Source organism: Erythrolamprus reginae, chromosome 1, assembly GCF_031021105.1.
Source record: "Erythrolamprus reginae isolate rEryReg1 chromosome 1, rEryReg1.hap1, whole genome shotgun sequence".
Taxonomy (NCBI): Eukaryota; Metazoa; Chordata; class Lepidosauria; order Squamata; family Dipsadidae; genus Erythrolamprus; species Erythrolamprus reginae.
In genome coordinates, this window is record NC_091950.1 from 413,288,170 (window position 1) to 413,430,332 (window position 142,163).

Here is a 142,163-nt window from a genome sequence, read left to right on the forward strand (position 1 = left end):
GCTGATCCAAATTTTAAATGCCTCAAGTTAATTAGGTTGTAATATTTCAAATTTCTCCACATCTCTTCCATTTTGTTTTTCATATATATTTATTAACTTTTTTTATTAGTAAATACCCATTAAAAAGGAATTTAAAAAAATAAAATTGAATCGAAGGAACTCTCTTATGGGTAGTTACAATCTGCCACCCGTGAATGCATCCTGGTCTCCAACTTTGGCAACTTTAAGACTTGTGGACTTCAACTCCCAGAATTCCTCAGCTTCCCATGCTGCAGGTTGGATAACCATGCTGGTTGGACTGAGGGATTCTGGGAGTTGAAGTCTAAATAAATAAGCCTTTCACGTTTCGTAGGTCGGCGATCACTGCTTTATGCTATTACGTCGCGAACAGGAGAAACGGATTTGTTTTGATTGCGCCTGCGCCACTTGAAACCTTTCCCGTCCCCGTTCCCCCCGCCAGGGCTGAGGGGAAAGGGGGGCGCGGCCTCCTTTAAAGCCTTCTCGCGCGAGCTGCGGCTGAGACAGCGGCGGGAGGGGGGCGGGGCCGAGTTCAGGGAGGGGGGGAGTGAGAACGCTCCGCGCGCGCGGTGGGCGGGGCGAGCGGAGCGTTGTGTATATCGGTCGGATGTCTCAGCGTTCCGAAAAGGCCCGGTCCGGCAGCACGTGGGGGGGACCACGACCGAGCGAAGCCCGCGGCGGGTTGGAAAGGGCTGGGCACGGGAGGGGGCTGCTTGGCACCGGGGAGGGGGAAGAAAGGTGGACGGCGAGCAGAGGTGGACAGCGGCCGCGACCAGCTGGGCAACAGCCGGCTCCACCGGACGCATTTCGTGAGTAGCGGATTTGACCGCTTTTTAAGGCGCTAGTCCTCATGCGGGGGGAGGGGGGCTTTCCGGAGAGTCCACCGCCGTGGGCGACAAGGGTTGCAGCCGCTTCCGGCGGATCGTATTAACCCCCTCAAACCGGGGGAGGGGGATTCCCCTTCCCCTCCTCCCGCGCGTAGGTTTGCAACTCCTCGTTGCTTGGCCCACCTGCCCGGAGCTCCGCTTGCTCCGCGGGGCAATAATTGGCAGGTCCCGTGGCCGACCGACCGCCCTCCCCTCCGGCTTGTATTATCTGACCTCCCTGGCTTGCCTTCGACTTTCAAGCGGCTCCCTCGGACACCGGAGTTCTAACGGACAGGGGGACTCCCCGCTTCCCTAGCAGAGAAACGGGGGGCTGTGGGGGAGACCCTCCTGTGGTACGGCGGTTCCCTCCGTCCCTTCTCCCCCGCTCCGTCCCTCCCTCCTCCCGCAAACTCTTGTCATTTACCCGTCCTTTCCTTTCCACGTGCCTTGCGCTTACTTGCACTTTTATGGCATTTTTCGAGGCGTCTGCCTCTGCCAAACGTGTTCCTTCCTGCCGCTTTATCCGGCGGGTGATACCTGCCCATATTATTATTATTATTATGGTTATCATTATTTTATTCACACACAAAACAGTGATACACAGCAAAACAGATTTATATGCTGGATTTCATATCACAGTAGCACAAGTCAAACACTTCCCAAGCGTCTAGGACTGTGATTATTATTATTATTATTATTATTATTATTATTATTATTATTATTATTATTATTATTTGTATGCCGCCCCTCTCCAAGGACTTATTATTATCTGCATATGCTTATTATTATTATTATTATTATTATTATTATTATTATTTGTATGCTGCCCCGAGTGCGGAGAGGGACGGCATACAAATCTAAATAAACATAAACATAAACAAACATTATTATTATTATTATTATTATTATTATTTGTATGCCGCCCCTCTCTGAGGACTTATTATCTGCTTATGCTTATGCTTATTATTATTATTGCTATTATTATTATCTGCTTCTTATTACTATTACTGTACTTTATTTATTTTATTTATTTGTTTTGCCGAGTACGTATTGGTGGTATATAGAGATATAATAATATTTATTTACATGATGCTAGTAAGAGAGAAACATTAGGACAAGGGACGGAAGGCACGTTGGTGCACTTATGCACGCCCCTTACTGACCTCTTAGGAATCGGGAGAGGTCAACAGTGGACAGTCTAAGGGTAAAGTTTTGGGAGTTAGGTGATGATACTACAGAGTCTGGTAGTGAGTTCCACGCATCAACTACTTGGTTACTAAAGTCATATTTCCTGCAGTCGAGTTTAGAGTGGTTTACTTTTATTTTTTTATTATTATTATTATTATTATTATTATTATTATTATTATTATCATCATCATCATTATCATTATCATCGTTATTATTATTCCATAGAACAATTAACCAGTGGAACAGCTTGCCTCCAGAAGTTGCAAATGCTACAATGTAGAGGTTTTTAAGGAGATGTTGGATAACCATCTGTCTGAAGTAGTGTAGGGTTTCCTGCCTAAGCAGGGGGTTGGACTTGAAGACCTCCAAGGTCCCTTCCAACTCTGTTGTTGTTGTTATTTTATTATTATTATTTTGCAGACTTGGCCTATTTGGTGCTTTTTTTCCTTTTTGCATTTGCGGGGTGCAAATTATGTTGGTGCTATACAAGTTTTCAGGTTCTGCCTAGGCAGGGTTCCCCTTTTGCCCGTGAGGAAAGTTGGAGGCTGTTAAAGGCCTTCTCTATAACTCTGGAAGACATACAAACCCCATAGCTGAATTCCCTCGGGATGTTAAGGAGTTCCGGCTTGGGAACTGAGGTTGATGTTTGTTTGATCTGTATGGGTCCTGCTTTTTTCAAAAGTCAAGGTTTCCTTGTTTAAAATTCAGATTTAGGAATGTAAGCCTTCCCCATGAGATCAGAAGTCTTCAAAAATGACAACTTTAAGGCTCATGGACTTCAACTCCCAGAATTCTCCAGCCAGCATTGCTGGCTGGAGAATTCTGGGAGTTGAAGTCCACGAGCCTTAAAGTTGCCAAGTTTGGCATTAAGGCGACAAACCAACCTGGCTTGCACGTTTTGAGAGTTGTAACAAATCTGGTGCAGGGAGGCTGTGGCATATTGGAAAGGCCTCAGAACATGTGTTACCAATCAACTAAGGAGTATAATTTGCTGCTTAGCATGTGTTTTTAAAAGGCTCCCCCTCCGTTTCTTAGTTTTTCCAGGGAAGGCCTACTGTAAACTTAATGTTGGCTTATTCCGCAGGGCTGTTGCGTGGGGGAAGAGTTGTCAAGGGATGTACAAAAGCTGGTTGATAGGGGAACTCAACCTGATGTTAATGAACTTAATGAGTGACTTAATGAACTCAATCTGTATAGTCTGGAGGACAGAAGGGACATGATCGAAACATTTAAATATGTTAAAGGGTTAAATAAGGTTCAGGAGGGAAGTGTTTTTAATAGGAAAGTGCACACAAGAACAATGGGACACAATCTGAGGTTAGTTGGGGGAAAGATCAAAAGCAACGTGAGAAAATATTATTTTACTGAAAGAGTACAAACAAAGAGTACAAACTTCCAGCAGACATGGTTGGTAAATCCACAGCAACTGAATTTAAACATGCCTGAGATAAACATATATCCATCCTAAGATAAAATACAGGAAATGGTATAAGGGCAGACTAGATGGACCAGGAGGTCTTTTTCTGCCATCAATCTTCTATGTTTCTATGATGTGAGGTGAATAGCAGGACTGAGGAATGCAATGAGAGTTGGAAAACTTTCTGCATGTAAACTATCTCCGCTTGGGAAGAAACGCACGTGGGCATGGCTGTGCATAATGCTAGAGTTCACCAGAGGTGTGCTAATTACTCTGAGTAAAGGCCACTCCCTGGTTTGTTCTTTCAAGGCATGGGCTAGAATTGCATTTGAAAGATACCCAGACGTTTGCAAGCTGCTTAATTCGTGTCTGAAATGTATAATTTTAGGGAGCGTTTGTGTTTGGGTTGATGTCCTTGCAAAAAACCCCACCGAGGTCCTTTTGTTTCAGTCCAACTGCAGTTAAATTGCCCTTTGCCCCCATCTTAAAGTTACAAGCCGCCTGGGCGCCGAGAAAGCTAAAACTGCCTTTTGCAACAAGGTCACGCACACCACTTTGTCGGTTTCTCTTTCAAGAGCTAGAAAGAAGGCGGGCCCTGGGTCCTCCAGGCCAGGCCTACTTCGCTCTTGGCTCCCCCAAATCATCCCGCGCGAGTGGGATTCCGTGGTGGGTAGAGGTCACCCTTCTCCATGCCAGCTTGGTTCCTCTCTTTCTCTCATGCAAGCCTGGGGGCTGAGCCGTTTCCTTTTGGAGCGCCCGTCAGTTTTGCCATGTGCCTACTTCGTCTTGCAAGGGCACAGCGGTGACGTGGAGGAGGAGGGGGGGCCGAGGGGAGGAGAGGAAATCCTCCGTTTGGCTGAGCAAGTTCTGCTTTGCTAATCCCCCTCCCTCTTCCCCCTTTAAATGAACTCGTAGTAAAAAAAACAACAGTTGCATTGGCGGATTTGATTAAGTCTTAACCATGCGCCTGCTCGCTCTCTAGGGTGTGCAAAGAGCAAGGTTCCTTTAAGACCATGTTTGAAGGGTTGTGCTAACCAATGGTGCTTTGGTATTCCTCCCCCCAGCCCCCACACCTGCAGGTGTGTTCAATGTGCATATTTTAATCACCTGCTAGTAGGCAGGGCTCAATGGTGATTATTTGTTTTCCCAGGCTTTATGGAGAATAATACCATTGGTAGAAAGAAATTCTGGGTGTTGATTCGCCTGCTGAGTTCATATATTCTGCTAATCCAGGGTTTGTGGAGGCATCTGGTGTGTTTCCTCCATCATCTTAGGGGTCAAATTGCAGTGGCTAGGTTCATATAATGTGTATTACAGTGTTCCCTTGATTTTCGCGGGTTCAAACTTCGCGAATAGCCTATACCACGGTTTTTCAAAAAATATTAATTAAAAAATACTTTGCGGTTTTTTCCTATACCACGGTTTTTCCCACCCGATGACGTCATATGTCATCGCCAAACTAATAATTTTTGCAAATAAATAACAAAAAAATAATAATTATTATTGTTAATAAATAATTATGTTTATAAATATCAGGATCACTAAGTGTCTTATTCAATGGTGAGTACCAGTAATAATGGTGAGTAAATGGTTGCTAAGGGAATGGTAAATGGTAATTTAAGGGTTTAAAGTGTTAAGGGATGGTTTGTGATACTGTCCATAGCCAAAAAATGGTGTATTTACTTCTGCATCTCTACTTTGCGGAAATTCGACTTTTGCGGGCGGTCTCGGAACGCATCCCCCGCGGAAATCGAGGGAACCCTGTAGACCAAAATAAACCACATTGTCTTATAGTAGCGTATGTGAAGCAAGCTTCTGGGCCAAACTTAGCATGTATGTTTAAACATGCAACGTGTTTATTTTTTCATCATCTATTCTGTCTGTAGTACCCACTTCACATTAACCCTTCACATCAACCACGTTGACTTGATTGAAACATAGTTTACTGGCCCAAAGGAATCTATTTTAGAATTACGTTGGCCGGGGTCAAATCCACACTGTAACCACTATTCTAGACACCTGAAAGACAGGATCTCTAAAAGACAGTTGCTCTTACACAGTGTGAATATTCAAAATGTTTCTGCTCTCTAATTTTCCACCTGTCCACGCACTTTTCATCTAACTGATTGCCATTTTACAGATTGTGGGAGAAGATTTGAGGTCATTGACGCCAATAAAAAGTTAGTAGGCAAACTCTGATAGTTACAACAGCGTACTATGTTTGGCTTATTATCATTTTAGACTATAAATTATTCAATTTTACAGAGTGAGGATACATTTAAGACTGATAACCAGGAAGGGCAGAGTTGTTTCAGGATTTGGATAATATTTTTATCGGCTTTGGTTTCAAATCCATGTAAGGATTTGAACTTAGGTTTCCAATTTGAGCTATTCACGAATCCACTATACAAAAGTGCTCTTCCTGACTGAGGAATTATGGGAGTTGAAGTCCATAAAATTTGGAAATATTTGCACTATAACATGTCAGTTTACATTATTTTGGGGGGAGGGCTGTTGAGTTTTTGAATATTGGTTTTATGATTTATGTTCTGGTTTTAACCTTTGATTGCAGGTGTATTAGATGATTAAATATATTTGGAAATAATTTTGGTTGTCAGTGGTTGCAGACCTGTGTCTGACATTGTGACTGTTTATGTTTACATCTTGTCTTAGGCTTGTGAGCAAAAGGCAGCAAAGCCATTTCCCCAACTAGGCAGAAACACTTTCGTGGGTTTTAATCTTCCTTCTCTGGTGTAAGGATTGCGCAGGTGATGTTAGAGCAGCTGACCAATCAGAATTGGAGACCCTGGAATGCTGAGGCTATTTTCTGAGTTGAGATTAATCCCGGGATATGTTGTGGTTAGCTCTGGCCCAGCTCCTGCCCCAAGGAATGTGCAGGTGGATGTGGGGAAGACATCCACATGCCGCAGGCCTGATTTGCTCCTGATGGAATCTGACGATGAAGCCTCCTCTGACCAAGGCAGCATGAGTGACATGGAAGAGGGGAGTTTGACAGACAGCCCAGGAGGGGATCACTCATCAGTATCATCCTTGGATTCTGAACAAGAATTAATGACACATACACGCATGCGTAGATTGATGCATAGGAGACAACAACTGAAGGATTATTACAAGAGAAAATGAGGTCACCTGTGTTTGGGTGGGGCTCCAGTAATTAGTGCTACAGATAAAAGTGCAGCTTGGTGTTTTAGCCTCATTGGCAGTTTATCTGATTCATTGTTTCATCAAGATAGTGGTTTTTGCTCTTCTGGATTGTGTCTGTGGACTCTCTGGACTTTAGAATTGGACTCAATTTCCCAGTTTTTGGTGAGCAATTGGATTGCATTTAAACTGTGCCTTATGTGTACCAGTAATTAGGGCTGCTGCTATAAATAGCAGCATGTGGGTTTGGTGGTTGTGAAAGAGTATCTGATCGCAGTTCTTCAGGAATCGTGTGTTGCTGTTTTCTGGACTTTGTGTGTGTCTGTGTCTGTCTGTCTGTCTGTCTGACTTCCTTGGAAGAAGAAGAGGTGTGAAGTTTCTTCACAGCTGCTAGCTAAGTACTTAATGACTGCTTAAGGGAAATTGTACAGACTACCTTGTTTTGGGACGAGTGCTCTTTGCAATACAAAAAGAGTGCTTAGTTTATTTTGAATTTTGTGATAAAGAACATTGTTTTGAATTTTCAAACGTGTGTGTGTGTGTCTGAAATTTGTACCCTTGAATTTTCAGGAGGCTCCTACCAGAGAGCCCGGCAGAACAGGATAGGACCAGGAAGATAGTGGTTGGAGAGAAAAATCACATTTCTTCTTTAGTTTTGTATTAATAGACCCCTTGGTGCTCTTTGAGCTTGGTTGTTTTCTTGCAGATATTTCATTACCCAACTAGGTAACAACATCAGTGTTAGAAGGAATAATAATAATAATAATAATAATAATAATAATAATTATTATTATTATTATTATTATTTATTAGATTTGTATGCCGCCCCTCTTCGAAGACTCGGAGTAGAGGAAGTGGGATTTGTTCCCGTTTACATACAAATACAGTAGTCCCTCGCTATACTGCGCTTCACCTACTGCGGCTTCACTTCATCGCGGGTTTCTGAGGAAGTCGGTCAGCAGATTTAAACAGCCCGCCGAACTCGATCGGCAGGTTTAAAAAAAAAAAATCTAAAATTGTAAATACTGTATTTAAATATTGTATCTAAAATAAATACTGTGTGGGAAGGGTTTATAAACGCTTAAAACAATGAAAACTTACCAAACAATTACAATATAAATACTTAAATAAGTACTATCAGTCGATAAATTCCCCATCGCGGATTTCACCTATCGCGGCCAGGTCTGGAACGTAACACCAGCGATAGGTGAGGGACTGCTGTAGCTTACTCTGTCAGTATTGGTGCATGTTGTTTTCTTATTTTAGAGTTCCTTGATAAATCTGTTACTTATTATTTGATGGTTTATCAGAGTGGGTAGTTCTTTGTTTGGGGTATTGGGTATTTTGTAAATAGGTCCGCCAGTGAAACCAAGAAGCTGGCAAAGAGATCCATACGTGGACCTCTCTTCTAACACATTCACTCAGCTAATTTGCAGTTTATCTGTCTGAGATAGGGAGAAAGTGACTTTGATTCACCTTGGACAAGGGCGGGTACGCGTGTGTGTTTTGTTGACTTGCAAAGACATGTGGGAAGTTGTGGCCAGTGAGCCACATGTCTTCCCCCTGGTCCAGATGGCTGCAGTCTTGACTCCCTTCTGCTAAAAACGGACACCCAGTAGCCAAGATAACCATCTGCTCCACCAAACAATTCTTTAGCCTCTGGGGCAAAGGCTATCAGTAAATAAAAATTAAAATAAAAATTACCCCAGCGCTCTGCAGCTCAGACGGGGTGGAAAAGTTTATTTTGTAAAACATGATTCAGTGCGTGTTGGTTCTTGGCTGACTCTTGTTCTCATTTGTAATCTCAAGTCTGGACCGAGTTATGTCCTAGTGTGCCAACATGCGGGATTCTGTGACTTGTAGAAAGGATAATTCCCTGGCCGCTGGATTTTCTGCTAAGAAATCTTAATTTTTATTGGTTATATATATATTAACCTATCCATACTGCTGCATTCCACGGCAGAGGGGTGGCATACAAATCTAATTAATAATAATAATAATTAATAATAATAATAATAATAGTTGGGGGAAAGATCAAAAGCAATGTGAGAAAATATTATTTCACTGAAAGAGTAGTAGATCCTTGGAACAAACTTCCAGCAGACGTGGTTGGTAAATCCACAGTAACTGAATTTAAACATGCCTGGGATAAACATATATCCATTGTAAGATAAAATACAGGAAATAGTATAAGGGCAGACTAGATGGACCATGAGGTCTTTTTCTGCCATCAGTCTTCTATGTTTCTATAATAATTCCAGCCGGTTCAGAGGACAGTAGTCCTCAGCTTAACGTCCATTTGCTTAGAAACCATTCAAAGTTACACAGCATTGAAAAAAGCATAGTTGGTTACCCCGAGGTAAACTAAGCAGCCAATGCATTTGACAAATAAAATACAAAAAATTTCACACTGGTGGCTGTTGCAGCTTTCCCGTGGTCACGTGATCAAAATCCAGACGCTTGGCAACTGACATATTTATGACGGTTGCAGTGTCCCGGGGTCACGCGATCCCCTTTTGCGGCCTTCTGACAAGCAAAGCCAGATTCACTTAGCAACCAAGTTACTAACTTGACTTAGCTGCAAGTGATTCACTTAACAACTGTGGCAAGAACAGTTATAAAATGAAGCAAATTTCACTTAGTAGCTGTCTTGCTTAGCAATGGAAGTGTTGGCCTCAGTTGTGGTTGTAAGTCGAGGACAACCTGTAGTGTAATATTTCGTAAAAGGAGTTAAGACCCAAATAACAACATTGGAATAATAGTTCCATCCACTGGGGCAGGGCCAAATGTGACATCCTCTAAATCAATGATGGTGAACCTACGGCACAGGTGCCACAGGGGGCACGCGGAGCCATATCTACTGGCCTGCGAGCAGTTGATTTATTTATTAGATTTGTATTTATTGTCCTTGCTCAGCTCCAACATGCATGTGTGTGCTGGCCAGCTGATTTTTGGCTTGCACAGAGGCTCTGGGAGGGCGTTTTTGGCTTCCAGGGGGATGGGAGAGGGCGTTTTTAGCCTCCAGGGAAGCCTTTGGAGCCTGGGGAGGGCAAAACACGAGCCTATTGGGCCCACCAGAAGTTGGGAAACAGGCTGTTTCCGTCCTCCAGAGGGCCTCCTGGGGGCAGAGGAAGCTGTTTTCGCCCTACCCAAGCATTGAATTATGGGTGTGGGCACTCGAGCATGCATGATAGCACGCACCCATGCTCTTTCGGCACCCAAGGGAAAAAAAGTTCGTCATTACTACTCTAAATGCTGTATCCCAGATAGAACTTGTGAGGAGTCAACCAGAAGAATGTCTGTCTGTTGCTACAAGCCAAGTTGTCGTTTTTCGCGGGGGATGCGTTCCAAGGCCACTTGTGAAAAATGGATTTCTATGAAGTAGGCGAAAGATATTTTTTTATGTATTTAACGAGTATTTGGACTTTTAAAACCCACCCTTTGCATTAAACACTCATTCTATAACGTTTCTCAGCTGGAACCACATGATGTGATATCCTACTAGTTTCTTTAATAGAGTACAGTGGTACTGTAGAAGAATTTTATGAATTTTTAATGAATTTAAAATTTTCTATGGATTTAAGCCTCCTTTGAAAACCCGTGAAGTAGTGAATGCGCAAAAGATGAACCGTGCAGTAGCGAGGGATTACTGTATATTTATTCGTCACTGCAAATGGAGTTCAATGGGACACAGGACTTCCGTTGTCCTCTTTTGATCTTCTGGATAGACAGATCCTCTCTTTTATTTACATCTGAATCCGACTCATGACAAAATTGAACGGGTCCAAAGACGGGCTACAAGAATGGTGGAAGGTCTTAAGCATAAAACGTATCAGAAAAGACTTCATGGACTCAATCTGTATAGTCTGGAGGACAGAAGGAAAAGGGGGGACATGATCGAAACATTTAAATATGTTAAAGGGTTAAATAAGGTCCAGGAGGGAAGTGTTTTTAATAGGAAAGTGAACACAAGAACAAGGGGGCACAATCTGAAGTTAGTTGGGGGAAAGATCAAAAGCAACATGAGAAAATATTATTTTACTGAAAGAGTAGTAGATCCTTGGAACAAACTTCCAGCAGACGTGGTAGATAAATCCACAGTAACTGAATTTAAACATGCCTGGGATAAACATATATCCATCCTAAGATAAAATACAGAAAATAGTATAAGGGCAGTCTAGATGGACCATGAGGTCTTTTTCTGCCGTCCGACTTCTATGTTTCTAGTGGACAAGGTTGAAACAATACAATAAGTCAGGATGTCTTGCTGAGGAATTCTGCAAGTTGAAATCCACACTCGTAAAGTTGCCAAGCTTAAGAAACATTGCAGTAAACCATTGTGTGATTTAATTTAGCTAAAATGGGAAATGCTGGTTAAAATTTAGGGCAGGAATTCCTTGGTCTGTTTTGTGCATGTTCTCCTTCCTTGCAGAATCCTAGACGGGCAATTACATTGTCTGATTAATGCTTCCTCGATTGCACTATTACAATTATTGTAATACACTCTTGAAAGTTAGGTTTTATGCAACGTGCTTCCCTCCGTATACTAGACTCAAAGTTGCACAATGTGCTTATCCTCTGTTATCCACTGTTAACATTACTGTGGTTTACACAACCAGATTTTTTCGGCTTCCCAGAACATGCCGAATCTTAAAATAGCCATGTGGATTGAGTTTGCACAGCACAGGGATTTTGTGGTTAAACCGTACTATGGTTTGTTCCATGTGGGAGTGGCGTATTGTATGAACTTCCTACAGTCAACGCTAGTTAAGGAAATCATGCCATGGTACCCTGTTTCCCCGATAGTAAGACACCCCCGATTGTAAGACGTATCGGGGGTTTCAGGGGGGTCGGCTAATATAAGCCGTACCCCGAAAGTAAGACATATGTCTTACTTTCGGGGAAACACGGGGGTATTGCCGCCTGCCTCTCATCTAGCTGCGCGCCGCCTCCTGCCCACGTCCGCACCGTCCCCCTCTCCATACGTCGCCGCGTCTGCCACCTCCCTCTGATCTTAATGAGCGCCGCCTCCTGCCCACTTCCGCGCCGCCCCCCCTCCATACGTCACCACGCCGTCCCCTGCACTTGTCACTGCCGCCTCCTGCTTAAAATACGGTAATGCACACAGTATTAATCATACATCAGTAAAACATACACACTGGCATACTGGGGTATCATCTGCTGTTTTGTGGTGAATACAATACTGTTCAGGTTGTTAATAAATGTTAATTTTATGGTTAAAACAAAAAATTCGACAATTTTTTTCCAATATAAGACATACCCCAAAAGTAAGACATAGTGGGGCTTTTGGGGATAAAAAGAAAGTAAGACACTGTCTTACTTTCGGGGAAAGACGGTATATGGCAGTGTTTCCCAACCTTGGCCACTTGAAGATATCTGGACTTCAACTCCCAGAATTCCCCACCCAGCATTCGCTGGCTGGGGAATTCTGGGAGTTGAAGTCCAGATATCTCCAAGTGGCCAAGGTTGGGAAACACTGGTATATGGTATGAAAATGCAAATTTGGTTTGCATTAAGTTTTTAATCTATTATGATCTCAACAGATAAGGCTAAGCCCTTTCCCCTGCCAGCTTCATAATGCAAAAAAGCATACAAAAGTCCGAAATACTTTAATCAGTTTATCTGTTAATTACTACTCATGATTTTTTTGGCAACGTTAACGGCCTTGTTTTTTTTGCACTGGAAAGGAAAGAGAAATAAAATCTGTATGTTGTAGTTCAAAGTTACATTTTTAAAGGGTGTCTTAAAGTTGAATGCCAGGTTTTTTTGGCGAGAAAGGAGAGGGAAAGAATTCCCCCCTCCTAAAATAAACTCTATTCCATAATATTTTTCATTATATTTTTCCACTGGATGTTCTCATTTTTAGAAATACACAATTTTGTAAGACGTAGTTTTAATAGGATGTATCAGTGCTGTGCAAAACAGATAAATAGCAGCTCTCGAAACTAGAAGTACAATGTACAGCCTTTTTTTCAAGCAGGTGTTTAAACGAATCCACCGGAAAAGTGCAAAACATAGATTTTTTTTTAGGCATGTTCAATACACAAGCAGTATCTCTGGTTTTAAATTTGACGTGGAGGGGAAAAAATAGAAACATGTCTAGTGGATATGTCTAAAATTGTTTGTAGCTATTTCAGAAAAGAATAGTTTCCAAATGGGTGAGCAGTGTGGTCGGGCAGTAGGAAAAGCAAGTAGGATGCTTGGCTGCATAGCTAGAGGTATAACAAGCAGGAAGAGGAAGATTGTGATCCCCTTATATAGAGCGCTGGTGAGACCACATTTGGAATACTGTGTTCAGTTCTGGAGACCTCACCTACAAAAAGATATTGACAAAATTGAACGGGTCCAAAGACGGGCTACAAGAATGGTGGAAGGTCTCAGTAAAATAAATCTGAAGTTAGTTTGGGGAAAGATCAAAAGCAACATGAGAAAATATTATTTCACTGAAAGAGTAGTAGATCCTTGGAACAAACTTCCAGCAGACGTGGTTGGTAAATCCACAGTAACTGAATGTAAACATGCCTGGGATAAACATAGATCCATCCTAAGATAAAATACAGGAAATAGTATAAGGGCAGACTAGATGGACCATGAGGTCTTTTTCTGCCGTCAGTCTTCTATGTTTCTATGTTTCCAAACATTGAATTGTTTTTAGTGTACAAATAATCCACCTTGTCATTGCAATTCGATATTTATTTTATTTATTTATATTCTGTCTTTTTACAAATAACTCAAGACGGCGAACATGTCCACATACTACCTCCTCCTATTTTCCCTACAACAACAACCCTGTGAGGGGATTTGGGCTGAGAGGGAGTGACTAGCCCAAGGTCGTCCAGCCGGCTTTCATGCTAAGGTAGGACTAGAATTCAGGATCAACTTTCTATCCTGATGACTTAACCACTAGACCAATCTGGCTGTCTTAAACATTATATTACACATACATGCCTAATTTGAGTATGAGGTACAACTCTTTAATCTTGATATGTCCTTGTTTTCTTGGTCACGATAATATTTTGCATTGGCTGCCGATCAGTTTCCGGTCACAATTCAAAGTGTTGGTCATGACCTTTAAAAGCCCTACATGGCATTGGACCAGATTACCTCTGGAACCGCCTGCTACCACACGAATCCCAGCAACTGATAAGGTCCCACAGAGTTGGCCTTCTCCGGGTCCCGTCGACTAAACAATGTCGTTTAGCGGGCCCCAGGGGAAGAGCCTTCTCTGTGGCAGCCCCGGCCCTCTGGAACCAACTCCCCCCGGAGATTAGAACTGCCCCCACCCTCCCTGTCTTTCGCAAACTACTCAAGACTCAATACCGCCAGGCATGGGGGAGTTGAGATAGCCCTTCCCCCTAGGCCATTACAAGTTATGCATGGTATGTTTGTATGTTTGGTTTTACAATAGGGGTTTTTAGTTGTTTTTTATTATTGGATTGTACATGTTGTGTTTATTATTGTTGTTAGCCGCCCCGAGTCTACGGAGAGGGGCAGCATACAAATCCAATAAATTATTATTATTATTATTATTATTATTATTATTATTATTATTATTATTATTATTTTATATGGAGGGGTTTTTTTTAAATAAAAACTTTCAGTTCAGTTAATTTTGACTACCAGTGAAACCTATGATGTGTTGATTTGGTTTAGTTGATTTGTAAGGCTGATTGGATCTTGGCTGATTTTTCAAACAGCAGAAGCACTTCAAAATTTTGAAGCGAATCCTCTTAACAGCAAACATTTGGTCATTAATGGATGGTGCCGAGCAGCCGTTTTTTATTTGATTTGGTTTATCAATTTATATAAAAAAAATAATGTTCATTGTAAACAGTTTTGAATTTTGAAACTGGACATCCTTTAAGTTAACTCTTATTCTTGGCTTTGTAGAAGTTTAATAAATATCCATCTTCTCCCAGTGTCTTTCGAGAGGAAGGAGTTTGACTACAGTTCCCATTACCCCCAGCCAGCTGAGTTAATACTCGGTGACAAAGCATGCAAGAGCTTTATGGTTTTGCAGCCTGGTGAGGCTGTGTGTCTTTATTGGTGATGTAAGGTTTAAAATTACAACAAAGAAGGAATGATGTCAGCAAAACACTGTTTTGTCCAGAAAAGTTGATGATGTTTTCAGGTGTTTGAAGGCTCAGCTTTTGGTGGTGCTGACAGCTTAGCAAACTTGTCTTATTTTATTTCTGCACAGGGCTTAGAGTCTGCTGTAGTCAATGGAGTGGTGTGTATAATTTGGATTAAAACAGATATTAGGAGGTGGTGCATTGGCTCAGAGGTTCATCATATTCATTTTTTTGCATTTCTAATTCTAACTTTTTAAATTCATCTTCCAGCCCTTGATATTGTAATTTCTTCTCTTTCTTCTTTTTGGCCATGTAGGAAATTGTTAACCCACGTATATATGCCTTTGTTGTATCCCAAAGGTTTTGTGGGGTAGTGTCCTCATTCTTGTTTATTTTTAAAAGGACATCTAATTCTTTCTCTATCCATTCTTTATATTCGGGGTCACGTAAAATGTTTCTATTCATTGACCAGCTGTTTGCTTTTCTTTTGCCTTTCCAGTATATTACTAAAGGGTTCTGATCTGCCCAGCTATTAGTTTCAATCTCAATGTCTCTGATCTTTTCCATCGTATGTGCTGGTGCCCAAGCCATATCAATCCTAGACCAAGTTTTATGAGGATTAGAATAAGTCTTCGGAGAGGGGCGGCATACAAATCTAAGTAATAAATAAATAAAAATAAATAAAAAGTGTATTGTTTGTTTTGTGGGTGGCATTCACGCCATACAGTGATCCCTCGATTTTCGCGGGGGTTACGTTCCAAGACCTCCCGTGAAAATTGATTTTCCGCGATATAGCGGCGCGGAAGTAAAATACCATCTGCGCATGCGCAAGGCCGCGCAAGGGCTTGAAGTTGGGGGCGGGGAGCGACGAAAGTGCGGAAGCCGACAAAGATTGCTTTGAATGTCGGCTGTCCCCGCGCCCCCAGCGCTTCCGGCGCCCTCGCCGCTACCGCCCGCAGCTCGCCGCTACCGCCCCTCTCACCGCCGAGTCCTCCTGCAGCAGCGCTGGCGGCCACCGTTCCCCGTAAGCACCCGCTCGCCGCTACCGCCCCTCTCACCGCCGAGTCCTCCTGCAGCAGCGCTGGCGGCCACCGTTCCCCGTAAGCACCCGCCCGCCGGTCGCCCGCTCGCTGCTACCGCCCCTCTCACCGCCGAGTCCTCCTGCAGCAGCGCTGGCGGCCACCGTTCCCCGTAAGCACCCGCTCGCCGCTACCGCCCCTCTCACCGCCGAGTCCTCCTGCAGCAGCGCTGGCGGCCATCGTTTCCCGTAAGCACCCGCTCGCCCGCTCGCCGCTACCGCCCCTCTCACCGCCGAGTCCTCCTGCAGCAGCGCTGGCGGCCACCATTCCCCGTAAGCACCCGCCTGCCCGCCGGTCGCCCGCTCGCCGCTACCGCCCTCTCACCGCCGAGTCCTCCTGCTCGCCCGCTCACCCGCCGCTCAAGAGCAAGAGGGGGAGAGATAGAGAAAGAGAGAGAAGGAAAGAAAGAGATGAGAGAGGGAGGAAGAGAGTGTGAGAGAGAAAGAAAGAGAGAGAGAGAGAGAGAAGAGTGGAAGGAAGAGAGAGAGAAATGATAGAAAAAAGGGGAGAAAAAAAGAGAAATGAGAAAATGATTGAAGCAGAGAATGACAGGAAAGAAAAAGAGACAGAGAAGTGACTCTTGGTGATGACGTATGACGTCATCGGGTGGGAAAAACCGTGGTATAGCAAAAAAACCGTGGAGTATTTTTAAATTATTATTTTGTGAAAAACCGTGGTATAGCGTTTCGCGAAAATCGAGACCGCGAAAATCGAGGGATCACTGTATATCTTTTAATAACAATTCTGTACTCATTTTCCAAAATGTTGTGAGTAAGATTACCTTTTTTTCTTCTCCTTTCCCCCCCCTGTATAATCCATATGGATTATATAGGCTCAGAGGTTAAGACACTGGACTTTGTTGGTTGGAAAGCTGGCAGTCCAGGTTTGAAACCCAGTTGAGTTCCTCTTCTTATCTCAGCTCCTGCCAACCTAGCAGTTCGAAAGCATGCGAATACAGTGTATACAGTATATGTGGTACATTGCTCAACAGAAGTAACTGTGAGAGGGATCTTGGAGTCCTAGTGGATAACCATTTAAATATGAGCCAGCAGTGAGCAGCAGCTGCCAAAAAAGCCAACACAGTTCTAGGCTGCATCAACAGAGATAGAATCAAGATCACGTGAAGTGTTAATACTACTTTATAAGGCCTTGGTAAGGCCACACTTGGAATACAGCGATCCCTCGTTTTTTGTAGGAGATGCGTTCTAAAACTACCCGCGAAAAATGAATTTCCGCAAAGTAGAGGAAAGATTTTTTAAAAATGTATTTAACGAGTATTTGGACTTTTAAAACCCTCCCTGTATTCTTAACAATCCACCGCTGCTGACCGCTGAGAGAGACCAGCTTCTCCGGAGAGGGGCGGCATACAAATCCAATAAATAATAATAATAATAATAATAATAATAATAATAATAATAATAATAATAATTAGGGGACTGGAGGCTAAAACATATGAAGAACGGTTGCAAGAACTGGGTACGTCTCGTTTAATGAAAAGAAGGACCAGGGGAGACATGATAGCAGTGTTCCAAAATTTCAGGGGTTGCCACAAAGAAGAGGGAGTCAGATTTTATCCAAAGTACCTGAGGGTTGAACAAGAAGCAATGGGTGGAAACTAAAGAAGGAGAGAAGTAACTTAAAACTAAGGAAACATTTCTTTGACAGTCAGAACAATTAACCAGTGGAACAGCTTGCCTCCAGAAGTTGTGAATGCTACAACACTAGACGTTTTTAAGAAGATGTTGGATAACCATCTGTCTGAAGTAGTGAAGGGTTTCCTGCCTAAGCAGGGATTGGACTAGAAGACCTCCAAGGTCCCTTCGAACTCTGTTGTTGTTAATTGCGAGTAGATAAATAGGTACCACTTTGGTGGGAAGGTAACAGTGCTTCATTACATCATGTTGGCCATATGGCTATGGAAATATGCTGACTCGGTGGCCTTGAAATGGAGATGATAGAAACATAGAAACATAAAAGACTGATAGCAGAAAAAGACCTCATGGTCCATCTAGTCTGCCCTTATACTATTTTCTGTATTTTATCTTAGGATGGATATATGTTTATCCCAGGCATGTTTAAATTCAGTTACTGTATATTTATCTACCACGTCTGCTGGAAGTTTGTTCCAAGGATCTACTACTCTTTCAGTAAAATAATATTTTCTCATGTTGCTTTTGATCTTTCCCCCAACTAACTTCAGATTGTGTCCCCTTGTTCTTGTGTTCACTTTCCTATTAAAAACACTTCCCTCCTGGACCTTATTTAACCCTTTAACATATTTACATGTTTCGATCACGTCCCCCCTTTCCCTTCTGATCCGCACCATCTGTAGTTGGCAGCATCTAAGACAGTAAAACCTGCAAGGACTCCTTTACCTTTTTTTAGAAAAAAAAGAGTAAAACAAATGCTTTGCGGTTCATCTTTTACGGATTCTCTACTTCACAGGTTTTCCAAGGGGGCTTAAATCCATTCAATCCATTGAAAATTTTAAATCTATTGAAATCCATAAAATTCTTCTACAGTACTACTGTACTCTATGAAAGAAACTGGTAGGATATCACATGTAGTTCCAGCTGAGAAACATTATAGAATGACTGTTTAATGCAAAGGGTGGGTTTCCAAATACAGTAATACCTCGTCTTACGAACTTAATTGGTTCCGGAAGTAGGTTCGTAAGGCGAAAGGTTCGTAAGACGAAACATTGTTTCCCATAGGAAACAATGTAAAAGCAATTAATGCGTGCAAAAAGAAAAAAAAATCACAAAATGGCGCTCCGCTGGGCACCGCCGCCCGGCTGTCACCTTTTGAAACAGCCAGGGGGCTTCTCGGCATTCTCCCGAGCCCGGAAGTTCAGGTTCCGGTTCCGGAGGCCGCCGAGAAGCGCCCAGTTGTTTCAGAAGGTAACAGCTGGCCGCCGCCGCTGGGCGGAGCGCCGTTTTTGTGATCGGCAGCATTTTCGGCCGATCTGGAGGCTGAAAAGGAGGTGGGGAATCCCAATAGGGAATTCCATGGGCGGAGCTTTGACGTCACGAAGACGTCACGAAAAGTTCAGGTTCGTGAGAACGCGAAGAAGCCCCCCGGCTGTTTTAAAAGGTGACAGCCGGGCGGTGGTGGCCAGCGGAGCGCCATTTTGCGATCTGCGGTGGGTTCGTAAGCCAAAAAAAAGTTCGTAAGAAGAGGCAAAAAATTTCCGAACCCCGGGTTCGTATCACGAGGGGTTCATATCACGAGGAGTTCGTATCACGAGGAGTTCGTATCACGAGGTACCACTGTACTCGTTAAATACATAAAAAACTATATTTCCTCTACTTCAGAGAAATTCATTTTTCACAGGTGGTCTTGGAATGCATCCCCCGCGAAAAATGAGGGATCACTGTAATTCTTGATTTAACAAACATGCTTTTCATGATAGTTCCAAGTTGTAACAGTTGTAAAAAAAAAAATGACTTCATGACCTGTACCTATAACCGTAGCTCCACCCTGTGGTTAGCCGATTGTGATTTGCAACTTTTTTTTGCCAATTTCCGGCCAGAAACGCCCATAGGGAAAGACAGATTCTCTTCATTAATGTGTCACTGACTTAACGACCTTGTGATTTGCTTAAGGCCCATAGTAAAAATGGATGTAAAAAATGGTGAACTCTATTTACGATTGCAGTGACCTAGGACAGAAATTCTGGTCCCAATTGTAGTTGCGAATTAAGGACTACTTGTACATAACATGAGGTGAAATACAAAATACTGTATACAGTATTATTAACTGTATGTGGACTGGAGTCAAATATTGGGAAAAGACATAATTTTTAATGTTGCTCCTTCTGATGCCCTTCTCATTGTTCTGTCGGGCTCTCTGGTGGAATCCTCCCAAAAATTCACAGGTACAAATTTCAGACACACACACGTTTGAAAATTCAAAACAATGTTCTTTATAAGGAAAATTCACTTAACCTAAGCCCTCTTTTGGTATAGCAAAGAGCACTCGTCTCCAAACAAACTGGTAATTTGTACAAGTCCCTTATCAGTTCTGTGATACTTAGCTTGCAGCTATGAGGCAATTCACAGTCCTTCTTCTTTCACAAAGTGAAACACACTTTGCCCTGGTTTAGTTTCAAAGTGGGGAAAAATCAGCACACAAAAGGTCCAAGTCAGTAAAGCAGTCACGAAACACAAGGATCAGATAATCCTCCACAAAGGCCAAACCCACAGGCTGCTATTTATAGCAGCCTCACTAATCACCACAGCCCCACCCAACCACAGGTGGCCTCATTTTCTTTGATAATAATCTCTCAGTTGTTGCTGCCTATGCATCGCTCTCCGCATGCGTGGCTGTATCATTAACTCTTGTTCTGAATCCAAGGAGGAGCTAGATAATTGATCTCCTTCTGAGCTGTCTGCCACACTCTCCTCCTCCCTGTCACTCATGTCTTCTTGGTCAGAGTAGCCTTCATCAGCAGATTCCACCGGGGGCAAAACAGGTCTGCAGCATGTGGATGTCTCCCCCACATCCACAGTCCTTGGGGCAGGAGCAGGGCCAGAGCTAACCACAACACTCATCTTTAATTAGCCCATTCAATTCAGAATCAGTTTCAGGCTAGTACAAAGATAAGAGTTTCTTCTCTGTGTCCCAATAGTATAGTACATTAGGACAGGGGACGGAAGGCACACTGGTGCACTTATGCACGCTCCTTACTGACCTCTTAGGAATCGGGAGAGGTCAACAGTGGATATTCTAAGGGTAAAGTTTTGGGGGTTAGGTGACAATACTACAGAGTCATGTGGTGAGTTCCATGCATCAACTACTCGGTTACTAAAGTCGTATTTCCTTCAGTCGAGTTTAGAGCGGTTTACTTTAAGTTTGTATTTGTTGTGTGCTTGTGTGTTGCTGTGGTTGAAGCTGAAGTAGTCATTGACCAGAAGGACGTAGCAGATGATTTTATGGGCTATGTTTAGGTCGGCATAGAAACATAGAAATATAGAAGACTGACGGCAGAAAAAGACCTCATGGTCCATCTAGTCTGCCCTTATACTATTTCCTGTATTTTATCTTACAATGGATCTATGTTTATCCCAGGCATGTTTAAATTCAGTTACTGTGGATTTACCAACCACGTCTGCTGGAAGTTTGTTCCAAGGATCTACTACTCTTTCAGTAAAACAATATTTTCTCAAGACGACGTAGTTCTAAGTTTTCTAAACTACTCTTCTGGGAATTTCTGCTTGGTGCTTTTTTTTTTCTTTTTTACTTTCAAGTTAGAATTCCATGTGGTGTTTATTTTGATTTGTGGTTGCTGTCTGATCAATTTATGGAAAAGTGGAGGTTTTATTAAGTTGTGGGCATAAATGGTCATTATTTATAAATCAGTCGTAGGTGTCAGGGCAAAGCTAGAATGCTTGGAAATTTTGGCCTGCGACATTATGCTATGTTCTTTTGGAATGTTTCTTGCTCTGGGAGTTGGGAGGGGCAGTTGAATGAGGAGTTAGAGGTAGACAAAATAAATTCCTTTTAGAGTTTCAAGGTCATCTTTTGTCAGCACCAGGCCGGAAGAAGATGGGTGTGTACGGACCTGGTGGCAGAAGATGAGTGGTTTGGGTGACGAACTTGGGGGTGTTGGACAGGAGAATGAACTGTAACCTGGAAGTAGAAATCCTGGGGAAATCAGATCTGGGTTTCCCCAGAGACGTGCCAAGAGGGCTCTAGGAATAAATTGAAACTTTGAGGAAGTATTTGCCTTGGACTCTGATTTAAACTTAGATATTAATTGTAAACTTGTGAGCATAAGTATATTAAAGGGTTAAATAAGGTCCAGGAGGGAAGTGTTTTTAATAGGAAAGTGAACACAAGAACAAAGGGACACAATCTGAAGTTAGTTGGGGGAAAGATCAAAAGCAACATGAGAAAATATTATTTTACTGAAAGAGTAGTAGATCCTTGGAACAAACTTCCAGCAGACGTGGTAGATAAATCCACAGTAACTGAATTTAAACATGCCTGAGATAAACATATATCCATCCTAAGATAAAATACAGAAAATAGTATAAGGGCAGACTAGATTGACCAGGAGGTCTTTTTCTGCCGTCAGACTTCTATGTTTCTAAGTACTGTAGATGGTCATTCTTTATAAATCAGTTTGTTTGTTTGTTTGTTTATTTATTTACAGTAATAAAAAAACAGCATGTAAATCCAATACTAAAACAACTTAAAAAAACCCTTATTGTAAAACCAAACATACAAACAAACAAACATACCATGCATAAATTGTAAAGGTCTATGGGGAAAGAATATCTCAGTTCCCCCATGCCTGACGGCAGAGGTGGGTTTTAAGGAGCTTACGAAAGGTGAGGAGGGTGGGGCAATTCCAATCTCTGGGGGAGGGGAGTTGGTTCCAGAGGGCCGGGGCTGCCACAGAGAAGGCTCTTCCCCTGGGCCCTGCCAAACGACATTGTTTTGTTGACAAGACCCGGAGAAGGCCAACTCTGTGGGACCTAACTGGTCGCTGGGATTCGTGCAGCAGAAGGCGGTCCCTGAGATAATCTGGTCCGGTGCCATGAAGGGCTTTATAGGTCATAACCAACACTTTGAATTGTGACCGGAAACTGATTGGCAACCAATGCAGACTGTGGAGTGTTGGTGTAACATGGGCATTTTTGGAAAAGCCCATGATTGCTCTCGCAGGTGCATTTTGCACGATCTGAAGTTTCCGAACACTTTTCAAAGGTAGCCCCATGTAGAGAGCGTTACAGTAGTCGAGCCTCGAGGTGATGAGGGCATGAGTGACTGTGAGCAGTGAGTCCCGGTCCAAATAGGGCCGCAACTGGTGCACCAGGCGAACCTGGGCAAACGCCCCCCTTGCCACAGCCGAAAGATGTTTCTCTAATGTGAGCTGTGGATCGAGGAGGACGCCCAAGTAACGGACCCTCTCTGAGGGGGTCAGTTGTACGTTTCTTAGCTGTTTCTTTGCTTTCAGTGGAGCTCAGATGTGGAGCATCGACGTAAGATTTGGAGAGTGGGACCAGACGTTAATAGCTAACTGTAGCTGTTATTTCAGTTCCTATCTCAACGTTGTGACTTTAAGCAGCAAGTAGCAGATAAAAAACAAAATAATAACGCCCCAATAAACTTACGAATGATAGCAAAGGTTAAAAAAGTAAGCTATCAATCTACGCTTATCTTTGCTTTACAAACCAGCAAAGGTTGTAAATGCAAGGATTGGATTACAGAATTATTATTTCATCACTGTAAACAGTTGCTAAATGAGGCAGTCACTAAATGAGTACTACCTGTAGATAGGAGTTAAAGCACTGTTGGGTCTGGTGTGATGTTGTAAACATAATTGGAGCAACGAAGTCCAAATGCCCCTCATGGGGACAGCAACAGATAAGCAAGGTGGTCCTGGCATTGAACAGGAGACCACTCTGAAATCCCAAGGCTAGAGGAGAGTGGAACACTTGGAAAAATATATATATATACAGTATCTCCAGGTTTAGTTGAGACTTGAGGGCTTCTAGAGTGCCTTTCAAATGACCAAAGGTTGACTTCAATTTGAAGGAGAATCCTCTTTTTAAGAATATGGGCATTTGGGACAATGCAGTGGTACCTCTACTTGCAAACTTAATTCGTTCCGTGACCAGGTTCTTAAGTAGAAAAGTTTGTAAGAAGAAGCAATTTTTCACAGAAACATAGAAGTCTGACGGCAGAAAAAGACCTCATGGTCCATCTAGTCTGCCCTTATACTATTTTCTGTATTTTATCTTACAATGGATATATGTTTATCCCAGGCATGTTTAAATTCAGTTACTGTGGATTTATCTACCACGTCTGCTGGAAGTTTGTTCCAAGGATCTACTACTCTTTCAGTAAAATAATATTTTCACATGTTGTTTTTGATCTTTCCCCCAACTAACTTCAGATTGTGTCCCCTTGTTCTTGTGTTCACTTTCCTATTAAAAACACTTCCCTCCTGGACCTTATTTAACCCTTTAATATATTTAAATGTTTCGATCATGTCCCGCCTTTTCCTTCTGTCCTCCAGACTATACAGATTGAATTCATTAAGTCTTTCCTGATACGTTTTATGCTTAAGACCTTCCACCATTTTTGTAGCCCGTCTTTGGACCCGTTCAATTTTGTCAATATCTTTTTGTAGGTGAGGTCTCCAGAACTGAACACAGTATTCCAAATGTGGTCTCACCAGCGCTCTATATAGCGGTATCATAATCTCCCTCTTCCTGCTTATTATACCTCTAGCTATGCAGCCAAGCATCCTACTTGCTTTCCCTACCGCCTGACTGCACTGTTCACCCATTTTGAGACTGTCAGAAATCCCAAAGGAATCAATGTAAAAGCAAATAATGCATGTGATTGGGGAAACCACGGGGAGGGTAGAGGCCCTGTTTTCTCCCAGGAGATTCCTAGAGAGGCCCCACGGAGGCTTCTCCCCGCCTTTTCTGGCCCTGTTTCCTACCAGGAGATTCCTAGAGAGGCCCCACGAAGGCTTCTCCCTGCCTTTCCGGTTACAGTTTCGGAGGCTCGAGGTTGTAAGTGGAAAATGGCTCTTGAGAAAAATCTTGAACACCTGGTTCTTATCTAGAAAAGTTCATAAGTAGAGGCGTTTGTAGGTAGAGGTACCACTGCGTACAGATAGATGATATTATAATGTGATAATAATCAAAATGGTATTTGGACAGGGAAGCTGTTGGTCTTCTTTACCTCTCCTATATTTCCAATCAAGGTGGATTTGGTTTAGATCAAATCGATGGTGTGATGGATCTGAAATGACAGGTGCTCTTTAAATGTAAGGACCCATTCTTGCTGGTAGTTGTTCTGTCGGGCTCTCTGGTGGAATCCTCCCAAAAATTCACAGGTACAAATTTCAGACACACACAAATTTGAAAATTCAAAACAATGTTCTTTATAATGAAAATTCACTTAAACCAAGCCCTCTTTTGGTATAGCAAAGAGCACTCGTCTCCAAACAAACTGGTAATCTGTACAAGTACCTTATCAGTTCTGTGATACTTATCTTGCAGCTGTGAGGCAATTCACAGTCCTTCTTTCACAAAGTGACACACACTTTGCTCTGGTTTAGTTTCAAAGTGGGGAAAAATCAGCACACAAAAGGTCAAAGTCAGTAAAGCAGTCACGAAACACAAGGATCAGATAATCCTCCACAATGGCCAAACCCACAGGCTGTTATGTATAGCAGCCTCACTAATTACCACAGCCCCACCCAACCACAGGTGGCCTCATTTTCTTTGATAATAATCTCTCAGTTGTTGTTGCCTATGCATCGCTCTCCGCATGCGTGGCTGTATCATTAACTCTTGTTCCGAATCCAAGGAGGAGATAGATAATTGATCTCCTTCTGAGCTGTCTGCCACACTCTCCTCCTCCCTGTCACTCATGTCTTCTTGGTCAGAGGAGCCTTCATCAGCAGATTCCACCGGGAGCAAAACAGACCTGCAGCATGTGGATGTCTCCCCCACATCCACAGTCCTTGGGGCAGAAGCAGGGCCAGAGCTAACCACAACAGTAGTTAGAATTATTTGCAAGCAAAATGAAGGTTTCCTATTTGGTTTGCAGAGCTGGGATTCATGGAATGAGTTTACCAAAAATGAAAATATTGCAGAACGTACAGACTCACGCTACATTAACTAAGCTTCACTTCATGCTGAATAAACTAAATTATTAATGTATTTTAAATAGAAAACTATCTTTAGATAGACTTTTTTTTTTTTACTCCAAAAGCATTTGATTAAAATCAATTTGATAAAACATTTTAAAAAATACAATTTAAACTTTAAAAAAATTTTTTTAACCACCCTGTTTCCAAATATATTTCATCTCACTTAAAATGTTATTCAACAGGGTACGTAATAAAAATTAAACTGCAATGCAGATTTAAAGAGAAGAAGGGGGGTGGGGATAGAAACAGAAGGTCTAACATAATGGTGGATTTTTCACTTTTTTTACCCCCCTGGTATTTTGAATTTCAGCTCTTGGGGCAGGGGGAATGAAAAAAAAATTAAACAGAAAAGCCAGCACAATTCTTTGCAATCAGAGTGGCCCTATTATAATAGCATTCATTTAAATTTTACAATTCAGTTTTTAAATCGGAAAGGAAACACTGACCACATGAAAATGTGTGGTTCTGTCCACCAGTGCGCTACTAAGTGCAGTTTGTTTATACACACTTAGTTTGAATGTACAGGTAGAGCTGATCTTACTCGCTTAAACGGGTGTCATTGTAGTAACCCAATTACGGGTTTGTGCATTTAATAGATTGAATTGGTTTCTCCCTGGATGAGTAATACATCTCTCCCAAAGAGGCACTTGGCAGAGAAGACCATTCTGTGTGCGTCACATGCCCAGCCATAATCCAGAGATTAACAGAATGATTGGGTTCACACAACAGTGGGTGTCTGACTTAGTCTATTGCAGTGTTTCCCAACCTTGGCAACTTGAAGATATTTGGACTTCAACTCCCAGAATTCCCCAGCCATGCTGGCTGGGGAATTCTGGGAGTTGAAGTCCAGATATCTTCAAGTTGCCAAGGTTGGGAAACACTGGTCTATTGATTGAACCTAGCATTTATTCCCCATAGTGCAGGGTTTCCCAAACTTGGTAGCCCTAAGGCAAGTGGGAAGGCCACACCTGGAATACTGCATTCAGTTTTTGTCACCACGATGTGAAAAGAACGTTGAGACTCTAGAAAGGGTGCAAAGATGATTAGGGGACTGGAGGCTAAGACACATGGAGAATGATTGCAGGAACTGGGCATGGCTAGTTTAATGGAAAGAAGGACCAGGAGGGTAATGATAGCAGTGTTCCAATATCTCAGGGGTTGCAACAAAGAAGAAGGAGCCAGGCTATTCTCCAAAGCACCTGAGAGTAGAACAAGAAGCAATGGATGGAAACTAAACAAGGAGAGAAACAACTTAGAACTAAGGAGAAATTTCCTGACAGTTAGAACAATTAATCATTGGAATGGCCTGCTTCCAGAAGTTGTCAATGCTCCAACCCTGGAAGTCTTTAAGAAGATGTTGTCTGAAGTAGTGTAGGGTCTCCTGCCTAGGGGGTTGGACTAGAAGACCTCCAAGGTCCCTTTCAACTGTTTTTTAAAAATTATTATTATTATTATTATTATTATTATTATTATTATTATTATTTTATTATTATCATCATCATCATTTAAATAAAGTGTTAAATAAGATTCAGGAGGGAAGTGTTTTTAATAGGAAAGTGAACACAAGAAAAAGGGGGCACAATCTTGAGGTTAGTTGGGGGAAAGATTAATAGTAACGTGAGAAAATATTATGTCACTGAAAGAGTAGTAGATGCTTGGAACAAACTTCCAGCAGACGCGGTTGATAAATCCACAGTAACTGAATTTAAACATGCCTGGGATAAACGTATATCCATCCTAAGATAAAATACAGGAAATAGTATAAGGGCAGACTAGATGGACCATGAGGTCTTTTTTTGCCGTCAATCTTCTATGTTTCTATCATCATCCATCGTCGTCATCATCATCATCATCATTATTATTACTATTATTATTATTATTATTTATTATTATTATTATTATTATTATTATTATTATTATTATTATTATTATGTCAGTACAACACAGCAAACGAGATCACTATGCTGGATTTCGTATTTCATCACCAGTCGGGCGCTTCCCAAGCACCTAGGACTGCGTGATGTAGCGGCGAATTATGTTTGCCCATCCCAGTAAAGTGGCCTTTTGCAATTGACAGATGGAGATTTTGTAAATTCCGATGGTTTTCAAATGTCCGCTGAGATCCTTTGGCCCTGTGCCCAGCGTGCCAAGTACCACTGGGACCACTTTCACTGGCTTATGCCAGAGTCGTTGCAGCTCGATTTTTAGATCTTCGTATTTCACTAATTTCTGTAGCTGCTTCTCCTCAATTCTGCTGTCTCCTGGGATTGCAATGTCGATGATCCATACTTTCTTTTTCTCCACAATCAGGATGTCTGGTGTGTTATGCTTCAGAATTCGGTCAGTCAGAAGTCGGAAGTCCCACAGTAGTTTTGCTTGCTCATTTTTGACCACTTTTTAAGGCTTATGATCCCACCAGTTCTTTGCCACTGGTAAATGGTAGTTCCGGCACAAGTTCCAGTGGATTTTTTTTTTGCCATCAATCTTCTATGTTTCTATCATCATCATCATCATCATCATCATCATCATTATTATTATTATTTCAACTCCCAGAATTCCCCAGTCAGAAATATATAGACTTCAGTTCCCGGAATTCCTACAGGAGAGAGCAGACAGGGCTGGAATGACGGAGTTAAATGAGTCATCAGCCTAGAATTATTATGTTCCCACAAACTCTAAAATCCAGCCCCTCTTTGATTTTGTTGACCCTTTTCTGGCGCCACTTTCACATTGAACTTTAGTTGACTTGATTCTTGTGTATAGGCTTGAACAATATTCTTGTGTATAGGCTTGAACTATATGGTCCTATTCTTTGTGCTTGACAATTCCCCAGTATGGACCTCAACTCCCAGAATTCCCTAGCTGGCTAGGACAATTCTGGGAATTGAAGTCTTAACTGCCCGAAAGTTGTGAACGCTGAGAAAACACTGCCACAGAGGCTGCCCTGTGGGATTTTCATCCTGCGGCTTTGCGATGTTGGGTTGTCCAGGCTGGGGATTAGGGGTGTGGCAACCCAACACATCTGAAAATCAAAGAGTTGTAGATCATTAGAATACAGCTGCTCTGGCCTAGAGGTGGAGCCCTTGCCTCACAATCAGGAGGTTGTGAGTTCAATCCTAGGTAGAGGCGGATGTAGGGTCTCCTGTTTGGGCAGAGGGTTGGACTAGATGACCTGCAAGATCCCTTCTGTTAATAAAGCAGAATAGAATAGAATTCATTAATAGCCAAGTGTGATTGGACACACAAGGTGTGTATATATATCCTAGGGTGAGCACAAGGGCAAAAGCACCAGCCTGAAGATAACGAATGGAACCTCGTTGAAACGTTGCAAGAAATCTCTGAAACCTACACGGGAAGAAACCCGAATATACCAAGACCTTCATACCTGTACCCGTGAAAATCTAGGAAAACATATAGGTTTCAGAGATTTCTGGCGACATTTTGACGAGGTCCCACTCGTCATCTTCAGGCTGGTGCTTTTGTCCATATGTCACATGGTTTTTTTTGCTGAATTTGAAAATTAAGGGAGACTAGGATAGATCTATTTCGGCCTTATTTTGGCCTCATCAGCTAGCCATACTCTCACTGGGACTTGAACCTGCAACCTTTGCCTTGTAAGGCAGAGAATTAACCTCTAGGCTACAGTTTCCAATCCCTTCAGCTCTGCACCAGGGAAGGGTTACATATTTTTGTGTCGAATCACCCTGGTGTATTGAAGGAACATCACAGCTCCCTTTTTTGCCTCTGGGCCCAACCCAGGGCCATTTCCAAGGCAGTTAATTTTATTGATAGCTGACAATTCTATCTGTATGTGTCACATGTTTTTTTTGCTGAATTTGAAAATTAAGGGAGACTAGGATAGATCTATTTCAGCCTTATTTTGGCCTCATCAGCTAGCCATACCTTCACCAGGACTTGAACCTGCAAACCTTTGCCTTGTAAGGCAGAGAATTAACCTCTAGGCTACAGTATCCAATCCCTTCAGCTCTGCACCAGGGAAGGGTTACATATTTTTGTACTAGGATAGTGCTATTTTGGTCTTGTTCTGGCCTCATCAGCTAGCCATACCCTTATTGGGATTTAATCTTGAGGCTTCTGCCTTGTAAGGCAGATAATGTTTTCTGTCAGCAAAAACATGTGATACACACACACACACACACACACACACACACACAAGGTCAAATAAGCAATGAGGAAATAATCAATATTAATTAAAATCTTAAGGATACAAGCAACAAGTTGCAGTCAAACAGTCATAAATGGGAGGAGATGGGTGATAGGGATGATGAGAAAAAAACTAGTTATAATAATATTTGTTAATAATAGTAATAACCTGTTATTTAACAGTAATAATATGTTAAATCTTGGAGCGCTAGCAATCAGAATGTGTTTAGAGCCAGGGTGGTGTAGTGGTTAGAATGCAGCACTGCAAGCTATTTCAATTAACTGATTGCTGAACTTCAGCAGTTCAAATCTCACCACCGGCTCAAGGGTGACTCAGCCTTCCATCCTTCCGAGGTGGGTCAAATGAGGACCCAATAGGCTGTAAACTGCTTAGAGAGGGCTATAAAAGCACTATGTAGTGGTATATAAGTCTAAATGGTATTGATATTGCTGTTTATTTCCAATGAGAAGGGGATGAGAGTGGAAAGGAAATTTCCCCTTGGGTTTAAATAAATTTGCTTTTAATTATTTTTTTTGCATTTCCTTCCTGCCACATGTCCCAAGCCAGTGGTCTCCAAACTATGGCCCGCGGGCCACATGCGGCCCACTGAGGCCATTTATCCGGCCCGCCAGGGAGTGTCAAGAGCACAGGGAAAAGAGAAAAGAAAGAAAAGGGAACGAGAGGGAGGGAAGGAGGAGAGGAAGGAAGGAGGGAAGGAAGGAAGGAGAAATGGAGGGAGGAAGGAAGGAAGGAAGGAAGAATGAAATGAATGGAGGGACAGAGGAAGGAAGGACTGTTTTGGGGTGGTGGTGGTAATTTTTTAAATTTTTTCTCTCAACATATATTCAAACAACACAGTGTACCATCTAATTTTCCATGAATAAAATGCGGTATTTTGTTAGTAACTAATATCAATCATCAAAAAAGTTGCAAAAGTTTTTTTTTCTAATTTTGTCATCCAGTTACGTTCATTTTCTTTTCATTAAATTCCCTCCTTAATGTTCCTTCAAAAAGTACAGCAATTATATTTCTTACTTATTAACCATTATGCCAAAGTGCTTCCTTCTTTCTTTATACATTTTTCATAAGCCAAGAAAACCTTGTATAGCCAATCAGATGTCAACAAAAGAAAATAAAAAACAAAACATAAACATATATGAATTTCAGTTCTTCTCCCCCCCTCCTCTAAATAGTACATTCCCATTTTGTTTTTTATGTTAAAATAAGGTGTGTGCATAGGAATTTGTTCATAGGTTTTTTTTAATAGTCCGGCCCTCCAACAGTCAGAGGGACAGTGAACTGGCCCCCTGTGTAAAAAGTTTGGGGACCCCTGTCCCCAAACTTATTTGGTGGCAACCAAAAGACGGGTTGATTCATTAAGGCATTTACTTTCCTACTTTGAGCCTCTTCTCATTTGCCATATTTCTTCATTGCCTGAGGTTTTATTTATATAATTCAGGGCAAAGTGCATTTGAGGCACAATTGAGCCGTTGGGTAAGTCTTTTATTTTTTTTAAAAACAACAAAACCTTCAGCCCGAGATTCACAAAGCTCTTCCTCAAAGGAGGGTTTTCTATTCAAAACAATACTCAAAAGGTTGCATTTACCAAACTGACTTGGCTGAGAGCCTGAGTAAATATATTTGTAGAATACTTAGAACTGTTAATGATCGATGTAGCTGGGTGGCCTTTCTTGGTGGTTGAAAGTGTCTTAAGGTTTACTCACTGTGTAAATGTTGAAGTTGGAGAGACTTGGAAGGGAGGTAAAAGTGGTGCACCATTATTCTATATCAGGGCCAGGGAGCCATGGCCCTTTTAAAGACTTGTGGACTTCAACTCCCAGAATTCCTGAGCCAGCCATGGCTCAAGCGCATTCCTGCTGGATCAGGAATTCTGGGAGTTGAAGTCCACAAGTCATTAAAAGGGCCATGGCTCCCCATCCCTGTCCTATATTGTCCTCTTTTTTGGAGGAAGGGACAAACATGGCCATTAGGGAGTGCACCACTTTAAACTTTACAGTGTTTTAACTTAGTGATTTGTGGTACCGAGTATTTATTTATTTATTTATTTATATGTATGTATGTATGTATGTATGTATGTATGTATGTGGTTTATATGCCACCCCTCTGCGAGGACTCGGGGCGGCTTACAACATATCAAGAAACACAATATATAGTATAAGCATCTAAAATCCAATTAATTTAGTTAATTAAATTTAACAACTCTAATAACACTTAAAAATCACTCATCCCCATTCAACAGCAAACGTACCTACACTGTGGACTAGAGTCTAATGGCCCCAATGCCTGGTAACACAGATGAGTCTTTAGACTCTTACGGAAAGCGAGGAGGGTGGAGTTGATTCCAGAGAGCCGGGGTCCCCACAGAGAAGGCTCTTCCCCTAGACCCCGCCAGATGGCATTATCTAAGTTGACGGGGCCTAGAGAAGGTCGACTCTGTGGGACCTAACCGGTTACTGGGACTCATGTGACAGAAGGCGGTCCTGCAAGTAATCTGGTCCGATTCCATGTAGCGCTTTATAGGTCATAACCAACAGTTTGAATTGTGTCCGGAAACCAATTGGCAACCAGTGCAGTCTGCTGAGTGTTAGAGAAATATGGGCATGCCAGCTGATTTTTGGCCTTGGGGGAAGGCCGTTTCGCCCTCTGGAGGCTTCATGAAAGCTTCCCTAAAGCCCCAAAGTGCGAAAAATAGCACAACAGGCAAACCGGAAGTTTAGAAAAACGGACTTCCGTTTTGCCCGTTGTGTTGTTTTTCGGACTTCAGGGCTTCAGGAAACTTCCCTGAAGCCCCAGAGTGCAAAAAAACACCCAAGGGGCAAGCAATAAATTTGGAAAGATGGACTCCCGGTTTCTGCATTGTGCTGTTTTTTGCACTCCAGAGCCTTCAGGGAAGCTTCCCGAAGCCCCCAGAGTGCGAAAAACAGCCTAACAAGCAAAGTGGAAGTTCAGAAAACGGACTTGTGGTTTGTCCTTTGTGCTGTTTTTCGCACTCCGGAGCCTTCAGGGAAGCTTCCTGAAGCCCTGGAGTGCGAAAAACAACACAATGGGCAAACCGAAAGTCCATTTTTCCGAACTTCTGGTCTGCCCACTTTTTCCACCGTCCCAGGCTTCAGTGAGGCCTGTACGCATGCACAGGGACGGAGATTATGCGCATGCGCAGCACGGGACGGAGTGTGCATGCAGGGCGGAGGGAATGGATGTGGGCACACACGCACTCCTTTTGGCACACAAACCCAAAAAGGTTCGCCATCCCTGCCCTAGATTAACACTACTATGGACTTCTGGGAGTTGAAGTCTTTTGGGGGATAGATTGGCAAAAACTGTTTCTGATCAGCTGTATTTACTAATGTATTAAGTATTTGTATTGTATTTATTAGATTTGTATGCCGCCCCTCTCCGAAGACTCGGGGTGGCTAACAACAATAAAAAAGACAATGTGAACAAATCTAATATTAAAAATAATCTTAAAAACCCCAATTAAAAGAACCACTCATACATACAAGCATACCATGTATAAATTTTATAAGCCTAGGGGGAAGGGAAAATTTCAATTCCCCCATGCCTGACGACAGAGGTGGGTTTTAAGGAGCTTGCAAAAGGCAAGGAGGGTGGGGGCAACTCTGATATCTGGGGGGAGCTGGTTCCAGAGGGTCGGGGCTGCCACAGAAAAGGCTCTTCTGGGTCCCGCTAAATGACATTGTTTAGTCGACGGGACCCGGAGAAGGCCAACTCTGTGGGACCTAACCGGTCGCTGGGATTCGTGCGGCAGAATGCTTCCTCCAGGATCAAATGTAGAACAGTTGAATTCCAAATTTTAAATTCAATTTCATTATAGGAGGTTGAGAATCCTTAGCCCAAGCCTGGAGCTGAACTTTAAATTAAGATGGATTTCTTTTTACACTAAAAAGTACCCTAATTTTTAAAAACATCTTGAGTAGGGCTACCAAGTTGACTCTTTCAAAACCACCAGCCTTCTGTGTGGGCTTATACGGCAGCTCCTGTGCCTTTTACAGCATCTATTTTTAGCTTGGAAAAAGATTCCTTTGGCCCCTTTGATTTAGGATTTAAAGCAGCCAGGTCCTGTCCAATGTGATTCCACTCGAGCCTGGCTGCCTATCCTAATTCCATCTTTCTAATTCTGCTGTATTATGCAATGATATTGCTATGTTGGGGGCGAGAGGCTGTGCATTTTTATTACGGGATCCCATTTACCTTATTTTTTTCCAGTATAAGATGCACTGGCATATGACACACCAAGATTTCAAAGATGTAAATAAGAAAAAAAAAGAGTTTCTGCCTTCCTCGACCCCCAGGAAAACTCTGCAGGCCTCCCAAACCCTCAGTTGCCCCCTGTTTTTTGCAAAAACGGACCCGTTTTCACCTGTCCGTTAAAAACAGAGTATGCAGAAAGTTTGGGAAGCCTGCAGAGTGCTTCCAGGGTCTGGGGAAAGGCAACCCCCCCCCCTTGTTTTGCAAAAAACAGCCCATTTTTCACCCATTTTTTCAAAAAAGGGGTGCGCAGAGGATTTGCATTGGCAGTTCTGTGTTAGCAAAAACTTCAGAAGAGAAGGATTTAGGGGTAGTGATTTCTGACAGTCTCAAAATGGGTGAGCAGTGTGGTCGGGCGGTAGGAAAAGCAAGTAGGATGCTTGGCTGCATAGCTAGAGGTATAACAAGCAGGAAGAGGGAGATTGTGATCCCCTTATATAGAGTGCTGGTGAGACCACATTTGGAATACTGTACTGTGTTCAGTTCTGGAGACCTCACCTACAAAAAGATATTGACAAAATTGAACGGGTCCAAAGACGGGCTACAAGAATGGTGGAAGATCTTAAGCATAAAACTTATCAGGAAAGACTTAATGAACTCAATCTGTATAGTCTGGAGGACAGAAGGAAAAGGGGGGGGGGACATGATCGAAACATTTAAATATGTTAAAGGGTTAAATAAGATCCAGGAGGGAAGTGTTTTTAATAGGAAAGTAAACGCAAGAACAAGGGGACACAATCTGAAGTTAGTTGAGGGAAAGATCAAAAGCAACGTGAGGAAATATTATTTTACTGGAAGAGTAGTAGATGCTTGGAACAAACTTCCAGCAGACGTGGTTGGTAAATCCACAGTAACTGAATTTAAACATGCCTGGGATAAACATATATCCATTGTAAGATAAAATACAGGAAATAGTATAAGGGCAGACTAGATGGACCATGAGGTCTTTTTCTGCTGTCAGTCTTCTATGTTTCTATGTTTCTATGATTTGGGAGGCATGCACAGTGCTTCTAGGGTCTGGGGGAAGGCAAAAGCACCCCCGTTTTTGCAAAAGACAGCCTGCTTTTTGCCCATTTTTGTACAAAAACTGGTGTTTTTGCCTTCCACTAGCCCCCAGGAGCATTCTGCAGGCCTCCCGTGCCCTCTGCGCACCCTGATTTTGGGAAATAGGACCCCATTTTTTTTAGTAAAAATTGGATGCGGGGAGGGGGCTTTGGGAGGCAAAAAAAATGGATGTATAAGACCACCCTCTCTTAGGGGGCAAAAAGTTATGTCTTGTATTCCCAAAAATACGGTAGTTATTTCTCAGTATGTCACAACTCTGATGGCCCAGCTTTCATAGCCTGGAGTAAGCTTGGCATTGATACAAAAATTTTTTGGGATAGTTTGATGTCATGAAATGAAAGATGCAAGAATAAAAAAAGCCCATCCAGCAAGCAACACACTGTTCAAGGGAAAAGAATAAATTACTTTGTTTATACCACATCATAGTGTAGATTTTTCTGCCTAAGCAGGGGGTTAGACTAGAAGACCTCCAGGGTCCCTTCCAACTCTGTTGTTGTTGTTATTTTATTATTATTATTATTATTATTATTATTATTATTATTATTATTATTTTGTGGAGCCGGTCTACGGAAAGGGGCGGCATATAAATCCAATAAATCTAATCTAATATATATATGTCACATGTATTTTTGCTGAATTTGAAAATTAATATATATATACACATGTCAGTAAGCTAGTTAAGGTAAACAAGGATCCTGAGTTGAGGCAGCTCTGCCTCCTGGCATTTCCTTGGAAGAACCTGCGCCATTAAATTGTTAAATTGTTCTATTTAACATTAGATTTGTACATTATGTATTGTTGTTGTGAGCCGCTCCAAGTCCTCGGAGAGGGGCGGCATACAAAACTAATAAATTATTATTATTATTATTAGAAACATAGAAGTCTGACGGCAGAAAAAGACCTCATGGTCCATCTAGTCTGCCCTTATACTATTTCCTGTATTTTATCTTAGGATGGATCTATGTTTATCCCAGGCATGTTTAAATTCAGTTACTGTGGATTTATCTACCACGTCTGCTGGAAGTTTGTTCCAAGGATCTACTACTCTTTCAGTAAAATAATATTTTCTCATGTTGCTTTCGATCTTTCCCCCAACTAACTTCAGATTGTGTCCCCTTGTTCTTGTGTTCACTTTCCTATTAAAAACACTTCCCTCCTGGACCTTATTTAACCCTTAAATATATTTAAATGTTTCGATCATGTCCCCCCTTTTCCTTCTGTCCTCCAGACTATACAGATTGAGTTCATGAAGTCTCTCCTGATACGCTTTATGCTTAAGACCTTCCACCATTCTTGTAGCCCGTCTTTGGACCCGTTCAATTTTGTCAATATCTTTTTGTAGGTGAGGTCTCCAGAACTGAACACAGTATTCCAAATGTGGTCTCACCAGCATTCTATATAGCGGGATCATAATCTCCCTCTTCCTGCTTGTTATACCTCTAGCTATGCAGCCAAGCATCCTACTTGCTTTCCCTACCGCCTGACTGCACTGTTCACCCATTTTGAGACTGTCAGAAATCACTACCCCTAAATTCTTTTCTTCTGAAGTATTATTATTATTATTATTATTATTATTATTATTATTATTATTAAAGATTTGAATTGAACTGCCAAATTGCAGGCAGTCAGCAGACGTAGCCTGCAGTACTGCACTCTAACCACTGCGCTACCATTTATTTATTTATTGATTGATTGATTGATTGATTGATTGGATTTGTATGCCGCCCCTCTCCGTGGACTCGGGGCGGCTAACAACAGTGATAAAAACAGCATGTAACAATCCAATACTAAAACAACTAAAAAAACCCTTATTTATAAAACCAAACATACGTACAAACATACCATGCATAAATTGTAGAGGCCTAGGGGGAAAGAGTATCTCAGTTCCCCCATGCCTGACGGCAGAGGTGGGTTTTAAGGAGCTTACAAAAGGCGAGGAGGGTGGGGGCAATGCTAATCTCTGGGGGGGAGTTGGTTCCAGAGGGCCGGGGCCACCACAGAGAAGGCTCTTCCCCTGGGTCCCGCCAAACAACATTGTTTAGTCGACGGGACCCGGAGAAGGCCAACTCTGTGGGACCTAATCGGTCGCTGGGATTCGTGCGGCAGAAGGCGGTCCTGGAGATATTCTGGTCCGATGCCATGAAGGGCTTTATAGGTCATAGCCAACACTTTGAATTGTGACCGGAAACTGATTGGCAACCAATGCAGACTGCGGAGTGTTGGTGTGACATGAGCATATTTGGGGAAGCCCATGATTGCTCTCGCAGCTGCATTCTGCACGATCTGAAGTTTCCGAACACTTTGGCTCATAGTCCTCGTTTTACAACCCCAGTTGGGACTTGGACCTCTGCTGTTAAGCGAGGAGATTGCTAAGTGAATCGAGATCAGTTCTACAACATTTTGGGGGGGGGGGGGGGCAAGGATGTTAAGTGAATAATCACAGTTCGATGAATCATGTGGTCATTAAATGAATCCTGTCCGCGTGTCCCTCAATTGACTTTACTTGTAGGAAGCTGTCTGGGAAGGTTGCAAATGGAAATAACGTGACTCCACATACTGGTTGCCAAATACCGATCCCATGACTGCAGAGATGCTATGACAGTCATAGGTTTGAGGATCCATTTGTAAGTTGCTTTTTCCACTGCCGTTGTGACTTGTAAATGGCCATTAAACTAATGGCCGTAAGTGAAGAGCTGCCTGTGGTCATTTCACAGGAAGATGGAAAGTTCTAGCTCTGAAAGTAAGCTTGACCAGGCATGCACAAGAATCCCTGTTTGTTAGCAACCAGGATTTCTGTTTTTAGTAAGCGAAGTCCAGCTTCCTTCCTGAGTCCCGTGGGATTGGGTGGAATATAAATCAAATAAATTAAATTAAATTAAAATGAAGTCCAGCTCCTGAAGGCTTCCAAGACAGAGATTCCCATGGTTTCCTTGGAAACTCTATGGATGTCGTTTGCCATGAAGGATTTTATTTTATTGCCCAGTTTAATCTTCTTCCTTGGGATTTTTGTTGTGGTCTCCCATCCACTAGCTAGCTTTTGAGATTGGCTGAGAATGGCTAGTGCTGCCACCTAGCAGTGTTACGTGTTTGGAAGCTATGTTGAAAGCACCTGCAGGTAGCCCTTGATTTACAACTGTTCATTTAATAACCATTTGAAGTGCAACAGAGTCGACAAAATATGCCCCATTGTTGATCTGCTTAGTCATGTAAGTTATTTTATTTATTTATTTTATTTTATTTATTTGATTTTATTTGGTTTTATTTGGTTTTATTTGATTTTATTTGATTGATTGATTGATTGATTGATTGATTGATTGTTAGAGTTGGAAGGGACCATGCGGGTCATCAAGTCCAACCCGCTGCCTAAGCAGGAACCCTATAGCATCCCAGCCAAATGGCAGTTCAATTTCCTCTTTAAAATGTCCAGAGTATTGGAGTTCACAATGTCCGCTGGTAGGTTGTTCCACTGGTTGATTGTTCTGACCGTAAGGAAGTTCTTCCTTATTTCCAGGTTGATGATTCAATGACTATCATGAAAACAGTGATAAAACCGAATCTTGTCATTTGGGGACTTAGCTTAACGACCAAAAGTCAAGGCTCAGTTTCAGTCATTAGTTGAAGACTACTATGGCATACAATTCTAGATAATTTTGCCATTATTACCAGAGGTGTTTGTTTTTTTGTCAAACAAGTACAGTGGAACCCCGACATAAGAGCTGCTCTACTTAAGAGCAAGTCGAGATAAGAGCTGGGAGGGGAGAGATATTTTTGTTCTACTTACAAGCCCAAATTCGAGATACAAGCGCCAAGGAGCTGTCTCCTGAAGCCAAACGCTAACTTCCGCCTTCGGCTTCAGGAGACAGCTGCGAAGCGGCGCGCGTGTTTTAAAAGGTTGCAGCCGGCCTGGGGGGCTCGGGGGGTGCTTGCAGCTTTCTTTCTTGCTCTTTTTCTTTCTCTCTTTTACCTTCCCTTCCTCTATTTCTTCTTTTCTTTCTCCTTCCCACCTTCTTCCCTCCCTCCCTTCACTCATTCCTCTCTTACTCTCCCCTTTCATAAGTTTCCTTGCTTCCTTCCTCTGTTCCTGTCCCTTCCCCCTTTCTTTCTTTCTTTCTTTCTTGCTCTTTTTCTTTCTCTCTTTTACCTTCCCTTCCTCTATTTCTTCTTTTCTTTCTCCTTCCCACCTTCTTCCCTCCCTCCCTCCCTTCACTCATTCCTCTCTTACTCTCCCCTTTCATAAGTTTCCTTGCTTCCTTCCTCTGTTCCTGTCCCTTCCCTCTTTCCTTCCTTCCTTCCCACCCTCCGTCCATTCATTCACCCATTCCTCTCTTGATCGCTTAAAGCCGGTCCCTGGTGCAAAAAGGGTTGGGGACCTCTGTCCTACAGGATTGGGTGGCAGAGAAGTTGAACATATGTAAATTTAAAAGTTTAAGAAAGTTTACAAGTTAAGTGAAAGAAACTTCATTATTCATTTATATGTACATGTACATTTCTTCATTAAAAACATGTCTTTCTGCATAATTTAGACTAACTTTGTGAGTTTTTTGAGGGCTGGAACCAATTAAAATTATTTACATTAATTCCTATGGGGAAAAGTCGTTCGAGATAAGAGCTGCTCGACTTAAGAGCCCAGGTCCGGAACGAATTAAACTCGTATCTCGAGGTACCACTGTATTGAAGTTTATATTAACATAACATAAGTAGAAAGTAATAATAAAAAGGATAATAAGAGAGTAGGACAGGGACGGTGGGCATAATGCACGCCCCTTACAGGCCTCTGAGTTGGAGTTTCAGGAACAGGGTGGCACAGTGGTTAGAGTGCAGCACTGCAGCTTACTTCAGCTAACTGCTAGCTCTAGTTCAGCAGTTCAAATCTCACCACCGGCTCAAGGTTCACTCAGCCTTCCATCCTTCCTAGGTGGGCCCATGTTACACCAACACTCCGCAATCTGCATTGGTTGCCAATCAATTTCCGGTCACAATTCAAAGTGTTGGTTATGACCTATAAAGCCCTTCATGGCACTGGGCCAGATTATCTCCGGGACCGCCTTCTGCCGCACGAATCCCAGCGACCAGTTAGGTCCCACAGAGTGGGCCTTCTCCGAATCCCGTCAACTAAACAATGTCGTTTGGCGGGACCCAGGGGAAGAGCCTTCTGTGTGGCGGCCCCGGCCCTCTGGAACCAACTCCCCCCAGAGATTAGAATTGCCCCCACCCTCCTTGCCTTTTGTAAGCTCCTTAAAACCCACCTCTGCCATCAGACATGGGGGAACTGAGACATTCTTTCCCCCTAGGCCTCTACAATTTATGCATGGTATGTTTGTATGTATGTTTGGTTTTATAATAAGGGTTTTTAGCTGTTTTACTATTGGATTTTTACATTCTGTTTTTGTCACTGTTGTTAGCCGCCCCGAGTCCGCGGAGAGGGGCGGCATACAAATCAAATCAAATCAAATCAAATAAATAAATAAATAAATAAATAAATAAATAAATAAATAAATAAATAAATAGTGGTGCGCTTATGCATGCCCTTTACAGACCTCTGAGTTGGAGTTTCAGGGACAGGGTGGCACAGTGGTTAGAGTGCAGCACTGCAGGTTACTTCAGCTAACTGCTAGCTCTAGTTCAGCAGTTCAAATCTCACCACCGGCTCAAGGTTCACTCAGCCTTCCATCCTTCCGAGGTGGGTCAAACGAGGACCCAGATTGTTGGGGGCAAGAGGCTGATTCTGTAAACTGCTTAGAGAGGGCTGTAAGTGCCCTATGAAGTGGTATATAACTCTAAATCCCAAGCTATTTGTTTTTAAAGAACACTTTGCTGTAGCATATATTTATGCTCTTAATTAAAATAATAATTGGTGTAGGGCTAGACATGACTGAACCTCTTCTTACAGCGTGAGTTCATCACACTGAGGTTGGGTTTTGGCTGATTTAAATCATTAAAATCCAGCCATTCGGATTTGTAAAGCAGGCTTAGTGGCTTAAGAGGCAGCATTACTCAACCTAATCAACTTTAAAATGTCTGGACTTCAAGTCCCAGAAGTTTCTGGGTGTGTGTTGGCTAGAGAATTATGGGAGTTGAAGTCCAGACTTTTTAAAGTTCCAAGGTTGAGAAATAGTGCCTTGAACCACTAATCTAGCCAATTCAGCTAATTATGGCTTTCCATCACACATGAAAGCAATTTGCACTTCCAAGGTTCTTTTTATCTTTTCTGTATTCTGCATTTGTTAAAGGCACAGAGGTAATTTCTCCCACCCCACAGTTACCGTAGAAGATCAGAGATTTTCGACCTCAACAATTTCTGTGTCTTCCTTTTTTCACAGAAAAAACTTGAAAGGAACAGGTAGAGGCCAAATACCGAAAGCTTTAAATAGATAAACCCAGCAGCTAAGTTCTTAGCTTTAAACCTCTTGCACGTTTGCGAAGTGTTATTTTTTTAATTTAATTTTTCATTCCATGGTGTCAGGTTGACATCCTGGCTTCCGAATCATAAATATTAGGGGTGGGTATGCTTTAAAAATGACCGAGAAGGGTTTTGGATCTAGTGTGAGTGAACTAGATTCAAAGTGTTGGTTATGACTTATAAAGCCCTTCATGGCATCGGACCAGAATATTTCCGGCACTGACTTCTGCCGCACGAATCCCAGCGACCTGTTAGGTCGCACAGAGCTGGCCTTCTCCGAGTCCCGTCGACCAAACCATGTCGTCTGGCGGGACCCAGGGGAAGAGCCTTCTCTGTGGTGGCCCCGACCCTCTGGAACCAACTCCCCCTGGAGATTAGGACTCCCCCACCCTCCGTGCCTTTTGCAAACTTTTTAAAACCCACCTCTGTCGTCAGGCATGGGGAAATTGATTCCCCTGGGCCCTCTCCGCTTTGTGTATGGTTTGTATGAGATGCATGATTGTTTTTAAATTGTCTTTTTTAACTATTGGATTTGTATTGTTTTGTTGTTGTAAGCCGCTCCGAGTATCCAGAGAGGGGCGGCATACAAATCTAATTAATAATAATAATAATAATAATAATAATAATAATAATAATAATAATTATTATTATTATTATTATTATTATTATTGGACAATGAACAAATGGGGATGAAAAGTTTACTGTTCCACCTGAATTGCTACTTTTCTACACGTAGGGAAGTGTTTTTTTGCTGAACATATTGTCGTGGGCGTCTTCCTTCTTTCTGCTAGTGAGATGAAAGAACTAAGATTCCTAGAGAGTCTCTCTAACCTTGAGCAATCAGCTGCGCGGCCTTGGACATGCTCACGTGCTGCCTGTGGCCGGGACTGGGAGTATAATTTGCAACAGGCTGCTGTCTGAATGGACAGCTGTTTATTCCTACATTCCAAAAAAGGGCCCCATCTATTCTCCACAAGGAAAGGAATGCCAACCTTGTCTTTTTATAACTCAAAGGGAGTTGTGCACAAGTAGTGCCTATTGGGTGCAAGGCTGTATGAAACTCCTTAAATTCATCTTGGATTTGATTCTAGATCTGGAGAAATGGGCCTTCATTTTGGCCAGAATTGAAAAAACCACATTTGCTGCAGGGTGCATGGATAAAACATGAGCCTCTCTGAAGTTCTCAAATTTTCCTGACATTGACTTGACTTCTGGCAAATTTGCAAGAAGCCAGTCCCTGCATTCTTCATTCCGTGCAGTTGTTGGAAAAAGCGTGTTCTGCAAAATTATTTTGATTTTAAATCCGTGGTCTCCAAACTTTGTTGATGGGTACACACTTATCCATTTAATTTTTTTTAGCAAACGTCACTAATATTTGTCCCGTCGACTAAACAATGTCGTTTGGCGGGTCCCAGGGGAAGAGCCTTCTCTGTGGTGGCCCTGACTCTCTGTAACCAGCTCCCCCCCCCCCGGAGATTAGAACTGCCCCCACCCTTTTTGCCTTTCGTAAACTCCTTAAAACCCACCTTTGCCGCCAGGCATGGGGGAATTGAGATATCTCCCCCGGGCCTATACAATTTATGTATGGTATGTCTGTGTGTATGTCTGCTTAATAACGGGTTTTAAAAAAAATGTTTTTAAATTATTAGATTTGTCATGAATTGTTTTAATGCTGTTGTGAGCCGCCCCGAGTCTACGGAGAGGGCCGGCATACAAATCTAAATAATAATAATAATAATAATAATAATAATAATAATAATAATAATAATAATAATAATATGTATATTTATTTATAGACCTATACATTTGCAGATAGATCTTGACTTGCAACCATTTGTTTAATGATCATTCAAACAGGATTGAAAAAGTGACTTATGACCATTTTTGAAGCGAAGTGAAGTGAAGTTTAATGTTTCCAAATGTAAAATAATGCACTTGGGGAAAAGGAATCCTCAATCTGAGTATTGCATTGGCAGTTCTGTGTTAGCAAAAACTTCAAAAGAGAAGGATTTAGGGGTAGTGATTTCTGACAGTCTCAAAATGGGTGAGCAGTGTGGTCGGGCGGTAGGAAAAGCAAGTAGGATGCTTGGCTGCATAGCTAGAGGTATAACAAGCAGGAAGAGGGAGATTGTAATCCCCTTATATAGAGCGCTGGTGAGACCACATTTGGAATACTGTGTTCAGTTCTGGAGACCTCACCTACAAAAAGATATTGACAAAATTGAACGGGTCCAAAGACGGGCCACAAGAATGGTGGAAGGTCTTAAGCATAAAACGTATCAGGAAAGACTTAATGAACTCAATCTGTATAGTCTGGAGGACAGAAGGAAAAGGGGGGACATGATCAAAACATTTAAATATGTTAAAGGGCTAAATAAGGTCCAGGAGGGAAGTGTTTTTAATAGGAAAGTGAACACAAGAACAAGGGGACACAATCTGAAGTTAGTTGGGGGAAAGATCAGAAGCAACATGAGAAAATATTATTTTACTGAAAGAGTAGTAGATCCTTGGAACAAACTTCCAGCAGACGTGGTTGGTAAATCCACAGTAACTGAATTTAAACATGCCTGGGTTAAACATATATCCATTGCAAGATAAAATACAGGAAATAGTATAAGGGCAGACTAGATGGACCATGAGGTCTTTTTCTGCCGTCAGACTTCTATGTTTCTATGTTTCTAAGTGAAGTGAAAAATGGGCCAACGGGAAGTTTGGAAACAAATTTCTGGTGGGGCTATTGGACCATTTTTCACCATCTCCAGGCTTCAGGAGGCTTTCTCTAAACCCTGGGGATGGAAAAAAACAGCTGAAAAGAAGGCCGAAAATCAGCTGGCCAGCACACGTATAACTCAGCTGGACCTGAGTTAGGGCAATGGCCCTCAGATATGGCTCCGCGTGCCACCTGTGGCCCATGTGCCATAAGTTCGCTATCACTGGTCTAGACTTCCGATGTGAAGTCCTATCACCTATTTGAAGAGCACCTATTGTGTTCTTCAATCATTCCTCAAGGTTAAATTAAACCCACTTCTATCTGTCTCTCCTCTATGACTTAGTTCATAATCCTCTGATCATCCTGATTTCCTTTCTTTGAACCTGCTCCATTTTCTCTAAATCCCCCTTTAATAGGAAAGTCCAGAAATGGGCATAGGGCTGAATGTGGCTAGCAAAACATTATTATTTATTGTCATTTGGAAATGATGATGGTTTGATGTCTCATCTGATTTTCGGCTGAATACGTTTGCAATCAATCTTAATTTCCCCTAAGTATCGATATCCAAGCTCCTTAATGCCCTGTCTTTTATTTCTGTTTTTTAATGCCAGTTAGATTTATCTTCAAATTGCATTTTATTTATTTCAGCCAATTTCTCTACCAAGATGGCTTTGAATAGAAACATAGAAACATAGAAGACTGACGGCAGAACGGTCCATCTAGTCTGCCCTTATACTATTTCCTGTTTTTTATCTTAGGATGGATATATGTTTATCCCAGGCATGTTTAAATTCAGTTACTGTGGATTTACCAACCACGTCTGCTGGAAGTTTGTTCCAAGGATCTACTACTCTTTCAGTAAAATAATATTTTCTCATGTTGCTTTTGATTCTTTCCCCCAACTAACTTCAGATTGTGTCCCCTTGTTCTTGTGTTCACTTTCCTATTAAAAACACTTCCCTCCTGAACCTTATTTAACCCTTTAACATATTTAAATGTTTTGATCATGTCCCCCCTTTTCCTTCTGTCCTCCAGAGTATACAGATTGAGTTCATTAAGTCTTTCCTGATACATTTTATGCTTAAGACCTTCCACCATTCTTGTAGCCCGTCTTTGGACCTGTTTAATTTTGTCAATATCTTTTTGTAGGTGAGGTCTCCAGAACAGAACACAGTATTCCAAATGTGGTCTCACCAGTGCTCTATATAGCGGGATCACAATCTCCCTCTTCCTGCTTGTTATACCTCTAGCTATGCAGCCAAGCATCCTACTTGCTTTTCCTACCGCCCGACCACACTGCTCACCCATCTTGAGACTGTCAGAAATCACTACCCCTAAATCCTTTTCTTCTGAAGTTTTTGCTAACACAGAACTGCCATTGCAATACTCAGATTGAGGATTCCTTTTCCCCAAGTGATTTGACAAAGAGAATATAGTGAGTCCTCGCTTAGTGAATGCCCCATTTAGCATTAGCATTTAGACTTATATACTGCTTCACAGTGCTTTACAGCCCTCTAAGCGGTTTACAGAGAACAAACATTGCCCCCAATTGCCCCCTCCTAGCCTTTCGTAAGCTCCTTAAAACCCAACTTTGTCGTCAGGCATGGGGGAATTGACATGTTCCTTCCCCCTAGGCTTATAAAATTTATGTATGGTATGCTAGTGTGTATGATTGGTTTTAACTTGTGGTGTTTTAAAATTAATTTAAATATTGGATTTGTTTACATTGTATGGCGATTGCTGTGAGCCGCCCCGAGTCTGCGGAGAGGGGCGGCATACAAATCTGATTAATAAATAAATAATAAATCTGAGTCCTCATTTTACCAACCTTGGAAGGACGGAAGGCTGAGTCAACCTTGAGCCTACTGAGATTCGATCTGCCAAACTGCTGGCAGTCAGTGATCAGCAGAAGTAGCTTGTAGTACAGGTACTGCATTCTTAACCACTGTGCCACCGAGGCATTTAGTGTTTGTTCACAGTTATGACGGTAAAAAACTAACTTTATGACCCATCTTTGCAACTTTTACAAGTTTTACAAGTTTGTAAAGCCAAGGAAGTGGAAGTGAGGATGTAAGCAGAGTTCCAGTTTGACTTAGTGACCAGTTTTTTTTACCAAGTTACTGGTCCCAATTGTGTTCACTAAACAAGGACTATCTGTATTATTTGTTTTTCTCTCTCCTCACCCTCCCTTGCTACCTTGTATTATGCTGTGGTTGATTGTGGAAGAAGACAGGGTAGAGGATTTCTTTTGGAAGGAAGAACGGGCTATAAATTAAGTAACCCTTCAAGTGGGTATGAATTTTATTATGGTTATCAGGACTGACCTCACCTACAAAAAGATATTGACAAAACTGAACGGGTCCAAAGATGGGCTACAAGAATGGTGGAAGGTCTTAAGCATAAAACGTATCAGGAAAGACTTATTGAACTCAATCTGTATAGTCTGGAGGACAGAAGGAAAAGGGGGGACATGATCGAAACATTTAAATATGTTAAAGGGTTCAATAAGGTCCAGGAGGGAAGTGTTTTTAATAGGAAAGTGAACACGAGAACAAGGGGACACAATCTGAAGTTAGTTTGGGGAAAGATCAAAAGCAACATGAGAAAATATTATTTTACTGAAAGAGTAGTAGATCCTAGGAACAAACTTCCAGCAGACGTGGTTGATAAATCCACAGTAACTGAATTTAAAAATTCCTGGGATAAACATATATCCATCGTAAGATAAAATACAGAAAATAGTATAAGGGCAGACTAGATGGATCATGAGGTCTTTTTCTGCCGTCAGACTTCTATATTTCTATGATAGGAATTAACGGATAATTTAAATATGAGTTTCTTGATAGAAATGACGCGGTGCATTAATTTTTTTTGTTTAAGTCAGTGTTTCTCAACATTGATAGCTTGACATTGTATGGAGTTCTATTCTCAAAATTCCCTAGCCGGCTATATTTCGTTTTCTTCAATAATAATAAATAATAATAGATACTTTATTGCCATTGTATGTATATACACAGTATACCCATGCATTGAAAATTGTATGACGCCAAAGATCAATCTCAGCTTGGCTGCATAGCTAGAGGTATAACAAGCAGGAAGAGGGAGATTGTGATCCCCTTATACAGAGCGCTGGTGAGACCACATTTGGAATAATACTGTGTTCAGTTCTGGAGACCTCACCTACAAAAAGATATTGACAAAATTGAACGGGTCCAAAGACGGGCTACAAGAATGGTGGAAGGTCTTAAGTATAAAACGTATCAGGCAAGACTAAATGAACTCAATCTGTATAGTCTGGAAGACAGAAGGAAAAGGGGGGACATGATCGAAACATTTAAATATGTTAAAGGGTTAAATAAGGTTCAGGAGGGAAGTGTTTTTAATAGGAAAGTGAACACAAGAACAAGGGGACACAATCTGAGGTTAGTTGGGGGAAAGATCAAGGGCAACATGAGAAAATATTATTTTACTGAAAGAGTAGTAGATCCTTGGAACAAACTTCCAGCAGACGTGGTCGGTAAATCCACAGTAACCGAATTTAAACATGCCTGGGATAAACATATATCCATTGTAAGATAAAATACAGGAAATTGTATAAGGGCAGACTAGATGGACCATGAGGTCTTTTTCTGCCGTCAGTCTTCTATGTTTCTATGTTTCTATAACAATCTGAAAAAACATGCGCAACCCGCCTCAATTTCCCACCTGAATCATTCAACATCCACCACACAACAGACCAAGTAGTATTGTCCACTAGTTCAGTGATGGTGACCCCCTAGTACGTTGTTAAGTGCAATTCTAGCTCTGGGATAAAAACTGATCAGAAAATGTGTGGCTTGAATTTTAATTGTTCTGTATCTTCGGCCAGAAGGCAGGAGACCAAAAAGATTGTAAGCAGGATGAGAAGGGTCTTTGAGAATGTTGTGCACCTTTCTAAAACAGTGATATGTGAAGATATCGTCCAGGGCTAGTAACTGGACCCCAATGATATTCTGGGCAGTTCTAATTATTCTCTGTAATGCTTTTTTTTATCCGCTACTGAGCTGCCCCCATACCATGCAAGAATGCCATATAATAATAATAATAATACAGTGTTCCCTCGATTTTCGCGGGAGATGCGTTCCGAGACTGCCCGCAAAAGTTGAATTTCCGCGAAGTAGAGATGCGGAAGTAAATACACCATTTTTGGCTATGAACAGTATCCCAAGCCTTCCCTTAACACTTTAAACCCCTAAATTACAATTTCCCATTCCCTTAGCAACCATTTAGATTATTACTCACCATGTTTATTTATTAAAGTTTATTAAAAAAAATATTTTTAAAGGCAGACAAAAGTTTGGCAATGACATATAACGTCATCGGGCGGGAAAAACCGTGGTATAGGGGGGGAAACCGCGAAGTATTTTTTAATTAATATTTTTGAAAAACCGTGGTATAGACGTTCTGCGAAGTTCGAACCCGCGAAAATCGAGGGAACACTGTAATAGACCTTTATTACAGTCAAAGACCATCAATAAAATAAAAACAGAACATCCATATATTAGGACACTCTCAATGGTGCTGCGATAGTAGGACAGCAATAGATGCTGAGATAGATTTATCTTCCTAAGCATTCTTGGGAAGTACAGCCTCTTTTGTGCCTTCTTCACAAGCATGTTAACGTTCATAGTCCATGAGATGTCCTCTGTGATATGAATATCCAGAAATTTAAAAGTACCAACCCTCTCAACCTCTTTGCCATTGATGTACATCTTTCTTCTCCCTGAAATCAATTATCAGTCCTTTAGTTTTGTTAGTGTTAAGTGTAAGATTCAAGCGACCAACGTTGAGAATAAAAGTCTAAACATGGTTAAACAACTGAAGCCTTAATCTGGCCTTTCCCCCCCCCCTCTCTTTTTCAGGTTTAATATCTGAGGGTGCATGAAATGGCGTTGCGTTTCCGCAGTTTGCTGCCCTTCACCATCCCTGGAGTGCTGGCACTTATCGGCTGGTGGTGGTTTTCTTCGCGTAAAAAGGAGCGCGTCAGTCGGCACGACAGGCAAGATCTCGCTAGCTTGGAAGAGCAGCAGAAATGTTTTCCTCCGAAGGAGCCGAGCTCTTGGCAAACCGGACAATCAAACAGTGAACTTTCTCCATCTCCACGGGTCAGCCAGTGTAGCGATTTACCCTTTCAAGAACGGCGGACACCTCTGACAAAAGACAAAGCCCAAAGCGTAGATACATTGAGAGAAGACCTTCCCGTTGAGGCAGTGCTAACCCCCCAACCGGATTCACTTCAGGACGACAGTGGAGAAGTAGAAGTTATGGGGCCTCAAGGTGTCCTTGGTTCCCCTTTGCCCAATATGTCTCTTCTGGATGTACAAAGAATTAATGACTCCCAAATGGATGAAGCAGCCAATGAAGAGGGGCCCGGTTCCAACCAATCAGCCTATCAGGAGCTGTTGGCATTTCCTGGTTCTGAAAAATGGGAGGACTGTAGCAACGATGTGACGGTCCAGATCTGTTCATTTGAGAAGTCTTCGAAAGAAGACCGGTGTTCCGCGTCCACCTCTATGGATTCTTTCCCCGTCACCTGCTCCAGAAAGATAACGGAAGACGTTCCGGATGAGATGTCTAAGGATCCTGTTGAAATGGAAGAAGGGAGTGATAGTAACCACGGCGAAGGAGAGACTGCAGTGGAGGCACTGACCAAGTGTGTTGAATCTGCTAGACCGGAGATGGTTGAGGAAGGGATGACGTCCAGTTCGAAGACTGGTAGCATGTCGAAGCACAACGGATGCCGAGAAGTTGGGTTTAAGGATGGTCTGGAAGAAGAGGATAGGAGAAAGATAGGAGCCGTCAGTTTGGAAAAAGAAGTAGAGAAGATCGAGCAAGTAGCCATGCAGCTCATTTCCAATGTTATTCGGGCAGCCACGGAGGAAGTATTATCAGGGTCGGTCAGTGGCATGTCAGAGAGGATATGCCAAATAGCAAGCCGGGTGGATAGTCCTCGGGAGAAGGTCTCCACTGAGGGTGTTGACCAAGCAAAATCCTGCCAGGGAGGGGACTGTGTGAGCCAGAAGGTTGCTCCTGTCGAAGTGTCTCCCCTCCTGGAGGAGAACGTCAACCGTCATGCTACGTATTCAAGCTGTTTGACGCACGGCCGGCTGGCCAACCAAAGTTACAACCAGCCCAGAGACTCCAGTTGTCCCACCAGGCGGTCTGTTGGCAGCCTGACATCAGCGACGAACCACGAGGAGGAATTTGAGGATGGTCAGCTAGTGATGGAAGATTCTGGGTGCAGTGCCTGCACCTCAGAAGATGGCGCGAGTGCCGAGGATCTCTTGAAAAGTGCGTCGTCTCCCCCTCCACAACACCTGGATCTGCTGAACGCGTCCACCATCAAAGACTCAGAGAGCAAGTCCGCCTCGATCCAAAAGCCGCCTTCCTCCATGACAACGGAAAACAGGGTGCCGTACAGCAATGGCGTGCTGAAGGAGGACTTTCCGCCGCTGAGCCACGAACAGCCATGGCCCACGGAGGCTGATACAGACCACTCAGGAGGTGAGGAATCTCTTTCAACCTTAACTAAGTACAGGTAGTTACAGGTACAGGTAGTTGACTAAGTACAGTTAGTCAATTTACAACCACTCACTTAGTGACTGTTTAAATTAGGAGGACACCGTAGATTACATGTGATTTATGGCTGTTTTTCACATAACTATTGCAGTGTCCTGGAGTCATGAGATCACTTTTTGTGGCCTTTTGACAAACCAAGGCAATGAGGGTACCAGATTTATTTTAATGTAATTTAATTTAATTTTTATTTATTTAGTTAGTTATTTATTCATTCATTCATTCGACTTCTATGCCACCCAATCTCAAAGGATTGTACTGTACTGCGATCTTAACTGCAGTAATTTGCTTAAACAACTGTGGCAAGAAAGGTCTTTATGACTTTTATCTCACTTAATTGCCTTGATTAGCAACAGGTGTGAATTGGGCGCAGTTTTGGTCATACGTCAAGGACTCCCTGTAGGTCCTGTTCTTATTTTTCTGAGGTAAAAAGTGAGGTAACTTCCTCAGAGTACCTCTGGAAAAGTGGATAACCGAAGAGAAATTTCTTTGTACTCTTCGAAATGTTATGATTTGAGCACCAATAAATCTATAATGAAGTTCAGGTAAATAGAAGTTTGGGTGTATGTATCTGTCAAAAAGATGGTCAAACACACCCAGTTGTAAATGCCTATTGAAAAGGAATTTTAGTCAGATTGATTGATTGATTGTATTTCTATGCTGCCCAACTCCCGAAGGACTCTAGGCGGTTTACAACAGGATATAAAATACATTTAAAAACATAATTAAAAATTAAGAAAGAAACAGTTAAGAAATCACATACATACATATCATTCAAGGTCGGACCTCGTAAAATTACGAGATCAACGGCCCCAAGCCTGCCAGAAAAGCCTGGTCTTCAATGCTTTCCAATATGCCCCCATCTTGACTTTTTGACAGAAAAAAAGGAGTGGCTTCAATCACATTTTGACCCCTTTAATTTGAGGACTTTTAAAGGAAAACATATTATTAAGACTGACTAATGCTTACAAGCCCGAATTAAAACTCCAAGCAAATCCATTTTCAGCCAGTCAAAGCGCCTTGATTCTGGATTCGATCTTTTAAGCAAACATCAAACTATGCGTGTGGAGAATGGAGAAGTGAGGAAATTAGAACTGCAAGTAGTTCTCAGCTTACAACTGAATGTTCAAAGTTAGAGTGATGAAGTAGACAAGGCCATTGGAGCTGTGAGTTCCGCCACCTGTTTGCTGGATCCGTGTCCCTCCTGGCTGGTTTCGGACAGCAGGGAGGTGACATGGAGCTGGGTCCAGGAGATTGTCAACGCTTCTCTGGGGAGGGGGTCCTTCCCGTCTCCCTACAAGGAGGCACTTGTGCGCCCCCTCCTCAAGAAGCCTTCCCTGGACCCAGCCATTCTTAACAACTATCGCCCAGTCTCCAACCTTCCCTTCATGGGGAAGGTTGTTGAGAAGGTGGTGGCGCTCCAGCTCCAGCGGTCCTTGGAAGAAGCCGATTATCTAGGTCCTCAACAGTCAGGATTCAGGCCCGGCTACACCATGGAAACTGCTTTGGTCGCTCTGATGGATGATCTCTGGCGGGCTCGGGACAGGGGTTTATCCTCTGTCCTGGTGCTCCTTGACCTCTCAGCGGCTTTCGATACCATCGACCATGGTATTCTTCTGCGCCAGCTGGAGGGGTTGGGAGTGGGAGGCACTGTTCTTCAGTGGTTCTCCTCCTACCTCTCCAGTTGGTCGCAGTCGGTGTTAGTGGGGGGTCAGAGGTTGACCTCTAGGTTATTCCCTTGTGGGGTGCCTCAGGGGTCGGTCCTCTCCCCCCTACTCTTTAATATCTACATGAAACCGCTGGGTGAGATCATCCAAGGGCATGGGGTGAGGTATCATCAATATGCAGATGATACCCAACTTTACATCTCCACCCCTTGTCCAGTCAGTGAAGCAGTGGAAGTGATGTGCCGGTGCCTGGAGGCTGTTGGGGTCTGGATGGGTGTCAACAGACTCAAACTCAACCCTGATAAGACAGAGTGGCTGTGGGTTTTGCCTCCCAAGGACAATTCCATCTGTCCAGCCATTACCCTGAGGAGGGAATTACTAACCCCCTCAGAGAAATGTACCTGTTTTTCTAAATTCTGATGCCACAATGAGAACTAGATGCTTGGATTAAAGAATTGTAATTGGAAAAATTGAGTTGATAGATAGGTAGGTAGGTAGGTATAGGATAGATTTAGATAGATAGATAGATAGATAGATAGATAGATAGATAGATAGATAGATAGATAGAGGCAGACAGACAGACAGACAGACAGACAGATTTAGATTGATAGATATAGATAGAGATAGATAGATAGATAGATAGATAGATAGATAAATAGATAGATAGATAGATAGATAGATAGATAGGTAGATATAGACAGACAGACAGACAGATTTAGATTGATAGATAAGGTGATAGGGAGATAGATAAGGGGATAGAGAGATAGAGAGATTAAGGTATAGATTAAAATAGATTTATTTATTTATTTATTTATTTATTAGATTTGTATGCCACCCCTTTCCGGAGACTCGGAGTGGCTCACAACAACAAAACTCAGTACAAATCTAATGATTAAAAACAGTTTAAAACCCTTAATATATAGATTAAGATAGATAGATAGATAGATAGATAGATAGATAGATAGATAGAGATAGATAGATAGATAGATAGATAGATGATAGATAGATAGAGATAGATAGAGAGATAGAGAGAGAGAGAGAGAGAGAGAGAGAGAGAGATAGATAGAGAGAGAGATAGAGATAGATAGATAGATAGATAGATAGAGATAGATAGATAGATAGATAGAGATAGATAGATAGATAGATGATAGATAGATAGAGAGAGAGAGAGAAAGAGAGAGAGAGATAGATAAGGCGATAGAGAAATAGGGAGATAGATAAGGAGATAGAGGGATACATAGATAGATAAATATTGTATCTACTGTATCAATAGATATGATAGGTAGGTAGACAGGTAGGCAAGCAGGCACACTGACTGACTGCTTGCTTGGAAGGGCCTCACCTCACCTGGGCTAGAGAAGTGTGTTCTGCCCACTTCTGCAGCTTCTTCTGTAAATGGAGGAAGAGGAACGAGAGGATCGAAAGTGAGTTTGCTGCAGTCCCGTTGCCCAACATTTCATCACCCTTGTCAATGAAGGAACATGGCTGGTTTTCTTTTTTAGGCTCTGACGTGAACAGCATGGACTCGGTGGACAGCGGTTGTGCTCTCCAAAAGAACGACAGCTGCCTGAATGCCAAGATGGGGACGGACTGCAATAAGGCAGAGCTTGTCATCTGGGAAATCGAAATACCGAAGGTAACGTCCAGAAAATAGTCTGTTCTGCCTGGCCTTGGTTTTGCTTAAATGGGGATTCCCAACTTTTTCAGTTGTGCACCTTCTGGGTCCTAGTGCCTGCCCTTTAATCTGATTATGACGATGCCCACGTTCTCCTGATCTTCCCATGTGGTTTAGAAACTGGGATCTTTCCCTGGGATGATGGATTTGGGGCATGTACCCTTCTGGGAATTTTATTAAGATAAAATTAAAGATGAAATGTATTAAGATAAAATCAAGTCCAGGGGGTTGGTCTAGAACAGTGTTTCCCAAACTTGGCCACTTGAAGATATCTGGACTTCAACTCCCAGAATTCCCCAGCCAGCATTTCACTGCCAACGTCTCTGTTGACCTTGCTTGTCAGAAGTCAATTGTGAAGTGTCTGGAGTTAGGATTGTCCTAAATAGGAACATCAGTCATAAAGTTAATTTTTCAGGACTGTCAGAACTTCAAACAGTTGCTAAACAGGGCAGTCATTAATCCGGGATCACCTGCAAATTAAATAAATAATAAAGAAACCTTTCCTTGATGGTAAGAGGCAAATAAGAGTGGAAAGGTCTATTTATGGCACTGGTGGGTTGTACAATCTGTTTTATGAAGGGACGGCCAAGAAGGACGTCTTTGTGATGTCAAAGCTCCGCCCATGGAATTCCCTATTGGGATTCCCCGCCTCCTTTCCAGCCTCCTGACCGGCCCAAAAGCTCCACGGCTCTTTTGAAAAGCTAAAAGCCGGGCGGCGGGGCTTCTCAGCGTCCTCCTGAACCCGAACGCCGACCCCGAACTTTTGCGGAACTTCCGGGTTCGGCGTTTGGGAGAACGCTGAGAAGCCCCCCGGCTGTTTCAAAAAGCGACAGCCCGGCGGCGGGGCTTCTCAGCGGCCACCCAAACCTGAACTTTTGCGGAACTTCCGGGTTCGGCGTTCGGGCAGCGGGTTCGTAAGACGGAAAAAGTTTGGAAGAACAGGCAAAAAATTTCCGAACCCCGGGTTCATATCTTGGCTTGTTCGTATGGTGAGGGGTTCGTATCACGAGGTACCACTGTATTTACAAATGTGCATATGGATCCAAGAAAACAACATGGCTTCAACAAACAAAGTATTAATAATAATAATAATAATAATAATAATAATAATAATAATAATAATAATTTATTAGATTTGTATGCCGCCCCTCTCCGGAGACTCGGAGCGGCTCACAATGATAAACAATGTAACAATTCCAATATGTAAAGAGAAGAAAGAAAAAGAAAAGAAAAAGTACAAAAACGTACAAAAATTCACTTGGTTAAAAATAGGAGAGAAAGCTCCCTTTCTCTCTTGGCTATCAATATCTTATTTTTCCCTTTTCAAAGAATATTTCATGCAGTTATTCATATTGTTTAGCGTTATTACATTCTCATTTTTGGTGTATTATAGATCTGTCACTTTAATAATACATTATTGCTATTCAGTAAAATAAACATTTATAATGTAGCAGGGGAAAAATTGTAAAAGTGTAGGACTCAAGGTAGATTTGTTCTGGGATCCATTTGTCTCACCTTTTTGAGGTTGACTAGGGAAGAAAAACAACAAAACCATGAGTACTATGTAGATAGTCCTCAACTTAGAGCTATTTGTCCAATGAGCGTTTGAAGTTACAGCAAACAACAGGAAGCATCTTCAAAACAGTAAAAAAATCACCAGAAATTTTGAAAACAAAAAGAGATGGCGGCGCCCACAGACTGGCATCAACCGAACCCGATTTGTGACACCATTGTCAGGTCACCAGCAGGTCGCTAACGGTTCGGACAATCTGATCTGTACCAGGAGGAACCCAACCCTGATGGAGATGCTTGGAAAAACCTTGGAAAAATGCCTATCCCTCACATTTTTCAATGCCGTTGTAACTGTTAACGGTCACTAAATGAACTGTTGTAAGTCGATGACTACCTGTGCGGCTTCTCTAACATGCCTTTGCACCATCTTCAATCCAGATGGAATTCCTGCGCGGTGGATAGATTTTGCATGCAGACAATGAGCTATTCTGAGCTCCAAGCATATTCCACAGCTTGATGTGGTTGGCACAACCGTTGACCTTTCTATAATTGATGAAGCACATTTTGACCTATTTTTGGTCTTCCGCTTTCTCAGCTGTGCCTCTTGTTCCTCAGCTTTTTTCTAAGGTCATCTTTTGAGCTTCTGTCATTCTCCATTTCCATGTAGGGTTCCAAATCTGCCTTGGTTGGTAAATGTCTACGGTAGTGATGGTGAACCTTTTTTCCCTTGGGTGCCGAAAACGTGTGTGCGTGTGCCCACATCCATAATTCTGTGGCTGTGGGATTTTGCCTCCCAAGGACAATCCCATCTGTCCGTCCATTACCCTGGGCGGGTGGAATTACTGACCCCCTCAGAGAGGGTTCGCAACTTGGGCGTCCTCCTCGATCCACTGTTAACATTAGAAAACCATCTTTCAGCTGTGGCGAGGGGGGCGTTTGCCCAGGTTCGCCTGGTGCACCAGTTGCGGACCTATCTGGACCGGGACTCACTACTCACAGTCACTCATGCACTCATCACCTCGAGGTTCGACTACTGTAACGCTCACTACATGGGGCTACCTTTGAAAAGTGTTCGGAAACTTCAGATCGTGCAGAATGCAGCTGCGAGAGCAATCATGGGCTTACTCAGGTATGCCCATGTTACACCAACACTCCGCAGTCTGCATTGGCTGCCGATCAGTTTCCGATCACAATTCAAAGTGTTGGTCATGACCTATAAAGCCCTTCATGGCATCGGGCAAGAATATCTCCGAGACCTCCTTCTGCTGCACGAATCCCAGCGACCAGTTAGGTCCCACAGAGTTGGCCTTCTCCGGGTCCCGTCGACTAAATGATGTCGTCTGGCGGGACCCAGGGGAAGAGCCTTCTCTGTGGCGGCCCCGACCCTCTGAAATCAGTTCCCCCCGGAGATTAGAACTGCCCCCACCCTCCTTGCCTTTCGTAAACCTCTTAAAACCCACCTTTGCCGCCAAGCATGGGGGAACTGAGATATTTTCCCCGGGCCTATAAAGTTTATGCATGGTATGTTTGTATGTATGTTTCTTTTTAATAAGGGATTTTTAGTGATTTTAATTATTAGATAGAAACATAGAAGACTGATGGCAGAAAAAGACCTCATGATCCATCTAGTCTGCCCTTATACTATTTCCTGTATTTTTTATCTTACGATGGATATATGTTTATCCCAGGCATGTTTAAATTCAGTTACTGTGGATTTACCAACCACGTCTGCTGGAAGTTTGTTCCAAGGATCTACTACTCTTTCAGTAAAATAATATTTTCTCATGTTGCTTTTGATCTTTCCCCCAACTAACTTCAGATTTGTTATATATTGTATTATTACTGTTGTGAGCTGTCCCGAGTCTACGGAGAGGGGCGGCATACAAATCTAATAAATAATAATAAATAATTCAACGCCTGAGGATGGTGAAAACAGCCTCCCGCATCCCCATGGAGGCCCTTTGCAGGTCTGAAACAGGCCATTTCCTAACCTCTGGTGGGCCCTGTGGCCTGTTTTAATCTTGGATACTGGTTGCCAAGCACCTCAATTTTGATCACGTGACTGTGACGATTGTAACTGAAAAACTGGAAAAACGATTATAATTCACTTTTTCCACTGCTCTTGTTGTAACTGTGAAAGGTCACTAAATAAATAGTCGTAAGTCAGGGACTACCTTGTATCTTGTCTCTCCATGTGGTTTTCTTAGCAAAATAGAAAATTACCATTGTTTCCTGTGCAATATGATGTGATTTTTAAAAAAAAAAAACGCACACTTTTTAAGAAAGTAAAATAAAAAATAAAACTTGGCACCCAGAGATATTTGAGATATGAAAATGTGATTGGAAGTTACCAATTTTCTGTCCCAAAGGTGCTTTTTCAAGAAATAAATAAATGCTTCCATTCTCCATTATCTGGTCAGAGCTGAAGAAGCTTCTTGGATGAGAAGCGAAACGTCTTCAAAGAAAAACTAGAAAGTCCAGATGCCTCTTGAAAAAGTACCTTTGGGCATAGTTCCCTCTAAGCTGAGCAGTGAGCAATCGCTCACTTAAAAATCATCATCAACTCAGAGTTTTCCAAACCTGCCCAGAAGCCAAGAGGGAAAGAGTGAGAGGGAAGGAGAGGGAGAGGAAGAGAGAGAAACAGATAGAAAAAAGAGAGGAAGGAAAAGAAAAAGAAAAAGAATGGGAGTAAGGAAGAGAGAAAGAAAATCAAAATCTAGTTTGAAACTAGCTCAACTATTTAAGTGGCATTTTGATATTGAGAGTTGCCCTATTATGAGCTCACTGTTATAGACACACAGTACAGTATTTTATTTTGAAATTCTCTGAGGCAAAACAGGGTGGGTTTTTTATTTGTTTGTTTGTTTGTTTGTTTGTTTATTTATTTATTTATTTATTTCTGTGCCACCCAGTCCCGAAGGGACTGCTGCTCAGACACTATACTTTTCCGCCCACCCCAAAAAAAAATTAGAGGGAACACTGCCTTTGGGACAACCATGACCTCGATGACTGAGAATCTCTGGACGCAGTGGTTCTCATCCTTTCTAATGCCGCGACCCCTTAATACAGTTCCTCGTGTTGTGGTGACCCCCAGCCCTAAGTCTAGCATCAATTCTCCCAACAGAGTTTTGACCTGGTTGTCAGGAAGGTCAGAGGGACACCCCCACTGTAAATGCCTGATTGGTCGGATTGCAAGGCACCAGAATAGAAGCTTTAGTTCCTAAACACCATGGGAAATTTGTCTTTTCCCATGGTCTTAGGCGACCCCTGTGAAACAGTTGTTCAACCCCCAAAGGGGTCCCGACCCCCAGGTTGAAAACCACTGCGCTAGAGACATTTACCATCACTTTAAGGCAGGATTAGACAAATTCATGGATGCCAAGTGTATTGGTAGTTATTGAAACAAATGTCCATGTGCCGCCTCTATGTTGGTTGAGGCAGGCAGGATTCCCTTGGGTACCTTTTTATGGGGGTCAGGGGAAATGGAGGATCTTGCCTTCTCTTTCTACTCAAGATCCCCATGGACAATTGTTGGGCCACTGTGTGACACAGAATGCTGCACTTGATGGGCTTTGGCCTGATTCAGCATGGCTCTTATTAGTTTCTTAGGTTCTTATTTTTGCCATCTGTCTCCTCTCTTGCTGCAGTTGTTAAGTGAATATCTGCAATTGTTAAGTTAACCCAGTTAAATGAACCCGGCTTGCTTGTTTTTCTTGCAATCATTCCATCACCCAAACCAGGTAATTTTCCCCACTGACTTTGCTTGTCCAAAGGTGGTGGCCCCAAGGCATTGCAACTGTCATAAATGCCAGTCAGTTTCCAAGCATCTGGATTTTTATCATGAGGTGCTGCAAGTGATCATACGTGTTGAAAGACGCTCATAAGTATCTATGGAGATTCTCAGTCATCTAGGTCAGTGTTTTTCAACCAGTGTGCCGCAGCACACAGTCAGGTGTCCCCAAACATGGGTCCCCAAACTACGGCCCGCGTGCGAGGCCATTTATCCGGCCTGCTGCCAGTTGCCTCCATCTGAACATAAACATTCCCCTCACAATCCCTCCAGCTATCAGCGACAGGAAGAGTGGAGGCACAGGAAATGCTCACTGGCCAATCACCTTCTAGGATTCATCCCGACCACTAGCAATGAACCAATAGCAGGCCGCCTCTCATCCACACCCAGGAAGGTCCCCGCTTGGGCTTAGAACCTATATTATCAACTATATGTATAATATGTACTGTGTTAGAGTGTCATTTTGTGTCATTTTGGTTGGTGTGCCCCAGGATTTTGTAAATGTAAAAAATGTGTCGCGGCTCAAAAAAGGTTGAAAATCACTGATCTAGGTGATGGTTGTCCCAAAGGTGCTTATATGTTTTTGTTCTAAGAGGCAACTGGACTTTCTGGTTTTTCAGGAGAACAAACACCTCAGGACTAGATTCAAAAGTCCATCTGCATGTAAAAGACATGGGCCACTCTTTTATTTGTTTGTTTGTCTGTCTTGTCTGCTGTCTGTCTATCAAACATGTAAAGGATAGTAGTAGTTTGTATAAACATAAGTAAAAAATAACGATAAAAGAGGGCAATAAGACAGGGATGGTAGGCACAGTGGTGCGCTTATGCACGCCCCTTACAGACCTCTTAGAAATGGGGAGAGGTCAACTGTAGACAATCTAAGGTTAAAGTTTTTGGGGTTTGGGGAAGAAATCACAGAGTCGGGTAGTGCGTTCCAGGCATTGATCATTCTATTGCTGAAGTCGTATTTTCTGCAGTCGAGTTTGGAGCGGTTTACATTGAGTTTGAATCTATTTCGTGCTCGTGTATTGCTGCAGTTGAAGGTGAAGTAGTCATTAACAGAAAGGACGTTTTGGTATATGATATTATGAAGTACATTTAGATCAGATCGGAGGCGACGTAGTTGTAAATTGTCTAATTCCAGTATTTCAAGTCTGGATGAATTCTCGATTGTATTAATGTCTGAAATGCAGTGTGGGTTCCAGACATGTGAGCTGTATTCCAAAATTGGTCTAACAATTGTTTTGTAAACTCTGGTTAATATTGCCAGAGAAGAAGCTACGTAAGACTAGATTAACAAATCTTAGTCCTTTTTTGGCAATGTTGTTACATTGAGCTCTAGCACTTAGGACATTGGATATGAGTACTCCAAAGTTTTTGACAGAGTGACGGTCCTTTACAAGTTTGTTTCCTCCAAGTTTGTATTTTGTATTTCCTTTTAAAGACAACAAGTCCACATTTTGGACAGAGGGGATTGCTGGCTTGAAAGAGGGCTTAAAGAGGCCATCTATGTCAAAATCGAACAGCCCTCTTTCAACAGAGGGGGAAAGATATGACATCATCACGTCATCACTACGCGGCTTGCACTGGCTGCTGATCAGTTTCTGGTCACAATTCAAAGTGTTGGTAATGACCTATAAAGCCCTACGTGGCATCGGACCATAATACCTATGAGACCGCTTGCTGCCGCACGAATCCCAACAGCTGATTAGGTCCCACAGAGTTGGCCTTCTCTGGATCCCGGACTAAACAATGCCGTCTGGTGGGACCCAGGGGAAGAGCCTTCTCTGTGGCAGCCCCAGCCCTCTGGAATCACCTCCCCCCGGAGATTCGAACTACCCCTACCCTCCTCACCTTCCGCAAAATGCTAAAGACCCATCTCTGCCACCAGGTGTGGGGAGATTAACCTCCCCCCCCTTTTCCAACCTCTATATTGATTAGCTGGACCAAGTGTGTATGATTGTGTAGTTAATGAGTTTTTATGACAATGTATTTTAATTTAGTTTTAAATTTTAATGTTAGATTTGTATTGTACTGTATTGCTGCTTTGTTGTGAGCCGCCCCGAGTCTTCGGAGAGGGGTGGCATACAAATCTAATAAATTTAATTCAATCCAATCATCTGTCTCTAGTCTACAACTGTTGTGGTTGGCTCTGGCCCAGCTCCTGCCCAAAGGAATGTGGAGGTGGATGCGGGGGAAACATCCACATGCCATAGGCCTGTTTTGCTCCCGATAAAATCTCCCGACGAAGGCTCCTCTGACGAAGGAAGCGTGAGTTGCAGGGAAGGGGGGAGTTTGGCCAACAGCCCAGGAGGAAATCATTCATCCTTATCATCCCTGGATTCTGAACAAGAACATATGACAGATCCACGCATGCGTAGAGTGATGCATAGGAGAGAACAACTGAAGGATTATTACAGGACATAAGTGAGGCCACCTGTGGTTGGGTGGGGCTGCTGTAATTAGTGCTACAGATAAAAAGAACAGCGTGCTGGTTTAGCCTTGTGGAAGTTTATCTGATTCATAGTTCGTCAAGATCGTGGTTTTGCTGTTTCCCTGTTCAAGACTGTGTGTGGACTTTCCGGACTTTGGAATTTGGACTCAATTTCCCAGTTACTGGGTGAGAAATTGGATTGCATTTAACTGTGCTTTGTGTGTACCAGAAAATCCCTTTGACATTTAAAAAGGGAGTTTTTTCTGCTTTTCTGTTGAAAAAAACTTTTGGTTTTCCTTCTATTGTGTGGTGTGTGTCTTTCTGGACTAAGTATGCATTTTCCGGGCTTTCAGATTTTTCGGGCTGATCGGAATGCAGAATTATGGGGGGGGGGGAAAGGGAGGAGGCTTATGTATATATATCAACAACAGCTGGTCTCAAGACATCACCATTATACAAAAATTCTGTGATGAAAACTTGGAGTCTTTAATTATTAATTGCAAACCCTTTTTTTCTCCTTGTGAGATTCATTCCTTCTTAATTTCTACAATTTACATCCCTCCCCAAGCATCTGTACAAAAGGCACTAAAAACCCTAGCTGATCAGATTATGGAGGCTGAAGCCAAATACCCTGATTCACTGGCCATTATTTTGGGAGATTTTAACAAGGCAAACTTAAGAGATGAGCTACCAAAATACTTTCAACATGTAAATTGTCCCACCAGAGGCAATAATATCTTAGACCATTGTTACACAGCTGTAAAAAATGCTTACAGGGCTTTACCAAGAGCAGCTGTGGGCCATTCTGATCATTGCATGATTCACCTTGTACCTGCTTACAAACAAAGATTTAAAGCCACAAAACCAATAATTAAATCAGTGAGGACTTGGACTGAGGAAGCAAAGTTAAAGCTACAGGCTTGCTTTGACTGCACAGACTGGAATATTTTTAAAGACACCTCTTCAGATCTAGATGAACTCACAGATATTGTAACATCATATGTCAGCTTCTGTGAAGACCTATGTGTACCAATCAGGAACTTGCAAATATACAGTACCTCTATAACTGTCTGGTTTGGTGCTGCAACCCAACAGGACCGACACAGACTTCAGAGGAGAATCAGAATTGGAGAAAAAACAATTGCTGCCAATCTGCCTTCCATTGAGGACCTGTATACTGCACGAGTCAAAAAGAGGGCGGGTAAAATATTTACTGACCCCTCACATCCTGGACACAAATTGTTTCAACTCTTACCCTCAAAACGTCGCTACAGAGCACTGCACACCAAGACAACTAGACACAAGAACAGTTTTTTCCCGAATGCCATCACTCTACTAAACAAATAATTCCCTCAACACTGTCAGACTTTCTACTAAATCTGCACTTCTATTTCTACTAGTTTTTCTCATCATTCCTATCACCCATTTCCTCCCATGTTGACTGTATGACTGTAACTTGTTGCTTATATCCTAAGATTTTTATTAATATTGCTTCTTCATTGCTTATTTGACCCCTATGACAATCATTAAGTGTTGTACCATATGATTCTTGACAAATGTATATTTTATTTTATGTACGCTGAGAGCATATGCACCAAGACAAATTCCTTGTGTGTCCAATCACACTTGGCCAATAAAATTCTATTCTATTCTATAAAATTCTATTCTATTACCCTGTAATTACGGGCAGTTGGGGCACGCTGGCAGACCAACAACACTGTCCTTTCAGCTGTTCCAAGAAGGCTCCACATCCATTTGCACCACTCAGGTGGTCCTGAGGACATATATAAACCTCCAAGTAGCCTCAATGACTCTTTGTAAGGCTGCAAATGGCCAGCTGCCTGCAACAAGTAGAAATCTTTCCATTCTCCACCACCCAGTCAGAACTGAAGAAGCCTCTTGGAAGAGAAACGAAATGTCTTCAAAGAAAAACCAGAAAGCCCAGTTGCCTCTTAAGGGCGGGTAGAAAGCACCTTTGGGAAAGATGCTCATAAGTTACTTTTTAAAGTGCGGTTGTAATTTCAAATGGTCACTAAGTGTACTGTTGTAAGTCGAGGACTAGCTGTAATTATGAGTTAGCCAAATAATCCTACAACTGTAGCCAGATTTGGAATCAGAAAAATTCTAAGGAGACAGTGACAAACCACATTTTTCTCAAGCAATCAAGCAACCACATGGGTGTGTCTTGTGGGAGTGGAGCTTAACTGGAGGGCATTTACTTATGCCAGCTTGTTCTATTTATTTTAATAAAAGAACCGAGGAACCCGGCCAATGTAGCCGCCGGCATCGTATTCCTTCTCCGTGGATTGTGACAAGAAGACTCATCCCCACAAAAAAACAGTTTTCTGGGAAGGAGTCAAGCTGATAGAAGTGCTGGTCTTAATTGGAAGTTGTCCAAAGAATGGCAAGGTTTTTTTTAAAGTCATTCATTCATTCATTCATTCATTCATTCATTCATTCATTCTTTCATTCATTCTGACTTCAATGCCACCCAATCCTGAAGGACTGGGGGGATATGAGTTATGATCTTTTTTATTCCACTTTTATTATTTTATAAAAAATTCAAGATGGTAAATTTGCCGATGACTCTAAAGTGTGCAATAGGGTTGATATTCCTGGAGGGGTCTGTAATATGGTAAATGATTTAGCTTTACTAGATAAATGGTCAAAGCAATGGAAACTGCAGTTTAATGTTTCCAAATGTAAAATAATGCACTTGGGGAAAAGGAATCCTCAATCTGAGTATTGCATTGGCAGTTCTGTGTTAGCAAAAACGTCAGAAGAGAAGGATCATGGGGTAGTGATTTCTGACAGTCTCAAAATGGGTGAGCAGTATGGTCGGGCAGTAGGAAAAGCAAGTAGGATGCTTGGCTGCATAGCTAGAGATGTAACAAGCAGGAAAAGGGAGATTGTGATCCCGCTATATAGAGCGCTGGTGAGACCATATTTGGAATACTGTGTTCAGTTCTGGAGACCTCACCTACAAAAAGATTGACAAAATTGAACGGGTCTAAAGACGGGCTACAAGAATGGTGGAAGGTCTTAAGCATAAAATGTATCGGGAAAGACTTAATGAACTCAATCTGTATAGTCTGGAGGACAGAAGGAAAAGGGGGGACATGATCGAAACATTTAAATATGTTAAAGGGTTAAATAAGGTTCAGGAGGGAAGTGTTTTTAATAGGAAAGTGAACACAAGAACAAGGGGGCACAATCTGAGGTTAGTTGGGGGAAAGATCAGAAGCAACGTGGGAAAATATTATTTTACTGAAAGAGTAGTAGATGCTTGGAACAAACTTCCAGCAGAAGTGGTTGGTAAATCCACAGTAACTGAATTTAAACATGCCTGGGATAAACAGATATCCATCCTAAGATAAAATACAGGAAATAGTATAAGGGCAGACTAGATGGACCATGAGGTCTTTTTCTGCCGTCAATCTTCTATGTTTCTATAAGAAAGAAAGAAAGAAAGAAAGAAAGAAAGAAAGAAAGAAAGAAAGAAAGAAAAGGAGAAGAGAGAGGGCAGGAGGGAAAGTAGGGAAGAGGAGAAGGAGAGAGGAGAGGAAGTAGGTTTAGAAGGAGAAAGACAAAGGGAAGGTAAGAAGAGAGAAGGAAGGGCTGTATGAGATAGGAAGGGCTGATGGTAAAAAAAGAAATCTTGAACTACTAAAGCATTAAGATAAATATAGAATATATAGGTAAAGATTTTATAAAAGAATGAAATGAGAAATAAGAGGATAAAAAATAAAAAACTTTTTCAAAGAAAAAGGAACTGGCGTCATAACTAAGTACCTTTTGGGGATTCTGCCATAACTTTGGTTGCTAAGCCATAAGTTCAGGACTACAGTAGTACCTCTAGATACGAGCTGCTCTACATGTGAGTATTTCAAGATACGAGCCACGAGGGGAGAGACATTTCTGTTCCAGTCCCAAGCTGAAATTCGGGATACGAGCCGAGCATCCACTAGGTGGCGCAAGAATCCTTACTTTTGGTTATCTCAGAGGGGAAAAAAGTTATTTGTTCCAGATATGAGTTGCCTCGACATACAAGCTCCCTTATGGAACGAATTATGCTCGTATCTAGGGGTACTACTGTACATGTATAAGTAAGATAAAACAGCAGCCAGGCAACAATACAGCCTAAATATTTGCTATCAATGCTGCCTGAAAATCATCTGGACATTAATTTGAAAAATAAATAAGTTTATGTAGTTCCAGAGTTGATACATTTGGTCCTCTCTGATCTACGGAATGAGACTTCTACAAATATGTCCTTTTATTTATTATATTTTAACCTCACATTGTTTTTCCTATAGCACTTAGTCGGACGGCTGATAGGCAAACAAGGGAGATACGTCAGCTTCCTGAAGCAAGTCTCTGGTGCCAAAATCTACATTTCCACACTACCTTATACCCAGGACTTCCAAATCTGCCATATAGAAGGTGAGTAGGATCTGCTGGAGGGCTATGTTGAATGGACAGGTCACCCCAAGTTTAAAATATGGCACACTTAATAATAATAATAATAATAATAATAATAATAATAATAATAATAATACAAGAACAATAGCAACAATAACAACAACAGCAAAACAGCAACAATAATAACAATAACAGTCATAATAATATTCCTTCCCCCTAGGGAAGATATTCTTTCCCCCTAGGCCTTACAATTTATGCATGGTATGTTTGCGTGTATGTTTGGTTTTATAATAAGGGTTTTTTTCGTTGTTTTAGTATTGGATTGTTACATGCTGTTTTTATCATTGTTGTTAGCCGCCCCGAGTCTACGGGGAGGGGCAGCATACAAATCCAATTAATAATAATAATAATAATAATAATAATAATATAATAACAACAACAAAATAACAACAATAACAATAACAGTAATGATAATAATAACAACAACAAAGTTGGAAGGGACCTTGGAGGTCTTCTAGTCCAACTCCCTGCCTAGGCAGGAATCCCTACACTACTTTAGACAGATGGTTATCCAACATCTTCTTAAAAACATCCAGTGTTGCAGTATTCACAACTTCTGGAGGCAAGTTGTTCCACTGATTAATTGTTTTAATTGTCAGGAAATTTCTCCTTAGTTCTAGGTTACTTCTGTCCTTGTTTAGTTTCCACCCATTGCTTCTTGTTCTACCATCAGGGGCTTTGGAGAATAGGTTGACTCCTTTGTGGCAACCCCTGAGATATTGGAACACTGTTATCATGTCTCCCCTGGTTCTTCTTTTCATCAGACTAAACATACCCAGTTCTTGCAACTGTTCTTCATATGTTTTAGCCTGCATTCCCCTAATCATCTTTGTGCTCGTCTCTTACAATCTTTCTAGAGTCTCAAATCCTTTTTACATTGTGGCGACCAAAACTGCATGCAGTATTCCAAGTGTGGCCTTACCAAGGCCTTATAAAGTGGTATTAACACTTCACGTGATCTTGAATCTAACCCTCTGTCAATGCAGCCTAAAACTGTGTTGGGTTTTTTGGCATCTGCTGCACACTGCTGGCTCATATTTAAATGGTTGTCCACTAGGATTCCAAGATCACTCTCACAGTGACCGGTTAGGTCCCACAGAGTTGGCCTTCTCCGGGTCCCGTCGACTAAACAATGTCGTCTGGCGGGACCCAGGGGAAGAGCCTTCTCTGTGGTGGCTCCGACCCTCTGGAACCAGCTCCCCCCAGAGATCAGGATTGCCCCCACCCTCCTTGCCTTTCGTAAACTTCTTAAAACCCACCTCTGCCGTCAGGCATGGGGGAATTGAGACATCTCCCCCTTGCCCGTGTAGTTTTTGTGTATGATTCGATTGTGTGTTGTTTTTTTATATACTGGGGTTTCTTTTTTGGACTTTTTAATCTAAAACTGTAATCTAGATTTTTAAATATTAGATTTGTTACTTACTATGTACTGTTCTTCACCATTGTTGTGAGCCGCCCCGAGTCTGCGGAGAGGGGCGGCATATAAATCTAATCTAATCTAATCAGTTACTACTGTTGAGTAATACTGATTTTGATTTACCAAATCTGGGAATTCTCCACCCCTATGGTCCTCCCTTCTACATTGATTGGAAGAGGAGTGACATTCAAATTAAGATTTTACGGAAGATTGGGGCTCTGATGGCACAGTGGTTAGAATGCAATACGCAAGCAAACTCTGCCCACAGCCTGGGAATCAATTCTGACCGGTTCAAGGTTGACTCAGCCTTCCATCCTTCCAAGGTTGGTAAAATGAGAATCCAGATTGTTGGCGGCAAGATGCTGACTCTGCAAACCGCTTAGAGAGGGCTGTAAAACTATATACAGTGATACCTTGTATTACGAACTTAATTGGTTCCAGGACAAGCTTCCTAAGGTGAAAAGTTTGTAAGACGAAACAATGTTTCCCATAGGAATCAATGGAAAAGCAAATAATGCGTGCAAATCCTTCAGGAAAATCCCAAACTTTAGAAGGGAGGCGAACAGAGGGCAGGGAGGAGCAGCGAAAGGGGGCGGGTGGAAGAAGCAAGGCTAGGCTAAAGGGTGAGTGGGAAGGAAGAAAGGCAAGGGGGCGCCCCTCCCTTTTCTTTCTTCAAAAGACACCCTTTCAGTGTCTCTGCAAACACTCCGTTCTCCTAGCTTTGTTAATGCAAACTGTTTCCATCTCCAAGCCGCCCCTCCCTTTTCTTTCTTCAAAAGACACCCTTTCAGTGCCTCTGCAAGCACTCCGTTCTCCTAGCTTTGTTAATGCAAACTGTTTCCATCTCCAAGCCGCCCCTCCCTTTTCTTTCTTCAAAAAAGAAAAAAAAAGAAACCCCTTCATCCTAGCAACAGCGGCTTGTGTTCGTAAGGTGAAAATAGTTCGGAAGAAGAGGCAAAAAAATCTTAAACACCGGGTTCGTATCTCGAAAAGTTCATTAGAAGAGGCGTTCGTAAGACGAGGCACCACTGCATAGGTATTAATTGCAATTGCTAACAATGATCCAGATTCGTCTTTCTTAACTTGAGCAGCTTTATGATGGGTGGACTTCAAGTCCCAGAAGTTTTGAGGAATTCTGGGAGTTGAAGTCCACCCGTCTTAAACTTGTTCAGGTTGAGAAATACTGGTCCAGATGGAAAACCATTACGAGAGATTGAATTCTTCATTTCATGTAGATATTGGCCTTGGCTGTTCCTCTACAGGCTGCAAAGCAAAATAGAAACATAGAAACATAGAAGACTGACAGCAGAAAAAGACCTCATGGTCCATCTAGTCTGCCTTTATACTATTTCCTGTATTTTATCTTACAATGGATATATGTTTATCCCAGGCATGTTTAAATTCAGTAATAATAATTAGATTTGTATGCCTTCCCTCTCCATAGACTCGTCAATATCTTTTTGTAGGTGAGGTCTCCAGAATTGGACACCATATTCCAAATCATTTGTCTCTTTTCTAAAATCTGTTTTCTTCCTCCCCTTCCTTTCCTGCAGGCTCTCAGCAAAACGTTGACAAAGCACTGACCCTGATTGGAAAGAAGTTCAAAGATTTGAGTCTCAACAACATCTACGCCCCCCCACCCCCACCGTTGCCGTTGCATTCCCTTCCCATGACCTCCTGGGTAAGCACACACTCAAAATTCTGGGTCCCATCTTAGTATGAGACTAGAGATTGCTCTCTTTGGAAGGACTTTGATTCATCCGTTGTTGGGTTGCGTTAGGATCACAGTTCCTTGCTTCCTTGCCTCCATCCCTGTAATGACCATTTCAAAGAGTCTTAGCCTGATGTCTTCTTGATGACTCTTTCTTGGAGGTGGAAGCATCTACAGAATCCAGAGCTTTGGTTAAAAGGTTGAAACAACGACCACCTCCAACTGGCTTGTACACACGTGTAAAGTTAGATACATTTATTTTATTTTTTATTTTATTAATCAGATTTGTATGCCGCCCCTCTCCGCAGACTCGGGGCGGCTCACAGCAATAATAATACAATGTAAACAAATCTAATATTTAAGTTAATTTAAAACCCCAATTTAAAAACCAATCATACATACTAACATACCATACATAAATTTTATATGTCTCAATTCCCCCATGCCTGACGACAGAGGTGGGTTTTAAGGAGCTTACGAAAGGCAAGGGGGGTGGGGGCAACTCGGATATCTGGGGGGAGTTGGTTCCAAAGGGTCGGGGCCGCCACAAAGAAGGCTCTTCCCCTGGGTCCCGCCAAACAACATTGTTTAGTCGACGGGACCCGGAGAAGGCCAACTCTGTGGGACCTTATTTTACTTATTAGATTTGTATGCCGCCCCTTTCCGTAGATTCGGGGCGGCTCACAACATAATAAAACAATTCATAACAAATCTAATAATTTACAATTTAAAATTTAAAGTAGTTAAGAAAACCCCATTTTTAAGCAGACATACCTACAAACATACCATACATAAATTATATAGGCCCGGGAGAGATATCTCAGTTCCCCGATGCCTGACGACAAAGGTGGGTTTTGAGGAGTTTACGAAAGGCAAGGAGGGTAGGGGCAGTTCTAATCTCTGGGAGGAGCTGGTTCCAGAGAGTCGGGGCCGCCACAGAGAAGGCTCTTCCCCTGGGGCCCGCCAACCGACATTGTTTAGTTGACGGGACCCAGAGAAGGCTGACTCTGTGGGACCTAATCGGTCGCTGGGATTCGTGCAGCAGAAGGCGGTCTCGGAGATATTCTGGTCAGATGCCCTGAAGGGCTTTATAGGTCATAACCAACACTTTGAATTGTGACCGGAAATTGATCGGCAACCAATGCAGACTGCGGAGTGTTGGTGTGACATGGGCATTTTAGGGAAGCCCATGATTGCTCTCGCAGCTGCATTCTGCACGATCTGAAGTTTCCGAACACTTTTCAAAGGTAGCCCCATGTAGAGAGCGTTACAGTAGTCGAGCCTCGAGGTGATGAGGGCATGAGTGACTGTGAGCAATGAGTCCCGGTCCAAATAGGGCTGCAACTGGTGCACCAGGCGAACCTGGGCAAACGCCCCCCTCGCCACAGCTGAAAGATGGTTCTCTAATGTGAGCTGTGGATCGATAAAAGAAAAGATACATTTGTCAAGAAATAAAGAAGTACAATGCTCAAGGATTGTCATAGGGTACAAATAATCAGGAAACAATATTAATATAAATCATAAGGATACAAGCAACACTGCCATTTTACATCATGTATACAACAAAATTGGTTGTAATGCATGTATGCAGATTTGGGAAGTTGTCTTGTGCGTAGCAAAGGTTGGGAACTTGTAGTCCTAACAGCCACCCACGGCCTATTTTCAGAAACTCTTATGCCAGGGTGTAGACCTGCGGCAAGAACAGCCTGTTCTGTTGAAGTGGGAAGAAAGAGAGGAAATAAAACTTTTCAGAAAGAAAACAAGGGAGCTGTGAAGAAAAGAGAAAGAGGAGAGGGGGACCAATAGCTTTTGCTGAGGCTCTGGGAAGGCATTTTCCGCCTCCGGAGGGCATCCTGCCCCCACCCTCCTTGCCTTTCGCAAGCTCCTAAAAACCCACCTATGTCGCCAGGCTTGGGGAAGTTGATATTCTCCTTAGCTACTATGATTTGTGTATAATTTGCTTGGGTTGTGTGATTAATTTTTACGATAAGGGTTTTAATCTGTTTTTTAATATTGGATTTGTACATTGTGTATTGTGTTGTGAGCCGCCTCAAGTCTTCAGAGAGGGGCGGCATACAAATCTAATAAATTATTATTATTATTAATTATTATTATTTCATGGATACGTGCTGGCTGTTAATGAACTTGAATTAACAGACAATGTTCAGCAAGGACTGTTTTACACTATATTTGCCGACTACTGAGAAAACTCATTAGCATTCTTTAATTTAGCAAACAAAGGTTTGGGCTGAATTTGTGTGTGTGCTGGGTCCTTTGTGGTTCGTAGCTGGGGCAGAACGGGTGGCAGCTGACAAGTTATATGACGGATGAGCAACATTGTCTCCTTGAAGTGATTTACACAACGTTCAATATCTCATCCCCTTGAGCGAAGTTACCATGCTAACTTACGATGTCATAATCAATGCAGTACAAAAGGTAGCAAGTTGTTTAACCCTGCTCTCGTTTCCGTACAGTGTTATAATCTGTGTAGCTTGGGAATTAAATGCCGTTACTTGTGCATGAAAACACGTCTCTCTTCATTCTTCTGTGGCAGCTCATGCTTCCTGATGGAGTTACAGTAGAAGTTATTGTGGTTAATCAAGTCAACGCCGGGCACTTATTCGTACAACAACACACGCATCCCACTTTCCACGTCCTTCGTAGCCTAGATCAGCAGATGTATCTTTGCTATTCCCAACCTGGGATTCCTACGATGCCAACCCCAGTAGAGGGTAAGTCTTCTCCGATTTGGTTTCCATACAGATCATTGCACCACAGATAGAGGAGCCAGTGTTGGTTTTAACACCCAGATGGAACCAGAAAAGAATCCTTCTTCAGCCTTCTGGCTTTTTGCTATTATAGGAGAGACAGTTTGGTCTAGTGGTTAAGACATCACAGTAGAAACCAGGACATTGTGAGTTCTAGTCCCGCCTTAGGCATGAAAGCCAGATGTGTCACTTTGGGCCAATCACCAAGAGATTGTAAATTCTAGTCCCGCCTTAGGCATGAAAGCCAGATGAGTCACTTTGGGCCAGTCACCAGGAGATTGTGAGTTCTAGTCCCGCCTTAGGCATGAAAGCCAGATGAGTGACTTTGGGCCAATCACCAGGGGACGGTGAGTTCTAGTCCCGCCTTAGGCATGAAAGCCAGATGAGTGACTTTGGGCCAATCACCAGGAGATTGTAAATTCTAGTCCCGCCTTAGGCACAAAAGCCAGATGAGTGACTTTGGGCCAATCACCAGGAGATTGTAAATTCTAGTCCCGCCTTAGGCACAAAAGCCAGATGAGTGACTTTGGGCCAATCACCAGGGGATGGTGAGTTCTAGTCCCGCCTTAGGCACAAAAGCCAGATGAGTGACTTTGGGCCAATCACCAGGAAATTTTGTATTTAGTTATTCACATTTTGACCGCGGCCAGGATAATATATGCGCAAAATTGGAAAGGGGGAAACATTCCCAAAGAAGAGGAAGTCATTAAAAAAATATTAGATTGCGCTGAAATGGATATGATGACAAGACGGTTAAAAGATCAAGAAGAAACAGAATTTTATGAAATATGGAACAAAGTGTATATATGGATAAATAAGAAGAAATAATAAAAAGTGCAGTCAGGCGGTAGGGAAAGCAAGTAGGATGCTTGGCTGCATAGCTAGAGGTATAACAAGCAGGAAGAGGGACATTGTGATCCCGCTTTATAGAGCACTGGTGAGACCCCATTTGGAATACTGTGTTCAGTTCTGGAGACCTCACCTACAAAAAGATATTGACAAAATTGAACGGGTCCAAAGACGGGCTACAAGAATGGTGGAAGGTCTTAAGCATAAAACGTATCAGGAAAGACTTAATGAACTCAATCTGTATAGTCTGGAGGACAGAAGGAAAAGGGGGGACATGATCGAAACATTTAAATATATTAAAGGGTTAAATAAGGTTCAGGAGGGAAGTGTTTTTAATAGGAAAGTGAACACAAGAACAAGGGGACACAATCTGAAGTTAGTTGGGGGAAAGATCAAAAGCAACATGAGAAAATATTATTTTACTGAAAGAGTAGTAGATCCTTGGAACAAACTTCCAGCAGACGTGGTAGATAAATCCACAGTAACTGAATTTAAACATGCCTGGGATAAACATATATCCATCCTAAGATAAAATACAGAAAATAGTATAAGGGCAGACTAGATGGACCATGAGGTCTTTTTCTGCCGTCAGACTTCTATGTTTCTATGTTTAAAACAAACAAATAAACAAATAAGAAAATTGTATTAGTAGAGATATGATTTAAGTGTTATATTAGAATTAGTAGGGTTAAGATTTTAGAATTACGTTAGAATTAGTTTATGCATGAAGACCTATTATAAAAAGTTAAACAAATTTCTTTTCATTTATAATAATAAGCTGATTTTAATTACTTTTTTAAAGTATTCTTTTTTCTGTATTGAAATTTTTACTTTTAGAATAAGCGGGGAAGATACAACCCCATTTTTATGTTAAATGTTATGTTTGTCAGTTTTGTCTATTTTATGAAAATTAATGAAATTTATTGGGGGGAAAAAGGAATTCTGGGAGTTGAAGCCCACCAATGACTGACTGGCTCAGGAATTCTGGGAGTTGAAGTCCCTAAGTTATAAAAGGGCCAACATTCCCCACCGCTGTTCTACATCACTCTTCTATTTATTTTTCACCCCATTATTCCTTAAAAAGTTGTTGCATCCTGAATTGTTTCCAATTTTTTCTGCTTTGCAGTTGGCGTCGTCTGTGCCACACCCGGTGTGGAAGGCGCGTGGTGGCGGGCACAAGTGATTGGCTACTTCAAAGAGGTCGGTGAAGTGGAAATCCGATATGTGGATTATGGTGGATACGAACGAGTTAAGATTGACACGCTTAGACAAATCAGGTGAGGGAGATAGCCGGGAGTTCCTCTCCGAGTGGTTGGCATCCTGAATTCTACGAATGTCAAAATAGTTGGGCCTTGGTTCACCCTTGGAGACTCCTTCCAGGTTCTCCACTTGCAACTAAGGCAGGTTTGTTCAACATTGGGCCCTTTAAGACCTGTGGACTTCAACTCCCAGAATTCCCCAGTCAGCTTTGCTGGCTGGGGAATTCTGGGAGTTGAAGTCCATAGGTCTTAACGGGCCCAATGTTGGACAAATCTGAACTATAGATGAACATCAGTGGTCTGGAAGAATCAGCTGGAAAGTTTGACTGTAACACAGTGTGGCTGTTGAAATGTTGGCTTTCTTTTTCTTTTTTTCTAAATTTTAAAAAGTTTCTTTATTTACACAAACAAACATTAAAAACATAGGACGCTTTGCGATTATTCTGTTTTGTCATTCCATTATACAGTATAATATAATATTTACATAACAATAAATGTATTATTATTCATTACTCTTATTGTTCAATGTACATTGCTTTATTTCAATGATGGCGAACCTATGGCACATGGGCCACAGGTGGCACACGGAGCTATATCTGCCAGCACGCAAGCTGTTGCCCTAGTTTATTATTTATTTATTTTATTATTTTTATTAATTAGATTTGTATGACGCCCCTCTACGTAGACTCGGGGCGGCTAACAACAATAATAAGACAATATAAACAAATCTAATATCTAAGTTAATTTAAAAAACCCTAATTTAAGAGACCAATCATACCTACAGACATACCATGCATAAATTTTATAAGCCAAGGGGGAAGGGAATATCTCAGTTCTCCCATGCCTGACGACAGACGTGGGTTTTAAGGAGCTTATGAAAGGCAAGGAGGGTGGGGGCAACTCTGATATCTGGGGGGGAAACACCCTCTCAGAGCCTGTGTGAAAGCCAAAAACTAGCTAGCTCGCCAGCGTGTAAATGCGCCCTGGCACTAAACTTCATGGCATCTTCATGGCATCGGACCAGAATATTTCTGGAACTGTCTTCTGCCGCATGAATCCCAGCGACCAGTTAGGTCCCACCTTCTCCGGGTCCCGTCAACTAAACAATGCCGTTTGGCAGGACCCAGGGGAAGAGCCTTCTCTGTGGCGACCCCGACCCTCTGCGACTTAACTCTTGGACAAAAAAAGAAAAATAAATAAATAAACTCTAGCTTAGTCGTGCTAGGTGTACGTTGATCTTGAAAACCATTTGGCCGACTTTTGGCCGGAGGCTCTGGGAGGGCATTTTCAGCTTCTGGAGGGACTCCGGGGAGATTGGGATGGCATTTTTGCCTTTCCCAGGCTCCTGGAGCCTGGGCAGCATAGTTCCCTCTAAGCTGAGCAGTGAACAATCGCTCACTTAAAAATCATCATCAACTCAGAGTTTTCCAAACCTGCCCAGAAGCCGAGAGGGAAAGAGTGAGAGGGAAAGAGTGAGAGGGAAGGAGAGAGAGAGGAAGAGAGGAAGAGAGAGAAACAGATAGAAAAAAGAGAGGAAGGAAAAGAAAAAGAAAAAGAATGGGAGTAAGGAAGAGAGAAAGAAAATCAAAATCTAGTTTGAAACTAGCTCAACTATTTAAGTGGCATTTTGATATTGATAGAGTTGCCCTATTATGAGCTCACTGTTATAGACACACAGTACAGTATTTTATTTTGAGGCAAAACAGGGTGGGTTTTTTATTTATTTGTTTGTTTGTTTGTTTGTTTATTTATTATTTCTGTGTCGCCCAGTCCCGAAGGGACTGCCGCTCAGACACTATACTTTTCCACCCACCCCCCCAAAAAAATTAGAGGGAACACTGCTGGGCAGGGTGAAAAACGGGCCAACTAGGCCCGCCAGAAGTTGGGAAATGGGCTGTTTCCAGCCTTCCGAGAGGGTGGGGGAGGCTGTTTTCGCCCTCCCTAAGCATTGAATAGCTCACGGACATCCGCTTTCAGTACCCGAGGGGAAAAAAAGCTTCGCCATCACTGACCTAAACAATTTCTGTGTTCTTTTATGTTTATGTTTGTTTATTTAGATTTGTATGCCACCCCTCTCCGCAGACTCGGGGCGGCTCACAACAAAGTGAAAAAACAGTTTACAACAAATCTAAATTTCTACTAAAAACATTTAAAAACATTTTTAATTTTTTTTTTAAATTTACAGTGATACCTCGTCTTACAAACGCCTCGTTATACAAACTTTTCAAGATACAAACCCAGGGTTTAAGATTTTTTTGCCTCTTCTTACAAACTATTTTCACCTTACAAACCCACCGCCGCCGCTGGGATGCCCTGCCTCTGGACTTCTGTTGCCAGCGAAGCACCCGTTTTTGTGCTCCTGGGATTCCGCTGAGGCTCCCCTCCATGGGAAACCCCACCTCCGGACTTCCATGTTTTTGTGATGCTGCAGGGGAATCCCAGCAGGAAATACCAGCAGTGCAAAAATGGACGCTTCGCTGGCAACGGAAGTCCAGAGGTGGGGTTTCCCAGCGAGGGGAGCCTCAGTGAAATCGCAGCATCGCAAAAACACAGAGGTCTGGAAGTGGGGTTTCCTTGCAGCATCACAAAAACATGGAAGTCCGGAGGTGGGGTTTCCCATGGAGGGGAGCCTCAGGAGAATCCCAGCAGCACAAAAACGGGCGCTTCGGCTGGCAAAAGGGGTGAATTTTGGGCTTGCACGCATTAATCACTTTTCCATTGATTCTTATGGGAAACATTGTTTCGTCTTACAAACTTTTCACCTTAAGAACCTCGTCCCGGAACCAATTAAGTTCGTAAGATAAGGTATCACTGTATTTTCTTATTACCTCTCTCTCTCTCTCTCTCTTTCAAAGGTCTGACTTTGTAACCCTGCCGTTCCAAGGAGCTGAGGTTCTTTTGGACAACGTGGTGCCACTTCCAGGTAGTAATCTAGAAACCTAAAAGAGAGGGGTCTATCCTTGCGGCTTAGGATTTTATTACGGGTAGTCCTCGACTTATAACCACCACAGTTGAAACCAACATTTCTGTTGCTAAGCGAGAGAGTTGTGAAGCACCACGACCTTTCTTGCCATGATTATGAAACAACCGTCATAAATACCTGCCGGTTGCCAACCATCCATATTTCGGTCTTGTGACCATGGTGCTGCTGCAAGGTTCGTAAGTATGAAAAACTTGGGTCGTAAGTCACTTTGTTCAGGCCTGCTGTAACTTTGAACAGTTGCTAAATGAAAGGTTGTAAGTCAAGGACTGCCAGTCTTGTGATGTGTTTCTTGCTTGAATGGAACGATTGAATGTGACGGTAATTCAATAATCTGGACCGGGAGTCACTGCTCACAGTCACTCACGCCCTCATCACCTTGAGGTTCGACTACTGTAATGCTCTCTACATGGGGCTACCTTTGAAAAGTGTTCGGAAACTTCAGATCGTGCAGAATGCAGCTGCGAGAGCAATCATGGGCTTCACTAGGTATGCCCATGTTTCACCAACACTCCGCAGTCTGCATTGGTTGCCGATCAGTTTCCGGTCACAATTCAAAGTATTGGTTATAACCTATAAAGGCCCTTCATGGCATCGGACCAGAATATCTCCGAGACCGACTTCTGCCGCACGAATCCCAGCGACCAGTTAGGTCCCACAGAGTTGGCCTTCTCCGGGTCCCGTCGACTAAACAATGTCACCTGGCGGGTCCCAGGGGAAGAGCCTTCTCTGTGGCGGCCCCGACCCTCTGGAACCAGCTCCCCCCCGGAGATTAGGATTGCCCCCACCCTCCTTGCCTTTTGTAAACTGTTTAAGAACCACCTCTGCCGTCAGGCATGGGGGAACTGAGACATCTTCCCCAGGCCTATATAGTTTATTTATTTATTTTATTTATTATTTAGATTTGTATGCCGCCCCTCTCCACAGACTCGGGGCGGCTCACAACAAGTGAAAAAAAAAACGATCTACAACAAATCTAAATTACTGTTTAAAAATATTTAAAAGACCCCATATTCTAAACACACATACATACAAACATACCATTCATAAATTGTATCTGCCCGGGGGAGATGTTTCAGTTCCCCCATGCCTGACGACAGAGGTGGGTCTTAAGGAGTTTACGAAAGGCAAGGAGAGTAGGGGCAGTTCTAATCTCTGGGGGGAGTTGATTCCAGAGAGCCGGGACCGCCACAGATAAGGCTCTTCTCCTGGGGCCCGCCAACCGACATTGTTTAGTTGATGGGACCTGGAGAAGGCCCAGTCTGTGGGACCTAATCGGTCGCTGGGATTCGTGCGGCAGCAGGCGGTCTCGGAGATATTCTGGTCCAGTGCCATGAAGGGCTTTAAAGGTCATAACCAACACTTTGAATTGTGACCAGAAGTTGATCAGCAACCAATGCAGACTGCGGAGTGTTGGTGAAACATGGGCATACCTAGGTAAGCCCATGACTGCTCTCGCAGCTGCATTCTGCACGATCTGAAGTTTCCGAACACTTTTCAAAGGTAGCCCCATGTAGAGAGCATTACAGTAGTCGAACCTCGAGGTGATGAGGGCATGTATGATATGTTGTGTATATGTTTTTTAAATTATGTTTTTTTAGTTTTTTGTTTTTTTAAAAATATTAGATTTGTATTTTACATTGTTTTCTACTATTTCTGTGAGCCGCCCCGAGTCTACGGAGAGGGGTGGCATACAAATGTAATAAACAACAATAATAATAATAATAATAATAATGAATAACCCAGTGGAAAGATTTGGAAGGGTTTCTGTATTGCTTCATTTTGTTCTGGATTCAGGGATCACTTTGAATAATGGTTATTTTTTCTCTCCCCTCCTTTCTATTGAAGATGATAATCAGTTCTCATCGGAAGCTGACACGGCTGTTAGTGAAATGACCAGGGGCACACCCTTACTTGCACAGGTAAGCGTAACAACTGATGAGTTGCGTGTAGCTGCTTTGTTTTAATTAACACGGGGGGGGGGGGGGCATTTGTGCTGAGAATTCCTTTTTTCTTCCTGTTAACGAAGGAGGAGGACATGAATGTCAAATGAGTAAGAAACGGTCACTTTGTGGAGGTTGCAGTATAGCATAATGTTAGAATAGGATTGTATTATAATTATATATACAGTAATACCTCATGATATGAACTTAATTGGTGCAAGGAGGAGATTCTTAAGACGAAAGGTTCGTAAGACGAAACATTGTTTCCCATAGGAAACAATGTAAAGTCAATTAATCCGTGCAACAACAAAAAAAAACCCACAAAAAAAACGCTGCCGCCCGGCTGTCACCTTTTAAAACAGCGGGGGGGGGGGGGGGGTTCCCAGCAGCCTCCTGAACCCGAACGCCAAACCCGAACTTCCGGGTTCGGCGTTGGGAGGCTGCTGAGAAGCCCCCCGGCTGTTTTAAAAGGTGACAGCCGGGCGGCGGGGCTTCTCAGCAAAAGTTCGGGTTTGGGGGGCTGCTTTGAGGAGGCAGGGAAGCCTCTTGCAGCAGCTGCCACAGCTGCCGGCTTCCCCACCGCTCGCCCGCCAAGGATGCTGACCTGCTGCCTCGCGGGGAAGCCGGGCAAGAGTGATCTTCTGCCGGCCATGGGCGAGCGGCGGGGAGTCGCCCATGGCCGGCAGAAGATCGCTCTTGCCCGGCTTCACCGCGAGGCATCAGGTCAGCAAGAGCGATCTTCTGCCGGCCATGGGTGACTCCCCGCCGCTCGCATTGGGGTGGGGGGGCTGTCAGGACCCCCACCCCCACCCCAGCACTTTGCATCCCGCCGGCTAAGAGCAATCGGGCAGCAGCTTCTGCCAGACACGGGCAATGAGCGGGACAGAGAAGCGGGGAGAATCAGGAGGCTCCTTTGGCGGCTGGAGGCTGCCTGGCTTTGTGTTTTTGGCTGGGGGAGGAGGCAGTAGGACCTTCCTAACTCCCTCCCCCCCAGCCAAAACCCCAAAGCCTGTTTGCTGCCACACGATTTAGCCAGGACAGGAGCGAAGTGACGTGGAGGAATGGGGAGCTGAAACCGGGCGGTTTCAGCTTTCCATCCCTTCACGTCACTTCGCCGCTCAATCGTGTGGCAGCAAACATGCTTTGGGGGTTTGGCTGGGGAGGAGGGAGTTAGGAAGGTCCTACTTCTCCCCCCCAGCCAAATCCCCAAAGCATGTTTGCTGCCACACGATTTAGCGGCGAAGGGACGTGAAGGGATGGAAAGCTGAAACCGCCCGGTTTCAGCTCCCCATTCCTCCACGTCACTTCGCTCCTGTCCTGGCTAAATCGTGTGGCAGCAAACAGGCTTTGGGGTTTTGGCTGGGGGGGGAGAAGTAGGACTTTCCAGCAGCCTCCGAATGTTTGGCGTTCGGCTTCGGGAGGCTGCTGGAAAGCCGCCCAGCTGTTTTAAAAGGTGACCGCCGGGCTGGGAGGCTTCCCAGCAACCTCCCGAACCCCGAACTTTTGCCGAACCTCCGGGTTCGGGGTTCGGGGGGTTGCTGGGAAGCCCCCCAGCCCGGCGGTCACCTTTTAAAACAGCCGGGGGGCTTCCCAGCAGCCTCCCGAACGCGGAACCCGGAAGTTCGGGTTTGGCGTTCATAACTCGAAAAAAGTTCGTAAGAAGAGGCAAATTTTTTCTGAACGAGTTGTTCGTAAGACGAGGGGTTCGTATCTTGAGGTACCACTGTATCTGGACCTCTAGCATAAAAATGATCTGCCTATTATAATCCAGGATAGGAGGGCACTAAACTTGCCTAGTCTGCATTCCTGGTAATTACAACAGGGAAACATAGAAACATAGATGTCTGACGGCAGAAAAAGACCTCATGGTCCATCTAGTCTTTCCTTATACTATTTTCTGTATTTTATCTTAGGATGGATATATGTTTATCCCAGGCATGTTTAAATTCAGTTACTGTGGATTTATCCACCACGTCTGCTGGAAGTTTGTTCCAAGGATCTACTACTCTTTCAGTAAAATAATATTTTCTCATGTTGCTTTTGATCTTTCCCCCAACTAACTTCAGATTGTGTCCCCTTGTTCTTGTGTTCACTTTCCTATTAAAAACACTTCCCTCCTGGACCTTATTTAACCCTTTAATATATTTAAATGTTTCGATCATGTCACCCCTTTTCCTTCTGTCCTCCAGACTATACAGATTGAGTTCATTAAGTCTTTCCTGATACGTTTTATGCTTAAGACCTTCCACCATTCTTGTAGCCCGTCTTTGGACCCATTCAATTTTGTCAATATCTCTTTGTAGGTGAGGTCTCCAGAACTGAACACAGTATTCCAAATGTGGTCTCACCAGCGCTCTATATAGCGTGATCATAATCTCTGCCAATACAATACTCAGATTGAGGATTCCTTTTGCCCAAGTGCATTAAGTGAAACAAAAGGGCTCAATAAACATCGCACTAATAAACAAAGTTTACTTCAAGTTATATGATCAAAGGGGGAGATTTACATTGCCTGAAGCATACACAGGCCAAGAGGGTGATTAAGGAAGATTTGTTGTGATAAGGTAGAAGGCTTCAGAGAAATTAGGTGTGAGAAACATCTGCTTTTAGGAAGAGTTTCTAGGAAATAGTTTTGTGATATCTGTGGGAATAGGAAGAACTGAAAGATATGTTTGAAGTTATGTTATTGGATGTATCACTTGACATGTATGTGTAATTATCCCCATTTCCTTATGTTCCCAAATAAAAAGAGGTACATGGCTCTATAACCGTGTCACTTCTCCACATTTCTTGATTTCTCAGTGATCAGAGCTGATGTTCAACAGCATTTGCCATCAAGCCTGCCCTTGGCTTGTTCAAACTCAGTTTGGTGTTTATAAAGTTTAGGGGCCTCCAACCTTGGCGACTTTAAGACTTGTGGACTTCAGCTCCCAGAGTTCCTTCCGCAAAACACTGATGAACTCTGGGAGTTGAAGTCCACAAGCCTTAAAGTTGCCAAGTGGGAGACCCCTGGTCTAACCGCTTAAGGCACCAGGCTAGAAAGTGGGAGATGATGAATTCTAGTCCCACTTCATCCATGAAAATTGGCAAGGTGACTTTGGCCCAGTCCCTTCTCTCTCTGAGTCCAACTCATCACACAAAATCATTGTTTTAAGGAAAATAGGAGAAAGGCGAGTTGGGTTGCTGCCTTGAGATATTTGCAAAATTAATAAAGGCAGAATACAAATAAATGAAGAAGCTATTCTTCACAAACTACTATTTGGACTATGGCGTTGTGTTCTACCCTTGAAAAGTATCTGGAATATAAAAAGATATTGACAAAATTGAACGGCTACAAGAATGGTGGAAGGTCTTAAGCATAAAACGTATCAGGAAAGACTTCATGAACTCAATCTGTATAGTCTGGAGGACAGAAGGAAAAGGGGGGGACATGATCGAAACATTTAAATATGTCAAAGGGTTAAATAAGGTTCAGGAGGGAAGTGTTTTTAAGAGGAAACTGCAGTTTAATGTTTCCAAATGTAAAATAATGCACTTAGGCAAAAGGAATCCTCAATCGGAGTATTGTATTGGCAGTTCTGTGTTAGCAAAAACTTCAAAAGAGAAGGATTTAGGGGTAGTGATTTCTGACAGTCTCAAAATGGGTGAGCAGTGTGGTCGGGCGGTAGGAAAAGCAAGTAGGATGCTTGGCTGCATAGCTAGAGGTATAACAAGCAGGAAGAGGGAGATTATGATCCCACTATATAGAGCGCTGGTGAGACCACATTTGGAATACTGTGTTCAGTTCTGGAGACCTCACCTACAAAAAGATATTGACAAAATTGAACGGGTCTAAAGACGGGGTACAAGAATGGTGAAAGGTCTTAACCATAAAACGTATCAGGAAAGACTTAATGAACTCAATCTGTATAGTCTGGAGGACAGAAGGAAAAGGGGGGGACACGATCAAAACATTTAAATATGTTAAAGGGTTAAATAAGGTTCAGGAGGGAAGTGTTTTCAATAGGAAAGTGAACACAGGAACAAGGGGACACAATCTGAAGTTAGTTGGGGGAAAGATCAAAAGCAACATGAGAAAATATTATTTTACTGAAAGAGTAGTAGATCCTTGGAACTAACTTCCAGCAGACGTGGTTGGTAAATCCACAGTAACTGAATTTAAACATGCCTGGGATAAACATATAGCCATTGTAAGATAAAATACAGGAAATAGTATAAGGGCAGACTAGATGGACCATGAGGTCTCTTTCTGCTGTCAGTCTTCTATGTTTCTATGAATGTTCCAAGTGGTATAAACTGGCTGAGGAATCCTGGGAGTTGAAGTCCACAAGTCTTAAAGTTGACAAGGTTGGAGGCCCCTGATATAGGAAGACCCATTCCAACCTGTCTAATGTAGTGGCTCAAGGAGACACCTGTCGGAGAAGGGGCAGGCAAAGCTGGAGGGAGGTGGAGTTGAATGCATCATCAGCTTGGAGTTGTTGCATTCCCACAACCACTCCAAGTCCAACCCCTCCCGAATCCCATTGACCCTTATCTTGTGCCAACCTTTAGTTGACCAAATTCTTCGGCATGTGCTTGAATTAATCTTCTATGCCTCCACCTTACAAATTGCCCAGATTCTTTGTGCCTGATTGACTATTGGTAGGTATTAACTGACTTCTCTTATTTGTAGGTTACAAATTACGACAGTGTAACGGGCTTGCCACTAATACAACTGTGGAGCATGTTAGGAGATGAGGTACGTAGATCAATTTTGGGGGAACGGGTCCATCATGTGTCATCCAGTGATCCCAGAATTAAATCACCCAGCACACTCTTTACAATGACATACTCTGTTTCCCCGAAAATAAGTCACCCCCGAAAGTAAGACACAGGAGAGGTTTCGTAGAATTGGCTAATATAAGGCATCCCCTGAAAGTAAGACATAGGAGACGTTTCGTTTTGCAGCATTTCCAAACAGAACATATATAACATATATTTGAAGAAAGTATAATTGTTGTACATGGAAATAACGGTATGGTAGAAATTCTTGATAGGATTCACAGTTTGTCTGGTTATGCTGGTTTGTGATGACAACTGCTGTACAGTATATAATAAATGTTCTTTTTTTTTGTTGTTCAGCAATAAATGTAAATTCTTCTTCATTGAAATAAGGCATCCCCTGAAAATAAGACATAGCACATCTTTGGGAGCAACAATTAATATAAGACGCTGTCTTATTTTCGGGGAAACAAAGGTAGATGATTTTTAACTGCAAGCAGGAGAGATCCTATGGGAAAATGTGCATTAGTAGACTTATTTATTTATTTGTTTGTTTATTTGTTTATAATTTATTTATTTAATTTAATTTATTTATTTAATTTATTTGTTTAATTTAATTTATTTATTTTATTTATTTGTTTATTTGTTTTATTTATTTATTTATTTAATTTATTTAATTTATTTGTTTATTTATCTATTCATCTATCTATCTATTTATCTATTGATTGATTGATTGATTGATTGATTGATTGGATTTGTATGCCGCCCCTCTTCTTAGTAGGGTGCTATTCTTTGGGGATGTTGTGTAGACATAGAAAGAGTAACAACTATACTGCCAGGCCGAAGCCATCATTTGGAGTTAGAGACTTCAGCCTGCCACAGTTATTACGGGAATTGGGAGGAATGGTTGCATGAGAGGGAAAGTTACTAGCCACAACAAATTCCTTTCTCAGAGTCCAAGGTCATCCTTTGTTCTGCAGCAGTGGATGTATGAAGGAGGTCGGTGGAATTCCCGCAACTCGACTGGTCCACATGATGAACTTGTGGGTGTGGGGACGAGAGGTGACCCTTAACCTGGGTGGGTTACTGGAAAGAAGTTAATATCGGGATGGCTGCAGTGGTTCTGTTAATAAATCGAACCTTGGGTGAGAATGGACTGGAATCTGATTTATTTCTCAGATGCTATTTGGAGAGCTGACATTATCCCGATACTCCCTTCCTTCCAGTACCCCACCCAGGTTAAGGTTAAGGTTCACCCCTCGTCCCCAAACCCACAAGTTCATCACATGGACCAATCATTGGTTTATGGAATTCATTGGTTTATGGAATCCACTTCCAGAAGAGGTGATGGCAGCTGTCAGCTTGGATAGCTTTAAGGCAGGATTAGACAGATTCATGGATGCCAAGTGTATCAGTGGTTATTGAAACGGATGTCCAAGTGCCGCCTCAATGTTGGTTGAGGCAGGCAGGATTCCCTTGGGTACCATTTCTTGGTGGTCAAGGGAAAGGGAGGGCTTTGCCTTCTCTTTCTGCTCAAGATCCCCATGGACAATTGGTGGGCCACTGTGTGACACAGAATGCTGGACTCGATGGGCTTTGGCCTGATTCAGCATGGCTCTTCTGATGTTCTTATGAGAAGGTGAGAATTCCACCCTTTGTAGGATGCTTGGCTGTATAGCTAGAGGTATAACAAGCAGAAAGAGGGAGATTATGATCCCGCTATATAGAATGCTGGTGAGACCACATTTGGAATACTGTGTTCAGTTCTGGAGACCTCACCTACAAAAAGATATTGACAAAATTGAACGGGTCCAAAGACAGGCTACAAGAATGGTGGAAGGTCTTAAGCATAAAACGTATCAGGAAAGACTTAATGAACTCAATCTGTATAGTCTGGAGGACAGAAGGAAAAGGGGGGACATGATCGAAACATTTAAATATGTTAAAGCAGAGGTCCCCAACCGCCGGTCCGCGGACCGGGACCGGGCCGTTGGAGCTTTTCAGCCGGTCCGCGGCGCCAGGGCCCCCTCGGCCTTTCCGCATCACCAGCGGCGCTCCCCCCGCCAGCCAGCCAAGCCCCGCGCCCGCCGGAACCGGCTCCTCGCTCTCCCCCCGCCGCCCGCCGCGTTTGCAGGAGGTGGGGAGGGTTGGGCGGCCCGCCAAGGCCAGGAGGGACGCCGCTGCCCCCCCCCCTCCTTCCCTCTCTCCGCCCGCCGCTGCGCCTCCTTGACAACGAGAGGAAATGCCGGCAAAGGCTTTCCTCAGCGGAGGCCGGCGAAGGTGATATTGAATGTCGGGGGAGAACGGGTATTTGCACGCGCTCCCTATCTCCCTGCTAGCCCACTCGGAATATTCAAAATAAGAAAAACCTTTGCCGGCGAAGGCTTTTCTTATTTTGAATATTCCGAGTGGGCTAGCAGGGGGATAGGGAGCGCTTGCAGCCGCCCGTTCTCCCCCGACATTCAATATCACCTTCGCCGGCCCCGCCTCTCCTCCAAACCCCCTTGCTGAGAGCCCGGGGCGAAAGTGCTCTCGCAAAGGTGAGGCGGGCAGGGCGTGCGCGCGTCATCGCTGAGAAGAATGGAGAGAGAACGAGAGTGAGTGAGAGCAACAGACAGCAAGATAGAGAGAAAGTGAGAAAGAGAGAGTGAGAAAGGGGGGGGAGAGAAAGAGATAGCAAGAGAGAGAACAAGAGAGAGAAAGAGCGTGAGAAAGAAAACAAGAAAGAGTGAGAGAGAGAGAAAGCAAAAGAGACAGAAAGAAAACAAGAGAGAGAAAGTGAGAAGAAGAGAGAGAAAGAGGGGGAGAGAGAGAGAAAGAGAGAGGGGGGAGAGAGAGAAAGAGAGGGAGAGGGAGAAAGAGAGAGGGAGAGGGGGGAGAGATAGCAAGAGAGGGAGAGAGGGAAAGGGGGAGAGAGGGGGAGAGAAAGAGAGAGGGAGAGAGAGAGGAGATAAAGGAAGAGGAGAGAGAGAAAGGAAGAGAAAGAAAGAAAGAGGGATAGAAAGAGAGAGAGAGTGAGAGATGCTCAGTGAGCCTTTCTTTGAAGTTGCCTTTCTTTCTTTCTCTTTCTTGCTTTCTTTCTTGCTCTTTTTCTTTCTCTCTTTTACCTTCCCTTCCTCTATTTCTTCTTTTCTTTCTCCTTCCTACCTTCTTCCCTTACTCTCCCCTTTCATAAGTTTCCTTGCTTCCTTCCTCTGTTCCTGTCCCTTCCCCCTTTCTTTCTTTCTTTCTTTCTTTCTTTCTTTCTTTCCTTCCTTTCCTCCCTCCATTTCTTGCTTTCCTTTTCCTTCCTCCCTTCCTTCCTCCCTCATTCCCTTCTTTCACTCCTTCCTCTCTTACTGTCCCCTTTCACACCTTTCCTTGCTTCCTTTGCACCCTTCTTTTGTTCCTGTCCCTTCCCTCTTTCCTTCCTTCCTTCCCACCCTCCGTCCATTCATTCACCCATTCCTCTCTTGATCGCCCCTTTTACGGCGCCGCTGACAGCTAGCTCTCTCCCCCCCCCCCCCCCCCCCACCGGGCCATGGAAAACTGGTCTAGCTTAAAGCCGGTCCCTGGTGCAAAAAAGGTTGGGGACCTCTGTGTTAAAGGGTTAAATAAGGTCCAGGAGGGAAGTGTTTTTAATAGGAAAGTGAACACAAGAACAAGGGGACACAATCTGAAGTTAGTTTGGGGAAAGATCAAAAGCAACGTGAGAAAATATTATTTTACTGAAAGAGTAGTAGATCCTTGGAACAAACTTCCAGCAGACATGGTAGATAAATCCACAGTAACTGAATTTAAACATGCCTGGGATAAACATAATCCATCCTAAGATAAAATACAGAAAATAGTATAAGGGCAGACTAGATGAACCATGAGGTCTTTTTCAGCCGTCAGACTTCTATCTTTCTATGTTTCTATGTACCTCTTTTGCCATCATTTGGAGTTAGAGACTTTGTACTTCACAGAGATGTTGGGTCTCATTTGAACGTCCTGCCTGCTCTGAGTTGGCCTTGTTCCGGTCATCTATGGGGGCAAGTGGACGCCGTCAACTTTTTTCTGCAGTCTTCAGTCCAGCTTGTTGGATGGACAGATGGTCTCCTCTTTAGTTGCGCCTCTTTGGGTGGACAGTAACAGAACCCATAAGCCCCTTCACAGGATATGCCAGTGCTTCTTAATCCATGAAGACAGCACTAAACAATGTGGGAAAACCAAGCCAGCTGCGTTTCACTCGTCAGGAGCCCAGCTGCTTTGATGGAGCCTGGCTGATACCTATTTTGGAATTCTTTCTCGTGTCGTTTTTTTTGCAAAACATTAAAGAAAGGACAGCAACAAGGCCAGCCAAATTGGGGGAGCAGAAATCTTGTCCGTGCACACACATACAGGAACCCATCTGCTCTGCCTGCTCAGGAATGCTGGATCCCATTTTGGAGCTTCTTCAAATTAGGGTTTTATCAGGAGGTACAAGATAAAGCCTTTTTATTCATCCGCCAAATTTGGCAGGAATTGAGTGGCAATTTCCAGATTTTAGAGTCTCCTGCAAAGGAGATTAGTATTTCCAGGTGAAGAGTATTCTCTAGCGTTAACTTAATGGAGTTGTCATCAAAAGGCAAAGTCTTTATTTACAATGAGATTATTTATTGAACTGAGAACTTCTTATTTTTTGAGTGAGACTGGCTGCTAAAGCATGTTAAAGCTGCCTGCTGTGGAATTTTTATTGCAACAGAGAAATTTAGTGATTTTTTTATTAAAAAAATACCAATTTTCCTTGGTGGAAGACCATGTCAATGAAGCAGAGCTTTATTATTATTATTATTATTATTATTATTATTATTATTATTATTATTATGTCAATACAACACAGCAACTGAGATCATTATGCTGGATTTCGTATTTCATCACCAGTCGGGCGCTTCCCAAGCACCTAGGACTGCGTGATGTAGCGGTGAATTACGTGTGCCGATCCCAGTAAAGCGGCCTTTTGCAATTGACAGATGGAAATTTTTGTCAATTCCGATGGTTTTCAAATGTCCGCTGAGATCCTTTGGCACTGCGCCCAGCGTGCCAAGTACCACTGGGACCACTTTCACTGGCTTATGCCAGAGTCATTGCAGCTCGATTTTTAGATCTTCGTATTTCACTAATTTCTCTAGCTGCTTCTCCTCAATTCTGCTGTCTCCTGGGATTGCGATGTCGATGATCCATACTTTCTTTTTCTCCACAATCACAATGTCTGGTATGTTATGCTCCAGAATTCGGTCAGTCGGAAGTCCCATAGTAGTTTTGCTTGCTCATTTTCAACTACTTTTTCGGGCTTATGATCCCACCAGTTCTTTGCCACTGGTAAATGGTAGTTCCGGCACAAGTTCCAGTGGAGGAGGAGGAGGATGATGATGATGATGATGATTATTATTATTATTATTTAGACTTTATGGAAGGCAGGGAGAGTGGGGGGCAGTACGAATCTCTGGAGGGAATTGATTCCATAAGACTGAGGCCGCCACAGAGAAGGCTCTTCCCCTAGGCCCCCGACTGTCTAGCTGACGGGACCTGGAGAAGGCTGATTCTATGGGACCTGAGTAATCTGACATGTTCCATGATAGCTACAACTGACAAATCCATGGTTCATGGACCCATATGGCTGGATTCTTCAGGATGCCTTTCCTGGATGTTTGCCCCAGATAGGAAAAATCTGTTTGACAAGGCGATTGAGAGAATTATCCAGTTAACAACAAAAAAGATCTAACAGAATAGCTGAATCCACTAAAGAGGAAATTACGCTTAATTAGAACCAGCTCTCTACTAGCTTCAAAGTGAATTCGGCATCAGCTCAGCTTCAATGCAAAAGGCCAGCTGCAATTTCTTTTTAAAACATTGCCCAATGTCAGAAGGGCAGCTCTCAGAGCAAATACCATTTCAGAATGCAGGAGAATGGAGGAGGCAGAGGAATCTTCCAACAAGCGGTGTGCCACAAGGGTCTGTTCTGGGTCCTATTCTTTTTAATATATTTGTGAGTGACATAGGGGAAGGTTTGGTAGGGAAGGTTTGCCTATTTGCCGATGACTCTAAAGTGTGCAATAGGGTTGATATTCCTGGAGGGGTCTGTAATATGGTAAATGATTTAGCTTTACTAGATAAGTGGTCAAAGCAATGGAAACTGCAGTTTAAAGTTTCCAAATGTAAAATAATGCACTTGGGGAAAAGGAATCTTCAATCTGAGTATTGCATTGGCAGTTCTGTGTTAGCAAAAACTTCAGAAGAGAAGGATTTAGGGGTAGTGATTTCTGACAGTCTCAAAATGGGTGAGCAGTGTGGTCGGGCAGTAGGAAAAGCAAGTAGGATGCTTGGCTGCATAGCTAGAGGTATAACAAGCAGGAAGAGGGAGATTGTGATCCCCTTATATAGAGCGCTGGTGAGACCACATTTGGAATACTGTGTTCAGTTCTGGAGACCTCACCTACAAAAAGATATTGACAAAATTGAACGGGTCCAAAGACGGGCTACAAGAATGGTGGAACGTCTTAAGCATAAAACGTATCAGGAAAGACTTAATGAATTCAATCTGTATAGTCTGGAGGACAGAAGGAAAAGGGGGGACAGGATCGAAACATTTAAATATGTTAAAGGGTTAAATAAGGTTCAGGAGGGAAGTGTTTTTAATAGGAAAGTGAACACAAGAACAAGGGGACACAATCTGAAGTTAGTTGGGGGAAAGATCAAAAGCAACGTGAGAAAATATTATTTCACTGAAAGAGTAGTAGATCCTTGGAACAAACTTCCAGCAGACGTGGTTGGTAAATCCACAGTAACTGAATTTAAACACGCCTGGGATAAACATATATCCATTGTAAGATAAAATACAGGAAATAGTATAAGGGCAGACAAGATGGACCATGAGGTTTTTTTCTGCCGTCAGTCTTCTATGTTTCTATGTTTCAAATTAACAAAGTTTGTTAAAAAGTAGAATTTTACAGCGATTGTGCTATGTGGGTTTCACATTTGGAATTTCAAAAAGAGATTGCAAGTAGCTTTTGGGGGTCTGTCATAACTTCAGGCAGTCACTAAGTAAGAACTATGTACAGTGGTTAAATAACCAAGAAGAATCAGAATGGCAGAATGTATATACTTGGTGGGAAACAAAGAAAAAGAGATAAGTGTGTTGTTATATTACTTTGAATATTTGAATTTAGTAGTTAAATTGTATTAGATGGTGATTATTTACAATATAAATGTAAATTCTTCCTTCTTCTCTTAAAAGTTCTATATATTTTTTCATAAACTTTTATATAGGTTTATATTTACTACTTTAAAATTGATACTTTCACATATTTCGTTGACGATGTTAAATAACAAAATGATTCTTTTTTTTTAATTACAATGATGACTTCCACTTTGAGTGTAGCAACTGTAGCTCCACTAAATGTTGTGTGTCATGTTTGTTATGTTTGTTTTTGAAAACTAATAGAATATTTTTTTAAAAAGAACTATATACGGTGGTACCTCTACTTAAGAACTTAATTCGTTCCATGACCAGTTTCTTAAGTAGAAAGGTTTGTAAGTAGAAGCAATTTTTCCGATGGGAATCAATGTAAAAGCAAATAATGCATGCAAACCCATTAGGAAAGAAATAAAAGCTCGGAATTTGGGTGGGAGGAGGAGGAGGAAGAAGAGGAGGAGGAGGACAGTTGCTGCCAAAGGAAGAAGGTGAAGTGAGGGGAATTTAAAAAATCTAAAACTTTAAGGCTTTAAAAAAAGAGGGGACTTTGAGGTGGCGAGGAGGAGCATGGGCCTCCCATACACCCGGAGCGAGGCTGCCTCCCATACACTGTGCCAGAGAGAGAAACCCAGGCGGGCGAGAGGGGGGAACCTCTCACTCCTTTGACTGAAAGGCGGCTGCTGCTACCTGCTTCCTCTTCCTTCCCATGCTGAAGGGCTCCCCTCTTCTCTTGCTTGCTCACTTTGTAGTCAGCGCCTTTCCTTCACTGTGGTGACTCCTCGGTTTGGCTGAAGCTGAGTTGATTCGGCTAGGTGAAGTGCCCCCTTTTGCCTTTCCGCACCCAGACGCTCCGGGAGGCAACCCCGCGCCTGGTGTATGGGAGGCAGCACGAGGGAGTCACCACAGCGAAGTGGTTTATTCCCTCTCCAAGTGCCCAGAGAAAGGAAAACGCTCCGTTAGCTCTGGACTGCCCAGAGCAAAGGGAACATTTCTTTTCTCTGGGTGCTGGCAGAGGTTTATTCCCTCTCCAAGCGCCCAGAGAAAGAAAAATGCTTCGTTTGCTCTGGACTGCCAAAGCCTTCTTAAGCGCCACCGAAAGGCTCCTCTGGCAGCCCAGAAAAGCCTGAGATGGCCGGGATTAAAGGGGGAATGGCAGGAAACTGGCCGGGCCTTCGTGCCGCTCTCAAATTTCCTGGGAAATTTTTCCAGGCTCGGGTTCTTAAGTAGAAAATGGTTATTAAGTAGAGGCAAAAAAGAACATCCGGTTCTTATCTAGAAAAGTTCTTAAGTAGAGTTACCACTGTACATGCAGAGTTGCAGGACCTCGAAAAGGTACTTGCAATCTCTTTGCATAGACACACAAACACACACACACATTGTGCAAGATTATTTCATTTGCCTGTTGTTGATGGGATCACTCATTGATGTGTCTCTCTTTTTTTCTCTTCCAGTTGGTGTCCATCAACCGAACACTGGTGGAACGAGGATTTGCTCAGTGGGTGGAAAACTACTAGCAAACTCCCTTAACTCATCTTCTGGACTGTTCTTTCCTCTTTCCCCCCCTGTCCCTTTGACTTTCTTTCCTGTTTTTGGCACTGTTTCAAAATTAGGATTTTGTAGTCCTTCTTCCCCCCCCCCCACTCCACCCCCCCCAACCCACACGCAAATCAGTCATTATTTTTCCACCAGCGATTTGTGATGAATTCATCTGACTGACCACAGTTTGTATAGCATACCTCATTTTGTTGAAAAGGCAGGGAGTTGTACCATAAGCCATTAAATGAAACAAACCACAGCTTTAAAACTTGGCTCTTCCCCTTTGGTCAAATGTTGGAATTGTTAAAAAGAAAAGAAAAGAGAAAAATTGTAATAATAGAGCAAAGAGGTTCGCACCAGATTGGCTGTGCATGGTTTACGGTATGTGTTGAGCGCATCTAAATGTTTTAGTGACTGCTGCCTTGACATTAAACTGACTTGATAATAGAAGAGATAAATTTGATTCAGAAATTCCCCCCCCCCCCAACCTAAAAAAAAGAAATAAAATATTTGAAACTTGGGAGCACATCCGAAATAATAAGGCATATCCATGTTTCTAACAACAAAAGCTAGCTATCTTCCCTTTAGTTCTAGGTAAGGCCGCATGCCCCCTGTTTGATTGGGACTTCACTTTTAATTCAGGCTTGGTTTGTGCAAGAAACCATGATACATTCGTTTTGCAGACCACCTTGAAACAATGGATTTGACTTCAACCACTACAGCTGCGGCGTTTTTAAAATTCCTAGTCCTGTTGAATGAATACACAGAGAAAAATGGATCGCCAATCCTGATTGTAAGAAATCACTGTTTTCTAGCTGTTTGGGAAAAAAAAATAACCTATGTAAATATATATAAAAATCATTGTAATATTTTGTACAAGAGAAAAAAAAATACTGGAGAATTAAAAAAAAGGGAACTTCAAACAAAATGATTTTTTTTTCCATACCAAAATGTCCTCTGTAGAGAAATAGTCCCGGGTGTATCATTTACACAGCTTAAAACACTAGAATGCGTGAAAACTTTTCTGACATTTGTATAGCATGAATCTTTCCCCTGCTTGCTGTATGGTAGGAAAAGTAATCAGCAAATTCTTATTGCTTTTGTGCTGTACAGATCTGACTGGACGGGGAAAAACGAGTAACATTTGGAATTAATATTGCAGTGGCGTCTCTCTTTTTTTTTTTTTGGCTCCTTTTTAGATTGGTTTCAAATGTGGAATTAAAAAAAAAAAGAATCAAGTAATTTAAGCTAATTTAATACTCTTAAAATATAAATGAATTTAAAACATGATTGCTGAGTTGGGAGTTATTACCGAAGGGAGAGAATGTAAAAATGTCTTGTATGTATGTCAATTCTATTACAGATTTTTTGAAATATTGATCTTATATAGAATATGGAGTGTATGGCAAAAAAAACCTTCTTCTTCAAAAGATGTAGAAAAAAAAATATTGTGTGAATCAGTCAATCTTTAAGATTTTCAGCAATTAAATGCCTCTAAATGTGAGGGACCAGTGTCATGGATTTCTTTTGTATGATTAAGGTGCTTGGTTAAAAGACTTGGACAATTTTTTTTTCAAGGAACTAATTTTTCACTTTTTGAGAAAATTCCTTGGCTGGGAAGTTCTGGGAGTTGAAATAGCAATGGCACTTTGACTTATATACCACTTCACAGTGCTTTAACAGCCCTCTCTAGGCAATTTACAGAGTCAGCCTATGGCCCCCAACAATCCGGGTCCTCATTTTACCCATATCAGAAGGTGGAGTCAACCTTGAGCCTGGTGAGATTTGAACTGCCAAATTACTGGCAGTCAGAAGAAGTAGCCTGTAGTACCGCGCTCTAACCACTGCGCCACCTCGGCTCCACATACAGTAGTACCTCTAGATACGAGTTTAATTCGTTCCAGAAGGGAGCTTGTATGTCGAATAATTCGTATCTGGAACAAATGGCTTCTTGCGCCACCTAGTGGACGCTCGGCTCGTATCCCGAATTTGTGCTCGGGTCTGGAACAGAAATTTCTCTCCCCTCGTAGCTCGTAACTTGAAATACTCGCATGTGGAGCAGCTCGTATCTAGAGGTACTACTGTATTTTAAAGATGATGAGGTTGAGAAACATGGACCAAATGATAAGAGTTTGGGTGTTTATTTTGATTTTTTTTAATTGCCACAATTCAGGACTCAAAGGAATCGCAAGATCAATGGACACAAACATCCATGATTCACTGCAACCATTATGATTATGTAAACTATGTGTAAACTTACAGCAGCGAGTGCAATTACAAAATGGCTGCCATGAAGTCAGTCACCAGAAAGCAAAGGGTTAAGATTACACTGGGGAACAGCAATTTTGTTGTCTTAAATCTGAGACTTGTTTTCAACTAACATTTGGCCTCTGGATCCAAAAACAATCACATTTTTTGTCTACCACGTCAACTTTTTAAGCTACAGGATACCCTTAAAAGTCATACAAATTGTGCATATAATGGAAAGGAAAGGAAAAACTTACCAAATGTACTGTTTATAAACAATAATTTTAGTCATAAAAAGCCTATAATAGTTACTGCAAGTTAAATTGTGTTCATACAAATGCAGTGGTACCTCTGCTTAAGAACGCCTCTACTTAAGAACTTTTCTAGATAAGAACCGGGTGTTCAAGATTTTTTTGCCTCTCCTTAGGAACCATTTTCTACTTAAGAATATGAGCCCGGAAAAATTTCCCAGGTAATTTGAGAGCGGCAGGAAGGCCCGGCCAGTTTCCTGCCATTCCTCCTTTAATCTCGGCCATCTCAGGCTTTTCTTGGCTGTCAGAGGAGCCTTTCGGTGGCGCTTAAGGAGGCTTGGGTAGCGCAGAGCAAACGGAGCATTTTCCTTTCTCTGGGTGCTTCGAGACGGAATAAACCACTTCGCTGTGGTGACTCCCTTGCGCTGCTTCCCATACATCCAGCGCGAGTTGCCTCCCGGAGCGTCTGGGCGTGGAAAGGCAAAAGGGGACACTCACCTCACCTTCCTTTGGCAGCGACTGTCCTCCTCCTCTTCTTCCTCCTCCTCCTCCCACCCAAATTCCGAGCTTTTATTTCTTTCCTAATGGGTGTGCATTGGGTGAGATCATCCAAGGGCATGGGGTGCCCAGTCATACATCTCCACCCCATGTCCAGTCAGCGAAGCAGTGGAAGTGATGTGCCGGTGCCTGGAGGCTGTTGGGGGTCTGGATTTATTTTTATTTTTTTTATTTTAATTTAATTTATTTTAATTTATTTTAATTTGTTTATTTATTTGTTTATTTATTTGTTTATTTATTAGATTTGTATGCCACCCCTCTCCGAAGACTCGGGGCGGCTAACAACAATAAAAAAGACAATGTAAACAAATCTAATATTAAAAATAATCTAAAAAATTTAAAGAACCAATCATACATACAAGCATACCATGTATAAATTCTATAAGCCTAGGGGGGAAGGGAAAATTTCAGTTCCCCCATGCCTGATGACAGAGGTGGGTTTTAAGGAGCTTGCGAAAGGCAAGCAGGGTGGGGGCAACTCTGATATCTGGAGGGAGTTGGTTCCAGAGAGTCGGGGCCGCCACAGAGAAGGCTCTTCCCCTGGGTCCTGCCAGACGACATTGTTTAGTCAACGGGACCCGGAGAAGGCCAACTCTGTGGGACCTAACTTGTAGCTGGGATTCGTGTGCAGAAGGCGGTCCCGGAGATATTCTGGTCCGATGCCATGAAGGGCTTTATAGGTCATAACCAACACTTTGAAATGTGACCGGAAACCGATCAGCAACCAATGCAGACTGTGGAGTGTTGGTGTAACATGGGCATGTTTAGTAAAGCCCATGATAGCTCTCGCAGCTGCATTCTGCACGATCTGAAGTTTCCGAACACTTTTCAAAGGTAGCCCCATGAAGAGAGCGTTACAGAAGTTGAGCCTTGAGGTGATGAGGGCATGAGTGACTGTGAGCAGTGAGTCCCGGTCCAGGTAGGGCCACAACTGGTGCACCAGGCGAACCTGGGCAAACGTCCCCCTCACCACAGATGAAAGATGGTTCTCTAATGTAAGCTGTGGATCGAGGAGGACGCCCAAGTTGCGGACCCTCTGTGATGGGTGTCAACAAGCTCAAACTCAACCCTGACAAGACGGAGTGGCTGTGGGTTTTATCTCCCAAGGACAATTCCATCTGTCCGTCCATTACCCTGGGGAGGGGGAAATTATTGACCCCTCTCAGAGAGGGTTCGCAACTTGGGCGTCCTCAATCCACAGCTAACATTGGAACACCATCTTTCAGCTGTGGCGAGGAGGGCGTTTGTCCAGGTTCGCCTGGTGCACCAGTTGCGGCCCTATTTGGACAGGGAGTCATTGCTCACAGTCACTCACGCCCTCATCACCTCGAGGTTCGATTACTGCAATGCTCTCTACATGGGGCTACCTTTGAAAAGTGTTCAGAAAATTCAAATCGTGCAGAATGCAGCCGCGAGTGCTATCGTAGGGCTTCCCAGATTCGCCCACATTTCTCCAACACTCCATGGCTTGCACTGGCTGCCGATCAGTTTCTGGTCACAATTCAAAGTGTTGGTAATGACCTTTAAAGCTCTACATGGCATCAGACCAGAATACCTCCGGAACCGCCTTCTACCGCACAAATCCCAGCGGCCAATAAGGTCCCACAGAGTTGGCCTTCTCCGGGTCCCATCGACTAAACAATGTCGTTTGGCGGGCCCCAGGGGGAGAGCCTTCTCTGTGGCGGCCCCAGCCCTCTGGAATCAACTCCCCCCCAGAGATTAGAACTGCCCCCACCCTCCTTGTCTTTCGCAAATTACTTAAGACCCACCTGTATCGCCAGGCATGGGGGAACTCTGACATCTCCCCCAAGCTTTTATAATTCATGTTTAGTATATGTGTGCTGCATGGTTTAAAATGTTTTTTAATATTAGATTTGTTTCATTGTAATATTGTTTTATTATTGTTGTGAGCCGCCTCGAGTCTTCGGAGAGGGGCGGCATACAAATCTAATAAATTATTATTATTATTATTATTATTATTATTATTATTATTATTATTATTATTCATTCCTATGGGAAAAATTGCTTCTACTTAAGAACGTTTCTACTTAAGAAACTAGTCACGGAATGAATTAAGTTTTTAAGTAGAGGCACCACTGTAGTTGTTTTTTTAATCAAGATAGTTGTTAAATGAGTCGTACCTGATTTTAATACCCTTTTAAGTCCTGTTAAGTGTTAAATGAGCCACTGCCATTGGTAAGTGAATCATGGGATGGTTAAGCAAATCTAACTTCCCCACTGCTTGTCCAAAGCCAACTGGGAAAGTCACAAAAGACAATCACATGGCCCTAGGATGCTGCAACTTTTCATAAATATTTACTAGTTACTAAGCTCTTGAATTTTGAACACATGACCGGGGGGGGGGGATGTTATGACAAGAGGACTGGTCATACGTCACTTTTCCCATCCATTGTAATTTTAAACAGTTGCTAAAGGAATAGTTGTAAGTCAAGGACTTTCTGTATAGCCAAAATGGCGCTCCTTTAAACTCCTGGATTGGGAGCTTTTGCGCATAAGAGAAAACGCTTAAAAGTCATACATGGGGATTATCTTCCAGATAAACCTTTGGCGTGTTCAACGTTATGCATACAACATCTGTTTCAAGTGCAAAATGAGGTTGCCAGAATAACAGAGTTGGAAAGGATCTTGGAGGTCATCTAGTCCAACCCCCTGCTTCAGCAGGAGACCTTATACCAAAACAGATAAATTGACAAATTGATCAACTGACATTGATCAATGTGGACCCGTAAGGGGAAGAGAGCAGATTTGACATCAGAACAAGTTTGATGTCAAATCCAGAGCACCTCAACGACAAAAATGACTTTGACACTCTGGGATCAGTGTTGCTTGTGCAGAAAGTAAGTTTGTGCTTTGTTGTGCACAACAACAAAGGAGCGTTTGGAACTGGGTGAAATCATCTTGAATCTCCAATGACCTACGCTAGGGTCCTCTTTGTAGACTTCAGTTCAGCATTCAATGCCATCATACCGGATATTCTCTTAACCAAACTAAATCAGCTAGCGGTACCTGAACATACTTGTAAGTGGATCACAAGCTTCCTAACAGACAGGAAGCAGCCCGTGAAGCTAGGAAAAATCACATCAGATACATGTACAATTAGCACAGCCCTCCCCCCCAAGGCTGTGTGCTCTAACTTCTCTCTATACATCAATGACTGCATCTCAAACGATCCATCTGTTAAACTACTGAAGTTTGCAGACGATACAACAGCGATCGGATTCATTTGAGACAATGATGAATTCACATACAGAACGGGAGGTTGAACAACTATCCTTGTGGTGTGACCGGAACAATCTAGAACTGAACACACTCAAAACCGTAGAAATTGTGATAGACTTTAGGAGAAACTTCCATTCTTACACCTCTCACAATACTAGACAACACAGTATCAACAGTAGAGACCTTCAAATTTCTAGGTTCTATCATATCTCAAAACCTAAAATCATCAAAAAAGCACAACAAAGAATGTTCTTTCTGGGCCAACTCAGGAAGCTCAAACTGCCTAAGGAGCTGATGATAAGGTTCTACAGAGGAATCATTGAGTCTGTCATCTGAACCTCTATACCTGGTATGGTTCTACAACCCAACAAGACCAACACAGACTTCAGAGGAGAATCAGAACTGCAGAAAAAACAATTGCTGCCAACCTGCCTTCCATTGAGGACCTGTGTAGGGCACAAATCAAAAAGAGGGCTGTGAAAATATTTACTGACCCCTCGCATCCTGGACATAAACTGTTTCAACTCCTACCGTCAAAATGTCACTACAGAGCACTGCCCACCAAGATAACTAAACACAAGAACAGTTGTAACATCACTCTACTAAAATAATTCCCTCTACACTGTCAAACCTTTTACTAAGTCTGCACTTCTATTTCTACTAGTTGTTTCTCATCATTCCTTTCATCCTTTCCCTCCCACGTAGAACTATATGACTGTAAATTGATGCTTGTATCCTAAGATTTTTATTAATATTGATTGTTTCTTTATTGTTTATTTGACCCCTCTGACAATCATTAAGTGCTGTACCACATGATTCTTGACAAATGTATCTTTTTCTTTTATGTACACTGAGAGCATAGGCACCAAGACAAATTCCTTGTGTGTCCAATCACACTTGGCCAATAAAGAATTCTATTCTATTCTAAATCAACCCTAGAATTCTCACTTGAGGCACCCACTGAACGTATCCTATTTTGGGCTCAATGTGAAGATCCAGCTCCCTGGAAGAGGCTGGGATGCTAGGAAGGATGGAAGGTAAGGGAAGAATCTTGATTATTGCAACACATTGAAGAGTGTTCCGAGATTGCTGATAATCCAGAATGCAGCCGTATGAGTTGTCATGAGTATATCTAGGTCCACCCATATAAAACCAATGCTCCATGTGCTGCACTGGCTGCCGATTATACAAATATTAATTATACTCTGAAATGATATAATATGTAAAATACTATATATCTGCTCTTTTTTAATCTTTGTATTATAATAATTTTAAAAAAAAAAAGAAACATAAAAGATTGAGGGCAGAAAAAGACCCCATGGTCCATCTAGTCTGCCCTTATACTATTTCCTGTATTTTATCTTAGGATGGATATATGTTTATCCCAGGCATGTTTAAATTCAGCTACTGTGGATTTATCAACCATGTCTGCTGGAAGTTTGTTCCAAGCATCTATTACTCTTTCAGTAAAATAATATTTTCTCCAAAAGAAAAAAAAAGCCCTACATGGCTGAGGACCAGACTATCTACGGGATCGTCTCCTGCTGCATACCTCCCAGAGACCAATTAGATCACACAGAGTTGGTCTCCTCCAAGTCCCATTGATTAAGCAATGCATGTAGGGGAGCCTTCTCTGTGGCTGCCCCAGCTCTATGGAACCAACTGCCCCCCAATGTCCGTAATATTCCCACCCTACTGGCCTTCGGAAAGGCTGTGAAGACCTGGCTCTACCAGCTAGCCTGGGGGCTGTGAACGTAACATCTACTCACAGCCGAATTGTGACTGATTTGGTAAGTATGGGTGTTTGATTGGATAGTTGGTTATGGTTTTATAATGGGGTTTCACTGTTTTTTATTCATTAATATTTGACTTTTGTAACTTTTTGTAACTGTATCGTATTTTTATTGTTGTAAGCCGCCCTGAGGCCCAAGGAATTGGGCGGCATAGAAGTGAAATTAAATTAAATTAAATTAATTAATAGGAGGATGGAGAAGGGACTCAGTTACAGAGGTGATGATGGGTGCATCATCAGGGCTTGAAAGATCAGGTTGGAGGAAGATCATTACTGAGAAAATCTATGTGGTTGCTAAGAGTTGACAATGACTGGATGGCATGTAATCAATGAAGCAGATGGCAAATATACTATTTATCTTCCAAGACTTTAACTCCATAACTGCTATTTAAAATAGCAATAGCAATATTATCTATTAGGTCCCACAGAGTCGGCCTTCTCTAGGTCCCGTTAACTAGACAATGTCATTTGCAGGGCCTAGGGGAAGAGCCTTCTCTGTGGGGGGCCCAGCCCTCTGGAATCAGCTCCCCCCAGAGATTTGCACTGCCCCCACCCTCCTTTATTTGTTTGTTTGTTTGTTTGTTTGTTTATTTATTGGATTTGTATGCCGCCCCTCTTTTTTTGTTTTCATTTATTATAATAATAATAATAATAATAATAATAATAATAATAATAATTGTAAAGAAACAGATGAAACAATCGATCACATACTCAGCTGCTGCAAAAAGATCGCACAGACTGACTACAAGCATAGACATGATGCTGTGGCACAGATGATCCACTGGAACTTGTGCCGGAACTACCATTTACCAGTGGCAAAGAACTGATGGGATCATAAGCCCGAAAAAGTGGTTGAAAATGAGCAAGCAAAACTACTGTGGGACTTCCGACTTCAGACTGACCGAATTCTGAAGCATAACACACCAGACATCCTGATTGTGGAGAAAAAGAAAGTATGGATCATCGACATCGCAATCCCAGGGGACAGCAGAATTGAGGAGAAGCAGCTAGAGAAATTAGTGAAATACGAAGATCTAAAAATCGAGCTGCAATGACTCTGGCATAAGCCTGTGAAAGTGGTCCCAGTGGTACTTGGCATGCTGAGCGCAGTACCAAAGGATCTCAGCGGACATTTGAAAACCATTGGAATTGACAAAATCTCCATCTGTCAATTGCAAAAGGCCGCTTTACTGGGATCGGCAAACATAATTCGCCGCTACATCACGCAGTCCTAGGTGCTTGGGAAGCGCCCGACTGGTGATGAAATACGAAATCCAGCATAGTGATCTCGTTTGCTGTGTTGTACTGACATAATAATAATAATAATAATAATAATAATAATAATAATAATAATAATAATAATAATAATTTATTAGATTTGTATGCCGCCCCTCTCCGAAGACTCGGGGCAACTCACAACAGTAAACAATTTAGTACAAATCCAATAATTAAAAACTGATGCTAAAATCCACTATTATTAAAAACAATCAATACTACCTAATCGTACCAATCAAGGTCCTTTTCGAACACAATGGATGAACATCACCTATCAATTTAGCTCAAAAACAACTGTCCTGGTCATTTAGAATGGAATGGAATAAATTAGAATTAGAATAGAATTAGAATGGAATACAAAAGAATAGAACTTTTTATTTTTTATTTAATGATAGAAAATTGCTTAGATTTGAGTGAACTTTGTTTTTTGGTCTTTCAGGGAAGCCCACCAAGTCCTCACAGAACTTTTAAAGTCCTCACAGAACTTTTAAAGTCCTCACAGAACTTTTAAAGTCCTCACAGAACTTTTAAAGTCCTCACAGAACTTTTAAAGTCCTCACAGAACTTTTAAAGTCCTCACAGAACTTTTAAAGTCCTCACAGAACTTTTAAAGTCCTCTGAAAAACAGTAGCAAAATCTCAGGTCTAAACAACACTCCAGTGGAAGAATTTGGACCATTTGAAGCCGTAAAAAGGAAACAAACAGTAGATGGCAATACAGCCTAAGAGATCAAACTCTATTTCTTCTGCTGAGTTTTCCAAGTCTCACAGAAGTAAATGGAGCATCCCGAAATGCATTTCTCCATCAGCTCCGAAATAAAATTGAGTTCTTCGTTACAGGTGGACCCCAACTTACAAACATTTGTTTAGCAAGCATTCAAAGTTATGACAGTACTGTACTGAAAAATTTACAACTGCTCCTCACGCGACCGCAGAGATGGGCTGCTGCCGTTTGGACCAGTTCTTTAGAACAGGTAGCAGAAATTTACCATTGCTTTGTGTTGTGGTTAGCTCTGGCCCAGCTCCTGCCCCAAGGAATGTGCAGGTGGATGAGGGGGAGACATCCACATGCCGCAGGCCTGTTTTGCTCCCGATGGAATCTGCCGATGAAGCCTCCTCTGACCAAGGAAGTGTGAGTGACAGGGAAGAGGGGAGTTTGGCAGACAGCCCAGGAGGAGATCAATCATCTGTATCATCCTTGGATTCTGAACAAGAATTAATGACACATCCACGCATGCATAGAGCAGTGTTTCCCAACCTTTTTTGAGCCGCGGCACATTATTCATATTTTCAAAATTCTGGGGAACACTGAAGGGGGGGCGGGGGCGGGGCTAAAGAAAAGTTTGGACAAAAAAAAATCTCTTCCTCCATTTCACTCTATTTCTCCCTCCCTCTTTCTCTCTCTTCCTTCCCTTCTTTCTCTCTCTCCATCCCTCTTTCTTTCTTCCTCTTTTTTGCTCTTTCTCTCTCCCTCCTTCCCTCCCTCCATGTCTTTCCCTCTCCCTCCTTCCCCCCTATCTTTCTCTCTCTTGCTTTCTTTCTTTCTCTTTCTCTCTTTCTCTCATTCTCTCTCCCCTCCTTTTTCTCTCTCTTTCTCTCTCGTTCACCATGCCGGCAACAGAGAGAAAAAGAAAGAGAGAGAGAAAGCTGGAGAGAGAATGGAGGGCGCCGTTGTCTTCGCCTCCGCCCGCCGGCTCTGCAGCTAAGAGGCAACAGCAGCCATCAGCCTCCTCGCCCTCCCAGACGTTCCCAGCGCCTGGCCACGCGCCGCCTCCCGTTAGCCCGGCTGACGTTTCCCTGCTGCCGTTTTCTCTTCATGGCGCAAAGCCACACAGTCCCGGACTCCCGGATCGCTCGCTTTTCCGGCCAGCAAGCGCGGCGCTTTCCTGGGCAGATGGCTTTGCTGACCGGAGAAGCGAGCGAGCGCCATGAAAACGGCAGCAGGGAAAGGTCGGCCGGGCTAACGGGAGGCGGCGCGCGGCCGGGCGCTGGGGACGTCTGAGAGGGCGAGGGGAGCCGGCGGGCGGAGGTGAAGACAACGGCGCCCTCCATTCTCTCTCCGGCAGCGAAGGAGAGGGGGCGGATCACGCCCCAATACAGGAGGTGGCGGCGGCGGAGGAGGAGAGTGGGCGGATCGGACAGGCAATGGGGCAGGGCAGAGAAGCCAGGGGCGCGTTTCGCCAGAGGCACCGTGGGGAGGCAGGGGCGGCCGCGGCTCCCTTTACTCCTACTGCCGGACCTCCCCGCCCCTGCCTCCTTTTTCCCGCCTTCCTTCTTTGGGGCCCAGCCGGAAACAGCTGCATCGGGCAGTAGCCGGGGGATAGCTGCCTCCAGGTCGGAGGCACTGGCAGTCCGGCACTGGCAGTGCCCCGCCCACCTGGAGCTTCCTGCGGCACACCTGACCGTGTCTCGCGGCACACTACTGTGCCGCGGCACACCGGTTGGGAAACGCTGGCATAGAGTGATGCATAGGAGACAACAACTAAAGGATTATTACAAGAGAAAATGAGGCCACCTGTGGTTGGGTGGGGCTCCAGTAATTAGGGCTGCTGCTATAAATAGCAGCGTATGGGTTTGGCCATTATGAAAGAGTATCTGATCGCAGTTCTTCAGGAATCCTGTGTTGCTGGTTTCTGGACTTTGTTTGTTGATTTTTCACGCCTTTGAAAACAAAGCATAGCAACGTGTGTGTGTGTGTGTGTCTCCCTTCGTTGGAAGAAGAAGGGATGTGAAGTTTCTTCACAGCTGCTAGCTAAGTACTTAATGACTGCTTAAGGTTAATTGTACAGACTACCTGGTTGTTTTGGGAAGAGTGCTCTTTGCAATACAAAAAGAGTGCTTAGTTTATTTTGAATTTTGTGATAAAGAGCATTGTTTTGAATTTTCAAACGTGTGTGTCTGAAATTTGTACCCTTGAATTTTCGGGAGGCTCCTACCAGAGAGGCCGGCAGAACACTTTGCCAAAGTGGCAGCGATGATTGGTGGTCCATGCTCCTGTACTGGTCCTCTGGTTGCTGCAGCTTGGAAAAATACCCTCTGCGCATGTGCAGAAGGCCATTTCCAGGTGTTTCGTGTGACGTGACAGGGAAGGGAGCGTGCATGCGTAAAATGTGCACTTCCATCAGGATCAGAACCAGTAGGAAGGTAAGAAGAACCCACCCCTGCAAGACCATCACAGCCTCCCCAAAGTCACATGATCAAAATTTGAGCATGTAGTAAACCAGCCTCTATTTACGATGGTTGGAGCATCTCGGATTTATGTGTTCACCCTTTCGTGAGCCAGTTTCCAGCAAGAAAATTCAGCAAGGGACCGACTTGTAATAATTTTTCAAAATTGTAAAAATTATTGTCCAAATATGATAAATTGGATAAATTGGGTTAAGAGTGTTTTTATGGCTAGTGACACAAATATTAAACGTTTAAATGCACCCATCTGGTGTGTGTTTTTAAATTGCCTTAATTTGTCATAACTCTTCAATGATCAATATTCATTTATTTATGTATTTTTACAGACATTTTAGGGCATCTCATCCGAAGATTCTTGGTGGCTTAAAGATCATAGAAGAAGCAAAGCCCCCGAATCTATGTGTAATAGTACATGTTTATCGGTCTGTCTGTCTGTCTGTCTGTCTGTCTGTCTGTCTGTCTGTCTGTCTGTCTGTCTGTCTGTCTGTCTGTCTGTCTATCTATCATCTATCATCTCTCTCTCTCTCTCTCTCTCTGTCTTTCTTTCTTTCTTTCTGTCTGTCTTTCTGTCTCTGTCTTTCTTTCCTTCCCTCCTTCCTTCCATCCATCCATCCATCCATCCATCCATCCATCCATCCATCCATCCATCCATTGTATTTCTATGCCACCCAACTCCCGAAGGACTCCGAGCAGCTTACAACAGAATATACAATACATTTTAAAACATCATAAAAGATTAAGATAAAATAGTTACAAAATCACATACAGTGGTACCTCAAGATACGAACTTAATTGGTTCCACGAGGAGGTTCGTAAGGTGAAATGTTCATAAGACGAAACAATGTTTCCCATAGGAATCAATGGAAAAGCAATTAATGCGTGCAAGCCCAGAAATTAGAAACTCGGAAGCCGGACCGCCATCGCCAAAGGAGTTTTGAGCCTCCCGTTCTCTCCCACCCGCCCCTTCGCCGTCCCTGCCTTCCTGGGCGAAGCACTGGGGAGGGAGGAAAAACGGACCTTCTCCTCCTCCCCCCTTTTCCTTCTGTCCTCCAGACTATACAGATTGAGTTCATGAAGTCTTTCCTGATACGTTTTATGCTTAAGACCTTCCACCATTCTTGTAGCCCGTCTTTGGACCCGTTCAATTTTGTCAATATCTTTTTGTAGGTGAGGTCTCCAGAACTGAACACAGTACTCCAAATGTCTAATTTAGAAGCATCGGCAAATCTGGAAAGCTGAAGATCTGGCTTTTTTAAAAACCGAAGATAGTAGTTTCCCAAAATCAATGGTTTTAGCAGCACAGTTTCATCTTGTTCGACTGTCCTTGAGTGCGATTATGAAACAGACAGAGATGGATGAGCAAACGAGCTCCTTGTCACTGCAAAAATTGCTCTGTGGTAGCTGTCTATTTCACACTAATTTAATTTTAATTTTCCAAGACTTTTTTGGGCTGACCTTGGCTGACCTCAAGAAAAAGTGAAGCAGGATCAGGCCTGGGACTACTAGACATAGCACTGAAGGAGACTACCTTAGGAAGGGGTGAATTCGATTTGTGAAACCACACAGAAGAACTACCTGAGCCTTGACACCCCACAGATTGACGTCCAGCAAAGGGAGTTTATATTATTTCTGCCTCACATATCCCAGTGGCCATTTAAGTCCCGCAGAGTCGGCCTTCTCCAGGTCCTGTCTGTCAGCTAAGCAATTCCAGTTAGCGGGTCCTAGGGGAAGAGCCTTCTCTGTGGCAGCCCCGGCCCTCTGGAACCAACTTCCTCCAGAGAGTTGGCCTTTTGTAAGGTTTTAAAGACTTACCATTGCCGGCAGGCCTGGGGCCATTGAGCTTAACATCTTGCTCCAGTCAAGAATATGATAGTTTGATTGTAGTTAGAGTAGAAACATAGCAACATAGAAGATTGATGGCAGAAAATACAGCCTAAATAATTAGGCTGTATTGTTGCCCAGCTGCTGTTTTATCTTACTTATACATGTAGTCCTGAACTTATGGCTTAGCAACCAAAGTTATGACAGAATCCCCAAAAGGTACTTATGACCCCAGTTCCTTTTTCTTTGAAAAAGTTTTTTATTTTTTATAATCTTATTTCTAATTTCATTCTTTTATAAAATATTTACATATATATTCTATATTTATCTTATTGCTTTAGTAGTCCAAGATTGCTTTTTTTACCATCAGCCCTTCCTATCTCATACAGCCCTTCCTTCTCTCTTCTTACCTTCCCTTTGTCTTTCTCCTTCTAAACCTACTTCCTCTCCTCTCTCCTTCTCCTCTTCCCTACTTTCCCTCCTGCCCTCTCTCCTCACTCTCTTCTCTTCTTTCTTTCTTTCTTTCTTTCTTTCTTTCTTTCTTTCAGAAACATAGAAGTCTGACGGCAGAAAAAGACCTCATGGTCCATCTAGTCTGCCCTTATACTATATCTTGTATTTTTTCTTAGGATGGATATATGTTTATCCCAGGCATGTTTAAATTCAGTTACTGTGGATTTACCAACCATGTCTGCTGGAAGTTTGTTCCAAGCATCTACTACTCTTGCAGTAAAATAATATTTTCTCCCGTTGCTTCTGATCTTTCCTCCAACTAACCTCAGATTGTGCCCCCTTGTTCTTGTGTTCACTTTCCTATTAAAAACACTTCCCTCCTGAACCTTATTTAACCCTTAAACACATTTAAATGTTTCAATCATGTCCCCCCTTTTCCTTCTGTCCTCCAGACTATACAGATTGAGTTCATTAAGTCTTTCCCGATACGTTTTATGCGTGGTGTGGCAGGGGCTGGCGGGGCGGCAGGGGTTGGCGGTGCAGTGGGCGTATAGGAGCTGGAAGCCCCTGCCAGCAGCTCTTACCTTGTTTTGCCGGTTGCTCGCAGCCAGCAGCTTTTCTCACCAATTTTTGGGCCTTTTTGCATCTGTGCATGTGCAGAAGCAAAAAAACCCCGGAAATTGCACACATCTTCACGTGAGATTTGACTTCCGTGCATGCGCAGAAACCTAATCACACGCTGGGCACAGGTGCACGCAGAGGTGCGTGTTCCCGGCGCATTCCGGTAGAGCTGGGATTGCTAGCCTGCCCCTGGGCCTAACTCGAACTAAGACGCCTCAAACAAGATCTAAGTATTGCCCACAAGATCATATGCTGCAACGTCCTGCCTGTCGGCAACTACTTCAGCTTCAACCACAACAACACAGGAGCACACAACAGATTTAAACTTAATATTAACCGCTCCAAACTTGACTGTTAAAAATATGACTTCAGTAACCAAGTTGTCGAAGCGCGAGTACAAGTGCACTAGAGTGCCTTCCGTCCTCTGTCCTATTGCTCTCCTATATCTCCTATTCCTTTCTTCTATTCCTATATCTCTTCTTCTATTCTTTCATTGATATGTTCTATTACTATATCTTCTTTTCTATTCTTTCATAGATATATTTTACTATGAGTATCTCCTCTATAACCTTCATAATGTATTTTACTATGTGTATATAGATATACAGTGATCCCTCGATTTTCGCGATCTCGATCTTCGCAAAACGCTATATCGCGATTTTTCCCACCCGATGACGTCACTCTCTTCCTTCCTTTCTCATCTTTCTTTCCCTCTATCTTTCTCTATCTTGCTTCTTCCTCTCTCACACTCTCTTCCTCCCTCTCTCATCTCTTTCTTTCCTTCTCTCTCTTTCTCTATCTCTCCCCCTGTTGCTGGCGGGCGGCGAGCGGGCGGGCGGGCGGGCGAGCGGGGGCATCAGCGAGGAGCTGGGGTTTCCCCTTTGCGTGGGCGGCGGGGAAACCCCGATCTTCGTCTGCTCGCTGCTGCTGCAGCAGCAGCGAGCACACGAAGATCGGGGTTTCCCCGCCGCCCACGCAAAGGGGAAAGCCCGATTCGGCTCCTCGCTGCTGCCGCCGAGCAGATCAGCTGCTGGGCAGCCGCAGCAGCAGCGAGCACACGAAGATCGGGGTTTCCCCGCCGCCCACGCAAAGGGGAAAGCCCGATTCGGCTCCTCGCTGCTGCCGCTGAGCAGATCAGCTGCTGGGCAGCCGCAGCAGCAGCGAGCACACGAAGATCGGGGTTTCCCCGCCGCCCACGCAAAGGGGAAAGCCCGATTCGGCTCCTCGCTGCCGCCGAGCAGATCAGCTGCTGGGCAGCCGCAGCAGCAGCGAGCAGACGAAGATCCGGGTTTCCCCGCCGCCCACGCAAAGCGGAAAGCCCGATTCGGCTCCTCGCTGCTGCCGCCGAGCAGATCAGCTGCTGGGCGGCCGCAGCAGCAGCGAGCAGACGAAGATCCGGGTTTCCCCGCCGCCCACGCAAAGGGGAAAGCCCGATTCGGCTCCTCGCTGCTGCCACCGAGCAGATCAGCTGCTGGGCGGCCGCAGCAGCAGCGAGCAGACGAAGATCCGGGTTTCCCCGCCGCCCACGCAAACTCCACCATCTGCGCATGCGCGGCCATGGAAAAAGGGCGCGCTTGTGCAGATGGTGTTTTTACTTCCGCAACCCTACATCGCGAAAAATCGATTATCGCGAGGGGTCTTGGAACGGAACCCTCGCGATAATCGAGGGATCACTGTATACACACTAAAACCCTCATTGTGTATTGGAATAAATAAATAGATAGATAGATAGATAGATAGATAGATAGATAGATAGATAGATAGATAGATAGATAGATAGATAGATAGATAGATAGATAAATATCTCATAAACAGCCATGGTAGAACTATCTAAGGTGTCTAACTCCCTCTAAGTGGGTTCACACAACATGCTACATTACAATCCAAGAAAGGGCAGACTGTTTTGGCTGAATTCTCTTGCGGGAATTCCTCAACACATCTGGTCAGGGGAATGGAATCTCCCAATTCAGGATGGGCTGTCACCACAGTTACCATATTTTCTTGGAAAGGACAAAAGACAAAGCTGAAATAAGGGCAAATGTGAAAGGGATTCTAAGAATTAAGAAAAAGTTTATACTTTTAACTTTGCTTAACGAAGGAAAATTCAAAAGCAAAGCCAAGCTTGACGCAAAAAGCACACTCTAATAAAATATCCTCCCTTACGAAACCAGGTTGCAACGCCTTGGTCTCTTCAGCCTTGAAAGACAGTGTTTAAGGGGTGACTTGATCGAAGTATATAAAATCATGCATGGGATAGAAAAGGTGGATAGAGAAAAAATATTTTCTCTATCACCCAATACTAGAACGAGGGGGCCCTCCCTAAAGCTCATAGGTGGGAAAGTGAGGACAAATAAAGGGAAATATTTCTTCACCCAGAGGGTTGTTGGTTTATGGAATTCACTTCCAGAAGAGGTCGAGACAACTGTCAGCCTGGATAGCTTCAAGGCAGGATTAGACAGATTCATGGATGCCAAGTGTATCAGTGGTTATTGAAATGGATGTCCATGTGCCGCCTCTATGTTGGTTGTGGCAAGCAGGGTTCCCTTGAGTACCATTTGTTGGGTGTCAAGGGAAAGGGAGGGTTTTACCTTCTCTTTCTGCTCAAGATCCCCATGGACAATTGGTGGGCCACTGTGTGACACAGAATGCTGGACTCGATGGGCTTTGGCCTGATTCAGCATGGCTCTTCTTATGTTCTTATGTTCTTATCCAAACTCCTCAATTTAACCACCGTTGGTTTAGCAATGTTTGAAGTTTCAACAGCCCTGAAAACAATAATTTATAACTGGGCTTCACATTTACATTCATTATAGCATCTCCCCAGTCATATGATCAAATTTAGGCACTTGGTCATTGGCAAGGATTAATGATCGTTGCAATATGCCCGAGTCATTTTATGACTTTTTTTTGCAACAGTCATTAAATAAATGTTGCAGTCGTAAGTGTGAACCCATTTTTCACTATTGGCATGTTGTGGTTGGCTCTGGCTCAGCTCCTGCCCCAGGGAATGGGGAGGTGGATGCAGGGGAAAATTCAACATGTCACAGGCCTGTGTTATTGCCAACAGAATCAGATCAGAGTTTAGTTTCCTCGGACGAAGAAGAAGGTAGGAGTGACTTGGCAGAGGAGGGCTTGGCACACAGCCCAGGCAGTCAATCTTCCTTATCTTCTATAGCTTCAGATGATGACATTTTGGACCCACGCAAGCGCAGAATTATGCGTAGAAGAGACCAAGTAAGAACATATTACAGGAAATAAGGAAGGCCACCTGTGTTTGGGTGGGGCTCCAGTAATTAGGGATGCTGCTATAAATAGCAGCATGTGGGTTTGGCCATTGTGGAAGAATATCTGTTGCATTTTCGTCAGGAATATTGTGTGCTTGACTTTGTTGCTTTTTCACACCTTTGAAACCAAAGCAGAGCAGCGTGTGTGTGTCTCCCTTCCTTGGAAGAAGAAGGGGTGTAAAGTTTCTCCACAGCTGCTGGCTAAGTATTTAATGACTGCTTAAAGGACATTGTACAGATTACCCGGTTGTTTTGGGAAGAGTGCTCTTTGCAAAAGAAATAGAGTGCTTAGTTTATTTTGACTTTTGTGATAAAGAACATTGTTTTGAATTTTATTTATTTATTTATTTATTTGTTGTTGTTTTTCAAATATAACATAAAAAAGAGAAGACATACACAAAAACATACATATATAACATTTGGGAAATGAAAGTTTCCCCACTTTTTAGGTATTTGATCAGAGAATTTTACATCTTTCTTTCACATAGTATTAATTTTCCAATTCTTTTATTCGACGTGTTGCTTTGCGTAAATTTTAATGTATTTCTTTATTGCTCTTTTCTTTAACCAATCATAAAATTTTGCCCATATTTTATAATAATCCGAATCTTCTTTTCCCTCTAATCTTTTAGATAGCCTGTCCATCTCCGCACAATCCAATATTTTTAATATTATTATGTTTTCTTCCGGTAGTTTGTCTATTTTCCATTGTTTTGAATTTTCAAATATGTGTGTGTGTCTGAAATTTGTATCCTTGAATTTTTGGGAGGCTCCTATCAGAGAGCCCGGCTGTTGTGGTTAGCTCTGGCCCAGCTCCTGCCCCAAGGACTGTGGATGTGGGGGAGACATTCACATGCTGCAGGCCTGTTTTGTCCCCGGTGGAATCTGATGATGAAGGCTCCTCTGGCCAAGAAGACATGAGTGACAGAGAGGAGGAGAGTGTGGCAGACAGCTCAGAAGGAGATCAATTATCTAGCTCCTCCTTGGATTCAGAACAAGAGTTAATGATACAGCCACGCATGCGGAGAGCGATGCATAGGCAACAACAACTGAGAGATTATTATCAAAGAAAATGAGGCCACCTGTGGTTGGGTGGGGCTGTGGTAATTAGTGAGGCTGCTATAAATAGCAGCCTCATTGTGGAGGATTATCTGATCGTTGTGTTTCGTGACTGCTTTACTGACTTTGACCTTTTGTATGCTGATTTTTCCCCGTTTTGAAACTCAACCAGAGCAAAGTGTGTTTCACTTTGTGAAAGAAGAAGGACTGTGAATTGCCTCACAGCTGCAAGCTAAGTATCACAGAACTGATAAGGGACTTGTACAAATTACCAGTTTGTTTGGAGACGAGTGCTCTTTGCTATCCCAAAAGAGGGCTTAGGTTGAGTGAATTTTCATTATAAAGAACATTGTTTTGAATTTTCAAACGTGTGTGTGTGTGTCTGAAATTTGTACCTGTGAATTCTTGGGAGGATTCTACCAGAGAGCCCGGCAGAACAAGGCATAGTGAAAAATAACCACCATTTGCGATTCTCCCAGTCGGCTTTCAGCAAGCGAAATCAATGGGGAAAGTCAATTCACTTAATGACCATATGATTCCCTTAATAACTGCAATGATTCCCTTTGCAACTGTGGCTAAAAAAAGGCTGTAAAAAACAGGCACTGCTCACTTAACAACTTCCTTGCTCAGCAATGGAAGCTCTGATCTCAATTGTGGTAAGTTGAGGACTCCCTGAATATCAATTTATTTTTTAAAAGGCCACTCAATTTCTGGTGCATTGAGCGAATTCATGAATTGCACGAATGCGAAGGAGTGCGCACGAAGGGGTGCCCTTTGTGCGGCAAAAGTTGAAAGACCCAACTAAAGGGCAAAAGTGAGTTTTTGAAAAATAAAGAAATCTAAAGGGCAGCTTTGCAAAAGAAAAGACTGTCCTTTACAATAAAAGGCACATAGTCACATAGCATAAAGATGCAATAAAAAAAAAAATATTTAGCAACCAGAGCAATTGACAGCTCTTTGCAAAATCTATTGATCAGTGAATACACAAAACTCTTGGTGAGCCCAAGTCTGCTGAATCAAATCCATTTTATGCTTTGATTGGGGCAACCCTTGGAAAGCGTTCAGAGACTACAATTAGCCCAGAGTGCAGCCGCACAAGCTGTTGTGGGTGTGCCTAGTACACCCACATCACACCAACATCCACAATTGGTCTCCGGATGCAATTTTAGGTATTAGTTATCACCTATAAAGCCCTACACCTTCAACCGCAACAACACACGACCACGAAATCGATTTAAACTAAATGTCAACGGCTCCAAACTTGACTGCAAAAAGTACGACTTCAGCAACAGAGTAATCAACGCCTGGAATGCACTACCTGATTCTGTGGTTTCTACTCCTAACCCCAAAACCTTTAACCTTAGACTATCTACAGTTGACCTTTCCCCCTTTCTAAGAGGTCTGTAAGGGGCGTGCATAAGCGCACCATTGTGCCTACCGTCCCTGTCCTATTGTTTTCTTTTGTTACTTTTTATTATTACTTATCTAATGTTTTATTTGTACAAATTATCACCCTATAATTGTTTGACTAAATAAAAAAATGAAAAATAATAAAATAATGAAATAAAATAAAATATAAAATAAAATATAGAATATAGAATATAAAATATAAAATATAATAAAATAATAAAATAATAAAATATAAATAAATAAATAAACAAAGCAAAACAAAATAAAATAAATAAAATAAAATAAAATAAAATAATAAAATAAAATAAAATAAAATAAAATAAAATAAAATAAAATAAAATAAAATAAAATAAAATAAATAAAATAAAATAAATAAAATAAAAAAATAAAATAAAATATAAAATAAATAAAACATGGCTTAGGGCCAGAGCTACTTATGAGACCATCTTCTGCCACAGATCTCCAGCTGTTGTGGTTGGCTCGCAGCCAGGCTCTCTGGCCATGGACTTTGAGCCAGATGAGCTGGGGCTATCTGGGCACGGCCGGCCTGTGTGGCTGCCAGAGGAGTCAGAGAGCGAGCCAGAGGAAGAGGGATAGTCTGGGTGTGAGGAGCCTACAGAGGCTATAGATCCCCCATCTAGGGATGTGCAGCCCACAAGTGGGGATTTGCAGCCCCCAACTGGGGATTTGCCAGGATCTGAGGATGAGGAAATAAGGGACCCGATCCTGAATGCTCGGGTGAGAAGATTGAGGGGCTGGCAGGAGCAGTTGAGAAAGATCAGAAAGAAGAAGTGAGCACAGCTGTGCATAGTCAGCACTCCCCGAGAGTATTTAAGGGGAAGGGCTTTGAGAGTGCTCTTTGCAAGAAGTCAACGTTCGTCCCTCTGGAGGAGAAAAGCCTGTAAAGAGTAAAGAGCCTGTTTTGCCTGACAAACCTCAACAACCATTTTATTTTATTTATTTATTTATTAGATTTGTATGCCGCCCCTCTCCGTAGACTCGGGGTGGCTTACAAACATACAAACTTACAATCCCGAGTCTCTGAAACTGTAATCAGAAAAGGCAGGGAGAAGCCTCTATGGGGCCTCTCTAGGAATCTCCTGGGAGGAAACATGGCCGGAAAAGGTGGGGATAAGCCTCTGTGGGGCCTCTCTAGGAATATCCTGGGAGGAAACAGGGCCGGAAAAGGCGGGGAGAAGCCTCTGTGGGGCCTCTCTAGGAATATCCTGGGAGGAAACAGGGCCGGAAAAGGTGGGGAGAAGCCTCTGTGGGGCCTCTCTAGGAATCTCCTGGGAGGAAACAGGGCCGGAAAAGGCGGGGAGAAGCCTCTGTGGGGCCTCTCTAGGAATCTCCTGGGAGGAAACATGGCCGGAAAAGGCGGGGAGAAGCCTCTGTGGGGCCTCTCTAGGAATCTCCTGGGAGGAAACATGGCCGGAAAAGGTGGGGATAAGCCTCTGTGGGGCCTCTCTAGGAATCTCCTGGGAGGAAACATGGCCGGAAAAGGCGGGGAGAAGCCTCTGTGGGGCCTCTCTAGGAATCTCCTGGGAGGAAACATGGCCGGAAAAGGCGGGGAGAAGCCTCTGTGGGGCCTCTCTAGGAATCTCCTGGGAGGAAACATGGCCGGAAAAGGTGGGGATAAGCCTCTGTGGGGCCTCTCTAGGAATATCCTGGGAGGAAACAGGGCCGGAAAAGGCGGGGAGAAGCCTCTGTGGGGCCTCTCTAGGAATATCCTGGGAGGAAACAGGGCCGGAAAAGGTGGGGAGAAGCCTCTATGGGGCCTCTCTAGGAATCTCCTGGGAGGAAACAGGGCCGGAAAAGGCGGGGAGAAGCCTCTGTGGGGCCTCTCTAGGAATCTCCTGGGAGGAAACATGGCCGGAAAAGGTGGGGATAAGCCTCTGTGGGGCCTCTCTAGGAATATCCTGGGAGGAAACAGGGCCGGAAAAGGCGGGGAGAAGCCTCTGTGTGGCCTCTCTAGGAATCTCCTGGGAAGAAACAGCCGGAAAAGGTGGGGAGAAGTCTCTATGGGGCCTCTCTAGGAATCTCCTAGTAGGAAACAGGGCCGGAAAAGGCAGGGAGAAGCCTCTATGGGGCCTCTCTAGGAATCTCCTAGTAGGAAACAGGGCCGGAAAAGGCAGGGAGAAGCCTCTATGGGGCCTCTCTAGGAATCTCCTGGGAGGAAACAGGGCCTCCATCTTCCCTGTGGTTTCCCCAATTGTATGCATTATTTGCTTTTACATTGATTCCTATGGAAAAAATTGCTTCTTCTTACAAACTTTTTTACTTAGGAACCTGGTCACGGAACGAATTAAGTTTGTAAGTAGAGGTACCACTGTACCTATATTTTTTCCCCTCTGCTGAGAAAGACCAACAGGCTGCATTTATGCTTTTCAAAAGACACACAGAGACATCAAAAACTCAAAAAGATCCTGCATTCCGATGCTTTCAAAATGTCATAAAATAACCGTAATGATAAATTAAAGGCTGCTTTTTTTCCCCTTTCCGTCTCCAGCCTATTTATATCTTAGACATAGGGCAGATTCTAGGAGGTATTTTGCCTCCCTGTTTTGACACTGACAGAAACTCTGCTTGTTGGGAAGCTATTGATGTTGTGAAGGCATCATGCATCACCCAGATTTTGCACTGTGACATGTATAGGCTGGCTTGATTTATATGTGTCAGCTAAGAAGAAAAGTAGGAGAGGCCATCCCAGCTAGGTAGGAAAATATACTGTGCACATGATGGAGAACCTATAGCACATGTGCCACCAGTGGTGTTGTGGTTAGCTCTGGCCCAGCTCCTGCCCCAAGGAATGTGGAGGTGGGGGAGACATCCACATGCCGCAGGCCTGTTATGCTCCCAGTAGAATCTGCCGATGAAGTCTCCTCTGACCAAGGAAGCGTGAGTGACAGGGAAGAGGGGAGTTTGGCAGACAGCCCAGGAGGAGATCAATCATTTGTATCATCCCTGGATTCTGAACAAGAATTAATGACACATCCATGCATGCGTAGAGTGATGCATAGGAGACAACAACTGAAGGATTATTACATAGAAACATAGAAGACTGACGGCAAAAAAAGACCTCATGGTCCATCTAGTCTGCCCTTATACTATTTTTTGTATTTTATCTTAGGATGGATCTATGTTTATCCCAGGCATGTTTAAATTCAGTTACTGTGGATTTATCTACCACGTCTGCTGGAAGTTTGTTCCAAGGATCTACTATTCTTTCAGTAAAATAATATTTTCTCATATTGCTTTTGATCTTTCCCCCAACTAACTTCAGATTGTGTCCCCTTGTTCTTGTGTTCACTTTCCTATTAAAAACACTTCCCTCCTGAACCTTATTTAACCCTTTGACATATTTAAACGTTTCGATCATGTCCCCCCTTTTCCTTCTGTCCTCCAGACTATACAGATTGAGTTCATGAAGTCTTTCCTGATACGTTTTATGCTTAAGACCTTCCACCATTCTTGTAGCCCATCTTTGGACCCGTTCAATTTTGTCAATATCTTTTTGTAGGTGAGGTCTCCAGAACTGAACACAGTACAGTGATACCTCGTCTTACAAATGCCTCGTCATACAAACTTTTCGAGATACAAACCCGGGGTTTAAGATTTTTTTGCCTCTTCTTACAAACTATTTTCACCTTACAAACCCACCGCTGCCGCTTGGATGCCCCGCCTCCGGACTTTTGTTGCCAGCGAAGCACCCGTTTTTGCGCTGCTGGGATTCCCCTGAGGCTACCCTCCATGGGAAACACCACCTCTGGACTTCCGTGTTTTTGTGATGCTGCAGGGGAATCCCAGCAGCGCAAAACAGGCACTTCGCTGGCAATGGAAGTCTGGAGGTGGGGTTTCCCATGGAGGGTAGGCTCAGGGGAATCCCAGCAGCACAAAAATGGGCACTTTGGCTGGCAAAATGGGTGAATTTTGGGCTTGCACGCATTAATCGCTTTTCCATTGATTTCTATGGGAAACACTGTTTCATCTTACAAACTTTTCACCTTAAGAACCTCGTCCCGGAACCAATTAAGTTTGTAAGATGAGGTATCACTGTATTCCAAATGTGGTCTCACCAACGCTCTATATAGCGGGATCACAATCTCCCTCTTGCTGCTTGTTATACCTCTAGCTATGCAGCCAAGCATCCTACTTGCTTTTCCTACCACACTGCTCACCCATTTTGAGACTGTCAGAAATCACTACCCCATAATCCTTCTCTTCTGAAGTTTTTGCTAACACAAAACTGCCAATACAATACTCCGATTGAGGATTCCTATTCCCCAAGTGCATTATTTTACATTTGGAAACATTAAACTGCAGTTTCCATTGCTTTCACCATTTATCTAGTAAAGCTAAATCATTTACCATATTACAGACGCCTCCAGGAATATCAACCCTATTGCACACTTTAGAGTCATCGGCAAATAGGCAAAACTTCCCTACCAAACCTTCCCCTATGTCACTCACAAACAGGTGAGCACTGCCCCATAAAATTGGCAACTGTTCTATCAGGCCCGGTTAATTATCAGTAATTAAGCCCCAATGAAGACTAGGAAGCCAAATCACTATGTATAAGTTGTCTAGTTACAAAGAAACATGCTGGAAACAGCAATGAAATTAGAGGAGTGTCAGTTGACTGCCAAAAGTCCAGCGTTATGGTCAGAGCTGATAACAATCGTCCAAAAGAAAGCCATAAATTCAAGTCCTTAATTCTTGGCGCGGACACTTACTCACAAATGCCTTCCCAAGCTAGGGTTGCAGAAAAAATTAAGGGAGAAAACACTTCGGCTGCTAGTTCTCTCTCTCTCCATTAAGCACTGTTTTTCAACAAGGGTTCCGCGGAAACCAAGGGTTCCGCAAGGGCCAACCAGGGGTTCCGCAACTTAATAAGAAGGCAAGGCAGTTTCCCCCCTTTATTTATTTCATTTTAGGAGAAGAGCCTTCTCTGTGGCCGCCCTGGCCCTCTGGAATCAACTCCCCCTGGAGATTAGAACTGCTCCCACCCTCCTTGTCTTCCATAAACTACTTAAGACCCACTTATACCACCAGGCATGGGCGATTTGAGACACCTTTCCCCCAGGCTTATTATAATTTATGTTTGGTGTGTATGTGCAGTTTGGTTTTTAATTATGATAGGGTTTTTAGTTATTTTTAATATTAGATTTGTGTCATTATAATATTGTTTTTATCGTTGTTGTGAGCCGCCCCGAGTCTTCGGAGAGGGGCGGCATACAAATCTAATAAATTGAATTGAATTGAATTATTTAATTGGATTTGTATGCCGCCCCTCTCCGGGGACTTGGGGTGGCTCACAGCATATATAGAAACAGAACAATAATATAAATCCAATTAATCCTGCCGCTTCTGCAGCGGGGCAGCCTCTTCCTCCGTCTCGTGTCCGGTAGATCAATCATGCTTAGCAGCAGCCGCCGCCAAGCAGCAGGAGGAATGGTAGTGGCAGCGGCGTTGGTGCCGACAGCAGCGGCAGCGCCCCTCTAGCCCCTCGCTGCAGCAGTGGGGCCAAAGGGTGGGCTGCAGGAGCAGGAGGAAGAGGAGGAAGAGGAGGAGGCGACGGGAGCAGTTGCCTCTTCAGCACCTCCGACACGGAGCTTCCCAGTCCAGGGCTGAGGCACGCCAGGTAGCTCAAGGTTCTCTCCCACTCCTCCTCACGCCTCCTTCCAATGCTTGTGTACACGCCGCCATGCTCGGCCAAGCGGCCAACTTATTATCTCCCTTTTTCCTGTGCAGGGCACTGTAGGAGAGCACGCCCCACTACTCCCCTCATGCTTGGGGCCTGAGAGGGCTGGAGGAGCGGAAGGCGTTCGCTTCTGCTTTGCCCTCACTCTGACTCTCCCACTGGTCCCTTGAAGCCGCCAAAAAAAGGTGGAAGGGAAGCGGGTGGAATGGAGTGAACGACTTCCACTTTTTGCCCCGCGGAGCAGCCTCTCTCTCTCTCTCTCTCTCTCTCACCCTCTCTGCTACTCTGCAGCCACGGACCCCAATGCAGTAGCAGCACTTGCTGATTCTGCCTCCACCCTCTAAGGCTGCCTTACTATTACTATTAGTCTTCTCATCATTCCTATCACCGATCTCCCACTTATGACTATGACTGTAGCTTGTTGCTTGTATCCTTATGATTTCTATGGATTGTTTCTTGATTGCTTATTTGACCCCTGTGACAATCATTAAGTGTTGTAGCACCTGATTCTTGACAAATGTATCTTTTTAAATTCAATTCAATTTCAATTCAATTTATTAGATTTGTATGCCGCCCCTCTCCGAAGACTTGGGGCGGCTTACAACAACAATAAAAACAGTATAACAATGGAACAAATCTAATAATAAAATTACATTAAAAAACCCCAACAATTTAAAAACCATACAGCACATACATACCAAACATAAAATATAAGAAAGCCTGGGGGAGATGTCTTAATTCCCCCATGCCTGGCGATATAGGTGGGTCTTGAGTAACTTGCGAAAGACAAGGAGGGTGGGGGCCATTCTAATCTCCGGGGGGAGTTTATTCCAGAGGGCCGGGGCCGCCACAGAGAAGGCTCTTCCCCTAGGGCCCACCAAACGACATTGCTTGGTTGACGGGACCCGGAGAAGGCCAACTCTGTGGGACCTTATCGGCCGCTGGGATTCGTGCGGTAGAAGGTAGATACCATAAATGTACACTGAGAGTATATGTACCAAAGACAAATTCCTTGTGTGTCCAATCACACTTGGCCAGTAAAAGAATTCTATTTCAGCTTCAGGATGTGCAGCTGAATGCAGTGTTTTTCAACCAGGGTTCTGCCCAAAATCTGACGACACCAAAGGGTTCCCCTGAAGAAAAAAGGTTGAAAAACACTGCTATAAAGGAACTTTGAACTTCTACAAAGGAATTTCCCATTGTCTTCCCCTTTTATTCTATCTGTGATGACAAGCTGTGCCTAGATTTATGTAAATACTTTTGTCTCCCTCGCATTCTTCTGACTCTCGCGTCTAATATGGGGTCTACAATATCCCCCTTCTCATCTGACTCCGACATTACCACAGCTGAGGGTCTGCAGTCTCTGGAGGTTCCCCAGGCCCTAACTCTCCCTCACTCTCACCTTCTGATTCTTCTGATATGGCCTATGATACCCAGATGGACACTGCTCATTCTCCTCAAAGTCGGTGACTAAAGGGTCCGAATGTGAGCCAACCACAACAGCAACGAGTAATGAAGTAAAATCCGCAGAGATGCCTTTACCTTTTTATATATAGATACATATTTGTACATGAGCTGTATAAATGATTAACCTGGCATTACTTTCCATTCCTGTTTAAAAATAACCCCTTTGCTTTTCTGTCTCTTGGACCAATCCTTTTGTCCCCTGAAGCAGATTGTGCCCTGTTTTTAATTGATGAATTAATCAAGATAAAGCAAATATTGCACTTGCTCGATAGACAGGATATTTTAAAGGTCTTAAATCAATGCACCGGTTTCCTTTGATTAAGCAGTGCAAGCAAATATTGGTTGTTGCTTGCAAAGGCATTGTCCCGCCTGTCCCCCAGCCAGTATTGTGTTTCCCCTTATGCAGGCAAAACAATTCATGTTGCTCCATCTCCTTCAAACGGGAAACAAACGGGAGACCTTGTGCCTGACCAACTTTCAGAGGAGTGGAGCTAGGGAAAGTTTTTCAGCAGGGTAAAGAACAGGGGTGGGCAGCAGGCAGGACGGGGTGGAACGCAGTTCCACCAGTGGAAATTTATTTATTTATTTCTTGGATTTGTATGCCACCCCTCTCCGAGGACTTGGGGCGGCTAACAACAACAACAACAACAACAACAACAATAATAATAATTATTATTATTTATTATTATTAGATTTGTATGTCGCCCCTCTCTGGAGACTCAGAGCGGCTCACAACATAAAACAGTACAAATCCAATGATTAAAACAATTTAAAAACCCTTAATATAAAAAGCAATCATATAAACCATACATAAAACAGAATGGCCCAGGGGAATCAATTTCCCCATGCCTGACGACAGAGGTGGATTTTAAGGAGTTTACAAAAGGCAAGGAGGGTGGGGGCAATCCTAATCTCCGGGGGGCAGCTGGTTCTAGACTTACTCTTCCTCCATCGCTTCTCTAGATGTCTCTTTTGGCGTTTCAACTCCCGGAGCTCCTCGGTAAACCAAGGAGCTCTCCAGGCTCTAGTGCCACAGAGAGGTCACAACGGCGCAATCTGGTCAAGAGCCTCTGTTGCAGCCTTATTCAAGAGACTCTGCCGAACTGTGGACGAGTGCATAAATGAAGCTGTGTGCCCAGCTCCAGCTTACCATCCCACCCTCCCATCCACCGCCTCCTTCTCGGAAAGCGGCAGGGAGAACAGCACCGGTAGGAGTTGCAGGGGGCCCATTTCCTCCCCTCTCTTTTCTCAGCAGCTGTTTGGCACCCGTTCGCCTAGCTACCCAGCCTGAGGCAGGGGGCGACCCAGGAAGGAGAAACATGAAGCTAAAGGTCACCCCAGAGAGCGACACTAGTGAGGTTGTAAGTCAAGGACTTAACAGTTCACTTGAACGCTGATGATCGTTCAAGCCACTCCCACCTGGTCACATGGCCGGCAAGCCACTCCTACCCAGCCACATGGCCATCAAGCCACACCCACAAAATAAGCCACACCCACAGTGTGGCAGTAAAAATTGTGGCTGTCCATTGCTGGTAAGGAAGTTTACTTTGGAAGCTCCCTTGGCTAAGCTTCCCTACAGGGCTTCTTTTTCATCCTTACCTCTTCTATCTGGTAGGCATAACTTTAAAATCAAATATTACCCTGCTTTCTAAGGGTCCTGGGGTATTCTTCTTTTTTAAAAATTTATTTACCATTTTCACAACAGAAATCATTCAAGCAATTCAGGTATTGTGACCTTGTACATTTATTTCTTTATGTATTTCCTTATATCCTGCCTTTATTGTTTTGAACTTAAGGTAGCGAATAAACCTAATAGTCCTTCCTCCACCTATTTTCCACATGGTAGCTGTTGTGGTTAGCTCTGGCCCAGCTCCTGCCCCAAGGACTGTGGAACTGTGGATGTGGGGGAGACATCCACATGCTGCAGGCCTGTTTTGCTCCCGGTGGAATCTGCTAATGAAGGCTCCTCTGACCAAGAAGACATGAGTGACAGGGAGGAGGAGAGTGGGGCAGACAGCTCAGAAGGAGATCCATTATCTCTCTCCTCCTTGGATTCAGAACAAGAGTTAATGATACAGCCACGCATGCGGACAGCGATGCATAGGCAGCAACAACTGAGAGATTATTATCAAAGAAAATGAGGCCACCTGTGGTTGGGTGGGGCTGTGGTAATTAGTGAGGCTGCTTTAAATAGTAGCCTGTGGGTTTGGCCATTGTGGAGGATTATCTGATCATTGTGTTTCGTGCCTGCCTTGCTGACTTCAACCTTTGTGTACTGATTTTTCCCTGCTTTGAAACTAACCCAGAGCAAAGTGTGTTTCACTTTTTGAAAGAAGAAGGACTGTGAATTGCCTCACAGCTGCAAGCTAAGTATCACAGAACTGATAAGGGACTTGTACAAATTACCATTTTGTTTGGAGACAAGTGCTCTTTGCTATACAAAAAGAGGGCTTAGTTTATTTGGATTTTCGGTATAAAGAACATTGTTTTGAATTGTCAAACGTGTGTGTGTCTGAAATTGTATCTGTGCCTTTTCGGGAGGATTCTACCAAGGAGCTTGACAGAACAACAACTGATGGCTAAAAAAATTGTAAAATAGGGGGGAGGGGACTCACTTAACAACAGAAATTTGGGCTTAATTGTAGCCATAAGCCACGTTCTACCTGTAGGAACAATATTAACCTAGTAACATTGCCATTCAGGTAAAAAATAGAGTTCCCCCCTCCCCCCCTGCAGGGTGACCTGTTGCTTGTGAAATAAATAGCCAGGATATGTACTTATTATGGTCTGTTTGGCCTCAGCTTCCTACCATGCATCTCTTTCCGTGTCCCGCTCTGTGAATCTGAAGGATGCTCTGTCTTTCGGTAATTACTGTTCTATCATTGTCTTGGTGTAGAAACATCTGGTCTCCTCAGCAATTCTACTCTCTTTTCTCTTACAGTCATTATTTCTTTGAGACTTTCATGGATCATGATGACCTTCTGTTTTTCCCCTAACACCTCATATGTCTCTCCTTGAGCACAGCTGTTTCGCCTGTATTCCCATCTTATGCCTTGCCTTCATCGGTCCCTCTATCAGCATCGCCCCAGCGTTCCAAATTTTATATTCATTCGCTTTATCAAATCAAGCCCCCTGTTCTGCATCATTGACTAAGGGGAACCGGTTGAGCGTGGTGTTCGGATCTTACAGTTAAAGTGTTGTTTCTTCTTAGAAACATAGAAACATAGAAGACTGACAGCAGAAAAAGGCCTCATGGTCCATCTAGTCTGCCCTTATACTATTTTCTGTATTTTATCTTACAATGGATATATGTTTATCCCAGGCATGTTTAAATTCAGTTACTGTGGATTTATCTATCACATCTGCTGGAAGTTTGTTCCAAGGGTTCAGTGAAATAATATTTTCTCATGTTGCTTTTGATCTTTCCCCCAAGTAACTTCAGATTGTGTCCCCTTGTTCTTGTGTTCACTTTCCTATTAAAAACACTTCCCTCCTGGACCTTATTTAACCCTTTAACATATTTAAATGTTTCAATCATGTCCCCCGTTTTCCTTCTGTCCTCCAGACTATACAGATTGAGTTCATTAAGTCTTTCCTGATACGTTTTATGCTTAAGACCTTCCACCATTCTTGTAGCCCCTCTTTGGACCAGTTCAATTTTGTCAATATCTTTTTGTAGGTGAGGTCTCCAGAACTGAACACAGTATTCCAAATGTGGTCTCACCAGCGCTCTATACAGCGGGATCATAGTCTTCCTCTTCCTGCTTGTTATACCTGTAGCTATGCAGCCAAGCATCCTACTTGCTTTCCCTACCGCCTGACTGCACTGTTCACCCATTTTGAGACTGTCAGAAATCACTACCACTAAATCCTTTTCTTCTGAAATGTTTGCTAACACAGAACTGCCAATACAATACTCAGATTGAGGATTCTTCTTCTCTCCAAACAAAAATACAGGCCCAGATTTCCCAAGTACAGTGGTACCTCTACTTACGAACTTAATTTGTTCTGTAATCAGGTTCTTAAGTAGAAAAGTTGGTAAGAAGAAGCAATTTTCCCCATGGGAATCCATGTAAAAGCAAATAATGCATGCGATTGGGGAAACCACAGGGTGGGTGGAGGTCCTGTTTTCTCCCAGGAGATTCCTAGAGAGGCCCCACAGAGGCTTCTCCCTGCCTTTTCCAGCCCTGTTTCCTCCCAGGAGATTCCTACAGAGGTCCCACTGAGGCTTCTCCCTGCCTTTTCTGGTTACAGTTTCGGAGGCTCTGGTTTGTAAGTGGAAAATGGTTCTTGAGAAGAGGCAAAAAAATCTTGAACACCTGGTACTTAGCTAGAAAACTTCGTAAGTGTTCTGCCGGCGTGTTTCAACCACCCATAATTACAGGGTAATTAGTCCAGGAAGACACACACCACACGATAAAAGGAAAACCCAAAAGTTTTTATAAACAAAAAACCAGAAACAGCTCCCTTTTTAAATGTCAAAGGGATTTTCTGGTACACACAAGGAACAGGTTAAATGCAATCCAATTTCTCACCCAATAACTGGGAAATTGAGTCCAATTCTAAAGTCCAGAGAGTCCACACACAATCTTGAACAGCACAAAAACCACCATCTTGATGAAACAATGAATCAGATAAACTGCCACAAGGCTAAACCAGCATGTTGTTCTTTTTAAGTCCAGAAAACAGCAACACACGATTCCTGAAGAACTGTGATCAGATACTCTTTCACAACGGCCAAACCCACATGCTGCTATTTATAGCAGCAGCCCTAATTACTGGAGCCCCACCCAACCACTGGTGGCCTCATTTTCTCTTGTAATAATACTTCAGTTGTTGTCTCCTATGCATCACTCTATGCATGCATGGATGTGTCATTAATTCTTGTTCAGAATCCAAGGATGATACAGATGATTGATCTCCTCCTGGGCTGTCTGCCAAACTCCCCTCTTCCCTATCACTCAAGCTTCCTTGGTCAGAGGAGGCTTCGTTGGCAGATTCCATCGGGAGCAAAACAGGCCTGCGGCATGTGGATGTTTCCCCCACATCCACCTGCACATTCCTTGGGGCAGGAGCTGGGCCAGAGCTAACCACAACAGTAAGTAGAGGTGTTCTTAGGTAGAGGTACCACTGTATCTTTGTATACCAACAATACATGCTTGACAAAACAAACAAACAAACAAACAAACAAACAAATAAATAAATAAATAAATAAAAATCATACACTTCATTCTCAGACTCGGTTGTCAAGAACACTGGCCTAGGATCCCAATATGCACCTGTCTCTCGGTCCTCGAAATCCGTGATCAGCTGAACAGGATGTAGACCAGCCACAATACCTGGCTGGCCGGGGAATTCTGGGAGTTGAAGTCCACGTGTCTCCAAGTCGCTGAGATTGGCGAAAAACTTCAAGGTCTGTTATCGCTGTAGTTTTCCTGTAGTTTTTCTCAATGGGGAAGTCCATCTCCCTTTACTCAATTTCACAGGACAGACTTTGAAAACAGCTCTGAAACTTTGAAGAGAAGCCGTGGCTAATGCCTTCGTCATGTGACACTTGGCACATCTTCATAAAAGGCATTTTTCTCCCTGAATCAGCCAGCCATTATGCAGGATGACAGGAACATAACTCTTTTTTGGGATGAATAGATTCCTTAATCTACGATTCTTACAAGCCTATTTATATACAAATATGGGGAAGGGTGTGTACACACAAGCAGACACAAATCGCCAAAGCTATTTCTTCGTAAATGGGATAGTCCACTCTGAAAAGGGGGTAAAAAAACATGATATATTGGGGGGGGGGAAGTTTCTTTCTTCCCCCTTCATCTGAAAAAAAAAATTGCATGATTCATTAATCCTTCTTCCTTTCTCAGACTGAGCATTCCCCTTCTCCATCCAGCCCAAACAGCAACAATATAAATAATAATTCTGATCTCATCTACTCCAGGTGTCAAAACTCCTACAAAGTCATTCCAAGAACAGACCTATTAAGAGAGGCCAACTAGCAACTAAGACTTTCTACTAGACCAAGGGTGTCAAACTCAAAGCCCGTGGGACGGATCCAGCCCATAGGGTTCTTAAATCTGGTTTGTGGAGCCAGCTAGAAATAGCAAAGGACCAGCCTGCTGCACGAATCCCAACAACCAGTTAGGTCCCACAGAGTGGGTCTTCTCCGGGTCCCGTCAACTAAACAATGTCGCTTGGCGGGACCCAGGGGAAGAGCCTTCTCTATGGCGGCCCCGGCCCTCTGGAACCAACTCCCCCCAGAGATTAGAATTGCTCCCACCCTCCTTGCCTTTCATAAGCTTCTTAAAACCCACCTCTGCCGCCAGGCATGGGGGAATTGAGATTTGTTTGTTTGTTGATTTGTTTGTTTATTTGTTTATTTGTTTGTTTGTTTGTTTATTTATTTATTTATTTATTTATTTATTTGTTTATTTGTTTATTTGTTTATTTGTTTATTTGTTTATTTGTTTATTTGTTTATTTGTTTATTTGTTTATTTGTTTATTTGTTTATTTGTTTATTTGTTTATTTGTTTATTTGTTTATTTGTTTATTATTTATTTATTTGATTTGATTTGATTTGATTTGATTTGATTTGATTTGATTTGATTTGTATGTCGCCCCTCTCCGTAGCCTCAGCGGAGATACTCTTTCCCCCTAGGCCTTTACAATTTTATGTATGTCTGTATATATGGTTTTACAATAAGGGTTTTTAACTGTTTTAATATTGGATTGTCATATGCTGTTTACTACTGTTGTTAGCCGCCCCGAGTCTATGGAGAGGGGCGGCATACAAATCCAATAAAATCAAATCAAATCAAGTCTGCGGTGCTTCTCCCGGTCAAAATGGGGGCACAGGGGGCCATGCATAATTTTATTTATTCATTTACATAGAAACATAGAAGATTGACAGCAGAAAAAGACCTCATGGTCCATCTAGTCTGCCCTTATATTATTTCTTGTATTTTATCTTAGGATGGATCTATGTTTATCCCAGGCATGTTTAAAAGGAGTGCCAGAGGGGACATGATAGCTGTATACAGGTATATAAGGGGTTGCCACAGAGAGGAGGGGGTCACTCTATTCTCCAGAGCACCAGAGGGCCGAACGAGGAACAATGGCTGGAAGCTGACCAAGGAGAGATTCAATCTAGAAGTAAGGAAGAACTTCCTGACGGTCAGAGCGATCAACCAGTGGAACAACCTGCCTGCGGAGGTTGTGAACTCCCCAACTCTGGACACTTTCAAGAGGAGATTGGACTGCCACCTGGCTGGGGTGCTTTAGGATTCCTGCTTAGGCAGGGGGTTGGACTTGATGACCTGCATGGTCTCTTTCAACTCTAACAATAAATAAATGAATGAAGGAATGAAGGAATGAAGGAATAAATAAATGTGGTTAGCTCTGGCCCAGCTCCTGCCCCAAGGACTGTGGATGTGGGGGAGACATCCACATGCTGCAGGTTCTGTTTTGCCCCCGGTGGAATCTGCTGATGAAGGCTCCTCTGACCAAGAAGACATGAGTGACAGGGAGGAGGAGAGTGGGGCAGACAGCTCAGAAGGTGATCAATTATCTCGCTCCTCCTTGGATTCAGAGCAAGAGTTAATGATACAGCCACGCATGCGGAGATCAATGCATAGGCAGCAACAACTGAGAGATTATTATCAAAGAAAATGAGGCCACCTGTGGTTGGGTGGGGCTGTGGTAATTAGTGAGGCTGCTATAAATAGCAGCCTGTGGGTTTGGCCATTGTGGAGGATTATCTGATCGTTGCGTTTCGTGACTGCTTTACTGTCTTTGACATTTTGTGTGCTGATTTTTCCCCGCTTTGAAACTAAACCAGAGCAAAGTGTGTTTCACTTTGTGAAAGAAGAAGGACTGTGAATTGCCCCACAGCTGCAAGCTAAGTATCACAGAACTGATAAGGGACTTGTACCAATTACCAGTTTGGTTGGAGACGAGTGCACTTTGCTATACAAAAAGAGGGCTTAGGTTAAGTGAATTTTCATTATAAAGAACATTGTTTTGAATTTTCAAACATGTGTGTGTCTGAAATTTGTACCTGTGAATTTTCGGGAGGATTCTACCAGAGAGCCCGACAGAACACAAACCTACACAATAAACACCAGGGTTGACTGGAGACCCAACTCTGCATTTCTTTGTCCTACTAAAATGCGAAAATACTTGCAGGAAGAAACATGTAGCCATCACAAAAATCAGCACCCAGACGAACTTGGCTTCCTGTTGCAGATTACATGGTTTTACAGAGCAAAACGTATACTAGAAATATCCCTAAGCTATCACGATGGGCCTAAAGCAGGGGTGGGCTTCTGCCCGGACAGGAGGGAACGAAGTGGGGTAGTGAAAATGGAGCTCCACCCCAGAGCACCCAATTTGCACTGAAAGATGTTGAAAGAAAATGCAGGGTGTCCATGGTTTGGTGCTGCAACCCAACAGGACCGACACAGACTTCAGAGGATAATCAGAACTGCAGAAAAAACAATTGCTGCCAACCTGCCTTCCATTGAGGACCTGTATACTGCACGAGTCAAAAAGAGGGCGGGGAAAATATTTACTGACCCCTCACATCCTGGACACAAACTGTTTCAACTCCTACCCTCAAAACGTCGCTACAGAGCACTGCACACCAAGACAACTAGACACAAGAACAGTTTTTCCCGAACGCCATCACTCTACTAAACAAATAATTCCCTCAACACTGTCAGACTTTCTACTAAATCTGCACTTCTATTCTACTAGTTTTTCTCATCATTCCTATCACCCATTTCCTCCCATGTTGACTGTATGACTGTAACTTGTTGCTTGTATCCTAAGATTTTTATTAATATTGCTTCTTCATTGCTTATTTGACCCCTATGACAATCATTAAGTGTCGTACCACATGATTCTTGACAAATGTATATTTTCTTTTATGTACGCTGAGAGCATGTGCACCAAGACAAATTCCTTGTGTGTCCAATCACACTTTGCCAATAAAATTCTATTCTATTCTATAAGCCATGGCCACAGTGTGGTAGTAAAAATTTTGGTAGCCCTTTACTGGCTTACAGTCTTTAAAAAGGAGACGAAGCGACTTGATGGTGCAAGAAGATAAAACTGCATCATGATTCCCTTTAGCATCAAAGTAATATGCTCTTGTTAATGGAGTTGCGTCGAAAAATATCAAAATACTTTTCACCCTTCCGGTTTCCTCTTTGGGAAGAGAGTGGATTAAACAGGACTTTGATCTGCTCTTCCTAGCATCTCTCAAGAACTATTTTTTTTCAACAAATACAGCTCAAACTTTCATCACCGGAAAGTAAAATTAGCTCTTTGGTGAATTCTCCTGGATGTTCTCGTCCGGGCTTCTGAGGCAAACCTACAAAATATTCAGGACTTATTTCAAGTTATAGCCTGAGCTGAGTAGGGCTTTCGGAATAACCTTATTTGATTTTACAATCCTTGTTTCCTGTGGTTTCTGAAAACAGATGTGTAAGATGTTGTGGTTAGCTCTGGCCCAGCTCCTGCCCCAAGGACTGTGGATGTGGGGGAGACATCCACATGCCTCAGGGCTGTTTTGCTCCCGGTGGAATCTGCTGATGAAGGCTCCTCTGACCATTCCAGATGCACTCGTCCACAGTTCGGCGGAGTCTCTTGCGGAAGCCTGGAACAAGGCTGCAGCGGAGGCTCTTGATCGGATTGCGCCTTTGCGACCTCTCCGTGGCGCTAGACCCCGTAGAGCTCCATGGTTCAACGAGGAGCTCCGGGAGTTGAAACGCCAGAAGAGACGTCTAGAGAAGCAATGGAGGAAGAGTAAGTCTGAATCCGATCGAACACTTGTAAGAGCTTTTATTAAGACTTACAAAGTGGCGCTCAAGGCAGCAAGATGCGCGTATCATGCTGCCTTGATTGCATCAGCGGAATCCCGCCCGGCCGCTCTGTTTAGGGTGACCCGCTCCCTTCTTAATCAGAGGGGAGTTGGGGAGCCCTTACAGAGTAGTGCCAAGGACTTTAACACGTTTTTCGCTGATAAAATCGCTCAGATCCGGGCGGACCTCGACTCCAAGTGGAAAACAGAGTCGGCTGACAATGAGTCAGTTGAGGTGACTGGGGCCTGTACTTGTCCACCTGTCTGGGAAGAGTTTGATCTGGTGACACCTGATGAAGTGGACAAGGCCATTGGAGCTGTGAGTTCCGCCACCTGTTTACTGGATCCGTGTCCCTCCTGGCTGGTTTCGGCCAGCAGGGAGGTGACACGGAGCTGGGTCCAGGAGATTATTAACGCTTCCTTGGGGAGGGGATCCTTTCCATCATCCTATAAAGAGGCGCTCGTGCGCCCCCTCCTCAAGAAGCCTTCCCTGGACCCAGCCGTACTTAATAACTACCGGCCAGTCTCCAACCTTCCCTTTATGGGGAAGGTTGTCGAGAAGGTGGTGGCACTCCAGCTCCAGCGATCCTTGGAAGAAGCCTATTATCTAGGTCCCCAGCAGTCGGGTTTCAGGCCCGGTTACAGCACGGAAACTGCTTTGGTCGCGTTGGTGGATGATCTCTGGCGGGCCCGGGACAGGGGTTTATCCTCTGTCCTGGTGCTTCTTGACCTCTCAGCGGCTTTCGATACCATCGACCATGGTATCCTTCTGCACCGGCTGGAGGGGTTGGGGGTGGGAGGCACTGTTCTCCAGTGGTTCTCCTCCTACCTCTCCGGTCGGTCGCAGTCGGTGTTAGTGGGGGGTCAGAGGTCGACTCCGAGGTCTCTCCCTTGTGGGGTGCCTCAGGGGTCGGTCCTCTCCCCCCTGCTATTCAATATCTACATGAAACCACTGGGTGAGATCATCCAAGGGCATGGGGTAAGGTATCATCAGTACGCTGATAATACCCAGCTTTACATCTCCACCCCATTTCCAGTCAACGAAGCAGTGGAAGTGATGTGCCGGTGCCTGGAGGCTGTTGGGGCCTGGATGGGTGTCAACAGACTCAAACTCAACCCGGATAAGACGGAGTGGCTGTGGGTTTTGCCTCCCAAGGACAATTCCATCTGTCCTTCCATTACCCTGGGGGGGGGGGGAATTATTGACCCCCTCGGAGAGGGTCCGCAACTTGGGCGTCCTCCTCGATCCACAGCTCACATTAGAGAACCATCTTTCAGCTGTGGCGAGGGGAGCGTTTGCCCAGGTTCGCCTGGTGCACCAGTTGCAGCCCTATCTGGACCGGGGCTCACTGCTCACAGTCACTCATGCCCTCATCACCTCGAGGTTCGACTACTGTAATGCTCTCTACATGGGGCTACCTTTGAAAAGTGTTCGGAAACTTCAGATCGTGCAGAATGCAGCTGCGAGAGCAGTCATGGGCCTACCTAGGTATGCCCATGTTTCACCAACACTCCGCAGTCTGCATTGGTTGCCGATCAACTTCCGGTCACAATTCAAAGTGTTGGTTATGACCTTTAAAGCCCTTCATGGCACTGGACCATAATATCTCCGAGACCGCTTGCTGCCGCACGAATCCCAGCAACCGATTAGGTCCCACAGAGTGGGCCTTCTCCGGGTCCCGTCAACTAAACAATGTCGGTTGGCGGGCCCCAGGGGAAGAGCCTTCTCTGTGGTGGCCCCGGCCCTCTGGAACCAACTCCCCCCGGAGATTAGAACTGCCCCTACTCTCCTTGCCTTTCGTAAACTTCTTAAGACACACCTGTGTCATCAGGCATGGGGGAACTGACACATCTCCCCCGGGCATATACAATTTATGAATGGTATGTGTGTATGTATGCGTGTTTAGAAAATGGGGTTTTGTTTTTTTTTAAATGTTTTTAGTAGAAATTTAGATTTGTTATAAACTGTTTTTTTCCACTTTGTTGTGAGCCGCCCGGAGTCTGCGGAGAGGGGCGGCATACAAATCTAAATAAAGAAAGATAAAGATAAAGAAGAAGACATGAGTGACAGGGAGGAGGAGAGTGTGGCAGACAGCTCAGAAGGAGATCAATTATCTAGCTCCTCCTTGCATTTGGAACAAGAGTTAATGATACAGCCACTCATGCGGAGAGCGATGCATAGGCAACAACAACTGAGAGATTATTATCAAAGAAAATGAGGCCACCTGTGGTTGGGTGGGGCTGTGGTAATTAGTGAGGCTGCTATAAATAGCAGCCTGTGGGTTTGGCCATTGTGGAGGATTATCTGATCCTTGTGTTTCGTGACTGCTTTACTGACTTTGACCTTTTGTGTGCTGATTTTTCCTGCTTTGAAACTCAACCAGAGCAAAGTGTGTTTCACTTTGTGAAAGAAGGACTGTGAATTGCCTCACAGCTGCAAGCTAAGTATCTCAGAACTGATAAGGGACTTGTACAAATTAGCAGTTTTTTGGAGACGAGTGCTCTTTGCTATACAAAAAGAGTGCTTAGTTTATTTGGATTTTTGGTATAAAGAACATTGTTTTGAATTTTCAAACGTGTGTGTGTCTGAAATTTGTATCTGTGAATTTTCGGGAGGATTCTACCAGAGACCTCGACAGAACAGTAAGAGTTGTATAGAAGTGTAGAGTTCAGCCCAAGAAGCTTTTAGTGTGGAGTTCCGATACCGAAGAGGCCGGAGATCAGTAGTGTGACTTCAGCTTTTTATTGATTATCATTGGTTATATGGTGCATGCTGATACACCAAGGTTGCCAGATACAGTGGTACCTCTACTTAAGAAATTAATTCGTTCCGTGACCAGGTTCTTAAGTTGAAAAGTTTGTAAGTAGAAGCAATTTTTCCCATAGGAATTAATGTAAAAGCAAATAATGCATGCAAACCCATTAGGAAAGAAATAAAAGCTTGGAATTTGGATGGGAGGAGGAGGAGGAAGAAGAGGAGGAGGACAGTCGCTGCCGAAGGAAGAAGGTGAGAGGAGGGGAATCAAAATAATCCAAAACGTTAAGGCTTTAAAAAAAAGAGGGACTCTGAGGTGGTGAGGAGGAGCACACACCTCCAATACACCCAGCGCGAGGCTGCCTCCCATGCACTGCGCCAGAGAGAGAAACCCAGGGGGAATGGCAGGAAACTGACCGGGCCTTCGTGCTGCTCTCAAACTTCCTGAAAATGTTTTCCGGGCTTGGGTTCTTAAGTAAAAAAATGGTTCTTAAGAAGAGGCAAAAAATCTTGAACACCCAGTTCTTATCTAGAAACGGTTCTCTGGGACTGTCTTCTGCCACACGAATCCCAGCAACCAGTTAGATCCCACAGAGTTGGCCTTCTCCGGGTCCCGTCGACTAAACAATGTCATTTGGCGGGACCCAGGGGAAAAGCCTTCTCTGTGGTGGCCCCGACCCTCTGGAACCAACTCCCCCCAGATATCAGAGTTGCCCCCACCCTCCTTGCCTTTCGTAAGCTCCTTAAAACCCACCTCTGTCGTCAGGCATAGGGGAACTGAGATATTCCCTTCCCCCTAGGCTTATAAAATTTATGCATGGTATATCTGTATGTATGATTGATTTCTTAAATTGGGGTTTTTTTACATTACTTTTAATATTAGATTTGTTCATATTGTCTTTTTACTGTTGTTAGCCGCCCCGAGTTTATGGAGAGGGGCGGCATACAAATAATAAAGTAAAGTAAAGTAAAGTAAAGTAAAGTAAAGTAAAGTAAAGTAAAGTAAAGTAAAGTAAAGTAAAGTAAAGTAAAGTAAAGTAAAGTAAAGTAAAGTAAAGTAAAGTAAAGTTGTTGTGGTTCCATCTGAGGCCCCTCCGGGAACGTCTGACCTTCTGTCGGTTTCCAGCTCAGAGGGAGAGGCTGAGGAACAGGAGGTGCAGACAGACGAGGAGGAGGAATCCCAGGCTGAAGAAGAGGGAGGACAGCCAGAGTCCCACCAGGGGGAGCTCTCCCCAGCAAGCAGCCTGGATTCCTTAGAGGAAAGTGCACAAGCCATAATTGATCTGCGACAACGAAGAGCTACTCAGAGACGGAATCAATTGGCTAAATACTTTCAGCATTAAAGTGGCAACAGCTGGGTTTGGGTGTGGTGCTCTTGGGAAAGGCTAAAAGGCAGACCCACCCTTCCTGGCTTGTGGAGTTTTATCTTTGAGAGTTGTGGGACCTGACTGTGAACTTTGGCGTCTTGGAATCCTGGTTTGTGCCTTTGACTATTGAAACCTTGGGGGGGGGGGGTGCCAGCAAGAAGCTTGCTGTATTGTCTGGACATCAGGACCCTGCTCTACCGTATTATATCCTGTCTGTTGGGAAGAACAGGTTTTCCTCTGTGCTTATTTTTTCCAGTTATAAAATACTTTTGGCTTTTACCAGAGTGTCTGGCTGTTTTTTCCAGTTGGTGTTGAGGTCTGGGGGAACCCAGACAGAACAAAAGTAAAGTAAAGTAAAGTAAAGTAAAGTAAAGTAAAATAAAATAAAATAAAATAAAATAAAATAAAATAAAATAAAATAAAATAAAATAAAATAAAATAAAATAAAATAAAATAAAATAAAATAAAATAAAATAAAATAAAATAAAATAAAATAAAATAAAATAAATCAAATCAAATCATTTCAAATCAAATAAAAAAACAAACAAACAAACAAACAAACATACAAACAAACCACTGTATCTCAGGCCAGAAGAACATTCATAACAGAAGAGAAGCGAGCACTCTGCAAAGCCAGAGCTATATGCGGGTATATGTGAATCGAGCCCAAGACTAAGTCGTTGTTTTTTTTAAATTTATGCGTAGATTTATTTAAATTTGTATCCTACCTTTTTCTCAGCAAAAAAAAAAAAGTCATTTGCCATCTGGTGCCATAATTTGTTTGCTGATAGAGCGTGGAAAGTTGGAAAATATGGCTTGGCCTTCTGGGATGGGGCTCCCCTTGAGATCTATCGTTTCCATCAGAAGCGGGTCCTGAATGCGCAGAAGCATCCTGGTGGGTCGGCAGAGCCTCCCGCTGCTACCGGTTTGCCAAACCGGGCAGAACCAGGAGCAACCCACCACTGGTTCACATCTTGTTAGCTTGGGTGGCCTTTTCACCAACACCATCGGTTGGCTGGATGTTTGCAGGTTTTCTGCATTATTATTTAGACAACTTACAACTCCATCGTCTCCGTTCCGACTTAATTATAGTTCATAAACTCATATACCAAAATGTCCTACCTGTTAACGACTACTTCACCTTCAACCGCAACAACACACGAGCACGAAATCGATTTAAACTAAATGTCAACCGCTCCAAACTTGACTGCAAAAAATACGACTTCAGCAACAGAATAATCAACACCTGGAATGCACTGCCTGATTCTGTGGTTTCTACTCCTAACCCCAAAACCTTTAACCTTAAACTATCTACAGTTGACCTCTCCCCCTTTCTAAGAGGTCTGTAAGGGGCGTGCATAAGCGCACCACTGTGCCTACCGTCCCTGTCCTATTGTCTACTTTTTTATCATTACTTATCTAATGTTTTATATGTACAAATTATCACCCTATAATTGTTTGACAAATAAATAAACAAACAAACAAACAAACAAACAAACAAACAAATAAATAAATAAATAAATAAATAAATAAATAAAATTATTCTGCCTCTGTCTCTGTTCTGTCTGTCTGGATCGGTTATCAGAAATAAATTCTACATGGGGCTGCCTTTGAAGAGTGTTCGAAGACTGCAAATTGTGCAAAATGCAGCCGCGCGAGCTATTGTGGGGCTCCCAAGATCTGCCCACATTTCAAGATCACTCTGTGAGCTGCATTGGTTGCTGAATGGTCTCCGGGCACAATTCAAAGTGCTGGTTATGACCTACAAAGCTATACCTGGCTTAGGACCAGACTACCTACGGGACCATCTTCTGCCTCATGCAATCCCAGAGACCGGTTAGGTCCCACAGAGTTGACCTTCTCCAGGTCCCATAGGCCAGACAATGTCGTCAGGCAGGGCTTATGGGGAGAGCCTTCTCTGTGATGGCCCCGACTCTCTGGAACAAACACCTTCTGGAGATATGCACGGCCCTCTCCCTCCTGGTGTTTCGAAAAGCTCTGGAGACCTACCTCTGCCGGCAGCATGGGGCCCTGAGCGATGAGATTGTCCCCAGCCGATGTTGCGGATGATTGAATTGGATGAATGTGGATGACTGTACAAGGGTTTTTTTTAAAGAATTTTTATTAATTTTGTATATGTGTTTTAAAAAAAATAATGAGATGTCTTCACATATATTGTCTGCATTTACAATGTTGTATGCCGCGGCATAGAAGTCTTGAAGCCGCTCCGAGTCCTTGGAGAGGGGCAGCATACAAATCTAATAAATTATTATTATTATTATTAGGTCTAACAAACAAACTAACACTTACACATATTGTTTCAAAAGTACCCATAAGCAAAGTCTATTGGTAACACAATTTCTGAATACAAGTGTTAACACAGGGGAAGAGCCTTCTCTGTGGCGACCCCGGCCCTCTGGAACCAACTCCCCCCAGAGATTAGAATTGCCCCCACCCTCCTTGCCTTTCGTAAGCTCCTTAAAACCCACCTCTGCTGCCAGGCATGGGGGAATTGAGATGCTCTTTCCCCCTGGGCCTTTACAATTTCATGTGTGGTATGTCTGTATGTATGTTTGGATTTTTTATATTAATGGGTTTTTAAATCATTTTTAGTATTTATTGGATTATTATTGTACATTGTTTTATTACTGTTGTTAGCCACCCCGAGTGTCCGGAGAGGGACGGCATACAAATCCAATAAATAAATAAATGAATGTCATGCTGGCCACATTCCTCTAATCAGCAGGAGATTGCAGGAGATAAGGAAAGTCCAGGATGCCAGCCAGATAGAGTCATAAATCTCCACTAATGATGTGTCTCTGGTTTTTAACTGCACTCACAGTCCAGGGGATTTAACAGCTTGTGCAAAAGGCAGGAACCAAAATCCAGGGAAGCAAAAGAAATCTCTCAGTTCCAAGGCACTTTCCTCCATGCTGGGGAATGTTGTTTGCCACACCCTCTTTCCCATCAGCCTGTCCTTATATACAGCCAAAGTGTGGCCAAATATTCCATAGATCTATTTAATGCCAAGAACCCCTTCTAGTGAGATACTCACACCTAGATCTCATTCTCCTTACCCTTTCATCTAACAGAGGGTCCTAATCCTCAAAGTCCCCATCGTCCTTTGAGTCCGACAATAACATAATTGGGGATTCTACAGTCTCTGGTGGTTCCCCAGTCTCCAACTCCCCTTCACTCTCACTCCCAGACTTGGGTGACAAGAACTCTGGCCTGCAATGCCAGTACTCATCCGTCTCTTGGTCCTCGAAAACCATGACCAGCTGAACCGGACATGGACCACTCACAACAGTGTCCTCCTCATCTTCTTCCTCCTTCTCCCTCTCCTCCTCCAGCAGGATGTTATTCAGACAATGTTGTGGTTAGCTCTGGCCCAGCTCCTGCCCCAAGGAATGTGCAGGTGGATGTGGGGGAAACATCCACATGCCACAGGCCTGTTTTGCTCCCGATGGAATCTGCCGACGAAGCCTGCTCTGACCAAGTAAGCGTGACAGGGAAGAGGGGAGTTTGGCAGACAGCCCAGGAGGAGATCAATCATCTGTATCATCCTTGGATTCTGAATAAGAATTAATGACACATCCACACATGTGTAGAGTGATGAATAGGAGACAACAACTGAAGGATTATTACAAGAGAAAATGAGGCCATCTGCGGTTGGGAGGGGCTGCTGTAATTAGTGCTACAGATAAAAAGAACAACATGCTGGTTTAGCCTTGTGGCAGTTTATCTGATTCATTGTTTCATCAAGATCATGGTTTTTGTGCTGTTCAAGATTGTGTGTGGACTCTCTGGACTTTAGAATTGGACTCAATTTCCCAGTTATTGGGTGAGCAATTGGATTGCATTTAACCTGTGCCTTGTGTGTACCAGAAAATCCCTTTGACATTTAAAAAGGGAGCTGTTTCTGTTTTTCTGTTTATAAAAACTTTTGGGTTTTCCTTTTATCATGTGGTATGTGTCTTCCTGAACTAATTACCCTGTAATTACGGGCGGTTGAAACACGCTGGCAGAACAGACAATAACATAATCCCCATCAAGATTACAAGAGTGCTTTCAAATTTCATGTCTGTACAACCTGCTACCTCACCCCACTATTCATTTCTGGTTGTTCTTTTCCATTCTAATTACATTCCCATCACCGAGTGCTGCATGCCAAACATATAGGGACAGTTCATTCTCTGATAGTTATATTTTCATAGCAGGATGCAAAAATCACATCGGCTCGGTCGGTTTTTCCCATCTCAGCATATTCTTCCAATTTGAAACGCGGAGCTACAGAAATTACTAGCTATTCTGCCTTCCAAAATCTACGTTGCCAGGGCTGCTTATTACACTGCAATGTTGCAACACACTCACTGCTTTATCACCCTGCAGGGTGCAGCTATTTCCTCACCTTTGACTTGCAGATTTCATGGCCAGGAAAATAGCAAGTTATTGCCACGTCCTGATGGACTTTTTCCTTCCGGCTCTAAAGTGGTAATTAATTGTTGTGAAAGTGCTCATCCTGCTTCAACTTGAGCTAAACCTCCCTAGCAGTTCCCCTATTTTGCAAATATTGCCTCTTTGGATAGCGAGCAACTTTTCATTTTTCTGGACTTGTTTGTTTACAAAGAAAAAAATCAAAACAATACCTATAACCTCCTGCAAATGGCCATTATTTGCTGGCCATTTTTATTTGCTGCCCAATTTATTTATTTATTTATTTATTTAATTTATTTATTTTGTCCAATACACAATGAAGGTTTTAGTGGGTATATATCTATATACTGTTGTGATTCCGTCTGAGGCTCCTCAGGGAACGGCTGAACCTCTGCGGGCTCCCTGCTCAGAGGGGGAGGATGAGGAACAGGAGGAGGAGGAGGAGGCCCAGGCAGAAGGGGAGGAGGAATATCAGGCCGAGGGAGAGGGAGAACAGCCAGAGTCCCCCGGGGTGGAGCTCTCCCCAGCAAGCAGCCTGGAGTCCTTAGATGAAAATGCTCAAGCCATCATCGATCACAGGCAGAGAAGAGCAGCACAACGAAGGGGACAATTAGCCAGGTACTTCCAGTCCTAAATAGGTAACAGCTGGGTTTGGGTGTGGTTCTCCCCAGAAAGGCTGAAAAGGCAGACCCACCCTTCCTGTATTGTGGAGTATTATCTTTGGGAGTCCTGGGACCTGGCTGTGATCTTTGGCGTCTCTGATTCTGGCTTGTGGCCTTGAAGGCTGAAACCTTGGGGAAAAAGGCATGGGGGGCTTATTCTCTACAGTGGTGTGTGTGCCAGCAAGAAGTCTGCTGTATTGTCTGGCCGTCAGGACTTTGCTGTGAAGCCTCATAGCCTGCCTGTTGGGAAGAACAGGTTTTTCTCTGTGTTTATTTTTCAAACTATAAAGTGCTTTTGCTTTTACCAGCGTGACTGGCTGCTTTTTCCAGTTGGTGTTGAAGTCTGGGGGCACCCAGACAGAACATATACACATAGTAAAATACATGATGAAGGTTATAGAGGAGATACTCATAGTAAAACATATCTAAGAAATAATAGAAAAGAAGGTATAGGAATAGAACATGTCAATGAAAGAATAGAAGAAGAGATATAGGAATAGAAGAAAGGTATAGGACACAGGTCCCCAAACCTGACAACTTTAAGACTTGTGAACTTCAATTCCCAGAATTCTCCAGCCAGTTATGCTGGCTGGAGAATTCTGGGAGTTGAAGTCCACAAGTCTTAAAGTTGCCAAGTTTGAAGATCTCTGGTATAGGAGATATAGGAGAGCAATAGGACAGGGGACGGAAGGCACTCTAGTGCACTTGTACTCGCCCCTTACTGACCTCTTAGGAATCTGGATAGGTCAACCATAGATAATCTAAGGGTAAAGTGTTGGGGGTTTGGGGATGACACTATGGAGTCCGGTAATGAGTTCCACGCTTCGACAACTCGGTTACTGAAGTCATATTTTTTACAGTCAAGTTTGTAGCGGTTAATATTAAGTTTAAATCTGTTGTGTGCTCTTGTGTTGTTGTGGTTGAAGCTGAAGTAGTCGCCGACAAGCAGGATGTTGCAGCATATGATCTTGTGGGCAATAATTAGATCTTGTTTAAGGCGTCTTAGTTCTAAACTTTCTAGGTCCAGGATTGAAAGTCTAGTCTCATAGGGTATTCTATTTCGAGTGGAGGAGTGAAGGTCTCTTCTGGTGAAGTATCTTTGGACATTTTCAAGGGTGTTAATGTCTGAGATGCGATATGGGTTCCAAACAGATGAGCTGTATTCGAGGACGGGTCTGGCAAAAGTTTTGTAAGCTCTGGTAAGTAGTGCGAGATTGCCAGAGCAGAAGCTACGTAGGATTAGGTTTACAGCTCTTGAAGCCTTCTTGGCTATATTGTTGCAGTGGGCTTTGGCACTTAAATCTTTTGTTATTAGTATACCAAGGTCTTTAACCGAGGGGGGATTATCTGTGATAATGTGATTATTCAGTTCGTATTTGGAGTTCAGATTCTTCTTCCCAATGTGCAGGACAGAGCATTTGTTAGTTGAGATTTGGAGTTGCCATGTGTTAGACCACTCAGAAACAGCGTCAAGGTCTTTTTGGAGAGTAGTTGTGTTATCGGTGGTGTTGAAGAGTTTTACATCGTCGGCGAAGAGGACACAGTTGCTTGTGATGTAATCGCAAAGGTCATTGATGTAGAGAATAAAGAGCGTTGGTCCCAGTACACTACCTTGGGGAACACCACTTTTAACTGCTTTTAATTGCTTTAAGAAGTAACAGCAAATAAATTTAGATCAACATCCATGTCTGATAAAATTGCCTTTTTTCCCTACTAAACTTTGGTTTTAGCAACTATTTGGGGTTCTATCAAGTAACAGGCTATGTAGGGATGAAGCTGTAGTTGTGGTCTCTGTGTTCCAACAATGCTTTAAAGAAACCCCACAACCCATTACAGTAGCCATCTTTTTAGTCCACTTTGAATTTTGAGACTCACTCTAAACTTGTCAGAAGAAAGCCATAAAGATGAAAGCAGATTAGAAATGCTAGGTGATATTTTTGGGCTGTTTAATCTGTGTGTTCTGTAATAATTTTGCAAGTT

General features: G+C 43.2%; 1 protein-coding gene across 2 annotated transcripts; it reads left to right on the plus strand.

Annotated features, from left to right (window-relative positions):
• Positions 1-517: 517 nt before the first annotated feature.
• Positions 518-94,152, plus strand: AKAP1 (A-kinase anchoring protein 1). 2 transcript variants are annotated; one of them, XM_070735263.1, is made up of 12 exons: positions 519-827; positions 13,409-13,528; positions 49,037-50,678; positions 53,920-54,053; positions 66,145-66,271; positions 69,281-69,408; positions 71,993-72,170; positions 74,182-74,332; positions 77,170-77,237; positions 79,143-79,216; positions 83,910-83,975; positions 92,645-94,152. In XM_070735263.1, exons 3-12 carry the CDS (start codon positions 49,061-49,063, stop codon positions 92,705-92,707), a joined length of 2,607 nt encoding a protein of 868 aa, XP_070591364.1. In that variant the 5' UTR covers positions 519-827; positions 13,409-13,528; positions 49,037-49,060; the 3' UTR covers positions 92,708-94,152. The 2 variants fall into 2 exon arrangements, with proteins under 2 accessions (XP_070591362.1, XP_070591364.1); XM_070735261.1 differs by lacking the exon at positions 13,409-13,528 and having other exon boundaries at positions 518-827.
• The last annotated feature ends 48,011 nt before the right edge of the window (positions 94,153-142,163 follow it).

Bases quoted from the DNA above. Each gene is read 5' to 3' on its own strand.
- AKAP1 (XM_070735261.1), top strand. From the start codon at position 49,061: ATGGCGTTGCGTTTCCGCAGTTTGCTGCCCTTCACCATCCCTGGAGTG. The intron at 72,171-74,181 runs GTAAGTCTTCTC...TCTGCTTTGCAG, and splicing joins GATGCCAACCCCAGTAGAGG to TTGGCGTCGTCTGTGCCACA. The intron at 74,333-77,169 runs GTGAGGGAGATA...TCTCTTTCAAAG, and splicing joins GACACGCTTAGACAAATCAG to GTCTGACTTTGTAACCCTGC.